The sequence below is a fragment of the Eleginops maclovinus genome, chromosome 8 (genome assembly GCF_036324505.1).
Source record: "Eleginops maclovinus isolate JMC-PN-2008 ecotype Puerto Natales chromosome 8, JC_Emac_rtc_rv5, whole genome shotgun sequence".
NCBI classification, from domain to species: domain Eukaryota; kingdom Metazoa; phylum Chordata; class Actinopteri; order Perciformes; family Eleginopidae; genus Eleginops; species Eleginops maclovinus.
The window spans coordinates 18,400,693-18,544,099 of record NC_086356.1 but is presented as its reverse complement, the minus strand read 5'-3'; the positions used below and the strand labels follow the sequence as shown (position 1 = coordinate 18,544,099).

The 143,407-nt window shown below is 40.5% G+C and overlaps 7 protein-coding genes across 11 annotated transcripts in view; 6 read left to right on the top strand and 1 right to left on the bottom strand.

Annotated features, from left to right (window-relative positions):
• The window catches only part of LOC134868821 (netrin receptor UNC5D-like), a 160,268-nt gene extending 132,807 nt beyond the window's left edge, over positions 1–27,461 (top strand). The window contains 10 exon segments of the mRNA XM_063890131.1: positions 107–256; positions 1,579–1,797; positions 3,123–3,207; positions 7,859–8,030; positions 18,648–18,878; positions 22,057–22,083; positions 22,085–22,207; positions 23,565–23,729; positions 23,988–24,166; positions 26,072–27,461. Of these exon segments, the coding sequence (XP_063746201.1) occupies positions 107–256; positions 1,579–1,797; positions 3,123–3,207; positions 7,859–8,030; positions 18,648–18,878; positions 22,057–22,083; positions 22,085–22,207; positions 23,565–23,729; positions 23,988–24,166; positions 26,072–26,270 (1,550 nt within the window). The 3' untranslated portion in view covers positions 26,271–27,461.
• An 11,986-nt stretch (positions 27,462–39,447) lies between these two features.
• tnfrsfa (tumor necrosis factor receptor superfamily, member a) lies at positions 39,448–60,656 on the top strand. The gene is made up of 10 exons (XM_063889193.1): positions 39,448–39,708; positions 49,141–49,309; positions 50,822–50,953; positions 55,603–55,714; positions 55,995–56,128; positions 56,215–56,307; positions 56,395–56,441; positions 56,784–57,074; positions 57,682–57,718; positions 58,275–60,656. The coding sequence occupies exons 1-10, from the start codon at positions 39,676–39,678 to the stop codon at positions 58,574–58,576; spliced, it is 1,350 nt and encodes a 449-aa protein (XP_063745263.1). The 5' UTR covers positions 39,448–39,675; the 3' UTR covers positions 58,577–60,656.
• A 9,274-nt stretch (positions 60,657–69,930) lies between these two features.
• trappc13 (trafficking protein particle complex subunit 13) lies at positions 69,931–77,881 on the top strand. 3 transcript variants are annotated; one of them, XM_063889436.1, is made up of 14 exons: positions 69,985–70,088; positions 71,044–71,112; positions 71,596–71,881; positions 72,934–73,033; positions 73,139–73,223; positions 73,300–73,427; positions 73,512–73,584; positions 73,922–73,966; positions 74,388–74,405; positions 76,412–76,545; positions 76,633–76,831; positions 77,157–77,257; positions 77,338–77,485; positions 77,573–77,881. In XM_063889436.1, the coding sequence occupies exons 3-14, from the start codon at positions 71,851–71,853 to the stop codon at positions 77,678–77,680; spliced, it is 1,170 nt and encodes a 389-aa protein (XP_063745506.1). In that variant the 5' UTR covers positions 69,985–70,088; positions 71,044–71,112; positions 71,596–71,850; the 3' UTR covers positions 77,681–77,881. The 3 variants fall into 3 exon arrangements, with proteins under 3 accessions (XP_063745504.1, XP_063745505.1, XP_063745506.1); XM_063889434.1 differs by lacking the exon at positions 71,596–71,881 and having other exon boundaries at positions 69,931–70,088; XM_063889435.1 differs by lacking the exons at positions 71,596–71,881; positions 74,388–74,405 and having other exon boundaries at positions 69,931–70,088.
• Positions 77,882–78,581: 700 nt separating this feature from the next.
• Positions 78,582–85,299, bottom strand: sgtb (small glutamine rich tetratricopeptide repeat co-chaperone beta). Its single transcript, XM_063889438.1, has 12 exons — positions 85,109–85,299; positions 83,308–83,423; positions 82,863–82,966; positions 82,448–82,523; positions 81,962–82,061; positions 81,344–81,448; positions 81,102–81,240; positions 80,921–80,983; positions 80,468–80,505; positions 80,304–80,387; positions 79,484–79,604; positions 78,582–79,401 (listed from the first exon to the last, which is right to left on the bottom strand). Exons 2-11 carry the CDS (start codon positions 83,405–83,407, stop codon positions 79,493–79,495), a joined length of 921 nt encoding a protein of 306 aa, XP_063745508.1. The 5' UTR covers positions 83,408–83,423; positions 85,109–85,299; the 3' UTR covers positions 78,582–79,401; positions 79,484–79,492.
• nln (neurolysin (metallopeptidase M3 family)) lies at positions 85,207–91,609 on the top strand. Of its 2 annotated transcripts, none has more exons than XM_063889433.1 (13): positions 85,207–85,402; positions 85,854–86,104; positions 86,568–86,716; positions 87,127–87,231; positions 87,452–87,554; positions 87,629–87,789; positions 88,573–88,708; positions 89,233–89,599; positions 90,001–90,202; positions 90,295–90,481; positions 90,581–90,709; positions 90,961–91,097; positions 91,178–91,609. In XM_063889433.1, the coding sequence occupies exons 3-13, from the start codon at positions 86,579–86,581 to the stop codon at positions 91,328–91,330; spliced, it is 1,818 nt and encodes a 605-aa protein (XP_063745503.1). In that variant the 5' UTR covers positions 85,207–85,402; positions 85,854–86,104; positions 86,568–86,578; the 3' UTR covers positions 91,331–91,609. The 2 variants fall into 2 exon arrangements, with proteins under 2 accessions (XP_063745503.1, XP_063745502.1); XM_063889432.1 differs by having other exon boundaries at positions 85,239–85,302.
• Positions 91,610–92,528: 919 nt separating this feature from the next.
• On the top strand, positions 92,529–137,345 carry erbin (erbb2 interacting protein). 2 transcript variants are annotated; one of them, XM_063889156.1, is made up of 27 exons: positions 92,529–93,149; positions 102,374–102,448; positions 114,564–114,758; positions 115,034–115,151; positions 116,597–116,675; positions 116,811–116,900; positions 117,682–117,738; positions 120,011–120,074; positions 120,673–120,747; positions 121,341–121,485; positions 122,047–122,119; positions 123,605–123,734; positions 123,886–124,001; positions 124,944–125,013; positions 126,803–126,902; positions 128,207–128,328; positions 128,644–128,817; positions 128,931–129,104; positions 129,180–129,297; positions 129,385–129,559; positions 130,068–131,565; positions 132,115–132,258; positions 133,571–133,624; positions 133,713–133,880; positions 134,207–134,299; positions 134,400–134,474; positions 134,570–137,345. In XM_063889156.1, exons 3-27 carry the CDS (start codon positions 114,573–114,575, stop codon positions 134,675–134,677), a joined length of 4,206 nt encoding a protein of 1,401 aa, XP_063745226.1. In that variant the 5' UTR covers positions 92,529–93,149; positions 102,374–102,448; positions 114,564–114,572; the 3' UTR covers positions 134,678–137,345. The 2 variants fall into 2 exon arrangements, with proteins under 2 accessions (XP_063745226.1, XP_063745227.1); XM_063889157.1 differs by lacking the exon at positions 132,115–132,258 and having other exon boundaries at positions 92,531–93,149.
• A 3,381-nt stretch (positions 137,346–140,726) lies between these two features.
• LOC134868763 (uncharacterized) lies at positions 140,727–142,271 on the top strand. Its single transcript, XM_063890065.1, has 3 exons — positions 140,727–141,106; positions 141,323–141,916; positions 142,041–142,271. Exons 1-3 carry the CDS (start codon positions 140,759–140,761, stop codon positions 142,269–142,271), a joined length of 1,173 nt encoding a protein of 390 aa, XP_063746135.1. The 5' UTR covers positions 140,727–140,758.
• Positions 142,272–143,407: the final 1,136 nt, after the last annotated feature.

The window sequence follows — 143,407 nt, the reverse complement described above, 5'->3', positions numbered from 1 at the left end:
AAAGAGTTCCTGTTTGATGTAGTGTCACCCTCTGCAAATGGGATTGTTGCTTAAAGATGTCTAATTGTTGACAGTAATCTGCATTCTCTCTTTGTGTGTTTTTCAGCAAACCCTCTGCTAATTAATTCATCCATGCAACCTGATCTGACAGTGTCGCGCACCTACACCAGCCCCATGTGTTTCCAGGACTCCATTGACAAGGAGCTGATGGCTGAGCGCTCACTGCTTGACCCATTGCCTGATCTCAAGGTCAAAGGTCAGTAAATAGATGTGTGTTTTAAAAGCCCCTGACTGTGGTGTTCAAATACTTTTTGGAAAGGCAAGAGAAAAAGTTTGCTGTTGCAGCTCGGATGGATAATCTGTCTTGCTTTGAACCTGCTTTGAGGCAATCTCTAAGAAAGCTGTCATAAAAGAAAAATGGTCATGGACTTGAAGGGCATCACAAATTGACCATTGCTAAGCCACGTCCTTCTTAGTTACTGTTGCTACGCCTGTCAAGCTCTCTGCTCTTGCGCCGCACATCTGCAGTTTACAGTGATACAGATGTATAACTCTAAATGTGTGGTAGCTCCTTGATTTCAGACAAAAGCAGGCTTCAGACATCAGTTTCACTCACAAAAATTGACTGTTGCTGGCATATTCTTACTAGCTATAGCTAAATTAGCAGAATTAAGTCAAATGAGCTCCAGTAGCTGGTTGAAATCACCGTCTCGTGATTTTTAATATCTTCAATCAGCTTATGAAGATGAAGTTAAGTTTGGCAAACAAAACACTATCTGAAATAACACTCTAGGTAGTCTAGTAGTTAGTTAGCTATACATGCTAACAATTGCAGCCTACGTTATAGCGGATAAACACACTATTTAATTCATTTGTTACAGTTCTTACATTATGTTTTTGGTTTTGGTTGTTTCTCCCTAAATGGGACTCTGAATATTGTGCAAATTTGAAGGATTCATACTTTTAGTTTCTACTTGTGTTTTTGCTTCAATGTTTATAAAGCACATTATTCTTATACCAAATGTATAAATATATCTGATTTTATCCTATGACTAAAATAATTGGTTTTTCTCACAGGTCTCTGTAAGCCCTCCTCCCTAAAAAGCCCATCCTTATACGATTGCCTTCGGAGAAGGTATCAAAACCTGAATGGCTTATCAAATCTCATGTTTTCTTACTTATACAGCCCATAAACCCCACTTCCAAACCCCAAATATATGTATAATAGCTTGGGAAAATGTCGTTTCATGGTATTCCTTACTACTTGCTTCTTCCCACACTGTTTTAGATGGATGAGAAATCCAAAGCCTCAAAGACTGGCTGTCCATAACTTTGTTTGCTATGCTATAATTGGACAACTGCTGTTTTAAGGGACGGTCAATTTGGAGAGTGATTGGTTTTACAGACACCATACTGAATTTAACTTCTAATGTAATCTTCTCAAGGGCTAATATCTCGCTGTTACACGTGTGTCTACTCTGCAGTGGTAATTGAGAAATTGAGTTTAGTGTGATGCCCTATACCTGTTTTTTCTCTGGGTCTAATGAACAGTGTGTGTTTATTTTATTGTATCTCTAGGGGTGGCAGAAAGGGCAGAGTACCATGTCATGTCCCACCCTCAGACATTTCCACGGGGCCTGGCTCCAGACTACAGAGGGGTTCCAGTTGGGACGACGCTGGGCAGAAGAGGCAAAAATCTGTTCACTCCACAAGTTTCTCTGAGTCCAAGCAGGCCTCCTCACAAAGCAACTGCAGTGTTTGGTTGTGCTGGAGGCAGGCTGGTGGTGCCTAACACAGGTGAGCCCACTGTGGGGAAACTTCATTCGATATAACCCAGTGTGTAAACTGAAATTCCTTAAACATAAAACAAACAAGAAACACAGAGAAGCTGAAATCTATATCTTACCATCGTTTGAAACAGCAGCAAAGATGACACAGGGAATCTTGTAATGCATTTTGAAGTTGTCTGACCTTGTCAGTGTTGGCATGCAGCGAACATTTGGAACTGTCTTTGATCGACCGAGTAACATGAACATGAATATCTTATTTACTGAAGCTCTGAAGTTAGACAGCTTTGACATTTCTACCCAACCAGTGCATCCCGACAAACCCAATCAACATTTCATTATACTACAAAGTGTTCTAGCTATATTGAATGCGTAATTTTTAAAGCATTTCAGCTTTATAAAGAACACACTGTACACCATAAAGTAAATGTTCACTGTGTAATGTAAATCTGTGATGCTCGGTGTACCACATTATTAAGGCAGAGTTTTCTCGTGGCCTACATTCATCATCCTGTCCCTCGAGGGCCTTTATCAACTGCAATGTAGATTGGCAGTAATTGTTTATCATACAGTAGTGTGTGTATCTAAGACGCAGTGTGTGTGCTGGTGACAAAGATGCTCTCGGCAGCATTGATTCACAAGGCCTCTGGGACCTTCTTCCGTCACTTTTTCCTCTGTGCCATCACCTCTCTGGCTGTTTTAAAGAGACCTGACAGCAGGGCAGGTGTGTGTGCTGGCTGTCAGAGGTGTAAAGTAACTAAGTACATTTACTCAAGTGCTGTACTTGAGTTCAATTTTTAGGTACTTGTACTTCACTTGAGTATTTTCAATTTTGTGCCAGCTTGTACTTTTACCCCACTACAGTTCAGAGGTTAATCGTGTACTTTTACTCCACTACATTTATTTAGTCCCTTTAGTTACTTTACAGATTAGGATTAATGATGGTAAATATAATCAGCCCTTAAATCAGACTTTAGTTCACCTGGAGTAAATCCAGCAGCTACCCTGCAGTAAACAAAGCCATTAAAACTAGCTGCACCTTTACCAGCTCTGAGAACACTTTAATGATCAATAATTATAAAACATATCAGAGATATTATTCTGAAATGGACCAATCAAACAATGACTACTTTTACTGTCGCTACTTTAAGTACATTTAGATGAGAATACTTTCTACTTTTACTGGAGGAACATTTTGAATGCAGGACTTTTACTGTAACAGAGTATTCCTACACTCTGGTACTTCTACTTTTACTGAAGTACAAGATCTTAGTACTCTTCCCCCCCTCTGCTGGCTGTGAGTTAATCACTTTGTGCATGCCTTCTTCTCTGCAGGGATAAGTCTGCTGGTGCCTCATGGGGGGATTTCAGAAGACACTACCTGGGAAATGTACATGATCATCAACCAGGAGGACAGCAGGTGAGAGACTCTCAGTGAGGCGACGCTGTCTGCCTCTCACGCTGCTCTCCTTTAATCTCTCAACCCATCGCAGCACACCTGTCATCCATCTTCACGTCATCTCCTCTTCTCTTTGCCGAACATGCACCACAAAGGGCTCACACCGATCCTCTCATGCAGAGAATACACAGTCCCATGTACTCATACAGATACAGATGCAGAACATATACCCACCCAGCAGGGGGTCCTTTCTCATCTTGCAGGCACTACGGGGGGGGGGGGGGGGGACATGATGTGTCATAAATACATTGGCAGCCGCAGACAGATTTCAATGCTGCCTTAAGCAACTATCTCAGCAAAAAGAGATGCCCTCCATGCCTCTGCTAGCCCGTTTTCTGTTGGTAGACATAACAGGGACAATATCTCTTTCCATCCTGACTGATTGGAGCGCACTGTGAACTTTGTAAAGTCACGATGATCGGTTATATTGATTACGTCTTTGGTTCTGTTGAATGTGATATGCTGAAAGTTTGGATCACTGTTCCCTGCCAGCTCAAGTCTATTTCTGTTACTTTGATGTCAGGATTCTCACAAAGCTATTACTTGAGGAGGAAAAGGCATGATAGATAAGAGCCATTTGAAAGGGGAGTAATACCTGTGACTTGTTTGCAACAGAGCCTCAAACGGTATCTGACAAGCTGGAGTCAGTTTTTGGACATATTCTTGATTTATAGCAGACGGTATCAATGTGTCAGCATGTCTGTGTGAAACCCCGCTAGCGAAATATCACCCTAACAACACGGCTAACAGCCTGTGCTTCTCAATGAATTTCAATTTCTACATCCCAGAGAGAATCAAAAGTGACATTTAGTGCCACGTGAAATTCATCTGTCATCTCAGCACCACCCACACATTAGATGCCGAGGGTCATTTGGGAAAAAGATACAGATCAAAGGTCACCTTTAGGTTGGAGATTGGCTCAGTTTGGGGGCTGGTTACACACTCCCCTGCCCAAAGTCTACCCAATTCAGCCAAGCCGCTGCCCTCTAGGCTCCTGCTTTGCTCTGATAAGCCTGATGCTGTTTACTTCTCTGGCTGCCGTCTGAGAAGCTGCAGGATCCGTGCCCCACTGAGCTGTCAGTCAAAGCCTATCTTCTGACAGCCGCAGAGTTCAGCAGAGAAATTGGATCCTTTCTTTCCATTCAAACTTGGTCATCTACATAAGACGTGGCTCTCCTGTGCAGAGAATAGGAATCGATCAGCTCTGGCTCGGTTTCAGGTGTTGGAAAGAGCTTTAGTTCGTCCTCTAGGCTTCACGCGGTTGTTTAGTGTGCGATATTCTCCAGCGCAGCAGGGCATGCTGGGTAGTCTAAGGACACAGCATAGTTTGTGCCTCTGTGCTGCCCAAAGCAGTGGATGAAGGCTTAAAATCACAGAATGGCCTGATTGGAATTTCTTCCAATTTGGCACAAGTATCAAGTTGGACTCAAAAATAAACTGATAATAATTCTGTTGTCGGAGATCAATATTTTTCTGGCTATAACTCAGTGATTTGAATGCTAATGTTGAGAATTACATAAAAACGTTTATTAGGATTAGGAAGTGATGACATTTGGGAAAGCCTGAGGCAGTGAACTGTGAGTGGCTGATAGTTGTTTGATCAGCCTTTGCAGGGAGGCAAGTTATTCTTTGTAGTGTCACTCAGGGGAGTGAGGTTCCTTTTATCGTTTTTTATTTTGGATGAACTTTGGATGAACTTGCATTCTAACCAAAAATATGAATTCAGTATAATTCCAATTAAGAAGCTCAGTTTTATGCCTGTAATTTTGTTTAACTCCATAGCAATGTGAGAGCTAAGAAACAGACTCTCACTAATGAGTCATGATCAATAAGTAACTTAATATTGTGTTCTGAGCAAAATGAAATAAATAAAGAAAATGTCACATTTAATGCTGTTGTTTGAAAAAATAAGACAATAACAAGAGACACAATTTAACTAATAACCCCAATCTATTATTTACATTTCAACCATCATCCTGCAGTGGTATTTCTTTATTCTCATAACCACAATCAGAGATGCTAAATAACCAGACCTTTAATCTATGCTCACAGGCAGTCTGGCTAATTACCATAGTGTCTGCGGCAGGTTACCTTGGTTTCGTTGGAGCCTGTGGCTGCGGGGCCACGGGGCTATCTGCATGTGTGATATTATTTTAAGATTGGAAGTCAGTATTGTTTTGTATTTATTTATTTATTGATATGTAACAGTATAATAAAGACATGACATACACATAGATCTGCAGCAGAAGCCCAAGAAAGAGTACAAAATGAAGAGACCAAAAAACCTTGGCTACAGGTTCTTTTTCTTGGGAAAGCTACCCTTGGCACACACACACACACACACACACACACACGGCCCCTGTATAAGGAATATAGAACTGTGCCAGGAGCACTGTACTACTATACACCATATACTACAGAAGCTGCCCTAAGAAAATTAATTGGAAAATAATATGAAAAAAAATTTTGTTTCTCCACTTCATATCATTCTAAGCAGATTATTTTTAGGTTTTGGGCTACAAAAAAAACAACAGTAGATGTCATAGCTGGCTCAAGATAACAGTGATGGTTCGAATTGATAATTTTCCTATTTATTGGAAAATACATTTGGAATTAGAATACAATTTTTACACAGCCATTGACTTGGTTCTAAAGGAAGTCAGGTGTCACAGTGTCAACATAAAATAGAAGTTCTCCTAACATCCATCTCATTCTCATTCTCTGGGTGTCCCCTGTGTTCGTGTGTATACATGTGTGGGTCTACGCACACTTTACACATTTGTGATGCATCTGTGCTTTCATGTCAGCGCCTGTCCCTGCTGCAGTTGCATTAATGATGTTGAGAAATATCCATGCCGCTCCAGTGACAACAGCAGCAACATCGTGTCCTGTGTATGTGAGGTGTCCAGCCGGGCCAGCTGCATGACTGATGGTGGTCCCATTGATTGCTCTCAGTCTTCGGGGCTTCCAGCCAAGATTGGGCCCCTGGCCAAGAGCAGCTTGGCCCAGCTAATCTGTCACCAGGCTGGCCAGAACAGGCTTCATAAGCTCCATCGACCCACGGAGCTTACACGCTGTGTGCTAAAGCCTGTCCTCCCTAGCCCCACTGTCCATTAGTCTTGGTGCTTTAATCTTCCTCTATCTGTATGTCTGTGTGTCAGCTGGTCAGGGATTGATTCATTATGAGTCTCCAAAGATTTGAGTTTACTTTGTTTATAGGCAAGGGTCACACTCTGCTATTTTAATCCTTGTTTAAGCAGTGATTCATTAGTAATGATGATCACGTCCTCATTTTCATACCCTCCTTTTTTGCTGGAATAGAAAAGCACCATATTTAAGTTTGTTGAAAGAACTATAGTTGGTGGAGGGCGGTGTGCCCATTAAAACACTGGATCCAGAAAGCCGTTACACATTTCATTGCAGTCAATCCGGTTTGTGGATGGTAAAACATGGATGTACTGTGGATGATTTTCTCTATATAAAATAATATACGTAATATATTACAAGTCAGGTATACAACAACTAAATAATGCTCCCTTTTCCTCACAACATAGGAACAAATCAATAGGGATCTAGCTTAACAAATAACAAAAACAGTCAGGACTTAAACAATTAATTCTATTATGCTATATTTGTATGTAATATATTGTAGGGCAGTATCCATACAAAACTTGTCTGTGAAGTGCTCAAAATACCAAACAGATCACCCATTGTAGCATGCCTCCTCCCCCTCTATTTCAGCCCTGTTCCAGAAGTGCTGATTCTGTGACTTGCTTTAAATTTGAGTTGAGTTGAAGCTGGTCACGCCCCTTTGGAGCATCATGATCTCGCCTCTGAACAGAGAATTTTCTAACGGAGATACTCAGCTAAGCGCTGCCATTAGTGGGGGCAGGTGAAAAATATTGTAGGGGAGGTCGGTGGGAGGTCGGCTCTATGGGCGAGCCATGGCTGGCTGCCTTGATTAAACTCCATATAACTCGTCAACCATTATTTCTGAGACACTAGAACAGACATTATATGTATTATATATACAACAACAAGTCCCTCCTGCAGACATCCCGCTGAACACACAGACACACAGAGGTGCTGCGGAAGGGATTCAGCTCGCGACTGTATATGGGGGACGATAGGTTGGGACGTGTCACGTGGGCGGGACGTTGCCAGGAGTTCAATGTAAAGCCAGCCCACAATTCATTTCAGTTATGATGTCATAACAGAAGCAAATCTGGATCAGCTCGTTTGTACCCCCATTTTTAGAGATGTGGGTAAGGAGGAAAAGAGAGAGGGTTGTAATTTTCTGACACTTTGTGAGTCTCCTGACACATATTTATGTATAGAAGACAGCAAAAAGTCAATTTTGCATAATAGGGATCTTTAATGTTCAAACAATTGAGAACTCCATGTGCAAACTCACAGCGGTCTCATTTGTTCTGCCTGCAGTCTCTGGAGGGAAAGCAGGGAGTGACAGGCCTGAAGGGTGGGTTTTATGGGCTTGGATAGGGGAGTGGTCTACATTTGATTGACACTCTAGTGATTCAGGTTAAGAGGAGACTTAGGATTTCCAACATTTGTTCTTTTAATATGTAACTTAACTGTTTTTCTGCATGTGCAGTGCTGTGTCCGAGGAGGGGTCAGAGGTCTTCCTGAGCCCCGCAGTCACGTACGGCCCACCCGGCCTTGACTTGTCCTGCCCCATAGCCATGACCATAGCCCATTGTGCGGAGGTTGCAGCTGATAATTGGACCATCCGGCTAAAGAGGCAGACGCAGGAAAACAAGTGGGAGGTGAGCAATTTTTATTTACCATCAGCTTCACTTATCAGGTCCAAATTCCCGGCTGCAACATGAGTGCAGAATGTTAACAAGTGCAAACACACCACTTCCACCAGCACCTGGAATATCAAAACCATCTGATAAAACTGCTACCACTTACTTTGATGAAAATTTCCATCCTGCAGTGTGGTCATGCAAGCTCGGAGTCGATTTCAGGGTTGCCAGCTCAGATTTGTCATTCTGTATAAAATTCAGCCCTTTCAAGCTTTACCTCATGCTGTCATACATCCAAAAGAAGTGTCAGACCAAATCCAAATGACTGCTATTAGTCATTCAAACATTCATTTCTTTCCCTGGTTTAATGATGATGGTGTTTCAAAGCATTACTCTTGCATGAATCTGTGAATTCTGCAGTGCAGCTGGTAAAACAATAAAACACAACAAGCACAATTTACATTGTGAGGGGAGAAAAAGCACAATCATATCCATCTGTGTATTTATTATATGGCAAAACAGTAGATAAAGGCATGAGGGGGTGTATATCATCTCAATTATTCTTGAAAATAATTGTCATACTGGGACCACCATGACTGATTTGAACGTGTATGTTGCAGAAAAGAACAAACAGCAAATAGATCCATCTGCTTTAGCAGTGTTGTTTTCATCTTAATCAAAAAACCATTTGGTGTCAAATGGAAACAAATGACTACCTCTGCAACAGTCAGCCAGAGATAAAACACATAGACATGCAGTGTAATTACTAAAACATAGAAACAATGGTTAATCATCCACAAGTACTACTCATTAAAACGTTTAACAGGAGTGAGCTTCAGTTAAACTAATGTCCCTGAACTAGATTTTTAACGATGTAGAAAATATTTTGGTACCACTTTACAATACCCTTATAAAGGGTTTACGAATAGTTTGTAATTAATGTATTAATTAGGTTGTGAACACTTTATACATCATGAATAAGCTTTTATAAGACAAGAAATAAATAAAACATCAAGATGGATGGGGGGAGAATCAACTCAGTGAACAACAGATACCCAGGATGGTGGCTGATGAAGAAGTAAGCTAGTTAGCCAATATAAGGCTTAGTCGTCTTGCCAAATAGTGAGCCTGTGTTGATGTATGAAAACTATGTTAGAACTGGTTTATAAATGGTCCTTAATGATTAATAACGTGTTTCCAACCTAATAAATAACTTAATTATAAACCCCTTCATGAATCCTTTATAAGGGTAATCTTATTGTAAAGTGGTACCAATATTGTTTTACTGCAAAAGGTTGAAGTATCTAGTCCAAACTGATACCACAGTGTGAGGTTAAAAATATATGAAAACTGCCAAGTGTGCTTAATATTTAAGTGCCCCCTGCTCTAAATACACCATAGTTCTATCTCTGATTGCTCCTGTGAGATTTCTTTTCTCACATCAAGCTCTTTCAGTAAAATAACACCTCAGGAAGTCCTTCAACTGTGTCCTGTAGAGCCTCTTCACAGTTTCTCAGAGCCTTGTTCAGACATCTGACTTCAATCCAAACACTCTCGGCCCTTTTTTCTTGTGCCGTGTCAGGAGAATAGACATATCTAAGATGCTCTTTTAATGTGTAACTAACCTCATCAAAAAGCTTCGGGGACCTCATCGAGGAAGAGTGACCCCAGAGCCACCGGGGTTTGTGTAACCTTGGAAGGGGCCGATGTTCTCTCCCCAGCCTGGTCTTTTCACTCTGTGTGACATTTACACAGACGTAATTTGCCAGCAGGCGCGTTGCACAAAAGGGAGCTATCAAAACACCCATCACTGATGGCTATATGCAGGACAGAGAGTCGGCTGGGGAGGAGCGGACCGACAGAGAGACACAGACGGGTCGAAGAAAGAAGAGACGCGCTCCAAGAAAATGTAACGGCCTGACCCGTCTCTGTCACCAGGAAATAATGAGCACTTTATCTCAGGAAGGATGCTTACTCAAAACCTAATCTCTGGAATTAGTAATATAATGGTGGATGGAAGTCTTTCTCCCCCTCGCTCGGTCTCTCTTCCCCTTCCCCCCTCGCTCCATCTGCCTCTCAGTGCCATTCCCTTTAAAGCCTGCACTTTTGTACTGCTAGAGTTTGACTCCATCATTTCTCCACGGCTGCCTGGCGGGGAAGAGCTATGCCATGGAGATCCTTCATGTCTGCTGCAGTGCTAATGGGGCAGGTTTAGGAAGCGGTGGGCCACTAAATTACCCTGCATTGCTCAGCCGGGCCATATGCAGAGGGGACACGTGGGTCACAGTTATGTTTCAAAGGTGATTTAGGGAGGATTGAGCACAAGATGAGGAGCAATTGGCCATCGGATACATCTGCACCCCACTAATCCGTTTTGTCAGTGTTACTGTATCCCCATCTGTTTAGTTGATGTGTCATTATTCATTTGGCCGGCGTTCAGCTATGCACAGTTCCTCACCCTGAGTCTGTGCCTGAGGGAAAGTTTCCAGGTTACTATCTGTGTAAGGGAGTTAATATCTTTAAACAATAGAGCCACTCTTTAATTTAAAAAAAGAAAACAGAGTTGTTATGCAACTCGTTGCCTGGATCACAATGACCTTGTCTGATTTTTTACAGGTAATAAGCTAATAAATAATAGATTGAAAGCTGGATTAATGAATTATATTTGCAACAAGTAATGTTACTCACATAAAAACAAGCTGAATTGTGTTAAGCTTTCAGATGGATGGTTAAAAATGTCAGGGTTGGGGAAACAGGACCCAAGTGCAGTAAATCAAGGGGAAGCAGGTAAGGGTCCAAACAAAAAGCGAGCTTTATTCAAAAGCTGTTGATGAAAACACAGTCGGCGGGACATGAGTTTGAGTCGGCGGGATGGCCGACGGGACATGAGCTTGAGTCGGCGGAGACCCCGACAGGAGATGAGCTTGGGTCGGCGAGACCCCTGACAGGGCAGGCGGGACTGGAGACGGCTGGGCCGCCGACAGGGAAGGCGAGGCTGGAGTCGGCCGGGCCGCCGACAGGACAGGAGAGGATGGAGTGGGCCGGGCTGCCGACAGGACAGGAGGGGATGGAGTGGGCCAGGCCGAGGACAGGACAGGAGTAGCTGGAGTGGGCCAGACTGCAGCTGGAAGCATGGCAGCCAGGGCTGGACCTGGAAACATGGCTGCAAGGGCCGGACCTTCAGCCGGGAACGCAGCTGCTAGGGCCAAAACTTGAGCTGGAAGTGTGGCTGCAGAAGGCTTGGCTGCAGGATGCTTGGCTGTAGGAGGCTTGGATGCAGGAGGCTTGGAAGCAGGAGCACGGGCTGGTAGCCGGACCCTGCGCCCCTTAGCAGACTGCTGTAGGCCCCGTGGACCTCCAAAGACCAGGCGGGATCCCAAGAAGGGATTGGTGGCTGGAGGATGTCCCTTTGGGATACATGAAAAAAGTCTCAGCCATTTTGGCAGCAAGCTTTTTAGCCAAGGCTTGTTGGCCACCTCCAAACGTGCCTCTTTTAGGGCAGCCTCCTTGGCCCTGTAAGAGGACGCTCTCCTCCAATCCCCAAAAATGCACTCAAGAGTGTATTTCAGATCAGACGTCACGTGATCATCTGGACAAGATGGCAGCATAAATTGAACTGGCTTAACCCAGTGTTGCTAATTTTGTTAATTCATACCGTTGAGACAACTTAATTTTTTAATATTTTAGCCAATGTGAGTGTTTGATTGAAGGCAATGTCTAAATCAAGCAAAAAGTCGTCGTATAACAGTGGTTCCGAAACGAGGGGAAAGTCTGACATGGAGGCCTTAGCCGACACGGTGCTAGAGAGGCAACGAAGCTACTTGGACTCGCGCTTCGAACAACTTCAACAGATGTGGAAGGAAACGGAGGGGAAATTAGGTGCTATCCAAGCTGACTTGGTGGCACTAACTGGAAGTATCGGTACCGAAGGCGGAGATGGGCAAGATACTGTGTGATGTGGTGAAAATCGGATGAACTGACATGCTAGCCGCCCACGAGGCTACGCTGGAATTAATGCATCTTAAGTTAGCGGACATGGAGGACCAGAGCAGAAGATGTAACGTCTGTATAGCTGGTCTAACAGAAGGACTTGAAGGGTCTAACGCTATCCAATTTCTGACACACTCGCTTCCGAAGTGGTTCCCCTCCCTAGGTAATCTACAGGGCGAGTTAATGCGAGCCAGTGACGCTGGAAGTCATTCAGAGTTGGGGGTGCTGAGTGACGTCACCCGGTGAAGATGAAGTCACACCAAAAGCAGGGCTACGAGTTAGATTCAATATTATGCTATAGGAAACAAAAATATCACGATTATGTAAAAGTAGAAAATTAATGTTTTTATTTTGAAAAGTAAAAAGTTGAAAATAAAAAGTATTAATTTACTACGTCAGTGTTGCAGTGTTGCAATAGTCCTTCACCAGGGGGCGCTGCAGCACCCTCAGCACCCCTACTTCCAGCGTCCCTGATGCGAGCTCATCGTATCTACAGCAACAACAGGAAAAAGCAGTAGGGCGCAACCTGCACATTGATTTTCAACGTTCTTCGTTATACCAACCGCCAAGACATACTCCATGCCGCAAAGAAAGCCCCGCTCGCGATTGATGGACGGAGGATTCGCTTTTCCCCTGACTACAGCAGCTACACTGTTAAACGTCGTCGGGATTTCTCCCGAGCCATGGATACAGCCCAGGTCAAAGGTGTGGAGTTTTTCCTCCTTTACCCCGCTACACTGAAAGTCAAGGGTGCTGGGCAAGAAGACGTTTCAGTCCCCGGAACACCCCGAGGACTTTATCGCCTCCCTACCGGCGGTGCAGGCTGCAGCAACGGGCGGGGATGGGGACCCGGAGCACAGGCGCTCGTCTGACGGCGAATAGCGGTCCTTTGGGACTTGTTGAACTGCTTAACGTCACTGTTTTGAACTAAATTCACACTGCTCTGCGTCAACTGGGATCTCTGCCAGAGTACTGGATTGTTTCTGCAGGTTATTTTTATTTATTTTATCTGACACTGGACTCGTCTGGAGACGGATTTTTGTTTATCTTTGTTTGGCTGGACAGTCTAACTTGCGAGCCTGCTGCTTGATTGTTGGATCCCACACCATGTAATATACTTTGGACTTAAAAACTGACACAGCCATTTTGTTGGTATGTGATTTGATCTATCACGGCGGATCCGATGTGCATGTCGGAGGCGAATAGACAATGGCCGGTAAGATGTGCCTTTAGTTAACCAAATAGTGTATGCTATAATGTTAGCCTACTTACGTTTTGTTGTCCTTCTTGTAATTCCCGAGATCATTGTTGCCTTTGCTGATCTCATTTAGTTATGGTCTGTAAACAACGGTTTAGTAAGTTCTAAGTACTGGGTTGAGGTTTACGTTTTATCGTTTTGCAGCCCCATGCCCATACAGGTCATGGATCAAATTAGGGATGTCTGTTTCATTTACTGTTTAGTTATTGTAAGTTTTTCTTTATTATTTTTCTTTATCATCTCGTTTTTGTTACCGGGGGAATTCATGGGGAGTTGTTGTGTTTTCGTCTTTGTCTTTGTCACGTTATGAGAAACGTTCGCATGGTGACGGATTGTTTATTGGGGGAGGGACTTCATTTTATGTTTGTCTTGCTCACAAGTTTAGTGAATATGGTTGTTTGTCATTTGACATTCCACTCAGGTTATTGTTGACAGCTTTGAGAGCAGTGCAGCCCGATGGGTGATTTATCTGTTCTTGTGTGGAACTGCAATGGGTTAAATGCGCCTCACAAGCAGACTAGTGTTTTGTCTGTTACATCGCCGGAAAATTAATCTGGCTTTCCTACAAGAGACACACCTACTGAGTAAAGATTCCGGGCGTATTGCTAATAAGTTCTATCACACTATTACATCCTCTTCAGCTAACTCCAAAACTAAAGGAGTAGATGCAATCTGAACGTGAAAGTGCTGGATTTATGGGCAGACACGGCAGGGAGGATAACGATTGCCAGGGAGGAAATATGTGGGAGAAAGGTGGCTCTTATCTCTGATTATGCCCCAAATACATTTGATAAGGATTTATATGAAACCTTAACACAAGGATTTTTATGAAACCTTAACACAAAAAATGTTAGAATTGACCGAGTATTATATCATGGTGGGAGCGGATATGAACGCAGTATGGAACTCAAATGAAAGGTCAAGTTTAACAGCCTCTAGAGATCAGGAGTCGGCTACTGCCGCGCTGCAATCATGGGCTGGGAGTTTGGGACTAGTGGACATATGGCGAGTTTTTAACCCACGGGTGAAAGATTATACATTTTTCTCAGCCAGGCACAAATCTTTTTCTAAGATAGATTTTATTTTTACCTTGCCACAACTTTTCCAGAAAATTGATAGTGTAGTGTTGCTTCCTATTGCCCTCTCAGACCACAAAGGAGTATTCTGCTGTGCCCCTTTGGGCAATTTAACCAAGCGCGCCACTAGATGGCGCCTCAACTCCACTTTACTACGAAATGGAAAATATAAAGAACAATTCCTGACAATGATTTAAATATAGGCTCAGTTGAGGACCCGAGAATACTATGGGACGCAGTCAAAGGCTTTATACGGAGCAACACCATATTGTTCTCTTCAAATCCACGTAAGGATAGATCCGCCAGATTACGGGCTCTTGAAGCAGATTTTGCTAGACTAGACTCCATTTTGCAAAATAATTACTCTAAACCAATGGCATCTAAACGTGAACTTGTCAAAAAGGAAATAAATGATATTTTGAGACAACGATCAGAATTTCTAATACATAGGGTTAGGCAGCGTTATTACTTCCACGGGTCTAGGCCCAGTCACCTCTTGGCTTCAAAACTCCGGTCTAGTGAGCACTTTTCAGATATTCCCTCCATTAAATCTTTGAATGGTAATGTCACAACTGAGTCAAAACAAATAAATGAGACTTTTCGCACCTTTTATTCCAAGGTTCAGTTGGACAAGAATAGATGTGATGCCTTTCTTTGTCAGCTAGACTTACCACAGCTTACAGTCAGGGATTCCACCCATCTTGATGATCCCATTTCCTTAGAGGAATTAAAAGATGCAGTACACAACATGCAACGAAACAAATCACCAGGTTTGGATGGGATACCTCCCGAGTTTTATGTAGCATTTTGGGATAAACTGGGTCCACTACTTCTGGACATGATAGTGTATTCGATAGATAAGGGCAGTTTTTCGAGGGATGTGAACATAGCCCTGATTTCCTTACTCTTAAAGAAGGATAAGGACCCGACAGATTTGTGCTAGTTATAGGCCACTAAGTTTATTAAATTCAGATCTAAAGATTTTTGCAAAGGTGCTTGCCAGGCGCATTCAGGATTATATGCCAACATTAATTAACTGTGATCAGACAGGGTTTATAAAATCAAGGCTAGCTGCTGATAATGTTAGACTTCTCCATTTGATAGATGCTTCAGTAGACAAAAAAGACCCAACAGCAGTGCTGTCTCTTGATGCAATGAAAGCCTTTGACAGGCTAGAATGGTCCTTTTTGTGGTCTGTGCTGGAGAAAATGGGTTTTGGTAATGGCTTTATACATATGGTTAAGGTGCTGTACTCTAATCCCTCAGCTCTGGTGCTCCCTGTTTTCTAGATTTTCCCGCCAGGGATGTCCACTGAGCCCAGCACTTTTTGCAATCTCCCTTGAACCTCTAGCCCAAATGATACGCCAATCCCCTAATGTACATCCGATTTCTGTCCGTGACACTCGCCACCAGGTGGCGCTATATGCAGATGATATTCTGGTTTTCATGGAAAATCCAACTCAATCTATTACTGAGTTGTTACTTATCTGTGGGGAGTTTGGTTGTCTCTCTGGCTTTAGGATTAATTGGTCTAAATCCGCCCTGTTACCCCTAAATGAGCAGGCTAAAATGCTTCATAAGTATCTTGGGATAGACATTTTCCAATCTTTAAATCGCATTGTAACATTAAATTACTCAGAAACATGGAACAGAATCAAAATGGATTTGAATGGAAAGATGGATTAGCCTTCCGAACTCTCTTCGGGCCCATATCTCTATAGTCAAAATGAACATTTTACCCAGGATTAATTTTGTCAGCTCGATGCTCCCCCTCTCACCCCCTGTTGACTACTGGAACAAAATTCACTCTAATATTTCGCGCTTCATCTGGAAAACAAAGCGTCCGCGACTATACAGAGGGGGAGGGGAGGTGGTGGTCTGGCAGTGCCTAATTTTAAGTTGTATTTTTGGTCATTTGTACTTCGACCGTTACTGGTGTGGTATGACCCTACTGCATCCGTTTCCTGGCGTAATTTAGAAGAAAATATCATACGACCGTGGAACCTGCAAGATATCCTTTTTGCCAATTTAACAAATAAGCAATGTCAACTACGCTTTGGCCCTATAGTTTTACAACTCATCCAGATCTGGCGCACAGCTGAATCACTATGTAAGATTTCCTGAAGTGGCAAACGCTTTTTCCTATATTTGACAATATAGGTCTGCTAATTGGTGGGAGACCTGTTTCATCCTCTCATTGGAGCAACAGCAGCATTCACCACTTGAGCGACATTTATGATGACAGGGGTTTGCGCGCCTTTCAAGAAATTAAGAGCGTGGCAACAACCTTTGCCCGTTCATCCTCTTTATAAATTGTTTACTGTTCAAGGAAAAACAGGGGTATAGTGTCCACACTGTATCATTTCTTTCTGGAGACTTCCTACGATACCCTGTCGCTGGACAGAGTATGGAGACATGATTGTCCAGTTTTGGACCCTAATTTCAGTTGGGAGGGTGTTTGGTCAAGCATAAAAGAGGCCTCTCGGAATCCTGATCACCAACAGATCCACTTTAGCTATGTCCACACAACATATCTAACCCCGCGTAAACTTCACTGCATGAAATTGATAGATGACCCCTCGTGTAGTTTATGCACTATGAAGGCCCCTGTCACGTTTATTCACATGATGTGGGACTGTCCTTCAGTCACATTGTTCTGGACTAAAGTGGCTTCTTGTCTGTCACGTGTGCTTTCAGTGACCGTGCCCCCTCCTTCTGTTGAATGATCTGTCCAAGCTCGATATTTCCAAGTTTAAGATGCGCATCTTACTAGCTGGCCTAACAGCTGCTAAAAAGATGGTTGCGGTTCGATGGAAGCCTCCTAATTACCTCACCTTCAGACACTGGGTCCTTGCTTCTCTGGATGTTGTTTATTTAGAGTTGTCAACTGCCCGAATTAATGGGATGGCGCTCTGCAGTTGATTCTTTCAAAGATCTTTTGGAATGATTTCTTCCTTCCCCTAATCCACGGCCTTTCAACTTGTGACCATAGCGCGCGTGCGTGTGCGAGTTAGTTAGCTGGTGGAGTGCTGGCACCCAACAGTGTGTGTCTGTTTGTGTTTATATGTCTGGGAGGGAGGGTTGGGTTTGTTTTATTTTGCTTTATTTTATTTTTGTTTGTCTATTGCTATTTTTAGCTTACATATGTATTCTGCATTTTGTATATTTTGTGAGTAATTGCTGTTATCTCATTTTTCTTATTTTTATTTTTATTTATTCTTATCTTTTCTTTTTTCTTATGTACTTTTAGTAACTTTATTCAAAAACGTGTTGTGTTTTTGGTTGTACAAAATTTGATCACAAACAAAAAAAAAAGAGAGTTCAAGTCAGATCATACAACTCTTGGTGCGTGGAAAACACTGCTGGGTCCATTCTGGCTCGGTCGTTCTGTCAGGGTTGGGGAAACAGGACCCAAGTGCAGTAAATCAAGGGGAAGCAGGTAAGGGTCCAAACAAAAAGTGAGCTTTATTCAAAAGCTGTTGATGAAAACATGAAGCAAGGGGAACACAGGACATGAAAAATACTTAGCTTCAGACATGAAGGGCGACAGGAACAGGCAGGTATCTTGGACAAGATCAGGGAAGAAATGACGACGACTGAACAACAGACAAAAGGGAAACAGGGACTAAATACACATGGGTAATCACAAGACAAGATACAGCTGGAAGAGGGAGGAGAAACACAGGAGCAACAGGTGAACACAATAACACAATCAGGCACAGGAGGGAAACGCAGACAGGAAGTGAAGCTTAACATGAAACAAGAGGGAAAACATTTCAAAATAAAACACAACACAAAGACATGACAGACACAAAACAAGGATCATGACCAAAAAGTCCACTCACGCTACTATTGGCTAGCACTCGAACACACTGTACGTGGTATCCTAAGGGGCGGGACATTTCCAACACATCTCAAAGCATTTCACCAATCACAACAGAGCCGGCCAGCTAACCAATCAGAGCAGACTGGGCTCTGGTTTCAGACAGAGGGTGAAAAGAGGTGCAGCAGCGCAGGCAGTATGAGAGAAATAAAGAGCTTTTTGAACATTAAAGCATGGAGACATGTCCCAGTAGAGACACTACATACCGATATGAACCTGAACATGAGCATAATATGTCTTCTTTAAGCTCAAACCTTTTTTACGGTCTCTGCAAACAGTTCTTGGAATATAAATATAATACAATTATAAGTGAAACAGGGATCTATTATTGAGCTGTTCTTGTGACGAAACCTAAATGTAACTATTTATGGCTCAAAATATGTGCGTCATGCATCAGAACTAAATCTGGTATCTCCTTATCTCCACAGGAAGTGATGTCGGTGGATGAGGAGAGCACATCCTGCTACTGTCTGCTGGAGACTCAGAGGTGCCATTTGCTGTTGGAGCACCCGGGTCGCTACGCCCTGGTGGGGGAGCCGCTGAACCAGAAGGCAGCCAAGCAGCTGAGGTTGGCTGTGTTTGGAAGTCCAGACACCAACAACTCTCTAGGCTTCACCCTCAGGGTCTACTGTGTGGACGACACGCCCCATGCATTTCAGGTAGGATGGAGGAGGGAGGATGCTGAAAGAAACAATGGAGAAATGATTCAATGTAGTTGGAAAGTTATATGCATAGAATTTAATAGTTCAGATTTTTCAATATTTCAAAAAACACTGATTTACAACAACAATCTTTTACTTTGCTGAGAGACCATACTCTTATATTTGACAGGAGGCAAGTACAAACATCAGTTTCCTGTATGAAAGATGGAAAGTCATATAGTTGATTTTCCCTAGCTCGACCTGTACAAAGTGGCAACCTCCTGGTCTGAAAAGAGTGCCCCGCATGCCAATGCATTGCTGATTTTCGGCTTGCATTTTCTCTAGATATCAGCAACTCCACGGGTTGCAAAAAGAAGTGTGATTGTATAGAAGTCTATGAGAAAATGACCCTGCTTCGTAGTTGAAATATTACCTCAATAAACATTTTACCTTTGAGTTTATGTTCTAATTCGCTAAAGTTGAGTTTTCTTTGAAACAGCTTAAAGATTATTTTATAAATGATGGTCCTATGTAAAATAAATAAACAATAAAGCAATGTATGCTTTGGAGCCTTCTACCTTGTGATTGACATGTCACTCCAACAAAGAGCTTGGTTTGGTGTTGGTTCCAAATAACCAATAATGCAATGGCGGAAATGCCATTGTGCAGAACTTGAATCTTTAAGGCAATTGTCTACAGCAATGGGTGATGTCACAGTGACTATGTCCAATTCAGATACAGTATACAGTCTATGGGCTGAACATGTGTTGTTCTAAGATAAATGTTAATGTTAGCATGCTAACTTGCTGACATGTCTGCCTTCATTGCATTGTAGCCAGTGGTGTTAGCCTGCTAATGTTTGCAGTTTAACATTAAAGGAAAAGTAGATTTTGTAGGTATTAAATCAGAAACGTACTAATAGAACAAACCTGTTGCCGGCTCTAAATGTAAAGATATATATCATCAATGTTACTTCAATTAATCCTGAGCACAACATGAATGTTTAAACTAGATTTAAAGGCAATCCATCCAGAAGTTGTCCTGGCATTTCCCCCAAAACCAAAAATGTCATCCTTTATGTTGGAAAAGTCAGAAGATTACCAAAGTTATAAGGATACATTATCTGGGAATAGTGGATATGTAACATTGTGTGACAATCCTTTTGATGGTGGACTGACCAACAGGCCAAATCCTAAAATCCTATGATTTATAAATATTTGATTTAAGAAATTTGAATTGCAAAGGTTGGGAGTTTGTGGCTGCTTGTTTTGCCTGAGAGAATTGCTGTCTGGGTTTTCTTTGCTCCACTGAAGATCTGCCTGCTCAGTAGCATTGCCAGAGGGAGATGCTTGATGACTAGACAGACAAAGAGGGACTTTTAATTACAAAGACAACAGATGCTCCAAGGTTGCTTCTCTGCCCTTTCTTTGCGTAATTTAATTTGCTCTCTGTTAATTAAATGTGTTTCTGCATTGCTTTCCATTTGCACAGTGTTTTAACATGTTAAAAGGGAGACACATTTTCAAGTGCAGCACCAGTCTGCCTTTATACTTGTGAAAAGTTAGCCCTCGCAGTGTCAAAAACGCAAACCCACCTCTTTCTGTCCGAGTGTTCTGCAGCCAACACAATCTTTTTAAGCGAGAGCAATTTGTCTCCTGCCTTAATTAAACGCGTACTGCTTTTCTCAAGTCGTGCTGATAGTTGTCCTGAATTGCCAATGGCTGAACTTCACTACTGGCTTCATTCAAGTGCTAGAATTGCATGTGAACAAAGATAAATTGCTTGTAAGCACCAGGAGCCAGTTCGAACCACCTCTCCATAAGTCAGGCATGGTTATTTGTTCATTTGTTCTTTTTGTGTTGGCTTTTGTTCGTGCTTTATACGACAATTAATTTCCCCTGTGAGCTTGAAGCAGGAATTGATCAGTTTCTGGACAGACAGTACGCTCTGCATCCCTTCCTCTCTTTGTGCTGAGAGGAAAAACAGCAAGACTACCGGACACACACCCACATACCGGCATTCCCTAGATACAGAAAATGTAAACAGAAAAACTACATATGCACACAGGTGTTGTTGTAACCCATTGATTCAGAGAATTACAATATCCCAAGTCTGGAAGGCATAAAGTAGAGTATTGACGAAGGACTTTTGTTTGGATTCTTCTCTCTGTTTTGTCTTGTCTTTGTCTACAACCACCAATATGTTTGAATAACAGATCAGGCTGCTTTTCTTTGCCCTCATCTGATTTTCACAGCCATGCCCGTTTCTTCCATTATGTTGCGGGCAGCAGTGGCTCCTGGGGGCCACCATTTAGTTTAACTTTCAGAGGCTAATCAGTCTGGGTGCCTTTTTAAAGGTTAAAAATCCTCGCTTTTATTTTTCGTTTACCAAGGATTTTTTTTTATTTTACATCATGGTCACAGTGTTCTCCAAGCAAAAATAGATAAGATGAGATAAAACTAAGAAGAATTTATCCCGGGGGGAAATTGCTCTGCTGTAATCTTAGTACATAGTGGGAAGAGAGCAAATGTAAAAGATAACAATAAGGAACAAAAAATATATATATATAAAATACTCAGGTTAACCATCTGGGTCATGAAAAGGAAAACAGGGTATTGGTAGTGGTAGGTAGCGATCAGCTGCAAATAGATGTACAATATCAGATGTGAAGTTGAGTCAAAGTGTCCAAAATATTAAAGTTGAGGCAAAACCTGTTTGCATTTGTTTTTGTTTATTTTCTTTATTCACACTCCTTGTACTGCAATTTTGCAACAGAGTTCTCGCTTATCTTCGTTTTTTTCAAAACTATTAATTGATTTTAAAAGTAGTCTACAATGAATTAGTCAATTAATTGTTTGGGCTCCTTTTAATTATTATTGTTTTACTCCTGGGAGTATATCGGTTTGTTATTCATATACTTCACACATTTATATGTTTACTTACTAAATAATGTTGCTATTTATTATTTCCTATATATTATATTAATATATGTGTGCTGTCCTCTTTATTTTTCTATCCCTGCCTTTTATCTTTCCCTTTGCTGTAACATTTCAGATGTCCCCGCTGTGCTACAGATAAAGTGTTTTTGATTCAGATTCCTGTTATCAGCACTTTTGAGTCATGGCGTGATACTCAGAGTGTATCAACCTAATAAAATATAGACCCTAACCTCCGCCTTACTCCTCTCATTAATCAGGAGGTGGCTGTGGGCGAGCGCAGCAGGGGGGGGGCGGCTGCTGGAGGAGCCTAAAATTATGCTGTTCAGGGGGAACACGTTCAGCCTCCAGGTGTCCATCCAGGACGTCCCACAGTTACTCTGGAGCATCAAGCCTTTCACCACCTGCCAGGTAGGCGCTTCATAACTGCGGGTAGGTTTCATTAGGTGTAAAGGTGCGATCAAGTTTACAGTATGTGCACTTCTGAGGTAAATCGAGCTCCGCTTAATGAGGGTCACAGAGAAACCGTGCACCTTCGTCTTCTCTGCTTCCTCCCCTCTATCAGTTTCCCTTTTTCTAACATGGTCACATCAAAGCAAAAGGACAGCAGCAAGGGCACAGCAGGATATCACTAAGGCTAGCTATCTCACTCACACACCCTTATAAAACTAATTATGACTGCCAGGCAGACACACGCACACACAAACACACACACATGTCCTACTTATCTTCCTAGAGGTCTACACGCTGCATGTTCTGCTCTGCCCTGTGATGTTTATCCCAACAGTGACATCCTATTAGCAGAATTAGTCCACCGTAGTGCTGCCAGAATACCAACAAGGCTTTTTTGGAGCGTAAGAGCCGCCATGTGAGGGTCCTACAGAGAAGATGACTGTAGGCCTTTCTTCAAACAGCACTCCGGTCTAAAGGAGGCTTTCACAAGTAGCTATCCTCCTGTCTGATCGATCTGAAAAGAGGATGATTCATCCGTACAGCATGTGTTTTTGACCTGCTCTCACTGCGACACTGTCTGGGTCACACAGTAGTTAGTAATGGAAGGCAAAATTGGCCTTTTCGTTTCCATTTACTCCAAAGCTCTGGTACCTTTAGTTTTTTCCAACTGCCACTTTATGGGGAAGTGCAAAAGGGTAAATGAAGGCATCTCTGTCTTAATTCCAAAGTAACGTTACAGTTACTTTGGCATTTACAAGAATGATCAACGCATGGTATCAGAATTTAGAAAAGAAAAAAATAAAAAGCCAACAAACTAAAGTGTAATTAATGCTGTTGGCTGTTCTTTAAGTAAAACGCGGATGGCTTAATGACTAATTCATTGACTAATGTTGCTGGCTTAGGACTGTAAGATGTATCACCCTAATGCTTGCATGTAAGACTAGCCGTAGTTTTTGTGGAAAAAGTAATATCAAGTAACTTGATTATTTCTCCCAGGCAACAGTCAGTAACATAATGTATATTTTATTACATTTTCGCACTAATGACTCTGGATTTTCCAGATGTAAGCAAGATACATGTTGGTCTCCCGGGCTCTGAATGCCTGCTGGTGTTCTGTCTGATGGGTAAACTGCTTGATTAGGTAACACCATTGATTGGCTAAAGAGGCCACTCATTCGGTCTTAATTAATCTTTTACACGGCAAAGTGGGTGACAAAGCAGCTCTCAAATAACTAATGCCTTTGATTTAATGAGTTTGTTGTCTCCTCTATCTAATCCTCTCATTGTCCTCTCTCCGTCTGTGCTCGCTCTGCAGGAGTTCTCCTTTTCTCAGGTGTGGGCCAGTAACCAGCGTCCCCTGCAGTGTGCCTTCTCTCTGGAGCGATACAGCCACTCTTCGTCCCAGCTCTCCTGCAAGATCAGCGTCCGACAGGTCAAAGGCGAGGAGCAGATCCTCCAGGTGTACACGTCTGTGGTGGAGGTGAGCCGCACTCATAGAGGCAGACAGTGTGTCCTCGGTACGTGGGCAGTCAAGCAGCTTGTTAATAGGTTCTTTTATTACGCTGAAAAACTCTTGATTTGATTTAAGGGCTTGCTTAATGAGCCTCTCAGGGAGCTTTTCATGTATAGATTGCAAATTGTCTTGATAACTCCTTGTCCTTGTCTTCATTTTGAGAATTTCAGCTGCAGTTTCAAAAATCACCCTGACACCTCTTTCTTTTTTTCTCCTTGCTGCCAGAATGAAAAGGGAGTGGTTCCCTTTTTCACTCAGTCAGACTGTACCATCACCTCTCAGACAGGGTCAAGGGCTTTTAAAATCCCTCTGTCCATCCGTCAGCGGATCAGCGCCACCTTTGACATTGCTAATGCCAAGGGGAAGGACTGGCAGCTCTTGGCTCAAAAGCTCCACATAGACAGGTATGAGAGGTGTCAGAGTTATAGAACTCTGAAACCTATATTTTATTATCAGTCTTTATTGTGTGCAGTTGTCATTTACCTTTCACTGAGGACAGGCTCAGATATATGAATGCTCCTGTACGTTGCTTTCAGGTGTTGTAACAGGATAATGAATAAAAAGCTGAAATGCTGCATGTTCTCATCTATGAAAGTGCTGCTCCCACTTCGAATACTATTTTTAATTTAGAATTTAGGCACCGTGTCAGCCTTAATCTTCCATCACCGAGCAGCCTTCAGTAACACGCCACACTGCTGATTTCATTATAGATCTAGAAACACATGCACAGAGAGGGAGGGCGAGAGCAGAGGGGGGAGATGTAAGAGCCACCTTTAGTCAGAATAAGTGCAGTGAATTTGCCGTGTTTTGCAGAAATAAGATGAAGGTCTGAGACCGCTGACATGCCAGCCTCCGGCAAGAAAATGTGTTCATGTTAGCACTCTTCATTAGCAGCATCTTTGCATGTCAACCATCCTTCAACTCCTGCTAAACTTTTAGGAGGTTGTGCCAGGTCAGTATTTGCATAGGCTGCAGAGGAATTTAGTTGTTTAGAATTGGATGATCTCTATTTGTGCTTTAGAAGAGGAGTCAATAATCAAGAACTCGTAGCCAAGGCGAGTTTCAGATCCGTGCAGTCTGCTCTATCAAGCACTCGAGAAAAAAAAGTGGTGAAAGTTAAAAATTCTCTCTTTCCTGCCAAATCAAGAAATATAAGACGGAAAAGTTCACCAAGAAACTGCGACAGAAACTATGTGATTAAGGAATTACATTTAAACCGAGGCTGAAAACAAACATCTTGGACGAAAGAATGGGAAAAGATTTCATATTTTTTTCACCAAGAAGCATTTATTCTCAATGTCTCTTCTTAATTAAGCAGATTTTTGGTCATTATTAGTCTGAATGTGTGGGAACATCTTTATACCAAGGATGGAAAAGTGGGATGGAAAAGAAAAACAAGGTTAAAGGCAACAAAGGAAATCTCATTGTGAGGAAACAGTGCTCTCTGTTGGAGAGGCGTTATATCAACAGCACACAGAGAAAATCATTGTAAATGAAATGTTCTTTATTATACAAAACACCATGCTACACACCGTAACTGCATTTCATCAATGCTTTTACTCAAGACAAATGAGTTTACCTGATCTATGCTGACTGTATTACTGACAGACTCAGGGGTCTATAGAGAATGAAAACCTTTTTTAAAACAGGCGTGAGATTTGGAAATGACTCACTTTAAAATAGGCAACTACCCGCATACATAAAATGAGTTTGCGCATGAATTTTACATGGAAATCATCTTACCATCTTAAGGAGCCACTATTTATGTAGTGAAACACAAACAGTCTTTCTTCTGTTATTGTGCTGTTAAAAAAACCTTATACACAGTTCATTACATGAACTACTTTTCTATGTCTATTTCTATATATTGATTCAAGAAAAGTCTATATTCTGGTATTTATTTATTCTTTCATTTATGTATTGCTTTAATGTATAGCCTGACTTCTTTAGTTCTCAGTGGCTAGATTTCTTATTAAGAGTGGCAATACTATAATAGTACATATTACTCCACTAGCAGTAAACTTTTTCTTTAAGTGAACTTCAAAGTCTTATTTGGCAAGGATTCACACATCAACTTTTTTTTTTTACCATGTGACCCTAGAGACTTCCATAGATTTGATCCATAATTTAAAGTCTATTAAAAATGTAACTTGGAAGAAGCTTGATCACTGGAGGACCATTTTTTAAATGTGTTCTTATCATAATTAGTGCAACGCAATCACTTCATTGATGAATCACTAACTAGCACTTGTTACTCCTTCCCATGTGATCCACACTCTCACATAGTATTTTGTTTGCCTGGCTTTTAGGAACCTTTGCTACTTTGCATGTCAGGAGAGCCCATCCTCAGTGATTCTGAGTCTGTGGGAAGCCCAGCACCAGGACTCGGGAGACCTGGACTCTCTGGCCAGCGCCCTTGAAGAAATCGGCAAGGTCCAGTCCCCGAGGACTGCCACTCATGGCTGCAGCAGAGAAGAACGGGACTCTGAATTCACTCCACTTGGGTAGGGCGGGTCTACAGCAGATCAGAATAATGATGAACCTTTACTGCATGAACACTGGTGATCAGGTGTACTAGCTAACCTGTGGTGAGGAAGAGGAGGAGCGCAAAGAGGACAGCAGGGAAACTCAGTTTTGGACTGTTACTAATGGAACACCTCTGCTGAACCAAATGGCACACACAGACAGATGGGAATGAAGAATGAAGGGGCGACAAAGAAGGAAATGAGTGGGGAAGTATTTGAGTCATTGAGAGGCACTTTTTAAAACATTTTTAGACAAGAGTTCTCACAATCATCTTTGATTGAGAAATGTCTCCTGTTTAATATCTGTATTTAAGGATTATGGTGTGTGAAGAGGATTGTCTGCGTAGGATGGAGTGTGTTTCAACCAGACCAGTGTTGTGACTTTCCCCGGATCAGATGTGCTGGCTCTCGCCCTCAAACAGTCCTCTAGGCTGTCAAAATGTTTAGTGTAATGTCATTTTGTTGTCATTCATTTATCATATCTCCTAATGCTTCTTTTCCTTTTCAACAACGTGTCTGTGATTAGAATGCTGGAGTGAGAGGAGGAAACAGAAAGTAAGGGATGCTAGATATATTTATTTTGTCAGATCTTTGGTCAGAAATACTGACTACGATTAGCATTTAAAATGTTCTGATGATGTCCACATGCTGAAAAACAATGTAAGGCTTTAGGAGAAGATAACAATTATTTTTAAAGACGCCCACATGTAGAACATGTTCAAGTACACTTGCATAACACAACTTCAAAGCAAAGGCTGCAGAAGAGGATCATTTATCCCAATGTATAATGCAATGCAGCCAGAGGTGCACCACATCCCATAATGTCTACTGATCGACTTTTGGTTCTTTTGTTGGAAAATGAATGTCTCTCTGCGTAATAGGGGATTTCATACCAGTCAAACATTGTGAACATTACATATACTGCAACGTGTTGATGCTGGTTAAGTGGTGTGTGCTTTCAAGACCCTCTGGGACTTTTTTTTTTGTATCTAATTTTTGACTTTTGGTGTGTGGCTTGATTTGAGCTGCCATTTTTTGGATTATCTGGAAAATACCTGGAGATCATTATTTGGAGACATGCCGCCGACTCTCACTCCCACTTCCTTCTCTTCTCTTCCCCAGTCAGAGTTGCTCCACCTGCCCCTAAAACATGATAAAGTGACTTTGTGTTGAACTCTGTGTTGGCTCTCTCTTTTCATCTACTTAATGAATTCAGTTCTTGAAACGCCTGAAAGCCCAAAATACTAGGGTGGAGAAATCAGTTACAATAAATCTTTAAAAACTGCAAAATTAAACATTAAAATAAAAATCCTATTCTTGCAAAAATGTGAAAGAACCATGTCGGCACTCCTTAAGCATGGGCGGCAGATTTAGCTTTCAAGTAATTGAGGCATATTTCTGCATTTTGATAAATAAGTTGTGTGCTGGTAGTGGTATAAATCTGTTCTTTACATTTTAAATAATATAATTTCCCAAACTGTTAAACAATCCCTTTAATTAACTAAGACTCAAAGATTGCTATTGAAGTTAAAAAGGAAGGATGCAGAGTTGAGCAGGCTCACTCTGAAAAAGCAAATTCCTGTTCATGCATAGTCATAGAAATATTCCGAGATATCTTATCACAGAGCTATGCACATCATTCGATAGTTTGAGGTCATGAAAATCTGTTTTCACTGAGGCATGACTGCTGAATAATCAAAGTGAAAATATTGCAAACCTTTAGTCTATCAGCAAGCTGTCTGTATGGATCAAAGGACACCACATGCACGGGAAAAACTCCATACGGAGGGACTGATTCTGCACTATCAGCTGAAAAGGTCACTGTTTAGAAAGGCCAAAGCTTCGAATACATTAACACCTGGAATACACTAACTCATATGGAGGCTACTTTATACAGACAGCATGATAACTTAATGATTCTATCAATTCCTTCCATAAATTGCTAGGAAATAGTGGAATACAAAGTGGAACACAAGTGAACACATTCAAAATCTCATTTTGTCTTACCAAAAGTCCAATATTCACACCTGAGAAAACTGGAACCACAAATCATTTTTGCATTATATTTCTATTAAAAGTGCTCTACCTTACACTTCATTTGAGCTGAAAAAAGAATTTGTCTTAATCAAACAGGCGATCAAAGATCACCATCCTGCCTGAAGGCAAGCCTCAAGGTAGTCTAATGTAGCCTCTTGATGCTACTGCTACATATCATTAGCACAGTTGCTTAACGAGCTTTAGCAATAGTGGAGAGCTTGGCCGCCTCAGCGACAAGGTTACGGGCTATATTATGTTCTAGCTAGCAAACAGTAATTTGTATTAATAAACTAATCGATTGAAAACTACGACAAGGATAAGCCTCCTAAGCGACATGTTGGGCTATATGAGCTAGCTAGCAACTGTTTTAAAAGGCTATTTATTGACTGAAAACTGTTTACCTACTACAAGCACCAACATTATTCATATAAGTGTGTGCAGTTGCCTTTTAAGAGAATTGTAGTATGACTAAACTGTTAGTAAGCCTCCATTTAGAGTACATTTGAAGGGATTTATTCAAGTTTAATGAAACTTTTGCTGTGATCAGAACTGGGCCTAGCTTGTTTCTTCAGTACTCTAAAAAGAATTCAACATAGCCTATATTTTGATACATACTTTGGATTAAATTGACTTTTTTTTTTACTAAAATCTGTTTATTCTCATACCTTTTTTCCTTCTTGGACCAAAAGCACCTTTCCAGTAACACTTGGATGTGGATTGTCTGCTTAAGTCTAGATGCTGACAATTTTCTGTGAATGAATGCCTCCCACAGTTCCCCCCGGAAGAGCAATTTCTCCTCAAAGTGTGGTACAGGGGACCTCCTGCAGAGCTTGGCTTACGATGCCAAACAAACTTGCTTTTCTTGGAAAAAGAGTATTACTGTAGCTGGTCTCAAAAGAAGAATGACCCAAGTTGAAAGAGTTTCCTGAGCCATTTACCCACAACATATCCCCCTGATATATCATCCCTGTAAGAGCTGACTTCTTCAGAATCACGAGTTGACCTTTTCTACCAAAAGCTCAGAAAATGTTTGCAACCTCCACAGAGCCCCCTGTGATAAATCATTAATGGAACACTCAGATTTAATCCAAACGTTTAGCTTTATTAATTCTGTAGATTCAGAGCTTTTTGGAACATTACTCCTTTCCACCTGTGTTTGGTTACCGTTTTAGGCAGGTATTGGAGGACTAAAAGAGCAAAGCCACCTAAATGCATAAAGCAAGGACATTTTTTCTAACTGTAGGCAGCAGTTTGACAGGTGCTCCGGCATGGTTCTTCCATCCTTAACAGTTTAGGAAAATACCAGAACTCCACCACCAACAACAAGTAATTTATTTCAGAAGACATTTAGTTTGAAAAAGGATATTTGTCTTGACAACCACCCTGTTAAAAAGCTGATGGTCTACTGAACATCCAAGTCTGTGGTTGCATTAAAAAAACTGGATTGCGAGATGGAAATGTAGTAGAGATGGGACACAGCCGATGCGTTATGGCACCACAATATTCAGAAGAACTTTACACTAATAGAAATAGTACCCTTTTTACACATCACAGTAGAAGGTTTAAATTAAGTCGTCCTCTCTGCGTTAATGATCAGCACTACACTACATTCCCATGTTTTTGAATGATTTCCATTCAGAAAAGAAGCCATACATCGCAACAGATCTGCCATGAACGTGATAAAGTTCTGATTTATGCCACCTCATAAAGATTTTTATGGACAGGGCTGGAGTGAAGATTTATTTTGACTTTGAAGGAAATCTTTTTGGCAAAGCATTGAAACTTCTCTTGACTTCTCGGCTCAAGACAAGGTGTTATTCTGCCAAATCTGTTTTGAAAACTCTGTTTCTTTGTCCCCCATGTATCGACTCAATTCTCCCACACCTACCTTGAATTTCATTTCTAAAATGTGAATTTTTTTCTGTTCCAAGGTCTCCTTTTCTATCAGATAAAAAATGTGAAAACTCATACAAACACATGAAAAATCTAAAAGATTTTATAGTTTCTTGTGTGCATCCCAAAATACACGCAGCTTTCTAACTATTTGTGCCTCTCCATGTGGTGTCATCAGAAAGTCTGCCAATAAATCTTATTTTCCACCATATCAAAGAAACTCTATGTCATATGCAAGCTGTTTTGTTCATTGCCATGCACAGCGCCCACCGTGTATCCACTGCAGAGGTGTTTCCTAAAGATGCTGAAGCATTTAAACCTGTTATCTCTGATACCAGAAACTTACAGCCACCCTGAGCTGACTGAAAACCATTTGACCATCTGTCACATGCGGATGTTCAGTGTGTCCTTCAGTGTCCTTTACATAGACTGAATGACTCAGAGACTGTGTGAGTGCGTGAAAGAAAGTTGTGTGTAACTAACAAAAGCAGTGTTACATGCCCTGGAAAAGCCAGCCTATAGTAGTGCTACTACAGTATTTCAGCTTGTTGAGATGTGTGATGTAAAGTGTTTTTCTCACAGCCTACGATCTTAAGATCTGCATTGCTTTGGGGAAAAAATAGAAAACAATGCTTACTTAAGAGAAAGTATATCAATCCATCTATTGTGGTGAAAATTTAATTCAAAACTCTATTTATTTATTTATTTGGTTGTTGCTTCTATTCCTCTGCTTTTCTTTCCAGCACGAGTTCTACTGCCTTTTCGATCTTATTCTCATATAACTCTATGTATCAAATACAAGTGCTGGAAATATGGAGTTATTATTATTATTATTACTGTTATTATTAGTACTAGTATTATTATTATTATTTTATTATTTAAACAGTTATGTCTACATATAGAGCAATGCAATTATATATGTTAGAGTTAAAACAACCTTATGCATTTTCTGTTCTTTGGTTTAATTGACAGGCTATATGGATGTTTATGATGACCGTGAGAAGTTACGCTGATCACTGGTGATGTTTCATTATAGCCAAGTTCTTTTTCTTGTTTATTTTTTCAAATATTTGCAATTTTGAAACTGTAAATACTGTGTTGTGTTGAAATAAATATGCAGTGAAGCATAATATACACTGTTTATCTGTGGTTTAAACATTTAGTTTCCATCCATCTTAACGTTGGTCTTTTTCAAGTGCTCTCGGTGTAAGGCCTGCTTTGACTTGTTCTGGCAAACCCTTTGGGAAAGACTTAAATCTGCTGAATGTACATCATTACAGAAAAAAACAAACTCAATTTTGAAAATCTCCATTTTAAAGAAGCTAATGTTTGAAGAATTTTTAACAGAATTATGAGGCTATGTTTAAAAACACACATTCCTGGTTATAAAGCTGCACATCTGAGGAATTTATGGCAAATAACGCACAACCAACCAAAGTAATAATTGCATTTTCAAAGAATGATATTTCGTTTAAAAAACACAAAAAACTGTTATGAATATAGATAACATAGGCCTACTGTTTTAATATATCTATTGGGATCTAGCGTTAAAACAATGTATCATATCATTTCTTTTAGGAGTTCAATCTGACACTTTAAAGATCGGACAAATAAGAGAGTTCTTCTCACATGAAGGATTTTTATATGAGACATGAAACACCCATGTAATAAAACTTAACAAAAGTGCCAAAAAGCAGGAGATCTGATTAATGAAGGTCACTTACGTGATAAATCTGCAGTCTCTGGTTGAGAGCTAAAGGCAACACCAAGGAATTAAAATGTAAAAGCTTTTTTCATTCCTGATAAAAAAATGCAGATTTACCCTCAGTATTTAATAATCAATGGATGAAAACTCAACACTCAATAACCTATTAATATAACTTTTACATTCAAGTACTTTAAATAATGATCATATCAATGTAAGTTTAGTTAAACCAGCAGGCAGTGCATTTTAAGTGAGTTTCTTGGTTTTAAAAGGGACATTTTTTGAGAAGTAAAATGTCACTTTAAAATGAACTGACCAAATAAAGACTTTAATGTAATGTTTGTTTATTCTCATATATTATTGTAAATAATCCACAACCACGTGTAATACATTTTTCTGAAACAGGAAACATCTGTAATGCAGCATACAATTATTTTTTTATTCAACTTGACTGTCAGTAACAATTAAAGCCCAACAGCAGATGGCACTGTATGCTTTCCTCATATGAAGGGTTATCTTGTCTAGGCATGTCTTGACATTGTGCGCACGGACACACACAGACAAACACACACAGACACACACACAACAGTAGGTTGTTTCCATGACATGAGGCAGTCTCGCAAGCTTGCATGTGTGCCCCTTTACAGTGTGTGTGTGTGTGTGTGTGTGTGTGTGTGTGTGTGGGGGGGGGGGGGGGTCGGGGGTCTTACAGGCCTGGCACTCAGGAGCAGCTACACCCTGTCTGACAACGCCATGCAGCTCAGTACTCACCCACGAGGCTACAGGGCTGCAGTATTCCCATTCCTTTTCTATTACGGCTTGCAACACAATCCTCATTTTGTCTTAGTTTGGTTTGTTTGCATCACTCTGTTCCCACAGTAGAGCATGAAAACTTTAGTTAATTTTTATCTTTTCTACCTGCTCTGGTTTAGTCTCGTCACTGGACCGTGCAAACCATGCCGTAGCCGGATGTCATCTGTCCCAGGAAGGCTGCAGGCTTTCCCAGCAGGCCTCTCTATTCCCCTCCAGACGCTACACACACATCCCTGGCACAGCAGAGCCCTCTCACCCTGTCTAAAACGCCCCACCCCACTCGCCCCTGGACAACTGCTCTGACTCAAACGGATTAAAGATGACTCTCTTCTCTGGCTTTCTGTTTTTTTCAGCCTCTCTCTTGACTTCTCTTTTCTTTCCATGCCGGATGAAAGGCCTCCCAGACACCCACTCCATGCACATACCATTCAGGCCAGGACACACAGGAAGTCTATGTGCTGCATGGAGAGGAGGGGGATAGCGGGGAGGGAAGTGGCGAAGGAAAGGAGGGAGGGAGGGCGCTCGGTAGAGAGCGAGAAAAGGGTTGGGGGGGCAAGAGAAGGGCTAAATGCAAGTCATGTGAAGCTCATGAGAACTAACCTACAAAAGTTGGAGTCTTGTTTTCCTCTCAGCAACTGTTTACTGTTATTCCTTTGTTTCCGTCCTCTGTCCTTATGATATTAAATCTTATCTTAAATCTGTTTCTTTCCTGTTACCAGGACAACTTCATCATCATTTTTATTCTTATGTCCAACTCCGAGCTTGCACTCTGTGTTGTTGACAAGAGCAAAATACTGAAACAAAAGGTTATTTATGGGGCAGACAAACACTGAATGATTGGGGCAATACATGTTTTAAGTGCATAATTGCATGCTAACATTATCGGCCCTATTTTTCTTAGAAACCTTGTAAGCAGTAGAGTTAAAGTGCAGACACTAACTGAAATTCCTTACAGTTGTTTGGAAGATCTGTTTTTTTTCAAGAGGCGCCTACCATTTAGTTATGAGATTAGCTTCAGCCCAAATTTGCTGGAACTGTGAATAATTGGATCACGTGTAATGGAGTGCCAGTACATTTGTTACTTTTACAGGGTACACTGTGTGTGTGTGTGTGTGTGTGTGTGTGTGTGTGTGTGTGTGTGTGTGTGTGTGTGTGTGTGTGTGTGTGTGACTGCAGATACAGCTTGCAGGGAACGGCGTCACGTCGCATGCTTTGAATTACTGTACTCTTGCGGCTGGTAGACAGTCTGCTGCCAACTGTCTCTCAGTGGATCAGACAGCTAACATCAGCACTGTGGGTTCTGCCACGAGTCCTCCTTTAATTCCCACTCAGTCTTTTTCCAACACACTTTCTCTATTTTCTTTCACCACCATCTCTCACTTTCTACACACTTTTGCAAACCCAACTCACTCTCTCTATTTTTAATCACTTAAAGTTATTATTTATTCATGCCATTTTTTCCCTTTATATCACACAGAATATATACAGGAAAAAAGTAGACACCGACACCCACACACATTCCTGCATGCAGCTCATACAAAAACACAGATTTGTCAGTGTGTTTACACAGCTCACTAGGCAGCTAATCTTTATGGCACTGCTGACTGAAGCCTGTCTTTTGTAGTGAAAGGCCTTTAAAAAAACAGTCAGGTGACTAATCAGGCCACATTGCAACAGCTACAGCGCTGCAATAAACTGCCTGGACTCTCCTGTTCAGGTGGTGCCAGGGAAAGTACTGATGACATCACCGCAAAGGTCTCAACAAAGACAAAGCATTCCTCGCTCAATCACAATCCACTTTGTTAATATTCAGCCCGACTTCAACCAGACAATACCAGCAAAGAGGCTTTTCTCTGTTGCCACTTGTTCAGCCTCTCTTAGGGCTTGTTTCTTACTGACAAACTAACACCTTCATGGCCTTTAAACAGATCCCCCACCTGTGCATGTCAGGATGTGTGAACTGATTTCACAATACACCAACTTGACAATGCATAATTTTTCCAGGAACTCCACCATTTGTCTTCTGCCTTTGTCAAATGACTTAACTTGAATGAACTTTTCCCAATTGGCTCTAAGATGTCATCATATTAACCAATGTTAATCTTCATAAGCGCTTTGATCTATTTTTTTAAATCATTCAATTTCAAGGATTTCCTCAAATTTGTCACTTTTAAGTCTGTCTTTGGTATTCAATATTCTGCAATTTTTCTCAAACTCAATTTTCGCATCAGCTAGAAAGAACTCTCACTCTAACAAATCTAATTCTTGAAGGCAAGTCGAACAGAGTAAACGTTTTTTTGCAGTGTAAACAAGAAATTGAGAGTTTAGCCATGTTAGCATTGTCCATTTGAGCCTATTTAGCGGCTGACACATTTAGCTCTAAGCACACACAGAGCTGTTACTGTGGCTGAACCATTTCTTGTTTAATTCACTTCCTCCCTCTAGTATTAAACCTGAAATAGCCAATTGTCTCGCCACTTGGAGGGCAGCCAAAACGAGTTGTAATATAACACTGTAATATTTCACCCTTTAAGTTCATATGACAAACGTGCAACCAAACATTTGTGTATTTGTGTCCACGTCCAGCAGCGATCGAGCAATTGATTTGGAGTTGTGTTTGTGACCATCTGGCAAATATAAGCCTTATAGGCATTCCCTTTTTTGCTCTGGTTTTGGTATCCACAGAGACATAACCTTCTCTTTGGCTGCCTAATGGTCCATTATAGACTTATAGATTAAACTACCCACGTTTGCTAACATGCTACACTAGCAGGTGACCATGTTAAACAGAAAACCTGTTGAACATCTGCATGTTAGAATTGTCTTTATGAGCATGTTAGCATGATGATGATGTTATCATTTAGCTCAAAGCACTTCTGTGCTTATACAGGTTTTCATGGCACACAATCCTAAATCTTGTTCTTAACAGAAAACCTGGGGAAACTAACACTGCTGTGATTGGTTGTTTGACAGCGCTACGTCTTTTCTGTGCACAAATTACAGATCTCTTTCAAACAAGCTTTCAGGGTTCTAAGGGATATGTTGATGTCGTGATGATTGACAGCATGTCGAGGATTACTTCATATGTTTATCCTTTTTTCAGATGTTCGCTTAAGATTTTCATCTCTTCTTCTATTCTTTCCAACTCAGTTTAAAATTCATGCAGACACAGCTGAGTATACCAAACTTGAAAGACGTAGCGCAGTCAAACAACCAATCACAGCAGTGTTTTTCTGGCTAGCTTTGCCCAATCACAAACAAGGAGTGTTCTCCCTTTCCGTAATCTGTGAAATGTCGTTTTGGCTTGCACTTCAGGGGAACACCGTACATAATGCCGCTCTTCCACCAACCTGATTGCAAACTGGATTGCGAGTGAAGCAAAATAGTAGTAGGACACGTGTAGGGCCTTTAATCCAATACAAGAGCTAACAGAGGCTAAAACACTTGGCAATATCTGGGGAAGTGCACTCATGTGATCTTTTGTTAATAGATGAGTTAAATCCATTTGTTGGAGTCATTTATAACACCACACATGTGTATGTGTTTTTACACTCCTCTGTGTATGCATGAGAAGTGTACTGGATAAATGTCATACTCCAATCCACACGGATGACAGAAACATAAACAAAGTCATCAACTTCTGTGTCAGGCTGCGGCCTCCCCCATCTCAGCACAACATTCACACTGTGACTGTTCACTTTTGACAGTAAACAGCCCGCTGTGACCCTCTGGCTGTTGTTGTTTTTGTTATTGAAAGCTCTCACATAAGAGGATGTGCAGAAGGGTCAAATCATATTACCCCATTTTTACAAGTTTTAATATGTGTTTTAAATCCATATACATGGCACATCCTGGGAGATAAATTAATTAGCATTTTGATGTTTCTCATGTCTTATCTCAAACAAAGACATCAGGGAGATGTAAGGCCGTTGTCCTTGTCATGTCCCTGCAGCTCCAAGAATGTGGATCAATTTTATACATGTCCTGTCCTGTTTTTCTTCTAGGAATACAGTCTGAATGTCACTGAAATGCATTTCTCTTCTAATTTGATCACAAAATCTAATTTAATTCAATTAAAAGAAGTACGCAACAGTCAGAGTACATTGCAACAAGGGACATTTCTTAACGGTTTCTGTTGCTACAAATAACTGAAAATATGAAAATCAGTCCATGGCTTATGTGCTGCATTTAGTTTTACAGTGCAGGGTTTTTTGTTTTTTTCAACATTCCTTAACAGCAAGTGAAACAATACCAAGCAGGCGTCACAAGATAAGTTACTGACGCTCAGGAAGGTTTCCCTTCCCTTTATTTTTTTGCCTTTTCCTCTACAGGTCAAACTCTCCGACTCACCACCATCTGCTGTACACAAACATAAATACACAAATATACAAACACACTCAGGACCATCGCACTGCTCCAAAACAGGATATGCAAATCATTGCTTAGCAACTATCTTCGTCAGTAAAGACATAAACATTCTGCCTAAAAATATTGACAATAAATTGCACAATTATGCAGTGATATTTGTTATTGCACAAGTCTACTGTCTGAACTAATCAACCCAGTGGACATAAATACTGACTTGCTCAGGATAAGCCTGCAAATAACTCAATCATACACTTCCTGTTTTTGAGCACGTAGTCGGTGACCTCAGGAGGAGGAGCACAGGATGTGCTCCAAGTGGAAGATACAGATAGAGATTTCCTAGAGTTTTAGTAGAGAAACATGCTTAACTTGAGTGGATGGGATGCAGCTGTTATGAAACTGGATGTTGCATTGTTTGTTCCAGATTAAAATGATTGTGTGATCATCTTCTTCCAATGCAAACAACATGTTCTTTAATATGTGTGTTATTCACTGCTTCTTTTAAGCTCCAAACACAATAATAACTTTTTCTTTTTCCTCACAGTATTTTTTTAGAGCTTAAAGTTGGATTATTGTGGATTCTCTCAGCAGTGTACTGTGCGTAAACAACACAGTGGCGTGAGAACTACCACATCAGGGTTTTTCTTAGATGTTAAGCTGGTAAACTGAGGTCATCTCTTATTTTAAGATACTCTATTAAAAAAACAGCATCTCTGATGGCCAAATCAAAGTTTTGATTAACATTCACAGACATTTTGCCATACTAGATGACACACTCATTACAATAAAGCAACCTTCCCTAGGTTCCCCGTCCCCCTCACTATCATGACTTTGGTCACAAGATATATATGAAGCCTGCCTAGATTTCATAACACATGGTTTTCTAAACTGGTGACTGATTGAGACAGACAGCATTTACTCTACATGTCCAGATATTGCTCAATCCTTTTTCATCACGCCACTGTCTGACTCAGCGGCTTGCATCGTATTTATTTATAGTTATTTGGCTTGTTTATTTGTTGGTTTGTTTTGCTAATTATACTGGCATGGTGTAGTGTAGGACTGCCCAAATTACTTCCGCTTTCTCCTCCCTGGACAGACAGGCTTCAGACACACTTTAGATAAGATTTTGTCAGCAGGAACCACATTTGAGAGGATGTTTGCTGTTTGATATAGTCTAGTAGAAACAGTGGAATAATGTTATGGTGTCACTGAATAGCCATTGACTTCCTTAATATATACTTTAAAGTTCTTAAAGTGCAAAAAATAAGATTTAACTAACAACAACTGCTTTAAACCCATAAAGTGTCTCCACTCAACAATCTGACAGTAATTGTAGTAACACGAGTGCTTCATCTTGTTGCACATGAGTTAGTTATTACTAGTTAGTCACACATTGCATAGGCTAGTTAATGACTATAGTTGTTGGAGTGAGTTACTGATTATTCAATGTAGTTCAAGCACCATTACAATTTGAAGCCTGTTTACATTTAAAGAAATCTGTGCTGAAATGTTCAATCCACATATAAAACTAGTAGTGGGAAGTACGTTTGCTAAAGTGTTGTACTAAAGTACCATTTAGAGGTGCTTGTACTTCATTTAATAATTACCTTTTTAGTACTTTTTTAATACTTATTTATTCATCATTTTTACAGTTTTACATAAAAAAAAAAGTTTTTGGATCTCCTTGTCTATTCAGTAATTCGTCTTTTGCATATAAACTACTTATCTAATTAGTGTTCATATATTTTTGGACTTAAATAAATAACATTTTGATTGCATTGTATGTATTAATTATGATGTTTTAAAATATTACTGCTGGTTTAATGTGTATGTTGTATGTACTGCACTAAATGTTTAAGAATATACTGATTGTATTTGCTTTATAGGGTGGTTAAATCTACAGCATTTGCTGCCTCTTCTATAAATCAAAGCCTACTCTCAAGAGGTCGATGCATTTTCCAGCTAATGAAAGTGCCTTTTAGATGGCTTATTTATATTTAGTAATGGGTGGATTTTCATAAAACATAAAGGAACAATTAATAATAACACATTTTGTGCTCGGGCCCTAATTAACTGTAACGGGTAAAACCATTTAAAAGCAACACATTAGAAGGTACAGCTTTCAATGGACATCTGTACAATAACAAAGTGGAGTAAAAAGTACATTACCTGCGTAAATTTGGGCCACAGGGTTCTTAGTTAAGAACTTGTTGGAAGTTTTACTTTTTCTAAAGAGTACTCCTACCTCTGCGGAAAACCTCATTAATATTCAAGGTGCAGCGCTATGATTGGCTGATGGAAACTCTGACGTCGCACCCAGTTCCAGGGCAAAAAAAAAAGAGCCAGCAGTGGTGCTCAGACCGTGTCTGCTGAGCTCCCCGAAAAATGGTCTGAAGTTTTGTCAGAGCCGAGTAAACTCATGAAAGAAAGCGGGCGACGGATAGCTTTAAAGCTGGACTTGTGTTGTTGTTTCGTTTTTTTTACTATAATTGTGCTTTTGAGACACTTTAAACTGCTTGGTTTGTAACGCGAAGTCGCCGCCGGGATTTCCTCTCATCTCGAAGTTCCCAAGATGAAGTTAGATCCGGTGGTCGGGAAACTGTGTGTAAGTATACACGAAAATATCCCCCCCTCTGAGCAATTAGTTGTATGAATTTGTCTTTTTTCACAAGTGTTAATAATATGTCTTTAACTTATATATTTTAGTATTGTACTCGCTTAACTTACAGTTCCATTATTTATCGAATAATGCGAATAACATTGCTTCAAATTGTCGCTGGGACGTCAGAAGGGTTCTAATAAAATATATATACCGACTGTCTCATTAAAATGACTCCTAGGCCAGTAAAACTGTGACTTTTTTTGGGAAGCTCTGCTGTTCACATGGGACCACAAATCACCGCCAGGCCTGTGAACTTGTTGAAGATGAAACAAGCCCCTGCATTGTCCCAATAGCGCATTCACAGGAAGCAACATTGTGTTTGCTTTTGATTAAAGGGTTTATTTCTGTAAAGAATAGACTAATTGGAGCGTATTGGCTCCTGTGTCTGGTTTAAGTACATGTGCTGCATTATTCACTCTGTCCCCCCAGCTTTAATATTACAGCCACCATCTGTGTTGGACATCATGTGGTCATATTGTTCAGACATTGATGGCTGTGCGGGTCTGTCACAGCGGATGTAGCTGGCCCTATATGCTAACTATTAATAAGTACACTGCAGCTATGCCTGTGAGCAGTGAACTTTTGCTCTAGCTAGCTTTAAATCAAATTGTGTGAAGAGTGTGTTGAGAGGCACGGGTTACAGAGACATGTCTAAAGCTGTAATCAGTTTGACCCTAGAAAAGCCAATAACTTACCTTGCCAGTTAGTCAATTAAAGTCACTAAGTTCCCTCAACAGTTTTTCCAGTCAGCTTTCTTCCACTCTCAGTCCCTCACAGAGACGTCTTTTCATTCCTCGCCTGTTGTTTTTTCCATCTGTGTGCAGCACTAAAGCCTGACACTATAAATACTGTAATGTAAAGCCTTAAAGTGAGGCCAATTCCTTAATGGTTCTTTGGATTAATGTACAATATGTGATTTATTTGTATGTGGCTGGGTTCCCTTTGAATACTTTCCAGTGTGAGATAGGAAATGGAAAATGAATCACAGATCTTAATGACAGAGCAAATGAAGGCTTGGCCGCTTTTGTGGTTGATAAGAGCAGCAGTGTTAGCCATTAAGCTGCAATGTTGTGGCATTTCATCCCATAATGCCTACTGTATGTGTGCTCACTGCATGTGTCGCCGTTAAAGTAGAATGTAACATCTGCTGATGGGCCTAGAGCTTTAACGTTTGTTTTCTGCGTTGTCTGATCTGTGTTTTAAGTCACGCAGTGTTCCATTACTGAAATCAGATTTACTTCTCCGGGTGGCAAAGTCAATGTTTATCTCTTCTGTAAACCACAGTACATTCTGGAGGCCTCGCCAGCAGGCCTTGTTGCTAAGGGACTATGGAGAAACCTCGCCCCCCCACCTCCTATATCCACCCCCATTCCTCCCGCTCTAATCCCCCCCCCCCCTTCAAATTGTGAGTGTACGTGCCTGGGCGTCCAGTAAACTTCCTGTCTAAGAGTACACAGATATGCTGATATTAGGGGCATCAATTTACTTCTGAGGGTCGTCATGCCCGTGCAAATGTTCGCTAGATTGTTATCTGTGATTGCTTACTGTGTGTGTTTGGGTGTGGGTTCACACAGGAAATATCCCTCCATGTCTCTGAGGACAACACAGACAAGGGCAGGTCTGACATCTGGGACAAGTGGAGGCCAAGCTCTGTCTCTGGGGGCAGAGCAGTGGTCAACAAATGGGCCACTCTACTATAATACTGTAACTTTTGCTTAGTGCTGCTTCGCTCAGTGACCATGTGAACAGTTGAAACGGAGCCTGTGGCTTAGAGAGGCTGCATAGACACTGAATGATGCAATGTGGTGCAACAAAGTCACTGTCGGATACCAGGTGGCTGTGCCCCCTTTTATGTTCGCCTGTCACTGGGATTTATTCTGGAGAACGGTCACATTGAGCGATGTCTTATTGTTGGTCGATTGATTATTCTGAAGGAACCTGCTGTTGCTGTCGTCATTATTAATGTGAATCATTGCAGAGGTATCAAAGACCTGCTGACTCACTTAGGGAGTGCCACCTGTTCAGGTGCGGCCTTCACGTGTAATGCATACCAACAGAGGCAAGTCAGCGCTCACACATGAATGGTCCTGCTCTGAGATAAGTGGGGAGAATAAACAGATTATGCCTGTTATGTTTTTAGAACCAAATAGCAACTAATTCACACACACTGAGAAGGACTTTGAGTCTCACAGCTCTCCCATGTGTACGCAAGTCATCTGACGGGTCAGATCACATGGGTTTACTATCCTCTTAGAGGACATTATGGAAGTGGATGTTTGTGGTTTGCTAAGGGCTGCAAAGATATTTTTAGCCGCTTTTTTTTTTTCTTTTTTGCGCTGTTTGTATAATACCTGTTTTACAATGTTTTAAAACAAGAGAATAATTATCACTGGAGGGCATGTTATGACGTGTCCAAGTGTTTGCTTCTTTGTTCTCTGGGTACAGTAATATAGGAGTCTCTTTTATACGTTGGCATTACACTATGTGAAAGCATTGTATTTATACTTTAGTTTAAAAAAAGAAAATCATAACGGAGTAAAAAGTCACTGTTACAAACCTGTTATGCTTTTCTCCCTAATTGCAAATGTGGGCATTTTCAGAAGAGCTAAAACAATATGTCAGTCAATCTTCAATTATTTTTACAATTGATTTATATTCAGTCACTTTTGAAAATAATACTGCAGACATCTTCTGCCTGGTACCAACTGTTTCCATGTGAAGCTTGGCTACTGTTCTGTTTTACGTCACTGAAAACTATATCTCTGGGTTTTTAAAGGAAGAAAGAAAATGTTTGCAGATGTCACTGAGAAATTGTGGTTCATGTATTTTTAAAAATAATGTAAGACATTGAATAGACTTAACGGGCAGTTTGTTGAATAAAAGAGATGTAATGCACATTTTACCGCATATTGGAAGAGTTGTATACCTAACAAACACGCCTTTTATCAAGAAAGCAATCATTTGATTAAATTATAATCCAAATTCAGCCCTTATTAAGGCATTCAGACCTGAAAAAGATTGCACTGCCATAAGCAATTCCTTTTTATTATCCATTAATCAAGTGTTTAATGAAGTGTCAGAGAATAGAAAAAAATGCCTTTATTTTCCAAATCAAGTTGATATTTTTAAATTGCTTGTTTTCATTCAAATAACAGTCCAAAAAAATGCAATATACTTTAATACAACACTTGTGAATATTTAGATTAAGAAGTAGCAACATGTGAAGATTTTGGCTTAAAGGGAGTTGAATTATTAATAACCTGCTGACTAAATGTATAATAATTTAAAGCTCTAAGCTGCTATGTACAGCAGATATTTAGTGCACCTTAAATGGTTCATAAAACTAAGCTGGAGTGGCTTAAAGTTTATGCCCTGATTTCCTGCTCTCCTGGATGAATGAGCAGATTATTACACAAGTTTAAAAGTCTTAGCACAAACTCAACCTTTGTCCGGAGAATGGAGTTCTGTTTACAAAGACATAAATCCCACATAAATTCCAGCTATTGATGGTCACTTTAATCCTTGTTGACCTGCTTCAGCAGCCACATATTCTACATTTTTGCTGCGATGTGTTTATAGAGAAGGCTATAAACTGCCGCCGCTCCATGCACTTTTTTTCCTTTTAACACAAAGACAAGCTTTAATGGAGCTAATGTGATTGTCTCCAGAGCGAGGTGATGGATTCCTGCACATACTTTAATCTATTAGTCATCCGGTCCTGCTCTTTTCATTCTCACCCTCCTGGGGTTGTCTTATGAGTCGCCGCTCAGCTTCTCCCTGAAGATCCCTAATCAGAATTTGAAAAGGCTAAGTTAAAAGCCCTGCTGCACACACATCTCTAAATTCAATTTGTGGATTGATGTTCAATTTCTCTGTCCCTGAACAAAATGCCGTGTGACTCACCATGATGTTGTGCGCTTGTATGAGCTCAGCAGCCAAGCCTTAAAAAAACACACTAGAGACCAACTCGACCTCTCAACACAAACAAATTGGAAAATGTGTGTCACGCTGCACCTGCTCACAACTTTTAAACTCTGCAAACTCTCAGAAGCCCTGTCTCTTTCGTACATCAAAACAATAATATTATGCAGTCAAAATCAACGTCAGCGTGTCAGTCATTTCAGTCAGTTCTGCGACGACTGTGGGGGAATTCACGGTAACTGTCGTCATCACACGCTGTTTTTTTCTCCCTGAAGGTGAATGTCAGCTAACCTGCTTTTGACACACTGTCACTGGTGTAATCAGTGAAGCATACCTCCTGAGGAAACTCAAGAATTTGTGTCGTGGAACTGCTGCTTCCCTGAGTTATAAATATCCAGCCGTAGCGGATATGTTGTGGGTCCAATCAGGTGGCGGGCCCTGCTCTGAGGCCGGCTGCTGTGGATGGAACAGTTTGGAGCTGAACCCTGCATGAAGCCTCTGTATTGTCTCGAGCTTCCTGTGCTCCCTGAGAGGAGGGGGCCGCCACTTTTCACACGCTCCCACTGTGTGTGTGTGTGTGTGTGTGTGTGTGTGTGTGTGTGTGTGTGTGTGTGTGTGTGTGTGTGTGTGTGTGTGTGTGTGTGTGTGTGTGTGTGTGTGTGTGTGTGTGTGTGTGTGTGTGTGTGTGTGTGTGTGTGTGTGTGTGTGTGTGTGTGTGTGTGTGTGTGTGTGTGTGTGTGTGTGTGTGTGTGTGTGTGGTTGTGGTTTGACAATGCTGTTTGCACACTGTGAGCTCTTTCTTTCCTAACTGCTTCAAAGTGACTTGAAAGCTATCCTCCTCATTTCATATCATTCCGCTTTCTTGTTGTTTCTGTGTTTTACGTACACCCTTGTGTCTCTTGCACAACTTTTCTTGTACTTTATTGTGTGTTGCATTGTTGGAGGAGCTATGTGTAAGCGATGGTGCATATGACAATAAGTCCTTTCTTGAATCCTATAATGATAAATGTAGCCGAGCTTGGCTGAACTGAAGGATGGTTTCACAGTTCTGGAGCAGGTGTCAGACTTCTTCTCTTGATGCTTGCTGGGCCGCACTTTCCCTCATCATTTAAGACAGCATGCCAGTGTAATTCATCACTTAAGGAAAGTCAGGCATGGTGCCCTGCTGGCATGCCTATCTGTGGAGGAAAATGCTCTCACTGTCTTGTCAAGGTCAGCCTTGACGGCATTGAGCTGCACATTACACAACAGTCCCTTCAAACACGGCAGAGTACATATTGCCTAAATAAAATTAAAGTTTAATTCAGCAAAAATTGTATTTCATGTCTCCTCTTAAATGATAAGTTGGCGCATGCTGGTTAAATTAGACTAAGGTTAAAAAACCAACCTAATATTGGACTTTTTTTCACTGATACACTAATGATATTAGAGGGGAGATTGGCTGCTGGGCTGGGATTTTATGTTTGGTATTTTCATGCTAACCTAATGTTCAAAACTAACTTAATCTGTTCCTTTTGGTTCAAAGATCCATCGGAATACTTTTGTGACAGTTCAAATAAGAAATGATTGATTCAATAAGACAAGACAATTTAGCAGTTAAGGTAATGATGAATCCCATGAAATATTGACCTGGATTCGTTCTTGGCTTTAGAAATGCTATTAATTGCCAAATGGTGATTTTATTAATTAGTGTCATCGTTTCTCTCTCATGTTTTTGTGAGAGGCCATGTTTGATAAAGATTGAGCTGTGGTTTGTACATAAGTGTAATCGGCTAAATGTCAGAGGTTGACCTTTTTAAAATGTTATGTAAGTGTCATATAAGTCACTGGCGTGCAAAAAACGTTCCAAAACATGTTTGTTACAACCTTTTAGGCTTGTATGTGCTGAAGGAACATCATGATAATGTGAAAAGAAGTAGTAATGGATGGTTGATGATCTGTGTAAGATATCCAGGCTCCAGCTGCTGACCAAGTACAATCCAGAGATTTAAATCCCATTTCACTCAGATCAACAATTCACAGACACATTTTATATGGACTGAACAAATAAGTAACATGATGCATATTTTCTATGTCTATTCTACCATCATCAACACTCATACACTGTGGAATCTAGACCTTATTAAATCACTGTTCTTCTCCCAACAGAAACGCAATCGTCAATTATTTTCTAAATGTTGAAACAATTCAAGCGTAACCTGCTTGCAGTTACTTTGATATTTTCATACAATTACTAAATGCATGTCAATGGGTTTCTGGATAAAAACAATTTCCAAAAGCAAGCATTGATGCATATTTTTCATCTTTGTTCTACCATCCTCATTCGTAGTAATCAGGGTTTTGCAGGCTTACACTGAAACTGAGATTTCTGAATTACATTGTTTATTTTACACTCCTTTTTTTTTGGAGAGGAAGTAAAGAAACCGGGAGTCTGGATTTATTTGTTGTTCGAGGTGCAATATATGACTCGGCAGCTTGAAGACATGAACAAACTATTATTTTCCGCTTCGCTCTAATGCAATATTTTCACCGGAAAGTGGGCGGGGAAGTGACGTTATCGCCCTCATACTATATTTTTCTTTAAAAAACCTTTGTAATATGTTAACTTAAATGAAAGTCTTTCCTCTTTATCATGATGACTGAGATTATGGATGTAATTACTATCCTGATCGTCCTGTAATTGTCCTGAAAAGAGTTGACTAATAAGAAGAGCATGATATGGAGAGTCGGGTCCGAATACAGGAGTTCTAATGAGGTACAGCATGTTGTTTCTTACCAGCTATGATTGAAATCATCCGTCCAATGTGAAAGAAATAAGTGTAGATTTGTGTGCATTGTATCTGCGTGTGTGCTAGAGTTCATTGCATGTTGTGCCCTTTATTTTTTGCAATGCAGTTCACTATAATTCCCTCAGGGGAATGGAGTGATCGCAGCCCTCTAAATGGCCCATTGATAACCCAGGTCAGCTGAAAGGATGTCCTGTCATTTATTCACAAATGCATTTTCGGTGAACATTGCATGTGTAGTGTTTGTGCCAGGGCGAGTCGGAAGAACCCAGGGTGTTCAGAGGAAGTGGAGGGAAGCTACCGTCGCAAAAACAGAGGGGCTGTCATTATTGTATTCCCAGTTTTTATTAGTTTAACTTGCATACAGATGGGAAGCATGACAATAGGATGTTGTTTAACCAGATAGTCTGCAGCCAAGCCCACTGTACAGGACGAAAGGCTGTGAAGTGGACTGAACCACTTCAGCCTGTGCTTGGAGAGGTTCCAGGGATTGTGGGTTTGGAGGGCTTTCGACATTGAGGTTATGGTCACTCCTTTAGCTTGGTTCCAGAGGTAAAGCTATGCTGCATTGTGGCTGCCCATAGTGTTTATGTTCATTTATATCCATGTAGTTCAGCAGCTAAAGGCTATTATTGTGGACACATGGTGATGGCGTTTCTTCCTTGTCTGCAGGTGGTGTTTTTAAGAAATACCACACAGCGGGATTAAGATTTAAGTTTGAGTGTTTTTCAATTCTCTGCTGTTTTATAAACAACTATTTTAACCACTCTTAAGATGGGGACAGACTGGTTTCTTTCTCTTGTGAGCTAAAGGAAGTAGTTGATTAATTCTTGAGATGCCCAACACAAAGGTAATAGTCCATTTTTTGGGGGGGGAGTTTTACATTTTCAAGACAAAACAAATCCTCAATAAATGAGTCCGCAGGGTGATAGATATAGATAAAATATGCTGGTAGGTGCCGCCCTGCTTCTTTTGTAAAATGCTACTGTACCTTCTGCATAGCAAACCTTGAGCTGCTGAGTCTGCCAGGTTAGCTTGTGAGGGCAGCTGCACCTGGGAGGGTTTTGAATCACCGGCCTGGAATGAACAAAGACTGGAGATGATGTCATCTCTGCTGTCTATGAACCGTCAAAGACACCCGAGTTCTTCTATGTTGAGGTTTTGATTGGCAATAGGGATTTATTACCTTCTAACTGCTGTATTATTTAACTTTTGGACCTTCAGTGCAATGTCACATTCTGCTCTGTAGACGTGTAGGATTACCTAAAGAGCAGCTCATTCTTTCCCCATCTTTTCTTTCCACTGTTGCCGTGCGCATGCTCTCATACGCAGCTCTTTCTCTCTTGCCTTTTCACACGGCCTTCCACTTACTCTTTCTCCGAGCCCATGTCTCTTTACATCCCCCCACCCCGCAGTCAGACACATAGTGTATTCAACTCTAAATACTCGCCCTGTGTCATGCAAGCTGTTAGTCCTCCCCTCTCATTTTATCTCCCTCCCCTTTTCCTTCTCTCTTCTGTCCCCCTCTCTCCAGAATGTTTGGATAGATCTAAATGGTGTGATTGTGACTGCTCTGCCGGCCGTCTGCCCCTCCACGTCTAGCTCTCAGCGTCTTTGGAAAGTCTGACGTGAGCGCAGGGAGAGGAAGAAGGCAGGGAGAGAGGGAGAGGGGAAAGTTCTTTTGAACAACAAGGCATGGCGGCCCTCCAGAGAGCCAAGTCTAGCATCAGGAGTCGCTCTCCACTCTTTCCCCACCTCTGTTTATCTGTTCTCAGTCTTTATTCCTCCCATTCTCCCACACTGTCTTTTTTAGACAACCAATTCCCTGCAGAACATCTTCAGCGGGCTGTCTTCAGTTTCTCACTTTGAAATGATCCTTCCCTTTTCTCCCTCTCTATCCGGCCCTCTCCACCCTAACCTGTTCATTCTGGTGGACGGGGTAGATGGGAGGGAGGGGGGGGTGTGGCACAGGAGAGACAAAACCTCCAAATCTAGGCCTCTCGTTTACCCCAGGAGGTGTCGCGTTGCGTTGGAGGCGCTTCACGGCGGTGTCACATGTCGTGGCATTCAAAGAGCCGGGGTTTGAGAATGTGGGTCATTTGAAGTAGAGCCACTAAAGTGTGTTGTTTGCCAATGAATAAGGCCTTCTCACATTGACATGGTGAAAAGCGTGTGAATAAACACCAGCGCCTGGGGGCCACGCTAAAGTGTTCGGCCGTATTCTTCTCGGTACCCCACCTATACAAGCCTGTTATTATCCAGGGCATGAATAGATTTTTGGTATCACATTTGATACGGGCACCGTGCTGGTGATAGCTGAGATTCCTTATCAACTCCCTTGCTGCTTAGAGCCTCTGCTTTTTAAACGCCTCCTACATAAAAACAGATAATAGAATAATGAAGTTAGGGTTGCCTGTGTCGCCGCATAGTTAGGGTATAGCTCTGCATCACGGTTGTTTTGACTCCACTTCAGACCAGCTGCTCGGCTCCCGTAATTGCTTTCCCACGGCAGATGTTCGGATCAGATGGTTCGAATTAAGTTGTAGATTGCTCACACAAGGCTTCCTATGAAGATGAACTCCCCTCTTTACTGTCCTTTATGTAACGTGTTCCACTGGTTACACAAAACTAATGCACTATTCCGTTCTTCTTCTCCCTGATGATTCAGGTGTTTGCGGCAGTGCTCCTCGTCGGGCTGGTTTGTCACGCAGCAGAACCTCCAGCCGCTCAGTGGTCCGGCGATGATTACAAAAACCTCACCCTCAGACGGCACAGGACATGTGTGGAGAACGAGCAGTACCTCCACCAGGGACTCTGCTGCCTCAACTGCCAGGCTGGTAAGGAGAAGCACATTAAGAGGGATATACAGTAGACAGTGCATCTCCAGTTACATGCAGCCAAACACATGTGGAATGCGGGGCCTGTATCAGGACGTCAGCTTTAAACTCCCTTTGATCAACACGCTTTCATTGTTTCCTGTATCATCAAACACGGGCTGCCACTCCACAACTGACTAGAGCTAACATTTAAATGGCATTTAGTGTGAAAAAGTCAAAACCTGAAATGTATACTAAATGAGTTTCAAATATCCACCGCATGGTCTGGAAAGAATGCATGGTGGCGAGGAACTGCTCCCACCGATCAGTGGGATGTGAAGGGAAAGTGGAAATTATGCAGGGGAGGTTATTTTTAAGTCACAATTTGTTAAGGTACAAACCATCTTAATTGATTCTGTAGGAATTTGCTTAATTTTCAAACGTATTTAACTAAGATGCCATTGCTGCATGAGGTTTCTAGCTGATTGAGTTATTTCATTTGCCAATCTGAATTTAAGAAATTCTAAGAAATAATTGTATTTGATCTACTCTGGTTCACAGTCATATTATAAACTAGTGCTTCATTTCCAAAACACATGACCGTTCATCAAATTATATCTGCAAGATGTTTGAATTCCAAAATATTTATTGACTTAAGGTTACTTTTATCATGTGATTTTTTTATCAGTTTGAGTAAGTAGACCTTTAGGCCTACACATGTGTGGCATAAAAATTGAAATTAGGCCTTTAGAAAATCAGCTGTTTGTAACAAGAAAGAGACAAAGTGTTGTTATTTATGGGTGAGAGATATTAATAGATGTTCACTGATAAAACAGAGCAGCACTGCTTGGTTGTGACCTGTAGAACGTTTTTTATGCTCTTGTGTTTTATGATTCTGTTGTATTGCATACTTCTCAATACCACACAATTAAGATTACGTTCAACCCTATATATCTTTGCTCCCCGTGGCATATTCAACTGTGTCTTTGTTCCATTGGTGCATCAGATAAACCCTGGAAACACACGGGATGCATGAACTGAGTATAAAAATCCAGAGCATGACAGTTGACCAGAGGGGGGGATCACTGTGTAATTCAGTGAATTGTTCTCTCTTCTTCTTCTAGTCCCCGTGAAATGTGGACATCCAAGCAACATCATGCAATAATGAGTATTTGAGTGCAAGTCATTTATACTCTGTAGTAAAGCTGGAGTTCATATGGATTGCATTACAAATGCATTTCTTATTATTACAAAACAGAACAAACACAACCCAACATCAAAAATATAAAAAACACAAGACATTAGAAAGCTGGCAAACATGAGTTACTAGTCGGAAAACCAGAATGCCACATTGGTTTCTGTTTTATGAGCTTTCATATCCCAAAGCTCCCGCCGAAAGCTAAAAGGCAGCCTGATTCTGTCACATCACAATAATGAGATTTAGATAGATAGAAGACATTCCCTGGACTTTCACTGCCTGTACTTTGGGTTGATTAACCAGATGAGCTTTTGCTTGTATTTTATTATTTGCAGGAACCTTTGTGCAGAAAGGATGTGAAAGAGACGAGGAACAGGGAACGTGTGTTTCCTGTGAGCACGGACAGACGTACACGGAGCACTCCAACGGGATGAACCGCTGCCTGCCCTGCACCCACTGCCGCTCAGGTGACCACATCCTTTGCATCACCACATGGAGTTCAGCAAATCAGGACCTTTATTCAGTCATCAGTATGAGTGGATGAGTTAGAAATGATATAAATAATTTTCCTTGCTATTTTTTTTTGCTTTTTTTCTTTCAGCTTTTTATTTAAAATTTGCCAAGATTTGGATATGCAAATGCATGATCAAATCAATTGGATCCTTTTTCCACACATTTAAACGCAAATAGTGAAGCAAGTCACATATTTAATTTATCAAACAGATGTCAATTAATTATTGTATTGATTAATCGATTATTGTTTGGTCCCAAAAACCTTTAGCTATTATAGGAAAATAAAAAAAAAAGTTCCTAAGAGGCGTAGTGTTTGTTTTCAGATGTGTTTGTTTGTCTAAAGAACAACTTAAAGCTTGACTAAATACAAGCCTTTTAGTTGCGAGAAAATGACTTTACGACTAATCCATTACTTAAATTGTGTGTTATTACTTTGAAATTGACGTACCTAGTAGTCCACTAATCGTTTAGTGTCCGTTTGTGTAGAAAAATATAAAATGTGTGTATTTTAATGTGAGCACTGTACTTTAATTATATGTTTACGAACAACTACATTGTATGTCTTGTCAGATTTAATCGGGCAATAGGTTTGTCCAATCAAAATGAGTCACAGGTAGTTAAAAGTAAAAGATAATTATAAATGAAATGACATATAAATGACTTGCCCTTTAATTCCTATAGCCCTGCCCTTTATGCAGTTCTTCAAAGATTTATTGTCGGGGAAAGTTAATACCTTTTTGTCTGCGCCCCCTCCTTTCAGATCCACTCTGAAAATGTGATCTTGTGATGTTACAGAGCAGCAGGGCGTGTCTTTGTTGTTTTGTTTCAGGGGCTGAATGTGGCCATGTTACCCGTCTCTGGAGATTTGCTTGTGTGTCTGTCCTACCTGGCTGAACTGGGTGTGGCTGCGTCTCATTGTCTCCCACACTGTGCGTCTTTGTGTCCGATGAAAGGACGGAGCCACAGAAAAGAGACTCCTGTTACATAGGATGTCTTGTGTGCTCTTTCCATGGCTTTTAAAATAGAGCTTTGTGCGTTTGGCTCCAGTTTTAACTTATTTACCACAATGTAATAACTAAAGGGAACGTGGCAAAGGAAATTTGAATTACATTTTAAAGATTTAACCATGCTCTGGACTTCCTGTTGGGGAAAAAACATGCATGAAGTAGTTTAAATTAATACCATGCGCTATGCTTATGTTGTAACTTAGCTTTCTTAACATTCTAAGCCATAGTTCCGCATGTTGTATCTCTCAAACACAGCTTCATAATGAATGTTGTGGAGTTATTTTAGCTGTGACATAACCATGGTTTTTATTCTGAACAAAGCTATCATTCTAATTAGATCAACTTGATGAACTACTTAGATTCGACACAAAGTACAGAGAGAAAGCTTTTCATAATCAGACGGGCTGAACACACACTTGACTCTGATTTTGAGCCCCACCCTCCCCACCCCCTACACACAAAGCACCAATTTAATAAGAATAACATAATCAAGAAATAATAGTGTATGCCTCAAAACACCAGCTGCCAGTTCTGTGTGTTTTTTATCTCTATTGAGGGTTTGTTTTGAATTGTTTTGGGTTACCTGTTTAAAGATAGGGCATGCAGTTTATTTTTGGGCAAAAATGATGTTGAATATTTTTTAAATGGTGATTATTGAAACAAATAGTTATGTTGTTTTTATTCATTGGAGTTTTTTTCTGTTGTTTTACTTTCCTATTTAAAGTTGGGCTATGCAGATTAATTTTATCAAAAACAATGTTTCATATTTCAATATTTTTAGTTGAGTCAAGATGTTTGAAACTGTTTTATGGAACTTTATTTGTTTTTTAATTAGGATACCAAGTTTATTTATAACCAAAATAATGTTTAATGTTTTAGTATTCTTTTATTTAAGAGATGATGTACGAAATAAATAAATAAATAATCAATTATTTAAATATAAGTACTCAAGGTTACTGCACGGGTTGGCGCGCTGGACAAAAAAAGAGAGCTTCTGGACTCAGGCTATATTTTAAAGTTCTGGCATTTTTGTTTTACCCTTTGCAGACCTAGGGGAACCACTTGAATCACAATTATGCTCGAATTTTAATCTCCAATATTTGCTCAATGGAGCCAAAAATAAAGCGCCCACCCTCTCTGTGTTACTTCCCAATTATCTCTAAGCATCATTTTGTGACAAGACTGAAAAACATGATGTTTCACTTCGCTGAGCCACAATAGCAGTTGCTCTGTGCATCAGTACAACGGGCTCTACACAGAAACTGTGTCCATGTCTAATGTGAAATGTGCTTTTTTTAGTGCGAGGAAGCAGAAGGTGCTGCAGTGTGTGTGTGAAAGGGCTCCTCTGGCATTGAAACTCAACACACATAAACACAGCTTTATTTCTAGCTTGATGTATTTAACTAAATGGCAAACAAATGTGACAAAATGAGCAGAATTAGTCACTCAACAATATCATCAGCTTTGTTTAACTACTATTTAAGTCTTTGTATAAATCTTTTCCTGCACGGAGACATCATTTTTTAATCAAAGGAATCATTGTGAGAAACTTCAACACTTTTTAAGTATGAACACATTTCAGAATGTTTATTTGTGACACATTTTCACAGTTCATGACTTGTTATTTTCAAATATTTATGTGTTCTACAATCACTGGGAGATTATAGTTTGCTGCAGGGCTTAGAGTTTAACAGCCGTGCGATTTACGAGGTTGTCCCCAAGAGTCCACGCGCCCCGTCGTAAGAAACGAACAAAACTTTCCCAAAATAAATAGTTTAATATTGGAAAAATGTTCAATAAATTTGCATTATATCATTTAACCATTAAAATTAGGACAATCAAACCCACTGTCTCCATCATTTGGCAGGAGAAGCAGTAAAGCAGTAGTCAGGGGAACTTCATAGCGGCGTCTTTGTTGGTGTAAACAGGGAGTGCAGACGCTAGCCAGCCCAAAAAAACACTGGCAGGAGACCAGGAGTGGTACCAGTTAATTATAATATGTACCAAAAGTACAAACTCTGAGATAGTTATATCAGCTCTTTGAACATCATTTGGACCAAAAAAGTGGATTAAGCACACTGATATCCAACACACAAGTCTGCTTGGTCCCTGCTCTGTAGACGTGTTTATATTCATACTATCCAAGTTGTTGCTGTGAGCCATCAAGTCATTCCATATATAGTGTTACATAGCATAGCAGCTGTTATATCTACAGGCCCATTCTACCCAGCTACATTTAGGTGAGCGTTACACTGATAGTCGCTCACAATTAATGACAGGACAGATGCAAGGAATGAACTCAGACTGAGAGTACACACTTTTTACTCTCTTTACTCTGTCTGGATGGGAACAGTAAATACTTAGTCTAACATGTAGACGAACGACGACAGAGCTCCCCCCATAAAATACACATTTCTTCAGCTCATAAACAGCCTGACACACCTTACAGATTCCCTTATGAAGGTGGCAGATGACTAATTGTGGACTTTGTATCCAGGGAAAAGTCTCTCCTGTGGAAAGAATGACAGAACATGTCGTCATGTTGGTGAACAGGGTCATAAAATATAATTATCTGGACAACTAATTTGGAAAAATGACAGGAGTGTCCTTGCATTTTGCATCACTTTATCCTGACTGGTAAGCATGGACTTCAGATTTCTGCAAAGGTCGTCCTGTGGAGGTTGTTTCTGATTTTGATCGTATCTGAAGGGCTAGGGTTACTGTCTTCCCAGCTCTTAATTGAATAAATGAATGCCAGATTCTACATGCCTTATTATCCTCTGAATATCATCTAAGAGGAAGATATAATTGGAAACCCAGTTATCTCCCTTTTTGGTGGTAAAGAACTCCCACATAATTGCTTCAGATGTGACCCAAGTATTGTTGGCATGCCGACGGTCACATGTTTATTATGAATTTACTTAGACAGCTCTGTAGAGGCTTAACAGAGCTAGAGCTGGGACTCCACTGCTTTCTTTTAAAGGATTTATATTACTCAAGATACTGTATGTTTACACTCATCATTTCATATTGTTTTATATCTTTATTTGTATTTAATGTGCTGTTAAATATGGAGTGGTGGAATAAGTACCTTACTCAGCCTGCTTACTACATACCAGTATTTTACTTGACTTTTTCCAGTTTACGATACTTAATATATTTAAAACTCATAGTAAGAAGTTACTTTTGTACATATAATAAGATTATATGCTTTTATAATATGATGCAGTGCAGTACTACTAATATATAAATGCAACCCAATACTTTGATAAGTAGTGATGACAGACTACAACGTTAAATGTGAGTTTGTGATTAAAAACAGTATAATACAATATTTTATGATAATATAATAATCTAAAAAGTGCAATTCAGCATGCTGAATGAGCTGATTATACTTATGACATCCCTTAGGACTTTGAATGGTGTATTTTAACCCGAATACCTCCTTTGTAAAGAAGTTATTTCATGAGTAAGAAGTTTGTACTTGGCTTTATTTCTGTATACAACATCTGTTTAATTTGAATTAGTTTGTGTACGGATATTTCACATCCTTATCCGCCATGTGTTCATCTGTCTGGCATCTTCTCTCTCCACAGATGAGATTGTAACAGCGTCCTGCAGCACCACCACAGACACCCAGTGCCAGTGTAGACCAGGAACCTTCTGTGTGCCGGATCAGGCCTGCGAAGTCTGCAAACGTTGTGCCAAGTAAGTCTCATTTACTTCTCTCCTGACAGAGTTTTCAGTTCTACTCCTCTAGTGTATCTCTTTAGCTCAGTGTTTAAGCTGTTAAGAGGAGATTAGAATGACTCTTTAGGACATATTTCAATCTTAAACACTCAATTTATCCAATTCAAATTCAACTCCAGATTTTAAGAAAAACCAGAATCAAAATCATCAGGTCTCTAGTTCTTGGGGATCAGCGTGAAGCTCAAAGGTTATGCTTTTTATGTATGTTTTACTACAACTTCTTTCTACTAATTGACAGGTGTAAAGTTGGGGAGGAGGAGGTAAAGAAGTGCACCCCGTTTTCTAATACAGAGTGCCGAAAACGGGATCCGTCCCCCACTGAAAAACCTCCTGCCCTTCCTTCACCAACCCCCGCTTCTTCAGCAGACATCGGTATGACTCCACGGCTTCATGTTAATTCTCAAGCTTTGTTTTTTAAACCTAATCCCTCACTGATGTATGTCTGTTTATTCCTGCAGTTACTCCTGTGTGCGTTTCCCTGGCCATCCTCTTTCTTATTATTCTTGTACTGGCTGTGCTGTGGTTCAAGCAGCGTTCCTGTCAAATACCCTGTGAGTTGACATTGTGTGCTGTGACCTTTGCAATGCTGTTTGGTTATTAATGATGTAGTACCAATGATGTGTGTCCTCTTCAAACAGGTTCAAAGAGCCACTGTGATTCCAGTGAAATTGTGAAGATTCCTATTGTAAGTTATGGTTTGGCTCTGGTTTGATTCTTCTAATATGTGTCTCTCCTGTGTGTTAGCTGTCACAATGGATTATATTTATTATAGATCACAATCAAGGCTAAACAATGTAACCCATGTAGAAACAGCCCACACTGTTATTTATTCATATTCATTTCTAATTAGATTTACTAAAATCTGTCTACGTAAATTCAGCTTTTGTGTTTTGATGTATCTAATTGTTATTTTTATTCACACTGTTACTTTCATGTTTTATTATCTCTGCATGAATTCAACATTATTAAACACACAGGGATTAATAAATGTGTATCTCATTTTATTTGTTATTTTTTTTCTGTGCAGGACGAGAGTGGAACCACAGCGGAGGAGAGACAGAACGATCAGAACGCAGGTCTGGAGGGAGAGGAGCCCCGTCCTGAGTCGCGGCCCCTGCTGCAGGAGACCCAGGCCGGGATGACCAAAGCCTCCCCTCCCCTGGAGGATGAGGACCGGGGGCTGGGAGACAGTTTACCAAACACCACCAGCTCATCTCAGACCAGCCTGTCAGCCATGCCCACAGCAGCTTCTTCTGGGAACACCCCAAACACCCCCCACCAGAGCCCCGATGCTATCAGGCCGCCCCCTGCAGACATGGTGAGGGAGAAAATAAATCTTAAAGGGTCCCTCCTACTCCTCTCACTTCTAGGTTCATATTCATATGTTGTGTCTCTACTGGGACACGTCTCCATGCTTTAATGTTCAAAAAGCTCTTTATGTTTCTCATACTGCCTGTGCTGCAGCCCCTCTTTTCCCCCTCTGTCTGAAACCAGAGCCCAGTCTGCTCTGATCAGTTAGCTGGACGGCTCTGTTGTGATTGGTCAAACGCTTAGAGCTGTCCCTCCCCTTAGCCTATCAAATACAATGTGTTGTAGCGCTAGCCAATATAAGGACGTGTGTTACATAGTGATGTCACTGTGTTACAGAAGCAAACAAAGGAGTCCAACTTTAAGTCATCAGAACAATCTCAAATAATTAGTGTTGTATTCTAAATTCCAATTGTTATTTGTTATCTTCTGCTTAGTTTATTAAAATACTGATGTTGAATGTGTACTTATTTGGTATTTATTTGTTTGACATTTGGTTTCCTATTCATTTAATACTGTTTTATTTCTCTCTTTATCTGAACATGTTCATTTACTAAAGGATTTCTGATTGTTGATGACTCGCCTATGTAACCGGATTTGTGTGTTTTATTTTGTAGGATGATCCTCTGCAACAACGCTTGGTGCCACTACTAGGTAAGAGATAAGATTCTGGTGATAGATAGATAGGAGAGAGATCTCCCCTCTAAACTCAACTGAAGAAGCAGCTGTACTCAGAACGCTGCACAGTTTATTTTACAGTTCTTGTCATTCCAGAAGGAAGTGAAATAAACAGGATCTCTTCAAGATCCCACATTTTCTGCTGGATAGATTAATAATCTCATGACAGTCAGGCCGCATCCGAGCCTTCCGGGCGTTGGAACATGCTGTCTCTCTTCTGCCGTTTGTTTTTCTCTTGCTGAATTAAAGAAGGACATAGCCTAACAGATTTGTTTGATCCTCCATTAAACATTTCATGTATGCATCCCCTGAGGAGTCCTGAAATGTCCTGATTGTTCTTGTAGAGGAACAATGTTAGCACTGTGTCCTTGCAGTAATCGCTGTGTGAGATTTCAAAGCATTTCATTGTGAGTTAGTGTCAACAATGATTTATACATCCATTGTAAGAGAACTCAAACAAGTACAAATGCAATATAAACATTTCCAAAGTTTCTGTGTTCTCACTTCCTGCCTCACCATCTGTTATCTATAGGCTCGGAGAAATCCCTGAAGAAGAGCTTTGATTTGTTCGACGAGTACCTGGATGTGCGGATTCATAACAAGTTCTTCAGAATGATCGGAGTCAGCGACAACCACATTCGGATTTCGGAGAACGGAGCCCCCAGTGACAAAGTGTATGAACTGCTGAAGAACTGGATGCAGAGGCAGGGACTGAAAGCCGACATCAACGACCTGCTGGATGCTCTGCTAAGCATGGACCAGCGACGCTCCGCCGAGAGCATCGCCTCCGCAGCCCTGAGAAGACGCTACTACAAACACGCAGACGCACCCTGAGCACTGAAACGCCGGGGTTCTGCAGATGAAGTAAACAGAAAAAGTACTTAATCCAAGAAAAACTAAAAAAGCACATAGACCGTGTCTCTGGACATTGTGTCTCATGAACAGGCTTACCTCTTTGTGGCTGACCGGCCATGTATTCAGAAGCCAGTAGTTTTTAAAAAGAAAAACACAAAAAGGGGAAGGTCGGGCCGTATTTATCAGAGCTCTGAAGATGTTGACTACTTGCCAAATGCAGAGGTGCGATAACGAAAAATGAAGAATATGTGTTGTGGTCAAATTTAAACAAAGAGCAGACTAGCATGAAGGCGTCAGCTTCCACAGGCAGAAATTGGCTGCATGTTTTAGGCCCTAATGAAGCAACATGCGTAAAAACTGAACGCTTTCTGGGCGTGTGTCTCACAGATCACCACCTGGAGACAAGGATATACACTGGTTTGTAGCAGTGGCATTAGCTATGTCGCTAATACTGTGCCTCTCTGATGCACTGACCTCTGGCACATGTAGGATTAAAACTACAATCATGCTTTAGTTTTATAGATTTAGGGTTAACAGATCATGGTCATTTTCCTGACAGAGTTAGGAAACTGTTGTTATGGTGGTCTATTTGCAGCCTTACTAATCATACGTTTTACCTCTTCAGTGCCATCCGATGATCTAAATGTATTTAGTTATCAAGATTTCATTCTGTTAAAAGAGATAAGTGTTTTCATAGATTTTATACGATGGAGTCACGTTGGAGAAATGTTTTCAATCTTTGTCTTTTGTATGTTCCATGTTACTACACATTTACACGACATTGTAACAGAAATTTCACAAGCTGTCTCTGTTTGAACAGCTTTCAGTAGTTTAGTCTGATGTTTCCATAATGTTTCCATGTAACTTGGAGAACTTCAAAGGTCATTTTATTTATTGACATATTTATTCTTATGAATAATAATTAAAATTCATTATTTATACCATTGTAAAAACAAACGACCCTGCAGTACGCACTCCGTCCGTGTTGTGATAGCGTTTTTAACTTCAGGGTAAAATGACTGACATCAAACATGCTCAAGTGGTGTTTAAAACGTGTCATGTTTAGTTGAACTGTGTTTCTGCTTGCCGCCCGGCGTTCAGGGTGAGTACTCTGGTCCACACTGTCAATGTGTCCGTTTTTCATGTGCCATTTTTTCAGAAGACACCACATCAGCAGTGTGGAGGCCTTCGTGAGGCTTAATGCGCAACATGTCATTTCAAATTAGAGTTATCTTTGAATACGCTGGTTGACCTGTTGAGTCGTAATCCGACTGAACAAATAGTCCCTCTGTAAATGTCTGCTGTGAAGCATGCAGGTAAGGGTTGTTTAGTCTTGGTGAGACTCACACTAAATGAAGGAAACTTCCTCTGGATTTAAGAAGCTCAAATGTATTTCCTTATTCTGTCACTTGTACATACAATCGCCCAGAGAGCATTGAAGCCTCACATAGTGTATATGTGTATATATTCAGCTTTATTAACAAACCAAAATAAATATAGAACAGCAGCTGGAGTAGTTGGCTGTTAAAGTGGTGTCATTTTAAACTAGATTTAGCCCGGTTTCTGCAGTCTCTCATGTATAAAGGAAAGAGTTACAGAGTTATATATTATTTCTGAAGAGTGATGCTACAGTGCTGGCACTGCCATCTATTGACAGACAATGAAAATACAGCCAGCATCAATTTCTAGGGGTCCTACAGTATACACCTTCTGACTTATCATTCTCCCACACTTTCACCTCTTTCTTTAAAACTCCTCTCAGCCTTTCCTGGAGGAGCGTAGCAGTGGATAGGCTTCAGTGCCTCGGTTCTCTCTGTGGCAGTTCATGTCTTTCTTTTTTTGAAATCATTTCTGTGTTTTTAATCTAACATATTCCATGTTTCCAAGTCCTAAGCCGTTCAATTAACTTCCTTTGACTTGTGTAAAAACGTTCTGTCCAACGTTGCCATTAAGATTCCTCCCTTGGTTATTGTTTGCTTGTCATACATTTGAGATATAAATTATGCAAATACATCAAAGCTGTTTTTATGTCAATTTCAAATAAATGTGTTGTACAGTTGAGTGTCTTGGAACTGTTTGAAAGGACTGATGTGTTCATGTTTGGTCACACTAAAAGATAAATTGTGTAACTTTATTAGACACATATTTAAATATAACCAGCTGACCTGGCCAAAATTGTGTTTTCTTGATGAACTTTCTTGTTGCCTGTGCAACCCTGAAATGATGTCTATATTCTGAGCAGTTCCAGAAAGAAGCAACACTTATTTGGAAAAACAAATGATTAATATACAAAAACAATTTCTAAGAGAGTTGGACTGTGTATGTGTGTAATTATTTATAATATCAAAGACCAGACCACTCAACTGGAATTTCAACCAGTCATTCATTTTCATTTCCTCCATTACACTCTCTCTGTTGTGATGAAAGACTCTTCAATCAGGATTTCAGATTAAATTTTCTGGCCAGCAGCTAAAAACAGACATCAGCTTTGTTAGAGCTGTATTACTGTATCCTGCATTTGAGTTCATTTTTCCTCCTCGTGTATTTTATTTATTTCATCTGCACGTCTGATCATTTTGAGTGACTAGTCTTATTCTTCAAAGCAAGACGTTTGACATAACTGAGAGTGTGTCATTTGTTTCTCACTGTCAAAACATTACTCTCCGTCTTATCAGAGCTCCTTTTTCTCCGTCTTTGTCTCTTGTAATCATTTGGAACTCTTCTCAGGACTCCATCAAAATAATAGAAATGATCATATTCGTCATCATTAGGAAGATTGTCTCCGTGGCCTCTGATCAACGTGGGTTCCTTCTCCTTCAGCCCTGTAAGCCTAAACGCATCCATGGGTTCCCCTGAGGAAAACACTTCCCATCCCATTCGTGTAGTTCTTTGCTCACAGTGTTTTCTCCCCGCTTCAGTTCGTTGAATCAAACCTCTGCACGGTGGCACATCTGGAGTCTGTGGAGGAGAACTTTGCATCAGTGCATGCAGAGCAATGTGACCCAAAAAGTAAAACATGATTATGGCACATTGTTTTTATCAAAAGTAATTTAAAGGTCTCCTATTATGCTATATTTGAAAAATATATTGTAGTTCAATATCTATACAAAACTTGTCTGTGAAGTGTTTTGCTCAAAATACCAAACAGATCACCCATTGTAGCATGCCTCATCCCCCTCTATTTCAGCCCTGTTCCTGAAGTGCTGATTCTGTGACTGTCGCTTTAAATTTGAGCTGAGCTGAAGCTGGCCACGCCCCTTTGGAGCATCATGCAGCTCTCTCTCTCCTCTGTGAGAGTTTTCTACCAAGAGAAGATACTCAACTAAACGCTGCTGTGATTAAACCCCATATGATGTTCCAAACCACAGCAAGCATTATTTCTGAAACACTTCTCAGAGTTTACCGCTACAACAGAGACATTATATGTATTATATATAACAACAACTCTAAGTCCCTCCTGCAGACATCCTGCTGAACACACAGACACACAGAGGTGCTGCGGAGGGGATTCAGCTCGACTGTGTACAGGGAATGATAGGTTGGGACGTGTCACGTGGGCGGGACGTTGCCAGGAGTTCAATGTAAAGCCAGCCCACATTTCGGTAATGATGTCATAACAGAGGCTAATCTGGATCAGCTCGTTTGTACCCCCGTTTTTAGAGATGTGGGTAAGGAGGAAAAGAGAGAGGGTTGTATTTTCTGACACTTTGTGAGTCTCCTTACACACCGGGGACACATATTTATGTATAGAAGACAGCAAAAAGTGCATTTTGCATAATAGGGGACCTTAAATAATAAATAAGAATTATAACATTTGGGTTTTTTTAAGTAATGGATTATAAGCAATGCACCTATGTTGCCCTCATAGATCAAAATGGGTTAAAAAGACATATATATATATATATATATATATATATACATAATATTTCCCTTTCATGTGGTAGTTCTTCAGAAAATGATATTATATGTTGCACTTGCAGCATGAACAATCTTTCCCTTCCTATTGTATTATGCACATTTTAGTGTATGTTATTCCTATTTTACCTCTAATTGTAACACTACGTCTTTTTAAAGTTCAATATATTGAGGACTAAGATTAGTTGCTTGAAGAGTTAATGGAATACATTAATACCCCTTGTATGTCTGTCTTCTAAATGTAAGGCTCCCGACTGCAGATGATTAGCTTAGTTTAGCAGAAATGTTTTGGGTTGAGCTAGGCTAGCTGTTTCTGCCTAGTTCCACTTTTTGTGCTAAGCTAGCTGTATCTTCAAAATAACAGCTGTGAGACTGCTCTCAATTCTCGCTCCAGAAGGCCCCATTCCTTTAATTTTTGCAAGCTTTTATAGAAGTCTACTAATGTAGCTTCACTTACTTTTGGAATTGTGTCTGTAGATTGTTTGTGGATTGTTTGCGAAGGCTGCCCAAATGTAAATGAGACCACTTTTGGGTCCTTTTGGAAATCTTCAGTTTTTGGCCTGTTTGTCCTCGCTTCAGCCTTGGAGCTTGTATGCAGTTTGTTTATATCTGCTAGGATGTCCTCTCTCATTCTGAGGCCTGAGAAGGACTTCACAGTTATATTCCTTGTCATACATTTTATAAATCTGGGCTGGCTGTCTGTCTCTGGACTCCTTGTTGTCCTCCGGGTCTCTGTGCTTGGCAGTATGTCAGTTTTTTGTGTGCTGCCTTGATTGAAGACTTTCGTACTTGATGTTGTCGCTTTTATCTGTGTGTTTGCTGTAACTGTCTCCATATGCTCTGTTATTGCTGTTACGGTTTGCGTCAATTTGAGTGTGGGAGGTGAAGGTATGACTGATTCATCAGCTGGCACATTTTCCTCTTGTTTAGTATGATTTATGCCCATATTTCCGTGAGGTCTCTCTGTGTGTCCTATTTTCCCTGCTGTCTCTTTGGTCTGTTTCTCAGTATACACAGACACTGTAGCTGCACTTTCTGCTGGTTTTATATCCATTCTCTGTGTTCTATCTAACTCATACATTTCTAATGAAAACAGGCTTCCTTTCAAGCACTCTGGTTCCATCATAAAGTTCTCCTTTATAACAACAGTGGCGGGCGGGGGGTCATCCAGATCCTTTATTTTTATTGTTTTCCACCCAGTGTCTGTGTTCAGAATACACTTCTTTTTCGATGATGGCTCTGTTTGTGTCTTTCTCTCTGTGTCTGGAAGAAATAACACAATGAGGATTTCCACCACTGTAAGCATTTGTTTGTGATCAACATCATTATTATTATTATCTGATTTATGTGCAGATAAGAGGATGTCTGGTTCTGTTTCAATTTCTCCATCTGGGTGTTGAAAGTCTGCTTGTTTTGTTATTATCTTGCCATTGAAATCCTCTTCATTATCACCATGAGCAGCCTTTATCTTGCTGCGCAGTCTATTTGTGGATTGTTTCTTCTCCTTGGATACAAACAGTAGTTGCCCCTCAACATAAAACCAATCACCATCACACCCAATAGATGCCGTTTTAGAAGGGTGTTGCTTCTGAGCACTTTGTTTCAATTTCAAATGTTCAATTGTCTTTATCATTCTGTCTGAATTTCTCTTTATCTCTAACTGAGATTTATCTGAGGCTTTCCTTGGAGAAGTAGCAGCTTGAAAAACTTCCTGTTGACTGACTTGTCCATCATGCTTCCTGAGAACTTTAATGTCCATCCCTCGCAGTGTGCTCACCTTTCGTCTTATTTCTAGTTGTGCAAACTGTTCTTTGGACATTTTCTTGATGTTCACTGCTGATCTTATTTCACCTTCTGTAAACGTGCAGGAAATAATCAGTGTTGCAGCAGCACAGTATCTCTTTGTCAGCATTTTAAGCCCTTGAACAATGGTGGTGGGTGCCCAGCTGTTGGACTTCTCCAGCAAGAAAGCTTGAAAAGTGCCGCCTGAGGCATCTGTGGAAGGAGGCAGAGTCCGTGCAGACTCTGAATCAGGGAGGCCTTTTATTATGTCCATGGCAATATGACTGCTTTCACTAATAACATGCAGCGCTGATGGGGTATCTGACCTCAACAGGAATGCAGGAACACTTTTTCCCTTTCCATGACGGAGAAAAACAACCTGCAGTAGGAGACAAATAAAGAGTTGGTTACAAAACTGACACCAGAAGAGCCCTGACAAAAACATCAATTTCAAGTACACAACTTCATCCATGTGAACATTTTAGCTAGCAGCATGGCCCGAAAACATCATTTTGGAGATTGAAATAACTCTGTCACTTTTGGATGGACTTTTAATCAGTTGCGATCATCAGTTACATTTTTTAGCTCCTCCAATACTTTGTTCTGACCACTATAGCATGTTAGCAAGTGCTGGCGTTAGCATTAAGCTCAACACACTGCCTCAAAAAGCTGAGCTGCATGACTGCAGACTCTTAGTTTCGAGCAGTGACATTTTAAACTTTCAATAGTTCCTTTTTAGTGCTTGAGTGTGCCCCTGTCTGTGCTCAGCTTTTACTTTCATGGCGGTGGTCCCCTCTGCACACTAGGCCCACACATACAGCATTCACTATATCTGGGTTAAGTAGTGGGTAGCAGATTGCTGAGGGAGTAATTCACATCTTAACTGTTGCAGTTACACTTTCAGTACCTTCTATATCCCTTTTTAAACATGAGATGTATAGTCTACTATTCAATCTACGTAATCTATTTGTAACTTTCTAAGATGTCCAAGCCTTCAAGGTCTTTTCTGCCCTAAAGCCTAAGAAGGGAGTTTTACAGTGACGTTTTTTTTTCCCAAGCCATACACATTTGTTTTTCTTGCTCTCCCATGAATAATCTTAACAGCTGCAGAATAAATGAGAGAGTGTCTAATTAGTGAGAACATAAAACCGCTTGTTATTGTTTGTGTTATCAGCTTCATACTTCTAGGCAGTATCATTTTGGGGAGAGTTTTACTATGTTGATGATTCAGTCACACCAGGGAGCAGCAGAACAAATACATGGCAAAAATGCTCACCAAAGATGTGCAGTAAAATGGCAATAGAAGTGATTATTATTCATTATATTCACAGGGAAAGTAACATAGGGGTAAAAGTCATTATTTGAGGAATAAAGTAGCTATGTATTTTGTTGTGATGCGCATTAGTTATGATAGAAATAAGCCTACCAGTGCTGGAATATGATTCCTATGGATCATTCCTTTACATTCCATATGAGACAAACTGCCTCCATGGACGGTGTGTGCCCAGTTAAAGGGGGAGCGCCTCTGTTTGTACTGCACAGCAACATACACGCAGTTTCTCTGCGTATTTCGGCGTTCAGTTTGACTCTGGAGTATCTCACGTCCCAGGGGAGTCTTCTGAAGCAGTTTACTGTATAAACTCCGACTGTAGTGATTGATTATCCAGTCCCCATCTCCAAGGGGACTCAGGTCAGAGACAAGCAGGGACACTAGCAGCAGCCACAGCCTCATTGTGCTGAGAAAAAGTGCTTGAAGGCAGCACGAACCCAACAGTAACACTCTTATCTTTCCTGCAGCTTCCTCATCTTACTTTGAATATGCAAACCATTCAGCAAGTAACAGCTCTGCTCTATCTAAACATGTGCTTAAATTACAAAGAAGGACTTTGTATCACTTTTACAGAGGCAAGCACAGGAAAGCTTACCTTTGCTCTTAATGAGTGCTGAAGCTTCTTCATTTCTTACACAAATGTCACAGGTTGGTTGGCACCCAAAGCCCAATGTACCTTGTACAATGTATACCTATCTGACAGAGGGCTCAATTGTTGTCCCAAAACTATACTATTTTTTCCTTTTTAAAATTGTCCCACATACACTGTCATGCTGTCAGAAAATATCACTAAAACACTACTTGTGTATTACTCCCAACTAAACACAGTCCCCAACAAATGCACTTTAATCCTGTTTGAGGTATGTTAAAAAAACTAAAATGCCAGGCGGTTTAAGAAATGTTTTTAATTGAAACTATTTATCTGTTGCTTTGTTTTAGAGATGTAGGTCTTCTGTAGGAAGAATGTGCTTGGGGTTAAATGCCCAAGAAAGTGCAGGAAAGTCAGAAAGTGTCAGTACCACATGTTTTTTTACTAAAGATGAATTACACCAGCATTGTCCTTTAATCGCCCGCAGGACAGGTTACTGGAAATGATCATAAAAACTGAGGGAGAATTCTTACAAACCAATAACCCACAGTTGGATAAGGATGTTGAATTAAGAGTGGGTTGCAAACAAAGGTGATGCTACAGAAGGTGTAAAAGAGTCTAGATTAGCCCTGCTCTTTGAAGCAGGAGCATATAATATATTGCCTCATAGAGGTGCTAACCGTTTTTGCATATTAGCAGACTTTATCATAAGACACACTCTGTCAGGAGGACAGCCACAGAGCGGTATTATTACCTCGGCTTCAGTGTAGCAGCAGGTAAGATCTCCTTTTGTGTGATAGAAACTAGACATGCTAAAATAATATGTTTACCTTTCGTCACATGATCTGTGTGTCTGTTCTCTGTTCTTTTTACGTAAATGTGTAAAAGCAGCAGTATATTTAATGGCAAACAAAACTAAAAGAACCATATTTATGAACTATAACAATGTGGTATTGTCATGCTTAAAAAAAACAGTAAGAATGTTGTTCTTGTATAATTTGTAAAACTTTTACTTGTTATACATTTTTGCCTAGAAAACACAATACAATATAGTATAAATGTATCAAATGCTGGAGAAGATGGTGCAATATAGATATGTAAAACTGAATATATAATGTCACGTTGGACTGCAAAGACAAGTCATAGCTGTAAAATAATAAAATTAAAAACTTTTATTTGTAACATGCTCATAATATAATATAGTATTTAAGTAACAAACAAAAAAATGATAGTGATAATTAAGTGATACCAGTATTTAACTCTATAGAAAAAGTGTATATTTTGGGCAGGGATTTCCTTTTGAATATACAAACAAATGTAATATGTCCTCTTATTTGGATCCTGCCTATGAAAAATATCACTGTTTATTTTTACACTACAGCTTCAAGCCAGACGTGCAGCCCTGACCAATCACATCTGTCACATCAGACAAACAAAATGGGAAATCTTATCAACTCTCCATGCAAGATGAGCAACCTCAGCGGTAGAAACATCCGAGTGTTCATCACAAAGGAGCCTTGTGAGATGGACGCCTTCATCACCTCTGAGTCTGAAGGCTCGGAGAAGGTGCTGCCTGTGCTCCCTGGAGACAAAAGGTTCCTCTTCAGGGAAAACGTGGCCTGCATCCGGGTCCTGGCCTCTCGGACAGAGGCAGTGCCCTGGGAAGCTCATAACTTCATCTCTGCCTTTGTGGAGGATGAAGATGATATGAATATCTGTGGCAAAAAAATCCTACACAACTTGGTGATGGATGCTCCAGTTACTGTGCTGGTTTATGATGTGTAGATTCACACTTTTGTTCAATGTTCTTGTTCATTGTTCATTATTCTCTGCTCAAGAAGAAGAATGCTTTTTGTCATAAGCAGTTCTGAAACCACTTCATAATTAAAGTAAACATTGAACACCTGAATGTCTAATGTAATTATTTCCTACTATTCTTGATGCCTCCAACAAAATGTCTGCTGAGCTTCACAGTCCTCCTTCTTTTCCATTTATCATTTCAAAGTAAAATGAGGTTAAACATTCATTTAGTGTCACTCTCCTTGCGTGACTGGCCCTCTCTGATCATCTGCTTGAGTCCAGATCTGCCGATAGTTGCTGAACAGTGGAAGCTTTATTTGTACTGAAGGCCTGCTAAATTAGATGACATGCTTAAGTCTCTATCTTCCACATGGTTGTTTTGAAAAAAAAGAAAGTCATTGATGACACCTTACAAAACAATGCATGTGATGCAGCATGTTAATAGCTAATGATTACTACACATCAATTATGAATTATTTTTTAGTTGAATAGGGTGTTAAATCAAACCAAAATAATCCTTTAAAATGAATAGTCTCGGGTTGATCAGACATATAATCTGATTTGTATTCAAACTTGACATCACTCTACTGCAGAGCTTTCTGTACCCTTATTGGATTCATTTAGAATCAGTCAAATTTGTATGTATCTGATGTATCTTATGTTTAATGATATGCATTACATAATATAAGTATATGGTTTAGTCATTTAAGAGCCTTATCAGTGGGATTGTGTAGGGATTCTATTTAATCTGTATAGATAATATAAGTCACTTTTATTATTAAAGCATAAGCGTTGTTCAAGACTGGTGTAATACAGAATCACACCACTAGGGCTCAGTGTAGAGCAGCTCAATAAACAAAACCAGGGCGGAAGAATTACTCAGATCTTGTACTTGAGTAAATGTAGAAGTACCAGAGTGTAGGAATACTATTAGCATCAAAATAAACTTAAAGTATTCATTGTTTGATTGGTCCATTTCAGAATAATATCTCTGATACGTTTTCATAATTATTGATCATTAAAGTTTTCTCAGAGCTGGTAAAGGTTCAGCTAGTTTGAATGGCTTTGTATACTGCAGGGTAGCTGCTGGATTTACTCCAGGTGAACTAAAGTCTGATTTAAGGGCTGATTATATTTACCATCATTAATTCAAATCTGTAAAATAAATTAAATACATGTAGTGGAGTAAAAATACACGTTTTAACTCTGAATTGTAGTGGGGTAGAAGTAGCTACTAAGCAGAAAAATATACTTACCTCAACAATGTACTTAAGTCCATTACTTGAATAAATCTACTTAGTAACTTTGCACCACTGAGTAAAAAGTAGGTTCAAACCATGCTCTAACTTATCAGGGACAACTTATATTGAAATAATGACACATCATTTTTTACAGTTTCACATGCTGTCCTATCCTGAACTCTGAGCTCATCACTATTGTCACTTCTCTGTATGTGTATAAATACTAAATACTTCGATTTTTACTCTAACATGGTGAAAAGAAACGCAAACAACAGCCATAAAGTCCATGCTGTTTACATTGCTGCTGCCAAGCTCAATTTCTATGTTGTAATTTATAAATAAACGGTGTACACTTGCATGAACATGTGATACATCATGTTTCAAATTAGAGAAGTGTAGAGAAATATCAATAGAAAAGAAGAATATTATAGAACGGAAATACATAGTGTCTGCTTGTTTCATGTCAAGGGCAGAAATGTGTTCTTAGGTTGCATTGTGCAAACTATTCTATCGAAAAGCATTCCTTGGAACACATCATATCAATAAAATGAAGTTGAAATATAAAAAGGAAATGATTATATGTATTTTATTATATATTTTAAAATAGTATAATTGTTTAAAAGCATATGTTGTTGTAGTAACCATCTCTGACGACTAGAGGCAGCATTTAATCTTCAGGTTCTCCCAAATGAAAAGACGATGAAGGAATACCGCTTCCTGTAAGGTCAAAGTTTACCAGCTAGCATAGGAGCTAACTTCTTCCCGATAAGACAGTTCACTCCGTCAAAATGGATGTAAGTCAAGCGAAACAGGAGCACCTTCTCGCATTAAAAGGTATGTTAAGCTTCTTACAACATCATAAAGATAGTGTGTTTAAAGTTTGTTTTATTGATGAAAAGCGGACATAAATATCCCAGTTCAGTGCCTGGTTTCATTTGTTGTTGCTATCAGCTGCTAACAGCGCTCGCTAATACAATAACACTTTCACAGCACATAACGTGCAGTCAATTTAGTCAGTGACAGCTGTAGCTTTAAATAGAGACGTGTTTGTGGCTATTGGACCTCAAAGCTCAGATGAAATACACTCTGTAGCAATGATTAAGAGCAAGAGGCATACCATATTACCAGCTATAACGTTTTCGTAAGCTAATTTAGCTAGGTAAAATAAGGTTAGCTGATGAATGCGCGAATTACGCCCTGAAATACTCAACAGCTTTGTTATCTGTGGCCAGCTTTGTTTGATATGTGTCTGTAAACGTATATAGTGTTGTCAATGTGTATAAGTACTTGGAAGGTTACTGACAGTCAAATGATGTGTCAGGAAACTATTAAGCCCATAAACCTTATTCAGTTTTTACCCATTAAATGTGTTTTAAGAATAAAAGATCAAATGAAAACTGACCCCAGATCTTGCATATGGATCCAGTTTAATTTGTGTTTATAAGCTGACAGCTGCTGAGATGAACCTGTTCGACCAGTAAATCATGATTATCAAATTACAGTTAAAACATTTACCCTTTCAACTATTTGTGGATTCCTAGAAAACTAATAAATGGATAAATTGCAATGAAACAATTGTTATTGTATGCATAAGACAGTATTTGCTGTTTGGTTATCTTCATGTGTTGGAATGTAATCTGCATCTCTGCCTATGTAAGGGTAATTGCTTATGATTACCCCATGATTAGTACTATAGTTGTTTAACTAGAAATATCTTCATCTCAGTTAGAGATTCCTTTAAATGACTGCAATATGTCTAACCACTAACCAATGTCACTTTACTTTACAGTGATGCGATTAACAAAACCAACACTCTTCACAAACCTGCCAGTGACATGTGAAGATCGAGACCTGCCAGGTAAGCCTGCGTAGCTTCAGAGACAGAAAATAATTCCAATTTAATACTCCATTCAACAGATCTGTAGCAGAAGAGGGAACATTATAGCAGGCTTATTATTTGTGGGTCACCACCATGTACAGGCAACAGGAGGTACGATACCTGCATTTGCTTAGCGGGTATTTATTGTTCCTTAATCAGTTTTTTTTAGTGAGATTGCACATCTAAATGAAGATCACAGGGCTGTTGATCTATAGGGCTTTACATTACTGTGAGTCTCCTACTTTCCACTTGATATTGATATTTCAGTGTCCTTAAGGAAAGAAGCCTTTAACACAGGAAAAAACAGTAAAAACGTCTCTCAGGATTTGAGTACAGAATTGGCAAAAACTGACCATCAGGATGACTATTTGAACATAAACAGTACACATAGGCTTTGAGGAATGGATCCACCAGATGGTCGGGATCACTTCAGCATGTGTGTGTGTGTGTGTGTCACTTCAGGTGTCGCCGAAATGACCCGAGCCACACGATCTCCTGTCTCTCTTGGAAACCATCACGATTATAGATTTACACTCTCAGAACTTCCTCCCAAATTTAGATGGCAAGCATCCTGAGAGCTTCACTGCTCATTTCCACTGTGATGAATTACAGCAAGCAGAAATGTTTTGGATGGTAACCGAAGTCATGACACACCATAAATCATGATTATGAGCCTTCTAAGGGGGTCGCTATTTATACAAGAGCAGCAATGAAGTGATGACTCCTCTTAGGTCACAAGTTCAACAAGGTAAATTAATTGAATACGTTAGAAACATACATCTCTTTCACTATTTGCTATCATGAAGCACCTTTCACTCCTGCCGTCTTTGCGGAGTCTCTCTGATGGTCCTATTGTTGAAGCAATAGTAGAAATAGTAGTAGTAGTTGTTGCAGCTGTAGAAGTGTTAATGATTCAGTGAGTTTGAACCGCATAAGATCTATGTGACATTTGAACCCAATATCGTCTGCTTCGGGCTCAGTCTGCTTTGAAACCTGATCTTCAAAGGAGCTGTCCCTCCTCCCTGCGGTGCACAGAATACTCAACGTTTTATAAGAACATATAAAATATACTTACAAAACCTTACTGAGTCAACGCTGTGTCTACATCCTATGTTTTCAAACTGGTGTACTGTAATACATTTGCAACCACTAGCATATTAATACACAAAGAACATGAATATGGATAGTGCAGGCAGCATCCTCGCTCTACTGTGGCAGGTGTGTTTAATATTATGACCAACTTCTAATATCCTAAGGTCACATTCAGGAATAACAGAGTAGACTTTATATTATTTTTCTAGGTAGGTATTGTCCCGTTGAATTAACATCAAATTCTTGAAAAATCATCTTTGGCTTGTTAATAAAGTAATAATGTGCGTTTTATAAGTAATAAGTGTGCTCTGGTTTATTTCACTGGCCAGATAAAAAAAACAAAAAACTAATTGTTATGATTTGTGATATGAGAACCAATGATCATTTTAGAAATATTCTTCATATTATCAAGGAAACATATTTTTAAAAGATCATTGTTCAATTTTTATTTACCAAAAGGATTTCTATTAAGGAGTTTGTAGGTTGGGACCTTTCTGCAGCGCCACAATACTTCCATCAGATATTTTAACGCATAGTGATTTAGGTATTGCACTTTTTGATCAAATTCCTAGTCCTATTTGTCAGTTGGCTGGACTGCTTCTATCTTAGATTCAGGTGATAGTTTCTCTCCGTCCCAGGGATAGTTACCTTTAGCGATATTCAATAACAGATGCTATACACACACTGAGTGTGTTCTTCCCTCCATAGGGGATTTGTTTGATCAACTCATGAGGGAGGACCCGTCCACCATCAAAGGAGCGGAGGCTTTAATGCTGGGAGAGATGCTGACATTACCGCAGAACTTTGGGTAATACATGCTGATCAACTGTTGGAGAATTAAACACAAATCACTTCCTGTTCAACTTTAGTTTTGAAGAAAATTTTGACTTTTCCATGTCTCTGCATTACACAGAAACATTTTCCTGGGTGAGACCTTCTCCAGTTACATAAGTGTGCACAATGACAGCAACCAAGTAGTGAAGGACATTCTTGTGAAGGTACTGTAAAAGCAGATCTCCAACACGTATTTACTACACCTTACACTCCTGTTCTAAGACCTGTCCTCTCCTGCAGGCTGATCTACAGACCAGCTCACAGAGGCTCAACCTCTCTGCCTCAAACTCTGCAGTGGCAGAACTCAAACCTGAAAGCTGCATCGATGATGTTATCCACCACGAAGTCAAAGAGATTGGAACTCATATGTGAGTTTTTTCAGTGTTACCCTCCTCACCTTCAATCTTGCGTCTAACATCTCTCCTATAAACGTCTCTTTCCTCTCTTCCCAGCTTAGTTTGCGCTGTCAGCTACACCACTCAGTACGGGGAAAAGCTATATTTTCGGAAGTTCTTCAAATTCCAGGTGAGTTATATGTGAGCGTTCTCATTGGCTGGCAGACATTGCATTGTGTGTAATCTTGGTGGAGACCTGAGAAATGTCACAGGCCAACAACAGGGCAAATGCAATTACCATCCTCACTGTGGATTTAGTGTCTTGCGGTCTCTAAGTAACACTCCAAACGCCATTCCCTTCCCTTAAGCCGTACTTTCAGTATCAGAGCTAATTTTTCTTACTTACTTTAGCGTTATATTTCCAGTCTGATAAGCCATTTTCACACGGATATCGATTATTGTTCTGCCGAATGGAGGTACAGTGTGAGAAAACGACAGCATTCAGTTTGCAATCTATTCTCAATCAGGTTTTGAAGCCGCTGGATGTGAAGACAAAGTTCTACAATGCCGAGGTAAGTTAGCCGCTCTAAAATACCAGCAGCAGCTTAGCATGTAGCGCTCCTGCTGAGTCATATCTGTTACCATGCACTCTGCAAATAGAAGATCTGTGTTGTATGACAGGCTGTAGCAGATACAACATTCATTTTGTAGCGAGGATCATTGCTATATTCTAATGGGGGCAGCTAGTATAAGAATGGTCTCCTGGAAAACACTTGTACCTCCAGAAATGGAACAGAAAAAAACAACAATTTTGTAAATGTTTGTAGAGCTGGAGGTCAAGCGTTTTCCTCACAGAGACAACAAGCGTTTTCCTTTTTCTCATTCTCATTCCAGTAGCTTTTTATATTAGCGGTGTGCTATTATTCATTGTCATCACCTTTGGCATGTAACTTCATTTGTTTATTATGTCTTGTATTTTATTTTCTCCATTAGAGTGACCTCAGTTCTGTGGTAAATGTTCCTTCTGTTCTCATCGCTGAACATTAGCTTTCCCTAATCCTTCTTTTGGTGCCGCAGACTTCCTGCAGCCAATAGAAAGGCGCAAAGTGGAAGAATGGAAAGTTATCTATGAATTATAAAAGGCCTTGTAGCTTGTAAACTCTTCAAATCTCAACATAAACTTTCCATTTTTGTTCTTTTGCCCTTTCTTTGGACGCTCATGCTTTCTGGCCAACTCATCCTACACAGGGCATGGACTTTTGAATTGCAGCTTGTGGTGTTAAATTGTGGCGGGCGGGGTTTGCATTGATTATGCAGTGAATACTCATTGGGGAAATTATGATTATGCTCTATGATTGTTCTGATTTTCTATTCATCAAGATAACGAGATAATGAGGGTGTCAAAATTCTTTGAATCTTGATGTTTATTTTCTATTCCTGTGGGTTAAAGGTGTAATGCAACAGGCCGACTGAACTGTTAGTCAGTGATTACAAAAGCAACATTTCTTCTTTCCTTGCTTTTACAATTTCTGAGTTAATGAAGCAAATACATCCAATTATTTGTAATAAAATGTAAGGGTTTGTTTCGGAATGGCTGTGCTCTGAGATTTAACAGTAACCTCACTCCGAACAGGTTATGATTAATCTCCTATGTTACGGATTGCAAAGGCATGAACTAATCTCTGCTTCCCTCTCATTGTATCTTACTGTATAGTAGAGGTTGCACTGAAAATATGACCATTGTTTGGACCACTGAGTGATACTTTCCCAAAGCATCAACTAGTTCCCCACAATCCTGTTCAAACACCAGAGCCAATTATCTTTCAGCCAAGGTTAGATATAGTTAAAAAGTTCAAGTCATATCATTTTATCATTGTAACATCAAGGAAGTATCTTTCCTTTTTATATTTATTTTTAATAAATAATAAATCCATTTTTTCTTCATTAGTTATCAATAAAATAATGTAGTACATTTGTAATAATGTAATAATATTTCAGATTGTGAATGTTTACCTCAGCCATCGCAATTAGGCCACTGCTTTCAAGATACATTAACTATAATTTAATTAACTATTTAATTTAGGTATTTATGTTTGTCACATTTTTCAATAGGGGATTAATACAAATGTTCCACAAGAAACTGATAAATGTGACTACAGACCACATCAGGAGTTTATTTATAAATAATCAGATTATTAATATAAAAACAAAACTAGTTGATGTTTGAAAGACTTCTTTTGTTTTGATTGGTGAAACTGTGGTAGTGCAACCCCTACTGTATGTCCGCTGCCAGCACCGCACTAACACAGTCCTCAAAGGCACACTGAGCAGACCAATAGAACTCAATTTATGTTATTAATGTTTATGTTTAATGTTAGTTTCTTATCTTAAATCATTGCTCACATGCTCATGTGTACATTTAAAGAGTTTAAGCTGTTTGTAGTCATTCCTCATGTTCAATAATCCATCTCCAGTGGAATGGTTTTTATTTGGGACTAAAACCTTTCCTTTTTTGTAGCAAAAATGGCACAGATATCACTAATCTATAATCTAAGTTAAATCATGTGGGTATTTAAGTTATAGTTATGGTATAGTCAACATCTTTTTACTGAAAAATGTCCCATCATTATTCCTGCCAAGCTGCAGCAGAGGGATACTAAAATAAGAGCACATTTAGATTATAATAATTACTCTGCACGCCTTTTTTAAGATCAACTTCTGTTAATCCCGAGGGGAAATTCAGTTTTGTATTATTCTGTATAGAAGGCATTGTTTTATTTGTATCATTATGTACAGGAGGAAAATGACAACTCTTGAGATGAACATCTGGGTGTGTGAATAAGACATGAACACATGTGGACCTGTCCTTTAACACAGTAGGATTTGCACAGGCCTAACCCCTCTCAATACTAAATAAAAAAGTGTACATGGTGCTCAGTTCGCCTTGGAGATAACGTTTTCGTGCTCTATTGTGAGCAACACATATTAGTAAGTGACTGGAGGCTTCTCCGCTCCAGACAGATGAAGTGTTCCTGGAGGCTCAGATCCAGAACATCACCACCTCCCCCATGTTTATGGAGAAGGTCTCCCTAGAGCCATCCATGATGTACAACGTCACAGAGCTCAACACGGTGGAAGGTGGAGATGAAGGGTAAAATCAGCTTTACATATACTGTATGTTCCTTGTTGTTGTTCTTCAGCTTTTTACACTGCTCTCATCCCAAACGTTTAATTCCAGAGAGTCCACATTTGGGAAAATGTCTTACCTGCAGCCCATGGACACCCGGCAGTACCTGTACTGCCTGAAACCAAAGCCGGAGTATGCGGAGAAAGCCGGGGTCATCAAGGGAGTGACGGTGATCGGGAAGCTGGACATCGTATGGAAGACCAACCTAGGGGAGAGAGGGAGGCTACAGACCAGTCAGCTGCAAAGAATGGTATGTGGATTTATATTTTATGTCAACTATTGCCATAATTCAGAAGCCTTCAAACAAATCAAACAAAAAGTCTGGTTTAAAAAATAACCTCTAACGGGTTATTTGAGTAGGTTGTGCGTGAAAATATTTCTTAGTTACATTTCTTTCTTTAGCTAGGTGAGAAAAAGTTAAATCATTTGCATAAAGATCGTTTTTCAAGTGAAAACATGAATTTAAGAAGCATTTTAAAAGATGATCCTGGAAAAATGTGAAATGATTTACTGTAGTTTCTTTAATTGTGATTCTATTTATTTCTGTAATGCTTCTATCCCTCTGTGTTGTCCAGGCTCCAGGGTATGGAGACATCAGACTGTCTTTAGAGATGATTCCTGACACCGTCAACCTTGAAGAACCTTTTGACATTATCTGTAAAATCACAAACTGCAGGTAAAATCCCCAGCCCAACATATGAAACAGTAATTGAGAAACAGACGTGACCCAACAGCTTTGTGAACTTGATGTTGTAGTGAAAGAACGATGGACCTGGTGCTGGAGATGATTAACACCCGGTCCATCCACTGGTGCGGCGTATCAGGGCGACAGCTGGGGAAACTCAGTCCTGGAGCCTTCCTCTCTCTGCCCCTCATCCTCCTCTCCTCCGTCCAGGGTCTGCAGGTATGATCCAAACTATTCGGGGAAAATGTTTCTTCATGTCCTCGTGCTGTTATTCCTCACTTATAATCTTTACGTCTTTTGTGTCAGAGTATTTCCGGATTGAGACTCACAGACACATTTCTGAAGAGGACCTACGAATACGATGACATCGCACAAGTGTGTGTGGTCTGCCCATACACGAACAATGAGTGCTAGAACCTTTTATTTAGTTTTTGCATTTTAGATATGAATGGACCAACCGTGGGATATTGCACACGAAGCTCACATTTCACTCTTTTTGCAACCTGATGGGATAATACTGTATTTTAAAATGAATTATGTATAATATAAATCACTCTCTTTGAAATTAATGATGTAAATGTGCATAAATGTTAATAAAATCTCTGTGGTCTTTAATTTCCCATTGCTTTTAATGGAACATTTGACTGCAGTATTTTTTCTTCAAATGTGTGTATTATAGGGATTCTGTGACATTTTAAACCACATATTAAGGTCGCAAATAACAGAAGTAAATTGGCTGTACTGTGGTCCTTTTTAAAGACATTTTACAAAAAACGTTTGTAAGATGCTGGTAGGATTCTCTGGGATGACAGGTGTATTTTGAATGCATTTTCTACGGTGGCCTGCGGATGAGCTACAGGAGCCAAAAACATTAGTGAGGAACGCAATTTGACCAAACATGCAGTTACAGTCAGCCAACTTTATAGTCAACAAGCGCTGCGGCCCCAGCTGTGTGCGTCACTTTTTAGTGTCCCCTTGTGTTTTGATCTTCTTGCAGTGTTCAGTATTTGCAGTGCTTTGTTTATGCGGCGCTTTCTGTAAATGGTGAGCATGTTGGTGATTGTTTTCTAAACTTTTCGATGTGTTGTCAAGTTGGTGAAGATGTTTCTTCCTTTTCATTTGTTTTGGCAAATGTGTGTCTTCATATTTGCATTGTGTTTGAAAGTAATGGTTCTACTAATGGAAGTGTTTTGGGCCGTTGTAGCGCAGTTGCACCTGTTGTCCACCGTAATAACCCGCTATTTAAAGATTTAACACAAATAATAGTATAACAATCACAAAAAAGCAAACATACAAGCGGCGTGTGACACATTCCTCAATTTGAAGACATTTATTCACATGTTTTGGAGAAAACATTGTGCTGCCCTAGCATACCTATTTGTTTCCATAAAGCATCTGATCTCAAATACCAGATTTAAGAGCATGCAAAATGAACAATCTAAGTACTCTAGTTAAAGAACAATAAATATGCTTAAAGGGGGTATATTTATTCTTTGCTAAAGTGCAATAACAACATAATGCAGGCTGCAAACACTGCTATACAATTACATTGTTGTCTTAATCAACAGTTAAGTAGTACTCATTGAAAAGCGGAGATGTGAGTCCAACGTGTTTTCAACACACAAGTAGAGCCTATGCTGTCTACAAAAATAATATTAAACTGGATGCAATATAAACCCGGTGTGTTTTCTATGAAGAAATGCTGAAATGTTTCCTGCAATGCTGTAAAAGTACAGTCCTCCCTTACTCTCTATGCATCAGGAATAGATCCCTAACTCATAACATGAAGCGGGCAGTATTTTAAGCACATATAAAACACGATCTCTGCAGGATGCAAAAGCAATGAAAAATAATTTACTCATTCCATTAGAATGATAGATGAGTTCTTGGCTATTTTTATGATAAGTGTTTCAAATATGTGTTGCCCTTCAAGTGTAGGATGCTTCATTTCACGGTCCATTCTCCGGGTCTTCATCTCTCTCTCCGCCTCAGAGTTTTTACTCACAGTAAAGTGCCTTCAACCCCATCCTTGTCGCTTCGTTACCAGCTGTGGCGGGAATTTGATTTCAAGAAATGGGTGTAGAGATTGTAATCGCGCCATATGGTTGCCCTTCCTTGGAAAAAAAAGTGTGGGACTGGAATAGAAAAGGAATACACGTTGATTATAGATATATTTATATATGGGCAGATACGATCTGGGTAAAACATATAACAGACCTTAGCAGATCATGAGTGCTCCTCTGCGCTGCCGCTAAAAGAGCGGCTCCGGATGTGGTTCCTGAGCTGCTCGATCAGCTCTGGGTTCTGCTGCTGGATCTGTTGCGCAAACTGTTGACCCCTGACAGACAGACGAGAGAACGCTGTTTAGAACAATAGCTTACAAAAAGGGAGTTGAGAAATATCTTAGTTTTAATACGCAGTACAAGAAATTCCTTTTTAATAGAAGCCTTATCTCGTCACCTTGTTGACATAAATAAAGGTATTCTGATGCTGGGCTACGTGGGAGAAAATAATATCAAAGGAGCCAGTCCTTCTCAATATATAAGGGGTATGAGGTTTGAAAATGTAATGTGAATTTAGGGAGCTACAACACTGTTTTAGCCTGTCTCCATCTATAAGGTATAGTTTTGAAAAATGCTTGTTGAGGTGCACGAGAGAGGAGAGATTGTTCCTGCATCCAATTTCACTTGATGCTGCAGAAAAGTACTCCGAACTGACTTTGAGCCTCAGTGGGCATCATGCCACGTTGGAATCAGATATTCAAATGACATTCTTTCAAGAATGTTCCAATTTTGTCTTGTCAAGAGAGAGATGAGAAGATCAATATCACTCTCATGATTGTACCATAAACATAAATAGACTGGCAGTAGATAGTTGGATTAGACTGGAAACATTCAGAGTGATTCCTGTGGTTTTATATTCGTCGTCCAACCTTAAAATGTTGAATTCCTACTTCAACATCTTATACTTAAACATGTTGAACTCATTCAAAACTCTCTACAGTCAATAATATGTATGCAAAAGTCTATGTACTTACGCTTCAATCAAACTGGAAATGTCAGACAGTCCCCCGACTCCTGCGGCAGGACCCCCGACCGCATTAGACATCATTCCTGACATACTGACCGCACAGAGACAGAGTGAAATTATACTTCTATTCTGCACATTACTCTAAAGGAAACAATTCATTCTGACACTCACAGCTGCTGCACTTGTTGGTTCTGCATCACGCTTGCAGCCTGTGGACAGAAATCAAGCCTTTCAAAAGAGAATTAAAAGGACGATTCATTTCTGATCATCTAGTGCTGTAAAACTATATACAGCCAGGTGATTTAGATGTATGTTGTCATTGTATCTGCAGTAAACTCTGGCATGCTTGTAGAAGTGTTCTTGTCCTGGCAGACGTTCCCTTGTGTCATCGTTTAACAAGTCCGGACTGTCTGAAACATAGATACGGTGTTTTCCACTCCACAATAATCCAGTTGATTAATGGGCTAACTGTCACTCATGGGGTTAATTATGATAAAGAAATCTGGTCTAACCTTCACAGACAAAACAAGCATACAACACCTGTCTCCAGGACAAATGTTTGCTAAACAGCGCTAACCTCTCAGGCTTTTTATATGCAGTGCATAAATCAGGACTCATGCTCACCATGCTGATGAAGGCAGGGTTGTTAATTAAACTAGCCATGTCGAATCCCAATCCAGCAGCTATCTGTGGCACGCAATAAAAAGGTCAAAATAAACATGACTCGGATACATATGTCAGCTTTGATGGGATATACTTAATGTTACATAGTAACATGAGGTAAAGACAGCTTGGTTTCACTCACTGGGCTGCTCGCTTCCTTCTGCTTCTGCTCTGCTATCTTCAGGTTGGATTTATAGGTATCATTATCTGGATCTAATACCAAAGCTTTCTTGAAGAAGGAAATTGCCTCTGGATACTTGTTCATGGCTGTCAGAGCCAGACTGCAGCCACAAGATAAAGACACAGACCTCATTTTCTCAGACCTTGAAATATCATTGAGAAGATTACGTAAAAATAATCCTTGTTTTAATAACGTCAACTCACCCCATCCTCCCGTACGCTTTGCTGTAGGAAGGATCAATCCCAATGGCTCTCTCGCAGTCACCAGTTGCCTCTGTATAGTTTCCCATTTTACTGTGAGCCGCCGCCCTGCAGAGGGTTAAAATCAGACCCCATGCTCAACTTTATGACTGTGCATTCAGATACATAATGAATGAGGAAGGGATTGAATCAACAATTGAATTTTCCTGTTCAAATTTGCTTGTCTGCTGTAGTACTGTATATAATATGTGAACCAGTCAGTGGCGGTTCCTAGACCAATTTTACTGGAGGGGGCAGGCCCGGGACCAGTTATCTTATTAGAGAGGCACAATTAATGTTGGTTAAAAAAGAGAAAGACTGTATAAATGAATTGCGTGAAATAAACAGAGAATACAGTATTTGGTATGTGTTTCTGTACGCGTATTTATTTTAGTAGCTTTAAGTAAAGGTTCCTTGTTTCAGTAACAACATTGATTCAGTTATTTGTTTCATTTGGAATCCTTGTTTTCTTAACTAAGTTGCAATTCTAGAGGGTCCGGCTAGAATGCCGAGTTACATTAGTTCCCTAGAACCACCCATGGAGCCAGTAAATGTTTAGTGGAAAACAATGAGAGTAAATACCTGTTGCAGTAGTACACAGCGTTTCTCAGGTCCAGGTCAATGGCCTTTGTGTAGCACTCTGCTGCACATCTGTAGTTCTCTTCTTTCATGTGATTGTTCCCTGAAAATAAAATGGGTAAGGGTTAGGGTTGGGGAAAGAAATGTTGTTTACCATTTCTGCCAAAGTTATAATTGAAGCTTTTTGTCATGGTGAGAAAGGGTTATAAAAATGAGTTTCAGCCAAAACTTTTTCTATCAACAATTGAACAAAAATTCAAATTGTGATGAACGTGATATCAACCTATTCATGACTAGGGTAAAGATCCTGAATGTTGTCATGGAAATCACCAGAATTTCATTTATAGGCATACAGTTTTCTATATTTATCTCCTAGTTACCTAGTTACCTCCTCTGTATGATTTTAGTTAGCCGAGCACTTCATGGTGCTACAAGGAGAATGCTACGTTTTAGCTAAATTAGAGTAAGCATTAGGACGTTAAAGTTTACCTTCATTTTTAAGTTGCTCCGCTCTTTCAATTTCTTCTGGAGATGGGGAGGTCTCTGGTATGGTAATATTGTCATTCTAAGTAAACGTCAAATAAAAGAGTTGTTACTTCTAAATGAACAGTGACTGTGTTGTAAACTAAATGCATTTAATACCATGGATATTTTAACAGCAGGGAAAGCAGGTGTAACTCATTTTATTAAGGACTTCTATAGATGCTGGCCAGTAGCCAATGGCAGTGAGCCAGCATGCACAGGCACTCCTTAAATGAAGATGTAGTAACAATTATATTGACAATGCAAAATGTCTGCCATAAGAAAGGCTTATAGTGTTGACTTTGAGTTTGTATGTGCCATACGTACAGATAAAATAACGTACCTCCTTCATCTGTTAAAGCATGGATGGTGCGGTACCCACCTTAAGCAGGGAGTTGAGGAATATTTCTGTCAGAGGTTGTGGCACAGCGAGATGGGAGTCGCTGGAGCTGATCTTAAAGGTCGTCTCCAAACACTGTATGGCAACTGCATTCACAGAAAGATGTTGGCGAGAGAAATAACATTTGTGTGATTTGAAGTTGCCAGCCAAACAATTGGTCTTCACAGTATTATTCCGATGAGATGGTGAGTCAGAGCTTGGCTGCTCATTCAGAGTGAGAAATCTGTCTTATCTGTTCATATAGGATGAAACACACCACCACAAGTACTGAACATCATGCCCTAATTCCCTGTCTATTGTGATTCTTTATCTTGTATTCTGTCTATATGAGGATAGTGAGATAAAAGCATCCCTCTGCTGAAATGAACCAGACAAAAGCATGTTGTCCTGTATTTGTGAAGTATAGATGCACAACGAGTTGGCCTACCTTCGAGGCTCTCCTGCTCATCAGAATTCAAAGCACCCTGATGTGTTTGATCTCGTAGGAACTGCACAATAGAGAATGCCAGACGCTTCTCCACTGCCATTTTTATCTGGAAACTACTGCACGCAGGAAGTTGTTTGGGATGGAACAGAAAAGGCATACCACACAAGGAAGATTGTATTATAGGTTGGCATTTATATACAGGTATGAAACACATGGTAAGATATTGAATAACTTATATGTGCCCCTTGATAAATAATGCAGGATAAACTAATGGTTAAACTGCTGGTCAGATGCAAACATCAGGGTCAACAGAAGTTATCTTTAGTAGTAAACCTCACAATCAGATTGAGGACTCAAAATCGATACTCGAGTAGGTCGATTTGAGCACCTGCTAGATATTTTTGGGTTTTAGTTAACCAATATCTTCAACATGTCTATTGAGATGAACCCTAATTAGCCTCAACCCTAACCCTAACCCACCAGCAAATAAAAATCATGATGTATTTATTTTAAACTCATGTTTCATCCCCTTTTTGCATCTTACGACTAGTTTCATAAACAGGTTCAGTATTTCTATGAGTATATGTACTGGTACGTTCTCAAGTGGCTGATCTTTGGATCGCAAAACATCCTTTTCTAAGTCCCAGGTTTCCATTTTCCTACTAATTATTGACCAAAACTATGTACATTATTTCATCGTCAAAAACCCTGCTCATCTGCATCATCAGGATGCACTTGGTAAGCCAACGTTTCTTACTCTGATTAAAAAGTGCCATCATTCATAGACAATCTGTTAGGTATGTGGTGGTTAAATAGGCCTATCGGTTTTTATGGCTTGTTGAATTATGTAAAATATCAACCAACTCTAACCCAGCGCTGGGTTATTTTGTTATAGTCATTAACAAAGGCCTCAAAATAATCTTCAAGATTCAACACAACTCAAATGATTGTTGGTTATTTAATAAATTGCATTCGTCAAGAAATGTGCATAACACATGAACCAATGTGAACCCTGCAGGGGTACGTAAGGAGCTCTGTGCTTACACCCACTGCTCACTAAAATGAAATTACCACAATATTGGCTCAATAGCTGAATGTTGCCCTACTCCGGCAAAAACTATGAAATGATGCTGTCGGTTCATGTTTCTCACAACTCACAGGTGGATGAGAGCTCAAATATTATTGTATACACCATAAAAGCATTGCTCAATTAAAAAGATGGCTGTCAGCAATCAGTTTTGCATCGGTCTGACGAAAGCAGTTTCACAGAGATTGGTAGCAGCAGGGTCAAACCAGGCAACCAAAGTGTAAACAGACTCTATGAGGAAAATACATTGCAGACTCAAAAAAACAAACACTGCCTCCTATTTCCATCACACTGATGCCATGCGTTGCTAAGCTCATATAGGTCCGGCTAGCTCAGCCACTCCTCCTCAGTGTGTTGACACACGTACATGCAGTGATGCAGAAGCTGTGATGTAATACCATAATGGGAGACGATTCGTGTTTTTATTCATTATGCAAGCATTATAATTGAATAAATACAATGCATTCGAGAAAACACAACCACTGACGCACGCAGGGGCTGTCATATAAAGCCTATCTTTGGGATAACAGTCCGTAGATCGCCACTGTGCAGACTGTGTGATGCTGGCTGAAACAATCACAACCTGCTGTCAGGGCAGCAAAACATGCAGGAGAGGGAGGAAATAACCTCAAATCACCTAACAAGCCCTATAAATCAAATTTATAAATAACATTGTGTCAAAGGATGCCACTCGGAACCCCCCCGCCCACCTACCTGAGCTCTTATCCAGTTGTCTGCTGCCGCCGCGTCATGAGGACCTGTGTCGGATTTGATCGCATCTTCTGCGCCTGCGCCTTATAAGCGGAAATAAGGAGCCTTTTTCCACATTTCAGGGGAGAGAGTGCCCTTCTGCTGCTGCTGCTGCCGCTCTCTCTGTCACTTCACAGAATGGTTTGGGCTGAGCCACAGTAAGGGGAACAGAAAGTGGGGGTTTTATTTTGCACGGAGAACGCATGGACCTACTGGCATGTGTGCGTAAATAGTTATAGTCTGCCGAACGCTTTACAGGTATGCTTCAGGATATGTTTAATCTGCCTTGTTTAGTCTGTTCATTTAACACCTGTGTGATTTGCTTCATTAACTTACTATATCGTTTCCGTTAATTCATTTACCTCCCGTTAATCATAGTTAGATGTATGATAAAATAATTCTCCATTCAGCCCTGCTCTTTAAAGAAAAAGCGTTGAAATGTGTATAAGCCCTGGCAGAGGTTTGTCACAGCTGCCTTACTATTTATGATCTTGTTTTGAAAGGCTTCCACTGCCATGCTATGAAACTCTACACTGAGTAGACGTGGGAAAATGCTCCCTCTTAGCATGGAAAAAATGCAGAGCACGTTTCAAGTGTGACCTTGAATAATGAACTGCTTACAGTGGCCTTGTGCCACCTGTTAAATTCAATCCGACCTGTAATTCTGTTTAAAACTCATATTAAAATTGAGATGTCTAATGTTTTACAGCATCTCTAATCCTCTGCTGAGAACCACCATCCAGAATGGACCTTTGATATCTGCCAGAGACTGCTCCCAGACAGGAAATAAGAGAAATGCACTGAGATGGGACCTGACCCCTGATGATATCCAGATTTCTACAGATAGCTTGATAAACAGAGTAAAGGCTGTCTATGATGACATAGGATCTGTAAAGATAGAACATGTTTCAGTTGAAAACACACTGAAAGCCTTGGCTCATGCCAAGCTGGATTATGCATGTGAGTGTTTAAGTATACATTTTGGTGATATTGTACATTTTTGTTTTTACTTAGAACTGCGTGACATTTGGAACCAAAGCCTCTGTGTCACAGAGCTCCGTTGTTGTCCAAAAGTTATATAAAACACATAAATGGGCCTCATTGTTAAACTAGGTGACACTTTAAATTATTACCATGAACTAAAGTATACGTTCAGTCCAATTAACTATATGTCGTTTTAACACACATCTGAAAATAGTCCAAGACAAACACACAATTCTTTTTTTTCTTTTACAGATAATTGAAGGTTTAGATTTTCAGCTTGAAGACATGGGCTAGTGTGTTTGTGTCTGTCTTTTAATGGGATCTTTTTGACCCCATTAAAAAAAATGTATCAACATAGTTTTTTATAAATGTTTGCTTCATGCATTTTCTATCTGGCATAATGTTCATGCTGTCTTTTGTGTTTTTTCTGTTCCCTTAGCATCGCTCCATATGCTTGATTTCCCGCAGTACGTCTGTCCTTCTAAAGACGTTCGGACAGCGAGCACAGAGGCCGACAAGAAGCTGTCTGAGTTTGACGTGGAGATAAGTATGAGGGAAGACGTTTTCCAGCGAATTACAGCGCTGCAGGTACGCCTCATGTCACATACACAACATACACATCACTCACAACATGAGGGAAGTTAGGTTAATATTAAAATTTAACTCCAATCATACACCCAGTCAACTAAATAATCTTGTTAAAGGATTTTTAACAGTAAAAGACATGGATTTGAAGCTTGTTGAGTGTACTGGGTGAGGGGTTGGTGCATTTATCCAACTGGCTATGCCAATGACAAATTGGCAAGGCTTCAAGTGTTTACACAGTAACCTTATTTGACCACACCACTGGTTTTTTTTTAGCTTGGGAAGGTAATGAATCTGATATTTTCTGTGGAAGCCCACGCCACACGTTTTTCTGTGATTGAGTGGCTGGCTGACTTGCAGAATAATTACAAGTGAGTAATAAGATGTGTGCTTTTGCGAATATTTTTTCACAGAAAAAGATCCAAGATAACCTTTCACCTGAAGAGAAGAGGTTCTTAGACAGACTTGTAACATTGGGCAAGCGGAAAGGACTGCACTTGTCTAAAGATATGCAAGAGGTAATGCAATAAGTGACTTAATTAGTAAAGCTACTTTAATTTTGACTATATAAATTGCATTAAAGAGCTGGGTAATGAAAGAAATGTGGTCATTTTAGTTTTGATTGTTGGGCTGTATTTACAGTATATTTTGTCCCAAATCTTTTCATTCTTCCATTATGTCACATACTTGACATCAATTTATAAAAATAATCAATCCTAACTCCTTTTCTTTCCAAAGGAAATAAAAAGAACATCCAAGCTTATATGTGAACTCTCCATAGAGTTCAACAAGAATCTGAATGAGGACAATACGTTTCTTGATTTTTCTGAGAATGAACTCGGTAAGCCTATACACACTACACTATGGTGGACTGACGGGTTTTATTCAAATTAGTGTTGTTAACTTTCTGTTAAGGTGGGCTTGCTGACAGCTTCCTCAATGGACTGGACAAGACACCAAATGGGCGGTATAAGGTGACACTTGAATATCCCCATTACTTCCCGCTGATGAAGAGGTGTTATAACCCTGAGACCAGGAGGAAGATGGAAACAGCTTTTCACAGCAAGTGTAAAGACGTAAGTGGAGTCCGATAACAAATCTGTGCACCATACCCCCTTAACCCAGCAAGAACTGTCTGTAGTTCATGCATATACCGTTCACCTGCAGAAAGAGTGCTGTCACTTGCAAGAACTATGCTAAAAGTTCAAAATATAACATCTCTTTATGTTAGTTATTACAATATAGTTCGCTTTTCCCAAATTGTAATTACAGACCTACATATCAGAGGAGATGATTCATGTGCCTGCATTACTGTTACTTATTCCATCTCGTTGATATCTGCCATACTGTTTACTGTTCACTCTCCAGGAGCTGTAGCTAAGCTGTATTAAATTACTGCTAATGTAAACCAAACATTTCCTGCTGCTGCTGCTGTCCAATTAAAAGTATTTAAGTGGTGAAACACAATGTGAAACAATTACAAGCAGCCTCAGTGAGCTGCTTCATTCACAGTTGCAGGTGATCGGTTGCATACCTGCACACATTGGCAAGGTAGCCAACTTCTTGACACTGCAGCGATGCAGTGTGGAAAGCTACTTCTGCAGCTTGAAATCAGACCTTTGCTGTAACTGTCATGGAAGAGTGCCAGTAATTGAGTGACTTCTTTGTTTAAATAATGTGAGTTGTTATGCTGCACTGTAAACAGATACTCTAGCTTCTCTTCTGTATAGTTTTGCTGCAAGTGCTGTTGCCACCAGTCACCACATGTGTCGTCAAATCAAGGACTGAAATGTGATATTTTTTAAATGTTAAACATTATGTGACCTTCATATCTTTTTATTCTATTTCCTTTTCTTCAGGTTAACACAGCGATCCTGGAACAATTGATACAGCTGAAGGCAAAGGTGGCAGACTTACTTGGTTACAGTAGCCATGTGAACTATGTGCTGGAGGTTAACATGGCAAAGAATGCAAGCAACGTGTCTGACTTCTTAGGTATGACAGCTTTGATGTTGCACCACTCAGGCACACGCACACATAAAAGATATGTAATTTAAGATGAGACCCTCTTATAACAGATTTGCATTCGAAAGATAAACTTCATTGGACAGATGGCTGGGCTAAACTGTTAGACAGAAACCCTACACCTCATGCCTGTTGAGTGTAATGCTGTAAATGTTGCACTTCATGCCTCTCCTATATAGTGTCATGTAGCCTTCATGATCAGCGTCATATATCACAAGTACAAAGGGGCTGAATGAGTGTTGTCAGGGTCTTGTCATTGTATTACAAATCCATATAAACCATAGATAATTCAGGATCTTTTTAAAAGTAATTAATAGTATTTTTAATTGTTTAAGATATAAAACATTTCCCACTCTGGTAGATCTGAGAAAGGACTAAGACTTTCTGCTTGAAGATAGAAAAAACAATAATGAAATGACTTGAAAAAATACATGGTCTTCTTGGACTGTGTCTTTTGACCGTTTTTTATCTTGCATTTTTTTCTAACTCTACAGATACCTTCTATGAAACACTGAAGCCAATAGGAATCAAAGAGAGGAAATATATTCTTGCACTAAAGAAGCGTGAGTGCTTGATGAAGGGCTACCAGTATGATGGACAGATCAATGCCTGGGACTTACCCTACTACATGAATCAAGTGGAGCAGTGCAAGTTTGCTGTGAACAAAGACAAACTCATTGAGTATTTCCCTCTTGACGTGGTGACAGAGGGACTGTTTGGTATCTACCAGGAGCTGCTGGGTCTCACATTCACACAGGTGGAACACGCTAATGTGTGGCATGAAAATGTCAAGCTTTATTCTGCCCAGGACACTGAAACTGGAGAGGAGATTGGCCAGTTCTACATGGACTTGCATCCTAGGTAAAGAATGTGTGACTTTAAGACTGCTGCCAACAAGACTTTGCATTAGCGATTGATTTTAACATCTATATAATGTCATAAAATTGTAAAAATTACAAAATGTCTTGATTTGACTGACCAACAGTTTAAAATCCAAACATTACATTCACTGTGACACTATAATAATAAAGAAAATCTGCATTCGCGCTTAACAAAGGGTGAAATTAATTTAGAAAACAATTGCTGTTGATCCGCCTATTGAATAGCTCTAATTAGTTCATCCACAATCTAATCAATCAAAGACGGACATAAAAAAGATTAAGGCTATCGGTGACTATAGCTCTTAATCTTTGTAATGTCATTAAGTGTTAGTGCTCAGATTGAGCCTTGCTTTCTGACTTTGTAACTTTATCTTCCACTAGGGAAGGAAAGTATGGCCATGCAGCGTGCTTCGGACTGCAGCCCGGCTGCAGGGCACCTGATGGAGAACGCAGGCTTCCAGTGGCAGCCTGCGTGGCTAATTTTACCAAGCCCAGAAAAGGTTGGCCCTCTCTCCTCCAACACCATGAAGTGGAGACTTATTTCCATGAGTTTGGTCATGTTATGCATGAGCTCTGTTCTAAGGTAGGTCACTTTAATATCAGCAGCTTTGTATGATGTGCATGTAGTAATTTATATGAATTAGAGTGATGGAGCTTGTCCTGTGTTTGTTATAGACATCTTTTTCAGAATTCAGTGGAACCCTGGTGGAGACAGACTTTGTGGAGGTGCCGTCGCAGATGCTTGAGAACTGGGTTTGGGAGAAGGAGCCTCTGAGGAGAATGTCCCGCCATTACAAGGACGGCAGCCCAATCCCAGACAACCTGCTCGACAAACTGATTGCATCTAGAGTCGCCAACACTGGTGAGAAACTTTAGTTTTCTGTTCATTAAAAAAAATAAAAAATGTGTAGAACATTTATAGAGAAATCAAGAGTCTCTGACTTTTTTTTATCCTCTTCAGGACTGATGAACCTGCGGCAGGTTGTCCTCGGTAAAGTGGATCAATTTCTACACAGCTGCCCAGATGCTGATACAGCTGAGGTGTTTGCAAAGTACTGCAAGGACATCCTGGGTGTTCCTGCTACACCAGGTCAGTAGTTACTTTAGCAACAGTAGCATTGCAAGGCCATTTTTTCTATTAGGCATATAGTTAGACAAATATATTTGTATTAACATTTTTGTCTGTGACTGAGAATTGAGAGCATTCATTTATTAACTGTATCCTATGAGGATAAATAAATACTTGCATTTTTACATTTCAGATTAGCAGCTAAGGTCTTTGTGTTTAATTTATTCTGTGAATGTCTGCTGTATTTTGATGTCATGACCTGTTCTGTGCAGGTACCAATATGACCGCCAGTTTCAGTCACTTGGTTGGAGGATATGATGGACAGTACTACAGCTATCTGTGGAGTGAAGTTTACTCCATGGACATTTATTTCAGCCATTTTAAAAAGGAAGGCATTATGAATCCAAAGGTAGGTGTGATGATTACAATACATCACATGAATTTTCTTGTAAGCAACCACCTCACTTAAAAAAATAATATCTTTATTAGGTTGGAAAAGAGTACAGAAGGGTGATCCTTGAAGCTGGTGGATCTGTGGATGGCATGGACATGCTGAAGACCTTCCTCGGCCGTGACCCATGCCAGGACGCCTTCTTTCAGAGCAAAGGACTGATTAAGTCGCAGAAAACACAGACTTTGTAATTTGATAAATATACTGTAAAAGGTTTTTGGTCAAACAATTTAATATATTTTTACTTTTTGTATGGCGATCCACCTCAAAAAAATGACTTTGCTTGAAGTGTATTGAACAACTGGATCATTTCTACCTGTTGGCATTTGTTCAAATATACTGTAGATCATGGAGGGTCCTCATAATTGCATGTACAATTGTGTAAGTGTTAATAATAACATTTACACTGGTTTTGTTGTATTGAAGTGTCCTAGTAAGCCATAGCAAAATAAAGCAAACCTATGACCCTATGACTATGAAAACAAGCAGCTAAATGTGAACAAGTCAGCATTCATTCAATTATAAACATCTTTTTTTCTACTCGGACATGTTAATTTCCTCTTATTTCTTCTGTGGAAAAGGCATAGTTGTATGTGCACAGCTGCAGATTATCATTGTAAAATGCATTGTTTCTTAATTGTTTTAATTGATAATTATTATGTTTTTATAGATTAACAAAAGCTTATGTAGGAGGATACGCAGGAAACAATTGTAAATGCATCTTTTGAAAATGTGTTGTCCTGTCACATTTCCATTCATTTTATTATGTTAGACTGAAATATGAATTATAATTAACATATAGATTCAGACAGGTAGTGATAGGAGGATACTATCCAGAGGGTCTTATATGCAATGGAGGATCTTCTTAAAACTGCACGTATTAGGGAAAAATTGCTTACAACTCTTTAGTATGAGTAAATGTAATACATCAAATGGGATTAGGCTCTTGTAGGAAATATATAAAGTAACAGATTAAGAAAAATATGTTCATTATCACAAAAAGGTTTGCATCTAAAATTCCCCTGCATGAATGGAGATATTAACACCAGGGGGCGCCACATGATAGCATAAACTGGTATTGTACTTCAAAAATAGTAATGAAAAATACTCATTATCCTTGGAATAACATTTTCTATGCTGAGAAATACTATTTTTTGTTTAAATTAAATAATTTACAGTTGTCTGCCATGAATGGTGAGACTGTTGTAAATAGTGCAAACACCTTAACGGTTGTAGGTTGGTTTAATACAATGTGTTATTTTCCATTGCTTCTAGTCTGTGATTACCTTCATTGACCTAATCAGACAGGAAGAAAATGTTGTCGAGCAAATGGATGGATGAGATAAGGGGATTCATCAAAAGTGTCTGGGAGAGATAGTGAAAGCATCACCGCGGGGCTCGGTGCAGTTGGAAGGCGACTTCTGGTGGACAGCCTCCTCCTACATGTAGGCACAGAGGTCGAAGAGAAGAAACCCACCGCTCCATGTTTGCTCTGAACAGCCTCAATGTAGCTTCAGTCGCCTCTTTCATAGCAAAAAGCAAAGGAAACGATGACTGAAAACATCTGGGAGCGGCATACTTTACATGAAAAGGTTTCGCTTTGCCTCGCATTTTTGCCTTTTGTATTTCCTTGCTGAATGTCGTGGACATTTTGGATTTTTTTTAATGCTCTTGTGTCTTTAAGTCTTACAAATTAAGGACCATTTTTTCATAATTTCGTCCCGTTCGGTTAGTTTTGTTTATGTGAGCTGAATACTTTTACGTGTGGGGGACGACAACGTAAAACAACTTGAGGACGGCTCTGCTGTAGAGAATGTGGAAACTGGGCCAGCTTCGAGTTGCTCTTTAATGGGGCAACATTAGCTTACTGCTAACTAGCACACCCCTATTGAACTAACCTCAAGCAAAGCAAGCTGATGCCCACTTCTCGACACGTTTTGTTTTGGATATTAGCAACCTGCTCATAACCTGGATATCATTGAATGAGACGCAGACTCGACAGTAATTGAGGTAAGTGTCTTTGTTTGATACTGTGTGTGTGTGTGTGTGTGTGTTGTGTGTGTGTGTGGGGCCCCTTACAACATGCTAGCATCACCGCTAGCAGCGTAGCGTCGTTTGAGGTCCCATTCTGGTGCTGTCCGACTTGAGTGTTATGTTATAAATTCAGTCACTTCTAAAAAACGATTCAACAAAAGCAAAATGTACGACGCTCTGTAAATATGCAGAGCCACAAAATCACCTGGAATCCAAACATCTTGGGTAACACTTAGTTTAAGCTCGTGTGTGTGTGTGTGTGTGTGTGTGTGTGTGTGTGTGTGTGTGTGTGTGTGTGTGTGTGTGTGTGTGTGTGTGTGTTTTGCAAGTATGATTGGACATGCAATTTTGTATCAACCTTGTTATTATCTTGGTTTTTTTTAAGTCTTTCATATATATATTTTTGTATATATATTGTATTGTATTCATTTATTGTATGTGTTTGGTGGAAGTTAAATGTTGGAATGTAGTGTATTCAAAACCCCATTCATTCAGTACAAATAGTATAGAAAAAACACTTCAATTTACACTTAAAACCCTATTTTAAAAAGTATAAGTTAAATAATAATCAAACTCATGTTCCTGTTTGTTTATAATAGGGAGTCACTAGAATGTAAGCAGCTGTCTTGTATTTTGGGTTAACAGCTGTAACGTCACATGTCTGCCCATTTGCAATGACTGCCTCCTGATCTACTCAGAGCCACCAGTACATATAATATAGCGCAGTCTGGTACAGTTTAAAGTATTAGTCTGTAACATGGGTATATTTTACTGCCTTCCTCAAGATCAGTAACGTAACAGCTGCACTGCAACAACAGCAACAACAGCAGCAGCAGCAGCAGCAGCAGTCACATCTTTTGTTGCCGATTACCTTCAGCCCTCCGACGGATTAGTGAGATCTACACCCAACAAATCGGTGTTTTCATTTTCTCACCACTTCCGTAATCAGATTACTACCCCCATTTAACTCCTATGTAATTTAATCCTGTTAAGATTTGAGATGGATGTGTTTTTTAAGAATTTAAGCAGGCCCATCACTTGTGTTTGTGTGCTTTTAATTAACTGTTGTTTTGGACATTTGACCAAATCTCTGGAAATCATAAATCAAAAAACCTTCAGGTGAAAATGAAAGAAAACCTAATGTGCATTCATTTGAATTGCATCTGTGAATTGTTTGTGGTTTTAACACTCCAATGACAGCATAAAATGTTTGCAGGCTATAGACCAAAACCAAACCTATCTAAACCAGCCCTTGAAAGTGACAGACAGGCTGTTGTATTTTTGCTGAACGGAGAATATAGAATGTGAAGATACACCAGTTATTTGTACATTATGCAGATCAATGTCTTCCAGCCTGCTTGTTGAAATACAGAGAAGGCTTCAGCAGCCTTAAATCTCAAACCTTGAATTTGATGACTGGCATTGTCATGGAGGAACACAGATGCACTATCTGATCATCCTTCAAAGGCCATCCTTGCTGAGACTAGGCCATATCAGCTGACCGTTGTCATTGTTGTAGGCCCATAAACTGAAGGCTGGTGGCCAGCTGTTAGTAGATGATTATCCAGCTATTCATGATAACATTGACTGATGATTATCCTGTATTAATAATAATATTGACCAATAATATGTAAAAGATAACCTTTAAATGTCTCCAGAGTGTGTGGTAATGTCCTTAAAATGGATATTACGCTGCCTGCCTTTCCCTATTTCAATTTCTGCTCATTCATCTCATTATGACTGATCTTCACTACACTGCATAATTCACATAAAGACTACAGTGGTGTGTTTCCATTGAGGTGTTGGTTGACATTTAATTCATCAAGTTCCTTGTATGATCATTTACAACAGACCTTATCTAGAATGGCAGATAAGGTTCACTCTAACAAAGGCCCTCTATTGCATTGTTCTTTTCTCACACTAGTAGCAAAATAGTGTTGTTATAGTACTTTCTGAACAGTTTGTTGTGCCACTTGTTGACGGAAAGACAGCGAAAACGTTACAAAAGCGCCAGAGTCATGTTTCCTTATCTTCATTGCACGCGAAAAAATGGCTTCATAATGGTTAATCCAAAGTCAATAAAGCTTCCATTCTGATTTGTTTCCGTATCTCTGTGACTTGGACAAATACAGCTTTTGAAGGATAGGTCACCCAGGTTAAAACCATGTGCTCCAAAGAAGCCCCTAAAATATTGTGTTCTATAGTTCAAAACTCAGCCTGGATTTCCTAGCTATGTGTAAAACCTAACAAATTGATGTCTTTACTTCCTAAAATTGATGTTATTCCTGTTGAAAAGGGACACCCTGAGTGATCACCCTGAACTGTGAACCAATGGGATATCAGTTAAGGAGAGAATGGCTGTTTGATTTCATAACAGGGTCAGATGAGTTGGATTTTTTTCTTTGAAAAGAATTCTATTACCTTTGCATTATTCATGCCTGAACACAGGGCTGTGAGCAGATATATTGTGGGCGTATCACTTCATCTTCAGGTGTGTTTGACTAATGACTGTTTTTATCAGATATGAAAGTTTTAAAATATTTTTACAGCTTGTGTGATTTCACCAAGACTAGCCTTGAATTGATTCCTTTGGCTTTTCAACTGTTGTGGTGAAAGGGAAAGAGAAATATGCCCGAGCAATTTGTCAACAATGAAGCAGTTGTGGTGTACCAGAAAACATGTGGTTATTGATTTAATTCTCTTGTGACACAGTTAACTCGTTGCCGGTGATGGTATAGCCTTAGTGAAGAAAGCTTGGAGAAAATGTCTGCGCTTGTGTCACGATTAACTACATTTCCTACATATAATTGTACGGATTGTTTTCCTATCCTTACAGCTGTTTCAGTGCAGATAGATATAGACTGAGCGCCTAATAACAAATAACTGTTGTTTCTTTTCCTGTTTATAGTAAATTCAATATCTTTCAGATTTGGACTGTATGCTAGCTAAGGCAAGTAGTTTGAAGACCGTGGGCTATAAACCATTGTGATTGGCATTTCATTCCCCAAATGAAAATAATCTTCAGACTGATGGATAGATTGAACGATAAAGGTACCAATACCTTAAACTCTCCCATTGCCAGTATCGAGGATCAAGCCCTATTCATTGTTTGATACTGAAATGTGTTGGTTTGTTTTGTTTTATATTAACACCACATCACTAGCAATACATCCTCATCATGTGGGGAGCAATGTGTCATTGCAGAAGTTGGTGACATGTGTGCTCTACTGGAAACAGTATGACAAAGTAGTCCAAGTGGACCATGACAATATTAGCCTCAATAATCATTGCAACTAATCCCCATTTTTATGTGACTGATTATGTTAATTGAAGGTCTAACCAAATTGTTTTCTTACCATTAGCAGCTTTTTTGTTGTCATTTCTAACTACCCAGAAACATCAACATCCATTTAAATGTTATCAACTTAGTGCAGAAGCTAAAGATAGTGCCATGTGTCTAATGTGGCAAGTGTAACTGGCTCTATTCTCGTCCATGTAGTCATACACATTTATTAAGTTAGGCTCTACTGAGAGGAAGATGGGGCTGGACTCTATTTCTGGTGTGTGTCACCTCTATTCAAGTTTGGCAACAAGAGAGACAGGGTAAACACGGTTCTGACATTTTCAGCCAACTGCTGTCTTAAGACTGCAACACTGGGCTGGTCATCATTAAGCTATTAGTGAAATACAGTGTTTATTAGGCATGTGCCCTGGCCGGTTTTGTAGGAGATTTTCTGTGTAGTGTTTTCCTTTTGAGCCTTTTCATGGCTTTTTTCATGATTCTTCTTAATCTCTGCAGAGGACAGTGAGATGTGTTTGGCTGCCAACACATGCTTGTCCTGTTCCTTAAAGCATGTGAAAGCATACAGGAAAATGACTAGAGTTTTGGTCATGTAACGTCATTACGCAGCCACATGAGGAAGAACGTCTGTGGCAAACCAATGTCATGTCTTGTAGAAAAATCGGGAACAAGATAGCATTTCTTTGTTTTGTGAAGAGATTTGTTACCAAGGACCAACCAAGATTGTATGGATGTGCCCCCTGATGATTGGATGGTTTTATTCAGCAAACGTGTTCATTGTAACAAAAGTGTAGCTTCATGAGTCTAGATCAACATGGTAACTAAATATGATCGCCTTACTTGATCTGGGGCAGAATATTTTCAGATTAGGGATGTCTTGAGTTGATATTTATAACAACGTTGCAGACCTAATGACCTTAGGCTGTATAAAAAGCACTGACACACCTCTCTTTACCAAATGTGTTTGCTCGTCAAGAGAGCGGTTCTGACTAATCTTTAAGAAATGCTTTTTGTTCACCATTTTCATTCTAAAGAAATTCCAAAACCTCTCCCTCTTTTTTAAAATTGATTTGTATAAAATGTGACTATGTTTTACAATCGGTGTATATCTTTGTGTCCACAGCAACATTTTACTAGCTCTTTGGTTTCATAATGATAAATCAGTCAAAGATACACTGCCTGGCCAAAAAAAAGGTCACACACTCTAATACTTGTTGGCCCGCCTTTAGCTTTGATTACGGCACACATTCTCTGTGGCATCGTTTCCACAAGCTTCTGTAATGTCACAACATTTATTTCTGTCCAGAGTTGCATTAATTGACGGGAGATTCAGACCACTGCGTAAAGTTTTCTCCAGCACATCCCAAAGATTCTCAATCGGGTTCAGGTCTGGACTCTGTGGGGGCCAATCCATGTGTGAAAATGATGTCTCATGCTCCCTGAACCACTCTTTCACAATTTGAGCCCGATGGATCCTGGCATTGTCATCTTGGAACATGCCCGTGCCATCAGGGAAGAAAAACTCCATTGATGGAATAACCTGTCATTCAGTATATTCAGGTAGTCAGCTGACCTCATGCTTTGGGCACGTTGCTGAACCTAGACCAGACCAACTGCAGCAACCCCAGATCACTGCCCCCACAGGCTGGTGACCTTTTTTTTGGCCGGGCAGTGTTTATTCCCATGTTTATGATTTTTTGTTTTCTTGGTCTGTTGCCCACTGGCTATTAGAGTCGGCTTAATGGATATCAGGTACAGTACGTTATCTGCACAACTGTAGATATCAAAATGAGCCTATTAAGTGCAACGAATGCCTTTCATACAACAGATCCATTACATGTTTTGTGAGCCCATATCTTTAGACAGTATTGGTGGGAAAATGTACATTTGCATTATACTTGGAATGCTGTTGTATCAGTTTTACCATACACTCTGCATCCAGTTTCTCCCTAATGAGTTGCCTGCTTCTGTGACCCAGTTAGGAGAACATCTGTCTCTGCTGCATTCAGTCCGAGTGTTTATCAGCAGATATGTTCATAAAGCCAAATCCTTCTTCAGTTTGTGTCTACTGGCTGATTGAGAAGCCGCAGAGGAGCATGCTGGGAACTGCTCCAATCTCCCATACATAAAACACAGAAAATTGATGAACTGTTGGTAACGCACACATTTACGTAGAAGAATGTATGCAATGGAAGCATGTTGAAAGGGTGATGTTACCAAAGAGGAAACACAATTCTTTGAAGTAGATGCTGCAAGACATGGTTTGTTGTAACACCAGCTAAAGATGTGCGTCGTATTTCTGCTAGAAGCTGCCTCCATTCTGTAGAGTCGGGAGATGCATTCACTCCAGGCTACACACACTCTACTGCTTCAGGCAAAATACCTCAGCACAACGGTAACACACCATCACATAACATTCAGCCTTTAAACAAGATGTGTAAAAGACATGCTGAAGAATATTTAATCTGGCTATTAAATCAGGGTTCTATGATAGTATATTATATTTGGTTGGTTCAGTTTTATGATACCAGCACTGAACTGTTGTTATTAAATGTTCAAATAAAAAGCGTTTGGAATGTTTAATAAGGTTTGGGACAATGACTGGGCTCAGCTCATTCATATTCATATTCATGTTCTGTCAGATTCACTGCAGAAGAAAATGCAGCAAATCAAAAACAAACACAGACATATGACAGATATGCGTCTGTTTGACTCTAACTAGTTCCTCAAGAACATCAGCACATTGATTACATCCTTATTTATCATTATTAATCTAGATTTGCATGTTGTATGTGGTTGACTGGTTCACAGCTTGAATGGTGATGATACCTTTTCAGATGACTGGTTGCCCAGGTTGATATCCCAGTGTTCCTGTCACCAGGGGACACAGCATCTTGAAACAGACTTAGGCCTACCCCTTTATCCAGAAATGTACTACATTCAGTTGAGAGGGATTGCAGGTTAACTCAGCTTTCAGTGCCTCATGCACTTCACACATATCTTACGTGCTCTTGGTCAGATATTTGTTCCTGTTCAGTAGCAGATCAAACACTTTCATTTCCATTGACTACAGTCAGTCCTGAATCAAAAAAGAAACAATAGGCTTTCCTCTTTTGTGTCTACCAGACTGAAATGGACACAGAGATGTTCTTATTAGTCCTGATATTATCAATGTAAGGATCCTTAATGTTATTATTGTTGCACATGGAGATTAGCACTAAAATGACAGTTAGGTCTGCTTGGATGTTCTAAAAAATGAAGTAAATGGCTCTCCAGTGTAGTTAAGGATGCAAGTGACCACATTAGTGGACTCAGCCTCTAATAGTTGCTGGAGTCATCGGGTTTTGGGTGTGATCACTTGTTTTTAAAGCTGTTAATTTGTAAAAGATTCGCCCAAGTGGTATTTTAGTGCAAATTGTGAACAGCTCACAGTTGGCAATGGCTGTCAGTATAATTCATATTATATTAAATTTGGCTTGTGTGCACAGGCAAAGTGGTGTGTTAGGCCCATAAACAAGCTCCATATTTGGCTTTAAATTGCTGCAGTGTGCTGTGATTTTAAATGGGCTGAAAGACTACGTAATCTATGGTCAGCACCTTGTTAACTGACCTTAGTACACTATCGCCAGCCTGCAATGTGAGCAATTGCAGTTTCAGTCAACCTCTGGTTTACCTTTGTTGTTAACGTCAGTTTACCACCTGTACTAAAGAACTGATGAGTCTTCCGTTCCAACCCTTGATCTGCGTGTATCTCCTTTCAGAGTTGATGTCATAAGACGAACACACCTTTGAACTGCAGAGTACCAGTCTTTGTGTTACTCACAGGGTCATATATAACAGCAGTCTGAGAACAATCCAAATGAGATTTTAGTGTACAGTGTTTTGCAAAGTCATATTAGCAGAGCAGTGGAACAACATGGCCATCACAATGAACAGAGAAACTGGTGTGACTGATACTCAATTAGTCTAATAATAGAAAAATAATGACATCATTACCATAGCAAACCGAACAAACAGCTCTATTCCTTGGCTTCAATTCGATGAGAAAGGCCAGTTAAATGTTTTTCTATTAGGTTATTATATCAGTGTCTCCATAAGGTTCCTAAGAAGAGACGTGTCTCAAAATACTTTCATCTGTGTACATGGCGTAAACTAGCTAAATGAATAAACGTGGCCTTTAAGGTCCACATATATGTTCTTTATACGTTTTTCATTCTTATCAAAGCATTTTCAAAGTAAAATAGCACACAATTTGCTTCTGATCACTATTTGTAAACTAAAACTCATGGTCCTTGCACATTTTCAGCCCCAGTGGATTCAAGTGTACAGAGAGATACTGTAACCACTTTTGCAGTAATATACAGAATAAAAATCAGCAAAAAAACGTTATAAATGAAATGTATTGTTTTGTGAGCTAACATTACTGAAAGAGAGGCTCTTGCATCTTGTTGTGCACAATACAAAGTGACTTCCTTGTTGATAGCAAGGTGCAGGTGATTTCCTTTAACCCATCTCCTGTGGTTTCACAGTCTGCAGGCCGCCGAGGCTGAGATCTGAATAAGAGCCAAGTAGCTGCAAAGGAGACAAAACTGTCAGAGTAGCTGCATGCCCCCCTCCCCCACTGAGCCAACCCCCCCCCAATTTGAGAATTGATGCTTCTCATGCCCTATTCCAGTATGTGAGGGAGGGGACTTTTGTTTGGCAAGATCCAGTATCCCAAATAGATGAAGTGAAGATAAAAGCGCCCAAGAGGAAGTGGAGCAGAAACTAATGGGTGTCCGTGCAATCCAATGTGTGTGCAGCTGATTGGGAGACCCTATGAATAAGTCAAAAATGCTCTTTCTCTCTCGGTTACTCTCCTCCCCTATTTTCTTCTTTTTTTTTTGACGGTTTTTATCCCTCCCTTTTTCCTGCTCTATAGCTTTATTGTCCTCTGAATATAGGGGATGGACGATCCTATCTTTTAGCTGGCTCAGTTAGTCTCAGATCAACTGGCAAATGCTAACACTTTTGCAGACATGCACGGACAATACTCCGTTGTGTTGTACTCTGACCCGACAAGCAAGATTAATGTGCGCATTTCAAAACTGAGTCTTTGGTTTCTGTGTTTTCGACAAGCTGAATAACCTTCAACTACACCAATTGAGATTAGAAAGTATGTTGCACTAATGCTGCAACAGCATAGTCTTCAGTAGCAAAACAAATACGTCAAATTGTTATTTTAAGTATGAAAATGACTGGGTTCTTCATGATAGGAAATGAATTTACTTTTAGTTTCTATGCTTCTGTCCTCAGGCAGGACTTTGCACATATGAGGCGCCTAATATAACCTATAATAAATTCCCCTTTTATCAGCTCTATGTGGTTAAAAGAAGTATTTGCTGACGAATCAAATTATTTTGTTGAACATTAGCTTCCACAGGTTTAAAGCCAACCCCGAACAAGCATAACTTAACATGAGAGAGAAAGTTATTTTGACCTAAATCTCAGTGCTAATTTACATGCACCATAAAACATCTTAGAGGAACTTAAACTACTCCCATTATTACATTTAGATTTCTGTAGTTTTCCACCACCACTCAAGAGGATTTAGATAAACTGTCATTACAAGAGACTAAACACTGTACATTGGCATCGGTAAGAACTATCTCTGTTACCTTGGTTAGAGCTCTGGCTGGTCATGAGATTATGCCTTAACCTAGCTTTTACTTTTAGGTAATATCAAAACTGTACTGTCAATCAAAAGGTAACTCCCAATACAATGAATGAGTTTATAGAGATAATGTGATTGCTTGATAAATGAGGTGCATTGTACTTTTTCAACCAGTTTGTTTTTGGCGTCTTTATGGTTTATCTTTGCATTGGTGCTTATGTTTTGTCTTTGTCCTTTTTCCATCAGATAATACAATTATTGCTGTTGGATCTATCCTCTCCTATCCAGTGGGATCCAGGCGCTTGAGTCCTAAATGACAAGGTATGTACTCATGTCAACTCAGCTATCTTCTATTTTCAGCACAGTAACTTGTTGTTTTTAGTCTCTTGAAGCAAACATATCATCTTTAAAAGGGTCAAAAAACATAAATGATTTCCTACTATGCCCTATTGAAATTACAATATCGAGTCTGTGGTTAAAACTCAAGGATTCCAGTTAAATGGGTTTCATACAAAATGGATGAATTTACTCATCACAAAATATTGTTTATTGGACTGAAAAAGACCAGTGACCTAAATTGTTCAGGTACAACAGATGAAGATCTGACGTTGCTACCTTTTTATGAATGGGAAGGGCTTATATTTACTTATTGTCAATGGTACTACTGACAGGAACAGGTTTGGCTTTCATAGCTCAAGGTTTTGGCTTTGTCAACTCCATATTGACTTGTTTGACTACTTGGTTTTTCCTGTTACTCTGTTTGCATAATTCTCACACCAGTGCAAGGTTTACGTCGATTTACATGTAATACCTGTATCTACCCAGGGTCAACAGACGAGCCTCTTATTTCCACAATCTTTGTTTTTCCCCAAAATAAAACCAAATTACATGGACATAAATCAATGAATAAACGGTTTGCTGATGATTCTGCTGCTGTTCGTAAAGCACTCTTTTTAAGCAATGTGATCAATACACCCCTCAGTTTAGAACTGATCCAGGAAACCATTCTCTCACACATTCAGCAGTGACTATGTTCTGCTTTTTACCCGTGGGTCGGACACATCAACCAGTTTTTTGATTGTATGTGACACCAGTTTACAGACAGTATGAGCTCAGGTCTCGTTGAAAATCCTCCTGTCATCCACACTGCGCTGGAACCATTTAGACATTGAAACTGTTCATGTATGGCTTTTTCATTCTTAGAAGAAACAAACAAAGTCATTTGTACCGTGCTGGTATTATTGCTTTAAGTGTTCTCAAGACTTGAAGTGTGCAGCACTTTCTTTTTTAGTGTTGGCACTGTTGTTTAAAGTTGAGATTTGTCCAGTTCCTTTTTTGAAATAATGTATTTTTTTCAAGTATTTTCTAAAATAAGGCAGGGATTATGAAATGTATACGAGGAGGAAGGACATTTTCATGTGAACTTCTTCTGTTGCATCAAGATTGGTGGCCTGTATTCGTGTTAGAGACAGATTTCTCTTAAGAAGGTTCCTCATACTGAGTACTAGTTCTTGGAGTGAATTAATCAGTATAACCGCTCTGTCTGGTGTCTGAAAGAATCATCCTTATGCCTGGGATTTAATATCTTATCAGAACTTCTAATTGATTATCCCATGCACAAAGTTCTAACTGACAGCTTTTAGCTCTGAGGCAACTCTGCTATTATTAGACCCCCATCCTTTTTTCTGGATAATGAGGTGCAGCCCCTTGTCTGGCTTTACAAGATTTACATTTCAAAATTGTATCTGACTTTTGCTTTAATCGTGATATAACTCTTTGGACACTTTGAGGCTACGCAAAGAGTAATATCATATTTCAACTGGAGTCCTGTTTCTGACTTCCTGTCTGACCACATGGCTCTGTTTTGGGTCTCTACCAACTCTAGAGGGAAAAATGTGTCCCCTTTTTAAGCTGTAAAAATGTTCCATTATGTTCACCAGATAGTGGCTAAACTCATCTCTCTGCTGTTTGTGTCAGACCTTCCGAAAAACGGTATAAAAAAGCAACACTATGCAAATGAGAGTGAACCAATGAGCAGAACCACGTGGTTAAATCAAAGGTAGCGACCCATGTTGTGATGTCACGTTGCTTTTACATTGTATAAACTTTATATGTCAATAATAGTGACTTTAAAGGGAACTCGTGTTTGGCGTCTGCTTCAGGGTGTCAGTGGGTCGCAGATGGAGTCTCCATAGTGTGTGAATCATCAGCTTGCTCTCCTTATGTTTTCTCCATCATGCGCTTGATGCAGATTGAGATTGCTAATAGTGAGGATTACATCAAGCAAGACGAAGAAAGGCTCACAAATCATATTTTATTTAATGCTCCGAAAGTAAGATGGCAGATTCTCAGCCCAGTTCTTAATTAGATGCAGTCCAAAATGTTTTCTAATCAGTAAAAATAAATAAATATATGATGGATTCATCTCTTTTTTAAGGATTTTTTTGTGACATTTTCTGAAGAGAGGGACGAGTGACATGCAGCAAAAGTTGACCCAAATTAATCTCTTTAGTTTTTTAAAGCCCAGTCTTTATGTAAAAGGCTCATTTATAGACCAAATACAGTGGCTTCTAGTTATCAAAGTTCAGATGCGCTCTGGTTCGGAGAGGTTAGGTTTTGTCCCATCTTGCTGTGTGCTTTTTCATGAACTATCTTAAAACAGCATTTTAATGAGCACACTTTATGACTTTAACAAGCCATTGGGGGAATGTAATCCAAGTCCAGATTCTCCAGTAGGCAAACACGGAAAACATGGCAGTTGTCTGCATGGATACAAGACTCTGACCTGAATGTGTCTGACCTGGTTATTGAGACTTGGCAAACTCTATCTAACTCCCCCTGTCTTCCTCACTCACATGTTCAGACATAGACAGCAAATGATTCTGAAAACAGTCCGAAATCTCCTTTTAAACAGAGAAGCATCATCTTTAAACTATAGCTATAACTCTGAGGTTTTTAAGGAATCACTTTTGGTATCTAAAACAAGACCCAAACATTATTGAAGTGATAGTAAATACAATGTAGAACACTTTGTGTAATTGAGTACCACACATGGCGAACATGAGACATTTCCCTTCACTGTGTGCTGTATAATCCATATATTGCTATTGGTTTTCATGCCTGGCGTGCTGATCTGCTATCCATTCCTCAGATTTTCAGTTTTTTTTCCATTCTTGGCCATCTGTGAGAGTAGCCTCGATCATGAGCAGATATCCCTCCAGGTCCTCTTGAGCTCTGCGAGTTGGAAATGAGACAAGCTATATTGGTCTGTCACACTTCAAGTCGCTGCAAATTCATATTGACATGCTTGGGTTACAGTAAACACTTTATAAGCTGCTTCTGTCATATGCCAAGGATCAAAATAAACTCGTACAGTAAATAAAGTGTCTCTTCATATTCAAAGTGTCACATGGGGATAGTAATCTGAGTGTAGAATGGATTAGATCCTACCTATTTATACACAATATATGGCTTTCTTTTTACTGTCTTTTTCTGTGCCGGAGCAAAAATCTGAATAACACAAGCTTTGCATAAATGGCTCCCTTTTTAATGTTGTATTATAAACTCGGGAGAGGAATTCTACAAATATTGTACTTGGAGGGTTTTCGCAAGATTGGACTACCTTTTTCCATCCCCTCCTGATGTTTGAATGCAATGATGGACGAGCTGAATGTTTCCACAATACCGACTTGTTTGTTCCCGTCGTTGTGGATTTTGAATTTAAAGAGTTATGTCTTGTTTTATGGGCTGTATTATAATTGTTCTATGTGTTGCGACAGGAAGGCTTTCCATTGAGGCATTATATTGGCAGCTGTCATACTATTATTCCTCTTGTCTGCTTTAAGATGATTGGCTGCTTAGGAGCACCAGAAACCGTCTAATTTGGTCAGATAAACCCACCTATGTTAATGTACTGTGACTTATTTTTTTAATGTAGCTATATATGTTTTATTGTTTTGGCAGCCATTTTCATGTGACAAAAAGCTGGCCACTGTTGACCTTTGTTGAGTAGTTTGTATACATTTAATAGTTAATAAGGACTACTGTCATTGTTAGTATCTCCTCTGCAGAAATGGATCTCATGGGCTCATATTAAAATGCATCTCATATTTAATTAAGAACTTATTGGCAGAAGGGATGTTTGAGCAGACTATTTATAACTAGCAGTACTCTTGACTTCTCTGACCTGGTTAGGTCGTAATTAATTTAATTGTTTAATTAATTAAACATTGGCATAACTGCCTTTCTTTTATATTTTAGTGTTGTATGTCTTTTAAAATGGACCTTGAGTCTCTTTAATAAAGCTGATTGTTTGATTGATTGATGAGGAAGAAACTGCTCTTTAAAAATCAGCTTTTATTCTGAAGGGTTTTTGTGTAGACAGAAAACCTTGTAATAACAATTCAAGATGCCCCAAGCCTCAAAAAGGGTAGCTTTAAGCTGGTTATTTTAAAAAATGTAATCATTTATTTGCTATGCCTTTTCACACAAAGAAGCACCAACTATTGAAAACAAATGTTGGCTAGTAAAGATGATGCAACATTTATGCAAACAGTTATGCAAACCATTCTAGCATGACGGCAGTACACCTGCTCATTTTGTAGCTGCTCTTTGCTTGTCACATTCAGTTCCCAAAATGGACTATTGCGACCATTTGGACCATTGTAGAAGTAGGACATCAAGAGAAAAGAGAAATAGTAAGAGAAGGGAGAAGGAAAAAAGTCATGCGTGTAGAGAGATGTAAAGAGACTTGATGATGAGCTTTGCTACAAAAGGCCGCCAGCTCACAATTGATGAAAAGCGAGTTCATTCGATAAGGCAGCACTGCTTATCTTTTTAAGGAACAAAACTATAATAACTGCTTCTCCTTAACAAGGCTTTTTAACTACAAGCATTTCCTCTGATTCACATGGAATACCAATCAGGAGATTATTTAATAAGCTGACATACATTTTACTATGTGGCACACATTTAATGGGCTGCTCTGCAACTGTGGCTCAGGAGTTTTCAACCTCACTCTTTTCTTCTTTCTTTTTTTTACTGTGACCACCACCCAGTTAAATCTGTGTAGTTGTTTGACTGAATCTTTCCTTCTATGTTTTCTTCTCGAATTAGCAAAGCATACCTATTTTCTTTCAAACTTTGACATTGAGTCGACGTCAGTTGTCGGCTGTGGTGAGCGAGTCTCACAGGATACCCTGTTTTTGCACCTCTCAGCAGAATCATCCTTCTTCATGTTGCCAGGAAGTGGCTTTCTGAGACACGACGTCGCCTGTAAATGGCTTTGGTTGTAGTTCTGAATTATACTTGCATTTGACCTGTTAATGGAATATTTGATCTCTAACAGCAATAAGAGGCACAGGTTTTTTTTTAAATAGTGCAGAAGTGCCAGGGTTGCCCTTAATATTTTTTCCACACTGACATTTCAATACCAGGAGAACTGCAGGACAGACTGTTAACAGCTTGCATGAGAGGTCAGAAAGTTACCATGTCAAGAAATGCTTAATCGGCACGTTTGAGAGGACACAACCTTTGGACGTGGATTACCTTATGCCTTATGTTTGTCCTTCTCTGGGGGATCCATGACATCTACATAACCTCCGATTTTATGAGCAACACATCAAGTGGAAGCAAGACTGCATCCATTTGCCCAAGGCCCATCCATGTCCTAATACATAACGTGGGAATTATTCATTAGAGTAATTATGGTAGTCATCTCTGGGGAAATCGCCTGGATTCTGAATATCTGCAATCCTTTGTGATTCAGGCTCTGTGAGCAGCGATACAATAGAGAATACAACGTATCCCATTAGGACTATCGCATTACAACTTAAGTTGGTAATATTAAGTTCCATAGCTAAATCTTTTAGGTTGGTTGGAATATGTACAACCTCCTTTTCACTTAAAGAGAAAATGATCTGTATGTTACATAGATTATGCAACTATTTTCCCAACCTCTATAAAGACCATCAGGCTCTTGTACATCATTCAGCCACGCTTATGGGACAACATAGGCATCAATCTATGTACATATAATATTTGTATACTTTTTATAAAAATGGCTAACTAGAAATCAATTTAGTAGGGTTTGTATTAAAGAAACACTTTTGAGGCAGTGAACTGGTAAAGCATAATGAATCAATCAATAAACACCATGTAATGTAAAGCCTCAAAGCTACCCGTGGAGCTGTTTTTATTCTAAACCTTTTTTGATGGGAATGAGGCCAACATTTGGAATTCAAACATCTAAGGTATGTGCAGTATTGATTGTACATTTGGGATACAAACACAAAGCCGCCCTAGCTCTAAACAAACGGCCCTGTGGACTTAGCCAGGGCAGGGGGCATGTAGCTGTGCGTCATTGTGTGTGGGAGGACTGCATCATTAAACACAGTGTGTTTATGGTCAATATAGAGTATTGTGGGAACTGGTCAAACATGTTCATATTTCCCTTTAAGAGCTTCAGATTCTCTACTAAATATTAAATATGAGGCCCATATTTATCGAAGAGTAGAATTGTAAAGCCTTACACAAACATATGCTGATATAAAGGAATGTGCGTAGGTTACATGTAAATGTTCAAATAGATACACGTCTCATTGTTTTCCATTTCGTATGAGTCCCATGTGTCTGCCGGTCTGCTCAGAGTATAAAATCGGGAAGATGCTGTAAAAGGGCACTTTGTCTTTGTCACAGATCGGATTACTTACCCTCATTTCACCACAAATTCAAAGAAAACAATCATGGTTTTGTTTCCTCGAGTCACGAAAGACCACTGAGACCTAAGAACGCTGGTGAGAACCAAAACTGGAGGGAGAGCAAAACTGGAACTTCAGGTTCTACTAAGCTGCATACCCCTGTTACAGATACTGGCAACACAGCACAGTTGTCTTTTAATTTCAGCTGCAATTCCAGCCATCATTACCCTTTGCTTGGTTTTCACATACACAGATTGCAAGTCTAAAAATGGAAGGAAGGCATGGACATGAGTCCAAGCCATGAGACAGCTACTGTAGGTTTGACACATGGACCTGTGTGTCTTGGTCAGTTGTTGAACTGTACTGTCCCCTTAATTCAATATGCCTTTGCATTATTGAGAAGCAGCCGTCCTCCTGCTGTGTCAGCTTTAGTTGAATGTGACCGGAAAGTCCTCAGAACACTTTCAGCACCACTACACTGATATACAGCAGACCACTGCAGCATTATCAGTTTCTCTGGTTTCATTATTTATAGACATGTCTTTGAGTTAAATTATTTTTATTTTCTTATTGTATTCTATAAACTACTGATGACTTTGCTCTCTGTTGGAATTCAACAGACACTGGACTGGCTGCCATACATGTAGAGATAAAGATTGAAGAAAAACTTGGAGTGCTCTCTTAATTTTTTCCCGACCTGTATATTTGTCAATTAAACTTTAAAATGAAAGACTTGTTGTTAAATAGAACATTTCTTTTTCTGTAACAACAGATAATGGTTTATATAACTGCATTTGGGAAAAAAAGGTGTTGAGGGTAGTTGAAGATGTCATATTTTCCTATGTGTTACGTAACCTGTCAACCAGGAGCTGTTATCCCTCAGTAGGGTACAGGGCTGCCACTGTTAGTCAACACCTCCTGTATATCTCCTGTGTAAAGATCAGCTACGTGCCTATTCAATCTGCACTTTATGTTTTTGCATGCATTGAGTATACATTTGAGAATGTAACAAATCTCAGAGCAGTCTCAGATTACTCTAATTGGAACCTTATAAAGATAAAGGTTTTGTTAGCGGACCTGAAGCTGCATTCCACAGCAGTGTGGTGTCTTGTGCGGAAATGCTTGAGTTTTTAAAAATACGCTATAATCCTGAAGATTGTGTAAATTGACATTTGATTATGTAATAATCCAGACAAGGATTAGCCTATTGTGTGAACCCTACTTGGATGCACCGAGCAATTGAAGTTTCCGCTCTGCAGTGGCGTTCGATGTGGCAGGGAACAATAAGGAGGATCTCCATGATAAAGGACATGATCCCATTGGGGAAGAGTTAGAGCTGCATTATAGGAAGGGTGAGGGTGCTTATAGCCTGCTGGCAATCCGCCCTGCTTTGAGGAAGTAACTTATTCTTTCCTCTTCCTTTACAGACAGACGCAATTCAAGTGTATCCCACGGGCTCTGCAGACTCTCATGCTTTTGTTATTTGTGTCTACATTGTTTTTGTTGCCATAATCTCTAATACAAAATTTCAGCTGTGGCCCAGCAATCCTGTAACAGTCCCCTGCAATCTCGATCAAAAGCTGCTTTCATAAGAAGAGAGCTAGCCCGTACTAATCACATTCTGCCATATCAACCAGACGAGTACTATTTGCTATAAATAACACATGCTGCGTGCTACTGTCAAACGCTGCGCTTTCGTTCCCGCTCAGCCCATTACACACACACACACACACACAGACAGACCTTCACACAGACCTTCACAAAGACACAACATTACAGCTAAACCTACTGGACCTATTTTGAAAACATGTGCCATTAGGAGACTTTTGACCTCTTCTCTATTATTGCAGGTTATCACTTGGCTCCATTGGCTGCTAAAGGGCCGCACAGTGAGGTAGACTAGGAACAAATATAATTGATGTTTTTTGAAACTGACACTCATTATGAACCAGTAATTTGTTCCCAACACAGTCTACTGGATAAACTAGAAGTAGGCCAGTGAGTGGTAGTTGGCCGCTGTGGAAGGACTCTGTGACCTTTGGGAAATACACACACACTTACACACACATCTCGATATCCGCCTCTATCTTTCAGAGTTTACTTTCAATAACCAATCTCTCACTCTGACCTCAGTCTGCCTTTTGTAAAGCCCTTTGTTCAGCTCTTCTGTACAGTTGAGCGAGCTCAGCTCTGTGTTTCGTGTTATAATTTGGGGGGTCTGAGAAGTTGATCCTACCCTTGACCGCAGTCTCTATAGCAACAGCACTGACCCAAGAGGCGCTTGAGTTACAGGGAGAGAGGTTGTGACAGGGAAGTGGTTTCCTGGCTCTGACTGGGAGAATAAAGTGTGAATCCATGGCTGGTCCTGCCCTCTGGACTCTTTCATTCACTCTCACAGAGGAAGCAGCGGGATCATTGCCAGGCCGCTGAGTCACATGTCCACTGTTCCACATGCCCACACATTTTGACATTTCTGGATAAATACAGCTAGTTTTTTTTTACAGTTTCACAGCTAGAAAATGTGCTGCTTAAATAAGTAGGCTAAAAAATGAAATTTCAGACGAGAGCTTAACATGTCTGGGAATCTTTTGCTTGTCTTCAACTTTGGAGTTCAAAAGTCAAACGCTCTTGATGGACTAAATCTGGGTGAACGTAGGCAGTCATCATTCCAATAACATGTAGGTCAGTGGATAAGCTTATCTGTGCAGAGGGCAGTGCGGGTCTCATTAGTGTGCTGCCTTCCAGATTACTCCCGGGGGGGCTTCAGAAAGCCAGCCGCGCACTGCCGCAGTTGTCAAGCCCATTTCACTTTGTTTATTCTAAAAGAAAGTTCCCGAACACGGAAAATAAGGTAAACTGAACATTTTCATGACACAAATAAAAAACACAGTTACCAATTCTGTCAATAAGAAGTTTAAGTAAGAAGTTTAAATGTTCAGCAGTGAATATGTCCTGCATGATAGGGTGTTGTGACATGTTTCCTCATGTGTCTTGGTGATTTTTATGATTTATGAGCTGTCCTTCCTCATATAATATTTGATAATTTTGGATGACTGTAAATCCAAATTAGCAAGGAACCTGACTCTCAGGAATATACGTCAAAGTTTCCTGTTATCATACGTGATCAGTGTGCTTCTCTGGCCCAGTTGTTTCTACTGAAGACAGTAAACTGGACAAAAATGATTTAATGTACATTGTTTTGAAGTCCAATCTTAGGATTTTGTGGTCATTTATTATTAGTGGATGTTAAATATGAAGTCATTTAGAATGCATCCTTAAAGTGTGAGATTAAATTCTTGTTCCAGCTTTAAATTGTTCACAAGATCCAGACTCATCCTTCTTGATTCGCTGACTTTTTAAAAATCTTTCAAACCATATAAATCTCCCCCCTAAAAATGTTCTCCTGAAACTGTATCTGCTTTTCTTCTTGATAGCTTTTTCTTACATAACTCGCAATAACCTGTATCTACCCCCTTCCTCTGTTAACCCAAATCTCCCTCCCAGTCTTCCCTCTCCTCCCTCTCTGAATAGCATGAGTCATCCATATGTTCAGTGTTTGTTATTTGGGGTGAATGGAGCCAAGCCCTCTGTCAACCCCTCTGGTGATAGACCAGATTACTCAGAGTATTTATACCTGATCTGCCTGCTGTTATAGCAAAAAGTGTGTGGGAGGCTGACAACCTCTTAGCTTGTGCATACCTCATGTGAGTGTGGGCGTACGCACACATACACCCTTTTCCACTGAGTTGGAAGTCTTCGAGTTCTTTGAAATCCTGCTCCATTATTGTGAAATTCAGGAGAACAGAGTGTACATTTTTTTGAACTTTGAATTTATTTTTCAGTAACATGACTAATGACATGATGGGCAATTAAAGCATATTTTGAGTTGCTCCAGAAATAGTCACACCTACTTTGAACTGTGCAAAGAAATTAGCCATGCACCACAAAAATGTGTACAACATTCACAGAAAATAAGCACTTGCATAGTTGCTTGTAGCAACCTCTAACATAAACATGTGGTCACACACACCCACACCCACTTTGCACAGTGTAGGTCAAGGCTATCACAATTGTGCAGCTCAGTCACACAGTCAGGATACTCGGGACTGGAGGAATCAGAGATTATGTGCTGCAGCCAACCTCAGATTAAGACAAGAGGGGGGGCAAAGTCACATTTTCCACATGCTCCCAGGAACAAAGCCTCTGTTGACAAGAACACATTCCATAGTTAACTGTACTAGTAAAAACGTCAGTGTTGATCTGGAGCTATAAAAATGATACATACATCCATAAAACAAGTTCAAGAACAGCTTTACATTTGCCATACCATCCATCCCCTAAGCTCCCCAACAGATTGAAAGCTAAAAAGATGTTCTTGCTTTTACATATCCTTATTTTGCATTAGTGAGAGTTTTGGAAGTACAATATTTTTTCATCAGCTTCAACTCAAATGAGGGAATGGCATACTCGCAAATATGAACCGCTTCTCTTAATTCCTAGGTGTGGACATTTGAAGTGTTTTCCCACAAGAATAACAGAAATGAGAAACTCAAAATGTGCAACATATGTCAGGCTTCTGTGGCTGTTTCTTATCAGCTGTACTTTTTAAAAAGTGATCTGATATAAACCGTAAGAACAATTTGAGAATACATTTAACACAATTCCTCCCACGGCGGTTTTGAAAGGTCCTTATGCAGAAGCGGCTCTGCACTGAAGAGATTACACATGCACTGATAGTGCTGGAGAGAGTTGGCTCACACTGCTCTCCTTTAGACCTGATTCTGATTTGGATATCCATTCATAAGAGCACTTCCTTGAAATGAGACCTGTAAATAAAAACAGCAATGCATTATTAAAGATAAACTCCAGTATTTGTCAAGCTAAGAGTTCTTCAAACATTTGTGTCCATTATGACGGTTGACTCACATTCATTGATTTGAGAGATACAGCTTTTGGCAAAACAGAGTTCATCAGGCAAGGGGCAAATGCCTCTTATAGCTTTCCAGGAAACTATGTTTTATTAGAAACCAGCCACTTAAACACTGACAGTAAACAGAGAAAGTAGTTCCCAGGAAATCCCTGTTAACATTGATTCAAACCAGATCGTGTTCTAGAAAGAGCATATTTCAAATGATACTATGACTAACAGTCATAGACAAAAATAAGAGAACCAAAACAAAGTTGTCAAATACTGGATGTCCCTTTTTCAAAGAAGGACCTAAGGTTTTGGAGATGTGTTCCCATGATGTCACATTTTGGATCAGATCACTTCATGTGATTGTGCCATGTATTTTGGAGCCCTCCATCCTAACGTTGCCCCCCTGCTCTCTCGTGATGGTTACTGCTCAGTTGGCTGCTACATTCAGTTTTGGCCTGCTCATGCGTTTGTGATCAATAAACGTCCCCATGTACATTGATTGACTGGAGGCAGTTGTGATCTCATCATTTCCTTTCCCATCATGGCTTGAGCCAATATTTCCCATGAGTTTTCTGAGGCTACTGCCAACGATCTGTTCTGTGGAAAGGGAACATTTGAATTGTATTCTGACAATAAAGTCACATGATTATGGATTAGATCAGATATAAATATCAACATTTGCATGCATGGGTATTTTTACACTGCACTGAAACAAAAGCAAAAAAGCAATGGAAAGAATAATAAGAACCTTGACACTTAAAGAGGAACCATTCCACATAATCATCTCCTCTGTACCCATCTCTCTGTTTTCCCTCTGCAGTGCCTGAGGATGTCCAAGCGGAGCCTGTTTGTTCGTCTGGTGCCATGCCGCTGCTTGCGGGGTGAGGAGGAGGCGGTAACATCGCTGGACTACTCCCACTGCAGCCTGGAGACTGTTCCTAAGGAGATCTTTAACTTTGAGAAGACCCTGCAGGAACTCTACCTCGATGCCAACCAGATCGAGGAGCTGCCTAAAGTAAGCACACACTGATGTATAGAAACATTATAATTCTCCATGTAGGCCATCTACACCATCTGCATAACCCACGAGGCCACTTAATAATGATTTGCTGCATGCATAACGAGTTTCTCTCTTATGAGGAGATTCCTTTGTTCACACCCTACGTCATTCATATTCATTAAGACAGAAGAGCATTTGATTGAAAAATAAACATCTAATAGAGTGTGTATGCTTTGTGAACCACCTGCCTCTTGATAAAAACTGTGTTAACTCTTCTCTTTCTCCACCAGCAACTGTTTAACTGCCAGATACTGCACCGACTGAGCATGCCTGATAATGACCTGACAGTGTTGCCAGCAGCGATTGCAAACCTCATCAATCTTAGGGAGCTTGATGTCAGCAAAAACAGTAAGCAAAATCAACACCTATTACCTTTTGTCTTGACTGGCAGCTTTAAAAAGTCATGTAAAACCGTGGCGCCAGATCCTGTTGCTGAAAAGTGACCGCGCTGCTTCAGTGACCCGTGAAGTTCAAATGTGGAAATGTCCCAGCTGTAGGGTAACTGCAACCTAAACCATTAATGAAAGAAAAAAAGAGGAGATAATTGCCAGGAAAGAGTTGCATAATTAATAACATGTTTCGATTCCTTCAAAGGTAGGTGAGGTAAAATGCCAGAGCATGTTTCATTACCAGATGTTACGTCACCAGAGTGCATGACTGAAACCCCCTTACGTGATAAGTAAAGGAAGCAAGCAAGCCCAGACCTGCCGTATACTTTCACTATCTGTAAAGTAAAGAGTAGTAGCAAGAAAAAGAAGCCAAGCTAGATAAAGCTCCTTGTGCTTTGTACGAGAAGTCCTTTCTATTTTGTTTGTTTGATGAAAACTTTCCGCTGTCAATGTTGTTCAAGTCTGACATTTAGAACAAGAAACAGCTGCAGACCAAAGTTTCTGAAGGCTTGACAGTTCTCTGTTTTAGTGCCCAGCTGCATGTAGAATCAATCAGGTGACTGTGCTATTTAAAAATGTCACCGTTTTTTTTTTTAAAGGCATCCTGTTGCAAATTTCACACAGCTTCAAATATATTGTCAGTAAAGCAAGATCAACATAACTGTCTGTCAAAACGTGGATTTCTGTCAGCCAAAAGAAATAATACTTCAGGGGATTGCATAAAAGGGATGATCATCACTATATAACCTTGAAGCTTAGCAGAGCAGCACACTGATGAGCATGCTCAACAGAAACCCTTTCATGAATAGAGAAAGGTTAAAAAGGTAGTTCTTCCATAAATAAATGAGTGCAGGGACGACCAAGATTAAACAAACTGAAGGATGTGGAGGTGTTTCATGATCCAGAGCTGCATGTGCCGTGTTGACATTAAAAGTAGCTGATCCTTCTTCACAAAGCACTCTCTCTAAGTGTTGTAGACACATAACAAAGTGGATGGAAATAATCCCCTGGTCTCGGTCACATCCCCTTTTCCCGCAGTTCTCACATTCTAGATGCTTCGTGAGAACTTGCAGACTAATTCAGATGTCTTTTTCTTCTTCTTCCTTTACTGATTTTTCTTAATGTCACCTCGAGCGCTCGTGGTTGTTTGGAGAGGAGAGGTGCAGAGCCACTCTTAATGTATGTTCAAGCTCACATTTCAGACGGAGCGCCTTCCTGCTCGTACTCACAATCTATCTGTGTTTAACATTCCCCAAACTTTCCTTACTTTACATGTGTTGGGTTATCCCTCATCCTTTCCCTTTGGACAGGAGTCAAATGTTTTGTGTCAATGGTTTAGATACAGCATGCAGATGACTGATTAAGGATGATGTACCTTTTTAAACCTTTGCCATTTCTCCCTAGGTATCCAAGAGTTTCCAGAGAACATCAAAAATTGCAAAGTCCTAGCTATTGTAGAAGCCAGTGTGAACCCTATATCCAAGTGAGTACTGGCACATTTTGCAGCCTTTTAAGCTGAAATAACATTTCAGTTTTATGTTGGTTTGTGTTTGGTATCCTGGCGTTGCAGCAGCTTTTGTGTGAGTGATGTGATTCCTCTTCCTGTTTGCATTGTCAGGCTCCCAGACGGGTTCACCCAGCTCCTGAGTCTGACGCAGCTCTACCTGAACGATGCCTTCCTGGAGTTCTTACCCGCCAGCTTTGGCAGGTCAGTATGGTCCCCACATTAGATCAGATGAAAATAGTTGTGTACTCACATTGCTGGTATTAAATGTATCTTGTGCACTGACAATGACCCAAAAAAAGGTTAAAGTGGCTCTCCTATAACTGTGCCTACAGAGAATAGTTTAGCTTGATTTAGTCCACTCTCAAGGCTCTCCTAGCGTTTTCACCAAACGGCAGACACAAATAGCAAAAAGCTGGTTAGCATTGTGAAGCATTTAGCAGCTAAAGAGCAAGGTATATCCCTCAGGAGTAAATAGAGCCTAAAGTTGGAGCTATAAGCAAGTTAATATTGATGGTTCTTCCTCAAATGATTTCCAGAAACAAGAAGCCAAATCAGTGATAATGTTGCTCAGTTATTACTGGGTAAATAAATAACTAACCATTTAGGTTTCACAGGCTGTAAAACAATTACACCTTTTGATTTAGAAGCAAAATAAAACACCTCTTGTTGCGTTGTGCGCCTCATGTTCATTTTTTACATACAGTTTGTTTCATTAAACCAGCGGGGTTAGTTAGGGATGACTGTTCTGATGACACAAAACATGTGGTGTGAGTTGCTCTGTTAGCCGTATATCCTCTTTTAAACCCACTTCTCCTCTTTATGTAAAGCTTTGCTTTCTGTTTGATAAGCTTAATTCTGAATAATTGCAATATAGATGCACATTACAGCTGTTTAATAACAGTAAATCGCGGCTTCTGTGTGTTATGGAGACTCTGTAATTGAAGTGTTAACAAAAAATTGTTTTTCTTCTGCCTCGCTGCAGGCTGACTAAACTACAGATCCTGGAGCTGAGAGAGAACCAGTTAAAGATGTTGCCAAAGTAAGTGGTTTTGCACTTTTTCTTTACAAATATCCAGGATTTATGAAATAAGGAACACTCAAGTATGTTTCGTTTAGCATGGCAAGAATTCCTCGCTGTTTTCCTCCTCTCACTACCTGGGAATAGATAGATAGAATCGGAGGATGAAACCCTCTTTATTAGTCACATACATGCACACAGCAGAGCACACACAGTGAAATTTGTCCTCTGCATTTAACCCATCCTAGTACTAGGAGCAGTGGGCAGCTATTGTGCAGCGCCCGGGGAGCAATGGGGAGGGGGGATTGGAGGTGTCCGGTGCCTTGCTCAAGGGCACCACAGCAGGGCCTAGGAGGTGAACTGGTACCTCTCCAAGTAGCAGTCCACTTTCCTTATTTCAAGTCTGTTCGGGGACTTGAACCGGCGACCCTACGATTCCCAGTCCAAGCCCTTACTGACTGAGCCACTGCAGTGTCCTCCATCCTTCCTCTCTCCCTTTTTTTACAGTAGATTCCCTCCCCATACTTCTAACTGAAGCATTAAATTCCATGGTGTTGCATAACAGCCCCCTTTGGTTGGCTGCTTGCTGTGGCAGGTTTTATAATCCTCCACAGAGACAGTTGTGAGGGTTATTTCACCGTTTGAGACGGTTACAGTGCCGCTGGGAGAGTTAATGTCCCACGAATATCGAAAGCTCCAGGTTTGTAGGGGAAGTTACTTTCTTCTTCTGTCTCCTCTCTTGCTTCACTTGGCGTATCATTCCATTTCAAGTCTGTCCCATTTTCTCAGCAGAACTGTATTTTCCCTTTTTCCTTTTTTTTCCTTTCCTCCCCCTGGCTTAGTTTCCTTTGTTATCTCACTTTCCCCCTTCTTCTTTTTCACTGACTGACGGGCCAGCCGCTGTGCAGAGTGCTGCAGCTCAGAGCGGATCCTCTCTCCTCGCTGTGTTTATGTGACAGAGGCCAGACCTGTTAAAGGCTGGAGCCCCGACAAAGAAAAAGGACTAATGGTCGGGAAGGTTGCCAGAGCAACACACAAGCATTTCAGAGATGTAAACAATGTGTGCGTGCACAAAAGGGGCGCAGGAGAAGTCTTTTCAGGGCTTCCACATAGAAAGTGCAGCCTCTTCTCTCTCACACACACACACCAAGCTCAGGCATAAACCATACGCTGCTCTGTACTTTAAAGACTGATGCTGTGTTCCTCACAACTTGGGGTCATCAGCCAAAGTGTGATTTTTTTATTGAGCCAGCACAGCTCATTCTGATTCCTTTCAGAACACGTGGGGGGCTCTGGTGTTCATGCCAACGTTGAAGTAAGAAAGTGAAAAAGCTGGCTAAGGCTCAAAAACATCAACATGACTAATGTTTTCATATTGTACTTAAAGAAAAATCACCTAACAGCATAAATCCCATTTTATAATGTGTGCCGTATGTTTTCCTTTCTCATTATGAGGAGCACCGACTCCACAATAGTGTTGGTGGGCCTCAGCTTTCCATTCCTCTGCTCAGTCTCACTCGTGTTGAACACAGTTAATCCCCGCTGTGAAGGGATCATCATTTCTGTTCCCAAACACAACTCGGTACATCTCCATTTCATGGTCGTTCGCTTTTGTTTTGTAGGTAGAATTATTAGTTGAACTTCAGAATTTACACAAGTCTTTATTGTTCCTGCCTAAATTAGGTTTGTGTAACAACCAGGTTTTATGACTCGCTCAGAGAAAGTGAAAACACAGATCTTGATGTCTGGCTTTCTTGTGTATTGTTGTGGCTGTGACTCAATTTAAAGTATTTTGTGTATGCCGTGTGGTAGCTACCATTTGCAGGTGCCATTGGGGGTTAAAATCCCTCAAAGCCGTCTTGCCAGTAGATTTGAGGAATGGAAGAATGATTCTTATTTACTATTTTTGCTCGGGATTGTGAAAACAAGTGGTTCTATAACAGTATTTAACCCCCAGTTTTCTGTCACTGGTAATCAGCAGTTTATAGTGTAGCAGAGAATGTGACCTGAATGTGGAGAGAAAACTCTGGAGCGAGGCTTAGGGCTAGCATACGTAACATTGTCCATTATTTAAAGCATATTTTCTGTCAAGCCCGAGCTGTAAAATATATTTATTCTCTCATAAAAGGATTCAGTGAAAGGAGCATGAGCAGAGCATGTATGCTATCCAAAACATAGCATGAAAGATGAATCCTTTTCTTTTGGCTTCCTTGTTGAAGCGCATGACCCCATTGCTCGTAATCCTGGCTGATTTTAAAGATCTTTCTCCCTGTCTGTCCCTGTGTGTGTACAGGAGCATGCAGAAACTCACACAGCTAGAGCGGTTGGACCTGGGGAGTAATGAGTTCACTGAAGTGGTGAGTATCTGTCAGTCTGCCTGTCCATGCCCATGGCTTTCTAGCTTCCTGCTGCCGACATCTCTCCTCCTTACATAATCCATTCCCTTTCCTTCTTCATTTATCAATGAGGCCATATTCTGCTTTTCAGGGTTTTCTCTTTCCTGTAGTGTTACCTAAAACGCCTCCATTACACTCCGTTCTTTCCTTCCATAACAAAATGACATCCTTATGTAATACACTCACTTCAATTGGCTAGCACTCCAACACATTGTATGTGATGCTGGACATTTTTAGGACTGCTCTCTGGTTTCAGACAGAGGGTGAGAAGAGGTGCTGCAGCACAGGCAGTATGAGGGGAAAAAAAGTGCTTTTTGAACATTAAAGCATGGAGACAGTACAGGCTCAAAGTACCTGATATTGAACATGACTTGCATTTTAGAACACAGGCCATCATTCCTTCTTTTCCAATTGCAGATAGCAATTCATTAATACATATTGCCTTGTTCATTTATAGCTTGTTTATGAGCTAAACTTGTGTTTTTTTACACACACACCATTAAACAGTCATACGCACGTCTCTAACACCTAACCTCCCCTCTCCTCTTTATATCCGCAGCCTGAGGTGTTGGAGCAGCTGACTGGAATCAAGGAGCTGTGGATAGACGGGAACAGACTGACATTTCTACCTGGGGTATAATTTACAGTCACTCCTATGCACACTTTCAGACGCTGCTGTGCCCCGAGACGTCTCCTTGAGATTATTTCTCTTGATTTTCAATCCACGTGTCTGCCTAAATCTTCATCAAAATGAACCCCAGTCAGTTTGCATCAGACTTTGAGGCCTCAGAAAACCAGCCGAGAAGAAGCCGCAGTTCTAAAAAGATTCTCTTGCTGGGTGAACGCTATCAGAAAATCTTACAGAAGACTTTTGGATTTGCAGATGTCCCAATAATAACAACAACAAACATCTGCAGCTGTGAAGTCATTATTTTCCCTGGAGCATAATTCATTTATAATGATGTTTTTTTTATAGTCAAATTGTGTTACATGAGATTAATTTTTCATCCAAAGGACCAGCTTGGTGGTAACTGGGTCATAATTAGAGCATTATTTATTCTGCCAGCATTTCAAAAACATCATCTGTAATCACAGTCTGGCCTTTTATGAGCAGTGACGTCTTTAGGGAATATAAACCAAAATGAAATACGGCAAATTGTTTGCACAACTCTTGAATAATGACGACAATTGTTTGCATTAATTGTTTGTCTCCTTTTATGTGTCCAGATGCTAGGGATGCTCAAACAGCTGGTATACCTGGATGTCTCAAAGAACAACCTGGAGATGGTGGACGAGCAAATATGCGGCTGTGAGAGCCTGCAGGACCTTCTGCTCTCCAACAATGCCCTCACACAGCTGCCAGGCTCCATCGGTATAGATTACAACACACACACACACACGCACACTTATTTGAAGAAAACGCATTATGAAACACCTCAACTCTGCTAGCTGTTGCCAATGTATTTCTCATTCTACTTTTAAAAGTCATGCATTAAGACTTTATCACAGAAGAGGATGCAGTTCACAAATTGTAAAGTTTAATACAAATATCTCTCACGCAGTGGCCTCTGGAGTCTTTTTTTTAACTCTCATTCGTACTTCTCCTTCATAGATGATTGGACATTGCGAAAGAGTAGATCCAACCCTTCTTGTCAAAAGAAAACAAAGCGGATATTTGAAATGATTTGCTTACTTTCATCTCTTAATCATTCATATGTGAATACCAAGTTAATTAAATCAGAAGTCCAGGTGCATAGTCAGGGTTGATTACTACCAACTGATTATGGTATAGACGACAGTATGAAATAATCTAATTACACGCTGTAATGGATCCTTCCTCTCTGTGGTTTCAACAGCAAGCTATAATCAATACCTGTCTGAGCTGTTGCATGCGTCTCTCTAACTCTAAGACTCTCATTTCCTCCTGCTATAGGCTCCCTGAAGAAACTCACTGCACTGAAGGTGGATGAGAACCAGCTGATGTATCTGCCTGACTCAGTCGGAGGGTGAGCGTTACAGCAATAGCTTTAATATCAGAAGATTATGGGTTGTTTTCATCTGCCATCCCCTGATCTCACAAACTGCTGTCTGGATAAATCAGATATTCCCATTAGACATAATGTGTTCTGCTGCTTCATTTGTTTTGGTCCAATGATGCCGATATGGAATGACCTGATAACGGGCATGATTATGAAGTATGATTGACAATAATTGAGTCTCATGGTTCTGAGTCTGCCGTATTGATTTATGGAAACGGAGTAATTCATTGTGCAAAGGTCGATTTGTAATCTTACTAGATGACCCTCCAATACACTACTGATTAAATCAGCCATAGCTGTTCTCAGGCTGCTGTTGTGTGCAGCAGACAGGTAACCCCTGCAGGCAACAGATGCAGAGTGACTCAGGTCCACATAATCCAAATCCTTTTGTTCCAACACAAAGATTAGGCTCCATTTTTCCTGTCCATTCCTCCATCCACCAGAGAGCTAAATCTATATTGACTGACAATCTCCTGCAGTCCCTTTTTCATCCATTGTTACCAAACAACAAGCATTGTCCATAAAGCCATATGTTAGAATGTTTCTCCTCATGTAATTTGACACAGATTATATTACAAAGCCTATGGTTTAGTTTAATCCCATTCAATGATTTTATTTTAAGCAAGCTGATTAATTTTTCAGTTATAGCTGTTTTTTTATTCATTCGGCTGTTTGTGTCCCTGTTCCTTAGGGAGGGGTTGAATCCTGTGTGTTGGAGTTAGATTGTTATATAACACTGTGGCCCTTCTGCGAGTCAGACTCTTTTTTTGTTGCATTCATCTGAATCCCAAGAGTGCATTTGCATTTTTCATTCAGCAGAAAGCCCCAGCTGTTCAGCTCTTCTGTGTCAACATGGGTTCAGTCCCTTGAAGATTTTAAGATGCATCAGGGTTGATGTAAACGTCTATTTCACTGTTAGATAAATCTCTCTACTCTAAGTACATAGAGAAGAGAAACATTGTTCAATCTCATGCTACCCAGTCATGACATCTACTTTGACAGTTTGATATATTAGAATTAGAGGGACATTCTGCGGGTGTTTCTCATGAATTTCAGTTTACTTGCCATAAAAAGTAATGAGCCTGTGAAGTGGCCTTATAATGTCTACAGGGGCTCTATAGGAAGCTTTCTTGGCATGGGGGTGGTGAATACACACTGGGGATGTGGAGTTTGAAAGATGTCATTGTTAAACATAAAACATGTTATTGAGTTGCATTATAGGAACTGTGGGATCCAGGATTTTTGCCATATACTGGGACCCAAGGTCAGGATTACTTTGCCTCTAATGGTTCAGTTTTAATCATTTATCTCAAGCCTCTGTCAAGTCTTCCAATTATTTAGAGGAACTCTACAAACTCTGTGTTATTTAACCAACATGTAAGGTGATAAAGTGCTGTATACTGTAACAATGACATCACCTGATTAACATCTCACTACCCTCCTCTTCATCAGACTGAACTCTCTGGATGAGCTGGACTGCAGCTTTAATGAGATCGAAGCGTTGCCCTCTACCATCGGTCAGTGTGTCAGCATCCGCACCTTTGCTGCAGATCACAACTTCCTTACCCTACTTCCCCCCGAGGTGAGTATGCACATTACAGTGTAGAACAACATGCGTGTGAGTTGGTTGAGAATAGAGATGTGTTAAAAGGTGTGAGAGGCCAGTCTGCTCATCTGTAACAGCCAGCCTTGTTGGCTCACGACTCTGATTCCTCGGTTTCTCCCCCTCGCAGATGGGCAGCTGGAAGAATGCAACTGTGCTGTTCCTACATTCCAACAAGCTGGAGTCCTTGCCTGAGGAAATGGGTGACATGCAGAAGCTCAAGGTCATCAATCTCAGTAACAACAAGTGAGTCCTGACTGACTGACGGTCTTGAAACAGCCATGACTTCTAGTTAAACTCAGTGTGGCTAAAAGGAAAAGCTTTGTTAAAATATGCAAGTGCATGATAGTCAGTTGAAAGGATCTTAAGTTGGCGTGGCGTTGAAGTCGTGCAACCCTGCTGTACTCGTCTGTAGTTATAGATACGTTATCATTTTGCTTCTGACGATTAGATGTATGATTCTAAAAAGATAAAAGTAGGATAGACATGTGGAGATTATCCGGCTGAACAAAACATGCATTTATCAAACCGGATCATGTTCCACAGATCTTAACTTTTACAATATTCCAAAATCCTTCGGAGAAATTGCATTACTTTTTTGTCGAGGGAACCAATGGGCAGCTTATTTCCGGGTCAGCAGTACAAAAATAAGTCATCCCTGCACCACTCTATAGGATTTAAGAATCATTTTGGGACATTTGATAGGATAATCAATTTATCAAGGAAAGATCTGCAGCTCGATCCATGACGAAATATTTATGAGCAGTTCCTTATAGAAGAAGCTTCCTGCAGCCTTGCATAAATGCTTTATTATGAATTGCATAAATTGAAGGCAATGGAGTTGATCTCACGCTACACATCCACTTTCTGAAACATAATGTGATAATTACACCATAATGAAATAATCTTAATTGTGGCCAGAATGAAAATGGGATGTTTTGGAAGCTAAGGCCTCAATACGGTTTTTAATCAGGGGTGTTCTGTGCCAAATACACTAAATAACTTTGGCCACATTCCAAAATATTTGACATTTATTTTTTGAGGAAAAAGGCTTAAAGTTGCTGTTCAGTGGGCCATCACACATTAAGATGACCTCACACTGTTCATTTGGCAGTCATTTGTAACTTTTACTCATTGGTGTTGATGCAACACGACTGACTGCCTGTGTTTTTTTCTGTTCCTCTGCAGGTTGAAGAATCTCCCGTACAGTTTCACTAAACTGAGCCAGATGACTGCAATGTGGCTGTCTGAAAACCAGGTAATATTGTATAAATGAAATATGAATCACAAGGATAAAGCTGATACAGCAGGGGTAGGGCACTCGCCACATTAATCAGCTGTAAATGAATCCAATAAGGCTAAGGGAAACGCATTGCAAATTTAGTACACCACTTCCAGGACATTTGATCGGGCTACATGGCAGTGCAGGTTAGACAGTGAAACTATAAATACTACGTTTTTAAAGTGCTGGTGGATCCTAATAAATGTCAGAAGATGTTACGCTTACATGAGTACCTGTTGAAAGACCACAGTATGGTCATCTAGGCATGGCTGTCAAACAGGTTTATTACTGACACTTGACTGACAGGGAAACCGTTAGTGAGAAAAAGCAGCAGCAACTAGCCGGAGGTGAAGCAGAGGTAGAGGGATTTGAAGGAGTTGTGTTGCTTGATGTTTGGACGTCTGCCTTGGCTAATGTAGCCCTGCACAGAACACAAGATAAGCCTATCAGAGGTGGAAATGTGCGAGTCCGCTCAGCCTGTGTGTCAGGAAGTGACTTTTGTCATAGCGGTGTAGCTTCGTGTGGGAAAGGAATTCTTGAACTACTTGTTTCCCAGCTTATCAGAGGCGTTTAAATGTTTGCAAAGAACTGTGGGAGAGGATGCTGCAGGAGTGTATTGATTCAGTGCATTTGAGTTCCAGCTTTTACATACTTCTAAATAATGTTGACTCACCGCATCGTGAAATCCATTAATAAATAATTCAGCCTTTGTTTCATCCCGACTAGACCATTTTAAGTGTCTGTTGAATTGACTCAACAAATTGTCAATAAAACAACGTGTCTTAAAGCTGTCTTTGGTCTATTAAAAGCAGAAAGAATTGTGATAGGTGTCTTATCGTTCACACATCTCTCCACAATCAATCACATTGTGACCCCTTGTACATTTAAAACTTAAAAGGCAGAAGTTTAATGATAAATAAATAGCTTAATAAACATGTGTTGAGCTTATCTGTACCTCAATTCCCTGTATAATGAAATGCAGCCAATTCAAATACATCTGTAATGATCCAATATCTCCTGATTTATTGCTCACACTCTGTTTTCTAAATGCAAATTATAAAGAAAGGACTCCCAGGTCAGATGACCAACACTCTGGGGACCAAGGGTGACTAAGCTTTTACCCTGAGGATTTAAAAAACAGCATTCCTGTAGAAATGAGTCAATCAAATCTGTTCACGCATTCAATGTTGTTTTTTCATGTTTTCTTTGTGGATCAAGAGTGTCATTTTCCTTTATTGACTTGTAGAACACTGACACGATAAGGTGCATGTTTATAAATAAGATGTACCAACTAATTGAGGAGAGCAGTTTTGTTAGAAATAATGTCAAGGAGAGATTTTTAGCCGACAGAGCAGTTTTGAGATGCAAGGATTCTCTTTGGCAGGTGCAGCGATGGTGATTGGATCAAGGAGACATTGATGGGGCTTAAGACAGCTTCATCAAGGGATGGTTGTCAGGAAGTGGCCCTCAAAGGTGTTTAAGTATTGTCTCAATCAAAGCGAGGGCAGTGGGTGGTTTGGAGGAGATGAAAGGGAGAAACTCTGCCACAAAGACCTGTGGGAAAGTGGTGAACCAAATGCATTTCATAATTGGTGCAACTTGTGATGTGTTTCCCCACATGTGCTCTCCAGTTTGAGTTTCATCAAGTACCAATGTTACAGCCAAATTCATTTCCAATGCCAAAAAGGCGCAGAGACACCAGGACTGTGTGTGTTGACAACGCATCGTCGATAGCACACTCAAACCTACTTTCTATCTCCCACAGTCAAAGCCCCTGATCCCGCTCCAGAAAGAGGAGGATCCAGAGACACACAAAACTGTGCTGACCAACTACATGTTCCCCCAGCAAACCAGGACCGAGGACTGTGAGTACTGTGCATTCAACGAGAACAATGGTGAAAAAACATAACAGAAAAATCGAATGCAAATATTTCCGACCTTTTTTCACCGTTCGGTTCTTAGCAGCAAAGCTAGATATTTAAGTCAAGAACATAAGTGGTTTTATAAGTCTCATTGTCTTGTAGCGATCTTATAAGTGGCCGGCAACGATTCTTGTTTTCATATTTCATGAGGGACCTTGTTACCCGAGACTAAAGCTGCAGAAGAAACATTAGTCGTCTCCTTCTTGTCAAGCATCTGTTAGTTTGGTTTGGTTTCCGATGACACAGGACAGCCTGACCCCGTTGGTCTTAACCTTGGAGTAATTAGTGGTTTAAGATCTACTCGCTTGAACTACAAAATGCTAGTGAGTCAGCTGCTGGATTTTTGCGACAATGTCAGTGATGTGGTGCACCAGCAGAAAATACCCCATTCAAGTGAGTGTATGCAGGTCCTGTTCTCCGTTTGATATCTCCGAGCCATCTGCTTCATGTCATTTTCCACGCTAATCAACTGGGAATTTTCCAAAATAGCTTTCATCTGTTTCCTCGTGTTTCCTGAGAGGCGGGAATAAGTGTCCACCTGACTGCGGTAATTGTTTTAAAACTTGTCGACATGGCGGTCACACACCAGGTGACTCACATTATCCATGGTGCATTCACACTCATTTAGAGACGAGAGTTCTTGTTTTGGACTTTTATAGTGTATTCTACACCACCTGAAAGCTTAACTGACAGTTCTAGTCATAAAGTATGATATCAATCCTTAAAAAAAAGGATGATTTGTGGTCAGATTTGTTGATTACTGATTTGCGATAAGACAAAGAGACACGTGGGTTGGCGGATCACCGGCAAAGATACTGCTGCAGAGTTCATGCATCATCATAACCACAATAGCCACTGCCCTGACATATATTTTTCTTAGTATTCATGTGCTGTGTTCTCCCTTCACATAGCAGTCACACAAACAAGAAAAGTAATCTTGTCATTAAATTGTTGACAAATCTTTTCATATTTACGTTATTGCAATAATGTTTAATGTCGTGCTTTTGATCTTTTTGTCAGTTTAATGCAACAACAATTCCAAGTATCAATACTTCATGATTGAATGTTTTGAGTTTAAAGGGTTAACTTGAGTTTCTCCACAGCTCTTTTTATGTTTTGCCTCACGTAGTCTTTGTGCCACCATGTGGTCAAAGTCAGACTTGTATAAATGAGGGTATCATACTAAACATTACATTAAAAACTAACACATTGTCCTCCTCTTCCACTTTTCTTCTTTTATTTTTTAGACATTCCCAACTCTGACTCTGAAAGCTTCAATCCAGCTCTCTGGGAGGAACAACGCAAGCACCGAGCTCAGGTGGCCTTCGAGTGTGACGAAGACAAGGATGAGAGAGAAACACCCCCACGGGTAGGTGTCAAACACTTTGTCATGACCGTTGTTAAAGGAAAAATAAAGCATAAGGACATTGTTGTCATCAGTTGTCATTTTGGCAACAACTATTACTTTGATAATGCTGTTATCATGTCCAGTCTGGCATTTCAAGAAGTTACTGTCGAGTTCAATGGCTCAAACTAAAGATACATTTGAATAAATGCACCCGCTTAATAAAATCCACATTAGTGTCTTGTATCAGTGAGAAATGTGTCCATATGATACTGATACTCTTTCTCTATGGAATTCCCACTGACATTTTCACTTCTTTTGACATGCGTCTCCTCCCAGGAGGGTAACCTGAAGCGCTACCCCACTCCCTACCCAGACGAGCTGAAGAACATGGTGAAGACAGCCCAGTCTGTGGCTCACCGGCTGAAGGAGGACGAGTCAGGTGATGAGTCGGGTAGGGATGCAAAACCAGTGGAGAGGAACCACATCGGAGTGCAGGACGTGGGAGTTAAGGTCAGCTTCAGCCAAATGTCATATATTGCTTGGAAATTTCAGTTCCCCTTTAAGAATGATAATTCCATACACAGGGGAAGGATTATTTTTAATACATTTGTTTTTCTTCTTAGGTGACTGAAACTGCCTACCCCAACGGCACAGTATCAGACATCGAGCCCTCCATCACATATGGCCAGAACTCCTCTTCCACAGAATGGAAAGACACTTCAGACTCGTACAGCTCTCAGAGAGTCCCTCTCAAAACTGCAGGGGGCTCTATGATGAACCATGAGGACACACTGGAGGTACTGTTTAAGCCTCCTAATTTCAAATTCAACAAGCACATTATAGAGTTTTAAATGATTGTTTTTGCACTTCAGGATTCTGAGGAGCTGTCTGATGAAGAGGTGGAGATGAAGGTGGCTGAGATGAGACCCCCCCTTATTGAGATCTCAATCAACCAGCCTAAAGTGGTGACCCTAAGTAAAGACAAAAAAGGTAAACATTGTGTTTGTTCGCAATATATATTGGGAGCCACAGTGAATATATATCCAGGATACTTAAAGCAGTATTTGTGATCAACAGATGACGCAGACTCTCTTCTGGATGACATAGTTGCTAACAGCAACCAGAACAACAGCAACTGTTCGTCTCCGTCACGCATGTCGGACTCAGTGTCTCTGACCACAGACAGCAGCCAGGACAACTCTCTGTGCACCCCCGAGAGAGAGGCAAAGATGCCCTTCCTGGCAAAAAGCAGGTGTGTATCATTCTATAAACCTTTTAAAGGGGCCCTATAATCCACATTCTGAGGTTCATATCAGTATGTAGTGTCTCTACTGGGACATGTCTCCATGCTTTAATGTTCAGAAAGCTCTTTATTTTTCTCATGCTGCCTGTGCTGCAGCACCCCTTTTCACCCTCTGTCTGAAACCAGAGCACAGTCTGCTCTGATTGGTTAGCTTGCCGGCTCTGTTGTGATTGGTAAACCGCTTCGAGATGTAGATGATGTAGAGTGTTGGGTAGGTGATGTCTCTATATCACGGAAGTAAACAAATGGAGGCGTTTCATGCAGGGGGGGTGGGGGAGTCTGTGGTAGAGAAACACCCACTGGGGGAACACAGGGATTCTAGCCTTTGCAGACCATTAATATGCAAACCTATAACACACTTCAGAAAAGAGAAAAGGCCTCTTTATGGCAGAGTATAAAGGAGGGTCTTCCTCCTGGCGTTATTACCTAACCTGATGTACCACCTTTTTTGTTTTAGGCATGAGGATGAGAATATGAACCAGCCTAAAGACACCACCCCTCTCCTCCATAACGGAAACGGCTCTGAAACATCCCTTCAAGCCCTTCTGAAAACCCAGCAAACCCCTCCAGAGAAAATGGGGGACTACGACCTGTCCATGGAAGCCAGGCTGGCCTTCATCGAGAAGGGAATTAACAACGGCATGGGAGAGACGTACACCAAGTGGGACCAGATCAATATGAACGTGTCCAAATTACCAACGGACAACATGGTGCGGCTGGACGAGGTGGACAAAACCAAGAATGGTTCAGTCCCCCAGGAGGACAGCAAGCAGGGCTACAGCAACGATAACATGGAGCATTACCTGAACGGAAACCAGCAGGGCAGGGACTGCATCGACAGTCTGGGGAACAGAAGCCAAGCCATGAGAGTGGAGACGCCTGCGGTGCATTCCGCCTCGACAGGAACCACCGCCAGCAGCGACATGTCTCTGTCTCGCAGCACCGAGGAACTGTCTCCAGAGAAGAGGTGTGACCCCCCGCAGGTGATGAAGTGTCAGAGTGTGAGCAACATCGAATCAGGAGGCATGAAGCTGTTCTCCTGTGACGGGGGCGATGAGAGCTATGACACAGCAGGAATGACCAGGATGGCAGGGGCCGGCTCGGGGCCCGGAGCTCAGGGCCAGAGCATCGTCAGGAGCAAGTCGGCCAGTCAGTTACTCAACGACCAGACTCTGCAGATCTACCCCGGCTCCTCCGCCTCCTCCTCAGACCTGCTGTCCTCCTCCAAGCCCCCTGCAAGCACCAGCAGATACCCAATCTCTTCCAGCATGGCCATGGGCCTCCCCCCCCCTCAGTACAACATCCAGTACTCCAGCAGTGCCATGCCTAAAGAGGGTCTGTGGGCCCCGAGGACGCCCATGCCTCCTGAGCAGCAAGGCTACCTCCCCCCTCCACCACACTCACTAGCCAACACCAACTACTCCAACCGTAACCAAGCCCCTCCCTACCCTCATCAGCCCCAGCAGAGGGGGCCTCCCATGGCTCCCAAAGCCTCCGGGGACATGTGGGCTTATTCTACTGGAGGCCAGGGCCGGAGCAGTACTCTGCAGAGGCAAAGCAGCACCGCCTCCACCGTCTCCATGGGCGACCCCAGACGCATGCAGGTGCCTGACGGGGAATACATGACATACCGGGACATCCACACCCTCGCCAGGGGGCCGCTGGCCATGAGCCAAGCCATGCAGAGGCCCCTATCAGCGCGCACTTACAGCATCGACGTCCCCGGTACTTCCAGGCCTCCGTGCGCCCGGCCGCAGCCTCACGAGCTTCCAGAGAGGACCATGTCCGTCAGCGACTTCAACTACCAGCAGAGCAGCCCCAGCAAGAGGCCCAACGCCAGGGTGAAGTCTGAGCACTCACTGCTGGAGGGGCCCGGACCGGTTGGGGCGGGAAGGGTGCCAACAGACTGGAGAGATCAGGTGATGCGGCACATCGAGTACAAGAAAATGGAAAAGGTAAAAAAGCACTGCTGTGGTACGATGAAATGTCAGTGAACACATTTCCAGGTTGACAGACAGACTGCAGATCACACTGAGGGAGCGGCCAAACAAGCATACCGCCTCATATATTTGGTTTTGAAACCAAATATTAACCAAAACCAGGTAGTTTGTTTGGGGGGAAATTAAGGCATCTGAAAGAAAAAGCAAAAGAGACATTGGGGAAAAAAAGATTTGATGAGGGCTTTGTTGGCAGTAGAGCAGGTATTAAACCAACTTCACCAAATCCAAGATATAACAGAGAATCACAAGCTATTTCTTTATTGGGCTCTCAAACCTGGGCTAGCAGAAGTGAAACTATATGTGGATATTTAGATGGACTGACCCTCTAACATGGAGATACAAAAGCCTACTAACCCAGCTGTGCACAATGTTTCTGATTCACTGCATGTGTGTGTTTATACTGTAAACCTTTTTGTCTTTTATGTCATCACTCGTGTGGTGGATGCATGGCCTCGGCTGACATGTCCGTGTTGCCGGTTGTCCCGTATACGTCCCTCTGTTCAGAGCGCGCTGTCTCGCTCCTATAATTCCAATAACGCTCCGCTGAGCTGGTCTCACTACGGCAGCTGTAGGGATATGCATGCCAGCCAGGGGTCTCTGGTGTTTAGTGCCAGGGACGGAGGGCCCTATGGAGCGCTGGGCCTATGCGTGAGTACTGTGAAGTTAGCTCCTTCCTGCTGCTCGTAACCAGCCGGGGCTTCCTGCTTTCACATCCTTTAGAAGAACAGTAATGTCTGTTTCCTTCTCTCTTCGGTGTTGAGAAGTGATCACTGAACCTTTCACTTGTCTTTTTTATACGCAAGGGAAAGTAAAATGTCCCTCCTAACATCTGATTATCACGACCACAGACCCTTCGTAGTACCTGACTTTCTCCTCTGAGTGGAAAGTGGCTGGTTTGTTGTGTAGCTCCTACAGTGCAGTGCAGTTGGACTGATTTAAAACGGGTCTTCTATATATTGTACCATCATCCAATTGACTGGCTTTACAATACTTCATGCTAGAATCAGAGAAAGAGAAATCTGCTGAAATCATGAAGGTTGCTACGGAGATTTTTAACATCTCTGAATGTGAAGGAAAAGATTCATCATATCGACCACATCACCTTAAAGTCATCTAGGAACAATTTCTGTCTTTTTTTATGCAAAGAGAGTTAGCATTGGAGTAAATTCTAGTGACACATTTACTGCAGTTTTTTTCTAAATCTACCTGGCAACAATACTGAAGCAGTGAAACAACAGGCTTCTTGGAGGATAATTAGCATTTTTAAGCCATTTTATTTATAAACAGGCTCTTCCTTAATTGAAGTTGATAAAGAGATGTGTTATTTTATTTATGGTACAAACCACCCCCACCCCTTTTAAACCAGCCAGCTGCTCTAACATCATACTCATCATGGCGTGCGTTTTGCTTCATACAACAGTGATTTTCTTCTCCTTCTAACTGCACTTTATATCCCTGCTCTGCTCACTCCTCATCTTTACTTCAACTCCCTGTCCCCTCAGACTCACTTCATACCCTCTCACGTAGTGTGTGGGGATGAAATCTGTGTTTGCAAAAGGTAAGTGGGTAGAGGTGTGTGTTTGAGTGATTAGAAAGTGGGTGTTAGAATCTGTAGAGGAGAAGAAGAGGCTCTGACACAATCTAAAGATAAGAGCATTGTGTAACCCCTTCCCTACTTCACATGTAAGATGCTCCTGTTCTCCCGTAAGCCAATATTTAGAATGACTCGTTGCTCAGACTGAATAGAAACCAAGCACAGTTTAATGTAATTGTTCCTGATTTTAATGAGCTGTGTCCCTCTCACCTCCTTCCTTCACCACCTAATGTCATTACCAGACATGAGAAGTGTGCGTGTCAGTATCTAACCACCCGTCCTGCCTATTATCCCTCGTTGTAAATGAGTTTCAGTGCAGTGAGGTTTAGGCACACTGTTAATAATCATGACTGTCTGCCCTTTCAGGATGATGTGTTTCCTCAAGGACAGCAGAGCTACACCATGGACCCTCACAGAAAAGTAGGTTTAACACACACAGACCTCCAGCCGCAGAGCAAGACATCATTTCAAACCTCCCATCACAACCTCATGTGGTTTTGTTTCCTAGGTGCCTTTGATGAATGGTCAGATGGGCCCTTCTGTTCGTCCTCAGCTGGGCCAGGGCTCGATGGCTCGCCATCCTTCCAGAGAGCAGCTCATTGATTACCTGATGCTCAAAGTCTCCCATCCGCCCCAGGCGCCGCCTCGTATACCACAGGACACACTGCAGCAAGAGGTGAGGCACGGCTGAAACTACTCAGAGAAACACTGGACTGTGTTTTAGATTTGGAGGATATTCTTTATTGGTTGAAAGAAGAGTTCCACATCTTGAGGCAGATGTTTGTTTACTTTCTCGCAGAGCATTGGATGATAATAGCGCTGAACTATTATTTTTAAGTTTAGTTTTTTTAGAAAGTAAGAATTAAATACTCGTGTTCATTCCCCAGTCAGTTAAAGAAATGAATCCTGTGTGGTTTTCCAAGCACACTGTCAGTCAATTGTGTAATTAACCGTAAGTGACTCTTGATAAATGTCTAATGAGAGTATGTGGGTTGGTTTCAGTTTCGTGTGAAAGTGGAGAAAAATCCAGAGCTTGGTTTCAGTATATCAGGAGGAGTGGGAGGTCGGGGAAATCCGTTTCGCCCAGATGACAATGTAAGCCAAAATGTGTATAATACTTTACTTAAAACATTTATTCAATCATCTTTGGTTATTTACACGTAATTAACATATATCCTTTGTGGTCTGATTCAAGGGTATATTTGTGACGAGGGTTCAACCTGAGGGGCCGGCATCTAAGATTCTTCAGCCTGGAGATAAAATCCTCCAGGTAATTTGCCGCCTGAAAAAAGCATCACAAACATGTCATGAGTTAAAGCTTCATCAAGATGTGTCTCCGTGGTAACCAAACGCTGTCTCCTGCAGGTGAACGGCTACAGCTTTGTGAATATCGATCACGGGAACGCAGTGGCCCTCCTGAAGACTTTTCCTAACACTGTGGATATGATTATCGTCAGAGAGGCGCAGGCATAGACTGAAGCTGACCTCTGAAGCTGAGGGACACGAGAAGAGAGACCAACAGAGACATTAATGTTGACTCATATTTTTGTACGCAGAGGACACTGAACTGTTGGGACTATTTATAGTAGAGCCTTGATTTAACGGGGAGAACCACTGAATGTAGTGGATCGAAGTGAAACGAGTACGAGTCCTCAAAAGGCCATCACTGTGGTATATATATTTTTATACAAAAGAAGCTGAAGATGTGACCTGATGCAAATAATTACTGTGGTCTCTGTACAGATCATCTTTCTCTTCTTTTGGTCCACAACTCAGAAGTCCTGGATCATGAATGAGGTTTTATTTCTGCAGATTGACATGAAATGACCACTCCCTCCCTTCTGTCATCAATTTGCCTTTTTTTCTTTTTACTTTTGTTTAACATGTTGAAATCTGGTCTGCCCTGCGATCTTTAATGGAGGACGATGTTACGTGCTTTTCTTGTGGAGACGAATGTAGATCGAGGAAGTGATTTGATTTGGTTTTCTGAGAAATATCATTTCTCCCCTTCGCAAGATCCAGGAGAAGAGGAAATGATCCACCCCGGCTTCCATAAACCTGTGAACATGCTGACACTTCCACAGGAATATCCACACGGCTCTGCATATCATCCGAACACACCACTACCTGCGCTGTGTGGAAAACAGTCCTGGGCAATATGAATGCTTCACAGCTTCTTGGATGTTGAAGAAATGTATTAGATCATTTAAGAGGACTGGAAAATGAAATTCAAACATTGGGGAAATAGGAGAGGACAGTTGTTTGCTCAGCCTTAATCTGTTCATATAGTCAGAAGCTTTTGTTTAAAGCTGAAGTCCAACATTTTGGGAAATTCGGAGAGAAGTTTGAAGCGAGAGCTATGAGTGTTTCCCAAAATGTCCGAACTCTTCCTTTGAGCGTAGCGAGACGTGGCGGTTGTGCTAGTTAACCAAAGCAAGTGTGCGGACAGAAGGCGATGGCAGGATATGAGAACGATCTTTGAATAAGAACAGGTCAACTTTTCACTCGTGTGTTTTGATTTTAAGGGCTTCATCTTTCAGGCAGCCATTTGGGGAGATGAGCGTTTTAATTTGCAGGGGTTTCAACATCTGTCAGTTTTCACACGGGAGAAGACCACAGTTTGCCTTTTGTGTCTGAAATTATGTTTTATCATGCTTCTTACTCATCGCTTCGGAACCGTTTCTCAACCTTATGTTTTCGTTGCTGTACAGAGAGTAGAGCTGGGAGAAACAAGTTGTCAAGTGCCATAGACCTGGAACTGTTTGAACAGGGGAGGACCCCAGAACCCGAGCAATACTCACATAATCACAACATTTGCAGCATAATGGCTTCAAAGCAATACTAAAAGCCTTTATTTTCAAAAACATCATCAGATAGCATTTTTTAAACACAATCTTTTAGTAATCACCAATGATTTTACATAATTTTTATAATGTGAGAACATGTTTTTTTTCTAATGACATGGCACAGGAAATATTTAACAGTGCTTAAAAGGATTTCTCTGCATTGTGTCAAAGTGAATGATTGTGTCACTTGACTGTCTGTCGCTTAGATTACCTTAGCTCCTGATGTTCATTTTGCAAAATTAATCCACTTCTAAATCTAATAAGAGTCAAAGCTGCATCTCAGAACATTCCTGATGTTTGTCAAATGTAGGAAATGTGTTTTTAAAAGCAGCATTATGTCACTTCATATTCTCTGTGCATACTAATATTCTTTCACTGGTAAATAACTCTCGACTGAGACGTGTTTCCACAAAAAATGGGAATGATAAGTCACTAAATAATGGCCCCTTAAATTCAAACAATACGTTTGTGACCACTGAATTATTTGTACAATATTTAATAATATTTGATCCTAATGCACATGGCTTTCCCTCAACTTGTTTACAGTAGATTGTCATCTACTGATCCCATGTGTAGTTAAATAGATTTATATTTTATGCTTGTGACACTGTTGAACCAAATTTGAACACTGTGGTAGTTAACAAAATGAAATACCCCTTTTTATAATGAAATAGTTAAAGTGTTTAAAGGTAGTACTAAGTGAAGCTGTACCCTTAATTTTTAAACTGAATCTAGAATTTGTACATTTTATTCACAGAAAAATGAAATGATTTCCCAAATGTGTCACAGAGCGTAGTATTTTACACAGATGAATTGTTTTTATTATTTGTATTAATTTCTTGGTGATTTCTGGTGACTTTCTGAGAGTAGAAGGGGATTTCTGCGGTAACGGTCACTTTATATTCCTGGCACAAAAAAAAAAACATAGAGACATGGTAGACAATCTAGGGAGATAAAAACATTTTCTTCATCCATGTCGCTCGTTTCTTATGCTCCCGTATTGTTCTTATTTATTTAGCAGCCTTCTGTGGTTTTTAGACCTTACTAATCAAATTGTAAATATCTTAAAAAGTGGAGAAAAGAATAAATGACGGCATTAGTGACTTGCGATTGTAAAACCAGCAATAAATTGCAATGCAGAGGCACTGGTTTTAATGTATAGCTAGTATTTCTAAGGTTTCTCTGGAAACAGTGAGATGATGATTGATATGCATTTATCCAACATTCCAGATTTTGTACATAATTACCTGTTTCTGAAGTAACCTGTGGAAAATAAACTAATGCTCTTTAGCAAAGATTCTTCTGTCTTCATTTCCTCCTGTGCAGTACAGGAACACCACACTACACCAGGACTGTATTCAGGCATCCTGCACTATAGAGATATATGCACCAACCATCCCAATATAATGAGTTTAATTCCATTACCAATTAAAATCATTAAGTAAAAAAACATGTCCAGATGTGAATTGTGTGTGTAGGGTGGTACAATCTCTTCCTGCCGGTGTCTTTAAAACAGTGGTTGTGTTTTGTCAGTTTAGCAGTGATGAACCCCTGCTAAACACTCAGCGGGCTGATGTTGTCGGTTGTGATGTGAGGCAGGAAATATACAGCTCTGGAAAGACTTAAGAGACTACTGCCGTATAATCAGTTTCTCTGGTTTTACTATTTATAGGTATGTCTTTAGGTTAAAGGAATATGTATATATACAGTGGGGCAAAAAAGTATTTAGTCAGCCACCAATTGTGCAAGTTCTCCCATTTAAAAAGATGAGAGAGGCCTGTAAGGTTTATCATAGGTATACCTCAACTATGAGAGACAGAATGAGAAGAAAAAAAAATCCAGAAAATCACATTGTCTGATTTTTAAAGAATTTATTTTCAAATTATTGTGGAAAATAAGTATTTGGTCAATAACAAAAGTTCATCTCAATACTTTGTTATATACCCTTTGTTGGCAATGACAGAGGTCAAACGTTTTCTGTAAGTCTTCACAAGGTTTTCACACACTGTTGCTGGTATTTTTGGCCCATTCCTCCATGCAGATCTCCTCTAAAGCACTGATGTTTTGGGGCTGTTGCTGGGCAACACGGACTTTCAACTCCCTCCAAAGATTTTCTATGGGGTTGAGATCTGGAGACTGGCTAGGCCACTCCAGGACCTTGAAATGCTTCTTACGAAGCAACTCCTACGTTGCCCTGGCGGTGTGTTTGGGATCATTGTCATGCTGAAAGACCCAGCCACGCTTCATCTTCAGTGCCCTTGCTGATGGAAGGAGGTTTTCACTCAAAATCTCACAATACATGGCCCCATTCATTCTTTCCTTTACACGGATCAGTCGTCCTGGTCCCTTTGCAGAAAAGCAGCCCCAAAGCATGATGTTTCCACCCCCATGCTTCACAGTAGGTATGGTGTTCTTTGGATGCAACTCTGCATTCTTTCTCCTCCAAACACGACGAGTTGAGTTTTTACCAAAAAGTTCTATTTTGGTTTCATCTGACCATATGACATTCTCCCAATCCTCTTCTGGATCATCCAAATGCCCTCTAGCAAACTTCAGACGGGCCTGGACATGTACTGGCTTAAGCAGGGGGACACGTCTGGAACTGCAGGATTTAAGTCCCTGGCGGCGTAGTGTGTTACTGATGGTAGCCTCTGTTACTTTGGTCCCAGATCTCTGCAGGTCATTCACTAGGTCCCCCCGTGTGGTTCTGGATTTTTGCTCACCGTTCTTGTGATCATTTTGACCCCACGGGGTGAGATCTTGTGTGGAGCTCCAGATCAAGGGAGATTAGCAGTGGTCTGGTATGTCTTCCAATTTCTAATAATTGCTCCCACAGTTGATTTCTTCACACCAAGCTGCTTACCTATTGCAGATTCAGTTTTCCCAGCCTGGTGCAGGTCTACAATTTAGTCTCTGGTCTCCTTTGACAGCTCTTTGGTCTTGGCCATAGTGGAGTTTGGAGTATGACTGTTTGAGGTTGTGGACAGGTGTCTTTTATACTGATAACGAGTTCAAAAAGGTGCCATTAATACAGGTAACGAGTGGAGGACAGAGGAGCCTCTTAAAGAAGAAGTTACAGGTCTGTGAGAGTCAGAAATCTTGCTTGTTTGTAGGTGACCAAATACTTATTTTACTGAGGAATTTACCAATTAATTCATTAAAAATCCTACAATGTGATTTCCTGGATTTTTTTTTCTCATTCTGTCTCTCATAGTTGAGGTTTACCTATGATAAAAAGTACAGGCCTCTCTCATCTTTTTAAATGAAGATGAAGATGAAGATTCAACTTTATTGTCATTGCACAGAGTACAAGTACTAGGACAACGAAATGCGGTCTCTGCATTTGACCCATCCTAGTGTTAGGAGCAGTGGGCTGCCATTATGTACGGCGCCCGGGGAGCAGTGTAGGTAACCAGTGTCTTGCTCAGGGACACCACGGTGGCACTTGGTCTTTCGGGGGCTTGAACTGGTGACCTTCCAGTTCCCAGGCCAAGCCCCTATGGACTTTGCCACCACCGCCCCTACTGGGAGAACTTGCACAATTGGTGGCTGACTAAATACTTTTTTGCCCCACTGTATATATGTATATGTGTATAATTTTGGCGATTAATTTTAAACATTTAATGCATTATGTTTTTTAACGCAATTAACGTGGTTTTGTTTACTTCCGGTGGCGGCTGACCCATAACCTTTGGTCACGTGCGCGGGCAAACCGGCAAACATTGATCCTAACTAGAGGAGAGTCTTTGGCTGAAAGATGGCTAAGGAAGGACTATAAGGGGGAACGTTTCATTTTAAAAAGTTGCCCGACGGCTCGTTGGACAAAGCAAAAGCAATTTGCACAGTTTGCAAAGCCGAATTTAGTTACCACAGAAGTAACACGTCTTTAGCTATCACTTCAAAGCAAAGCACCCTACTGAAGTTACCTCCACGGGACCGCGCCAGTCTACACTACAGGAGTGTGGCACACGTGGGCGAATAACGAAACTTGTAAGTGAAAAGTTAACCAATTCCTTGGTTACTTGGATAGTTAAAAACTGCCGCCCAGTTAGCACAGAGGATGATGGACTGAGAGAAGTAATTCGTGTTGCATCGGGAGATACCTCTTATAATTTACCCTCGAGAGGAACCATCGTATCTAGAATACACACGTTGTAGCTATGAGGATCAGAGGGCTCAGCGGACGAACATTCTTGAGCAAGCAAAGCACATCGCTGTCACAGGTGACCACTGGTCGTCTGTCAACAACGATAATTATTTGGGCGTCACGGCGCATTTCATTGATCAAGACTGGACTCTGCAGTCGTTTGCACTTACTGTGAGTAAAACCGAGGAGCGACATTATGCCGAGGCATGTGCTAACCATTTTCTGGATGTTGCAAACGAATGGGAAATCAAGGAAAGGTTGACCACACTGCACTGACAGGGCTCGTAACATGGTAGCTGCCGCGAGGCTACTTCCATTTGAACACCTGCCTTGCATGGCCCACTCTCTGCAAAGAATGGTCACAGTCCAGGGGCGTGGCCACGTGGTGGCCAGGGGGGGCCACGGCCACCATTGGTCAGAGTATGGCCACCCTGCCGGCCCCCCCAACCTCACGGCACGAAAAAAAAAAAAAAAAATACAACAAACCCTCATGAACAGAGAAGAAAAGAGCTCCTGCGGTCACGTGACTTTTGGTTGGGAGCCACCATTTTGGCAGTCAACATGACCACCGGTGCCAGTGTTTTCTTACCGAGCGAGTATACTTCTCATTTTAATTCAAGTGAAATTCGGCTTTATAGTACAAAATTAGAGAGATTAAATATAAGCGACCCATATAATTCACCCGGTGTGCTTTTCAAGAGCATAACCTCCTGCTCTGAAGACGATGTACCCGACTTGCGCTACGCAGACATCCACAGCTATCTTGTAAGCTTTCCATCAGTGTACTCAGGAGACTCCCTCAGAGCGTACAAAAGCTTGGAGGCTTACAAATGGTGTCAGTCCGGCTTCGTAAACAACATTCAACTGTGGAGTCTTACATCCAAAAACTTCGGCATCATCACTGCAAGGGTAAGTATTAAATTATTCCAGTTTGATAGGCAGTGTCACGTTAGCATTGTTTGTTTATTAGCTTGGCTAGCTACGGAAGTGTCACGTTAGCATGTTTTTTAGCTTGGATAGCTACTGCAGTGCATCTGTAACTTGCTAGTTTGTATTTTTGATCGTACTCAACCAAAGTGGCTGGCGTTTTTTACCTTTATTTATCTGTTTTGGAATTTCATATAGGTTAATCACTCCCAAAGGCTTAATGAAAGTCAACTAAAGCCATGGGTGGTGGTGAGGAACGACGGTGTTGTGCTGGGAGCCCACTGCAACTGCACAGCGGGACTCGGGGAGAGCTGCTCTCATGTGTCAGCTGTTCTCTTCAGTCTGTGGGGAAAAAACAACGCAAGGCACGAGGAGATCAGCTGCACATCCAAAAAATGCAAGTGGGCCTCTCCCAGTGAGGATGCTGCGAAGAATGTGGAGTACCTGCAGGGCAAGGACATCATATTCAACCATACTCAACAAAATAAAAAGGGGAATTCCACCAAGGGTACCTCTGCGCCCCCATCTTTCCCACCCCTGACTGCTGCTGAGCAAACACAGTTCTACCAAAATCTCTCACAGTGCCGGACTCAAGATGGGAAGTCCTGCAGACCTGCAGTCCTGTCAGTTGTTCGCGGGTACGCCACATCCTATGTACCCAAGGCTGTCAAGCTAGATTTACCTGAACCCCTTACCAGTCTGTATGACAAGAAGGCAAGAGACCTGAACCTGGCTGAATTACAAGAGCGTGCAGAAGGAATATTTGAGGACTTGACTGTCACTGAAGAACAGGTACATAACATATTCTGTTTACTAATGACTGAAATCTAAGATCTACCATGTTATGTGCACGTGTACTGTGTGTGCGCTATCTTGCAATGTAAATGAGAAACTGTTTGGATTGCCATGTTTTCAGAGTGATATTGTAGAGGAGGAGACCCAAGCACAGTCCAAGTCCAGAATTTGGTTTGATCAAAGGAGTGGTAGGGTGACAGGATCTACCTTCAGAGCAGCAACAAGAACAGACCTCAGAAAGCCAGCCGTGTCTCTCATAAGACAGATATGTGACCCAAAGTCCCATGTTTTCAGCAGTGAGGCTACCAGGTATCCTCCCCATCCAGTAGAAATGAAACAAATTGAACCTTGAGGGCAAATGGCAATTAAATATTTCATGGTGTGATGTGATTTGTATCTTGAGTAACACTGCGCACTGGGTCGCAATCTACTTGGTTTCTCTAGAAATATTTCAAAGCAATCAATGATACAAACAGTCTTCTCGTAGTCACCATTTCTAAATACATATGGAAGAGATGTTCTTAAAGATTCTCTTTCAGGCCACACCACTAGGCTTGGCACCAGTCTACAATACATCAAATTAACACAGTTTTTGAAGTGCCTGGAGACAGTAGTTGGGTCGATGCCAAAATAAAAACCCAAAAAGTCAAATGTTAAGTTCATTCGAAGCTTCATCAAAGTCAACATGTATTGTTGAAAACATGTTATTGATGATTTAACTTTGAGAAATGGAGCCAGATATTGAAAAATGGTCATGAGACATGCATAGGTTGCCAGCCCAGTGAGGACATTCACCTTTTTATCATTGTTATTTAAACTAATCTCTGTCAGGGTCTTCCTATTAATCTTTTCCCTTAACAACACATTTTCAGCCCTTAGAGCTTGGCATTCTTGCTCAAGACTCTGGATGCGGGTACAGCAGGTTTCAGAGGTGCATGGTGGTGTTACTGGTTCAGGCTGGACAGGATCATCGGCTGAGTCTTCCAACGGATCTGTGATGGGGGGCTCCTTCAAAGGCTCTGTGATATGGTCTTCTGGGGCTGCATCAGTTGATGTCCTGATGAAAACACAGAAGCAGCAAAATAAGCTTTCATGCATACAATACTGATGGCAGTTTGACATGTTTACATGTTTACAGTTTGACATGTTTAATGGAAATCATATGATATTAGCCTTCATTAAATGACTGGTGTGACGTTATTGTTTATAACCATATCACGGCAGTTAACTATTTGAAATAAAATAATCTGAATAACACACCGATCACAAGTAGACCCAACATGTAATCAGACAGGAGTTTGATCTACCCACCTTTGACGGATGGCTTCTGCAGATATCTTTGCCTGCTCTACTTTGTGCAGTTTAGCCTTCTGCCTTCTGTTAAAAACCTCCAGTCTCGTTTTATGTCTCCTCTTCTCTGGAGATGGAAGGTAATCGAAAATTGAGGGGATAAAATCCGGACTCAACGGATTATCACTCTTTCTCCCT

Bases quoted from the DNA above. Each gene is read 5' to 3' on its own strand.
- trappc13 (XM_063889434.1), top strand. From the start codon at position 70,043: ATGGATGTAAGTCAAGCGAAACAGGAGCACCTTCTCGCATTAAAAG. The intron at 73,585-73,921 runs GTGAGTTATATG...ATTCTCAATCAG, and splicing joins GGAAGTTCTTCAAATTCCAG to GTTTTGAAGCCGCTGGATGT. The intron at 76,832-77,156 runs GTATGTGGATTT...TGTGTTGTCCAG, and splicing joins CCAGTCAGCTGCAAAGAATG to GCTCCAGGGTATGGAGACAT.
- tnfrsfa (XM_063889193.1), top strand. From the start codon at position 39,676: ATGAAGTTAGATCCGGTGGTCGGGAAACTGTGT. The intron at 49,310-50,821 runs GTAAGGAGAAGC...TATTATTTGCAG, and splicing joins CTGCCTCAACTGCCAGGCTG to GAACCTTTGTGCAGAAAGGA. The intron at 55,715-55,994 runs GTAAGTCTCATT...ACTAATTGACAG, and splicing joins GTCTGCAAACGTTGTGCCAA to GTGTAAAGTTGGGGAGGAGG.
- LOC134868763 (XM_063890065.1), top strand. From the start codon at position 140,759: ATGACCACCGGTGCCAGTGTTTTCTTACCGAGCGAGTATACTTCTCAT. The intron at 141,107-141,322 runs GTAAGTATTAAA...AATTTCATATAG, and splicing joins TCGGCATCATCACTGCAAGG to GTTAATCACTCCCAAAGGCT. The intron at 141,917-142,040 runs GTACATAACATA...CCATGTTTTCAG, and splicing joins TGACTGTCACTGAAGAACAG to AGTGATATTGTAGAGGAGGA.
- sgtb (XM_063889438.1), bottom strand. From the start codon at position 83,407: ATGGCAGTGGAGAAGCGTCTGGCATTCTCTATTGTGCAGTTCCTACGA. The intron at 82,524-82,862 runs GTGGGTACCGCA...ACGTTTACTTAG, and splicing joins TCCTCAACTCCCTGCTTAAG to AATGACAATATTACCATACC. The intron at 79,605-80,303 runs GTAAGTACATAG...TCTGTCTGTCAG, and splicing joins ATTTCCAGTTTGATTGAAGC to GGGTCAACAGTTTGCGCAAC.
- nln (XM_063889432.1), top strand. From the start codon at position 85,283: ATGGTTTGGGCTGAGCCACA. The intron at 86,105-86,567 runs GTGAGTGTTTAA...CTGTTCCCTTAG, and splicing joins TGCCAAGCTGGATTATGCAT to CATCGCTCCATATGCTTGAT. The intron at 89,600-90,000 runs GTAAAGAATGTG...ATCTTCCACTAG, and splicing joins TACATGGACTTGCATCCTAG to GGAAGGAAAGTATGGCCATG.
- erbin (XM_063889156.1), top strand. From the start codon at position 114,573: ATGTCCAAGCGGAGCCTGTTTGTTCGTCTGGTGCCATGCCGCTGCTTG. The intron at 121,486-122,046 runs GTATAGATTACA...CTCCTGCTATAG, and splicing joins ACAGCTGCCAGGCTCCATCG to GCTCCCTGAAGAAACTCACT. The intron at 129,560-130,067 runs GTGTGTATCATT...TTTTTGTTTTAG, and splicing joins CCCTTCCTGGCAAAAAGCAG to GCATGAGGATGAGAATATGA.